This window comes from Benincasa hispida, chromosome 4 (genome assembly GCF_009727055.1).
Source record: "Benincasa hispida cultivar B227 chromosome 4, ASM972705v1, whole genome shotgun sequence".
NCBI lineage: Eukaryota > Viridiplantae > Streptophyta > Magnoliopsida > Cucurbitales > Cucurbitaceae > Benincasa > Benincasa hispida.
In genome coordinates this window covers 24154732-24298910 of record NC_052352.1, presented here as the reverse complement: position 1 = coordinate 24298910, position 144179 = coordinate 24154732, and the positions used below count along the sequence as shown (strand labels likewise).

The 144179-nt window shown below is 33.2% G+C and overlaps 7 protein-coding genes and 2 non-coding genes across 21 annotated transcripts; 4 read left to right on the top strand and 5 right to left on the bottom strand.

Annotated features, from left to right (window-relative positions):
• Positions 1-57747: 57747 nt before the first annotated feature.
• LOC120075101 (pentatricopeptide repeat-containing protein At4g21065-like) lies at positions 57748-60543 on the top strand. Its single transcript, XM_039028273.1, has 2 exons — positions 57748-60062; positions 60187-60543. The coding sequence occupies exon 1, from the start codon at positions 57912-57914 to the stop codon at positions 59727-59729; it is 1818 nt and encodes a 605-aa protein (XP_038884201.1). The 5' UTR covers positions 57748-57911; the 3' UTR covers positions 59730-60062; positions 60187-60543.
• Positions 60544-69784: 9241 nt separating this feature from the next.
• Positions 69785-71133, bottom strand: LOC120074949 (probable sugar phosphate/phosphate translocator At5g25400). The gene has a single exon (XM_039028059.1). The coding sequence runs from the start codon at positions 70996-70998 to the stop codon at positions 69964-69966; it is 1035 nt and encodes a 344-aa protein (XP_038883987.1). The 5' UTR covers positions 70999-71133; the 3' UTR covers positions 69785-69963.
• Positions 71134-79082: 7949 nt separating this feature from the next.
• TRNAG-UCC lies at positions 79083-79154 on the bottom strand. The gene has a single exon. It is a non-coding gene; the product is annotated as a tRNA-Gly (tRNA).
• Positions 79155-94765: 15611 nt separating this feature from the next.
• On the bottom strand, positions 94766-94839 carry TRNAG-UCC. The gene has a single exon. It is a non-coding gene; the product is annotated as a tRNA-Gly (tRNA).
• A 3822-nt stretch (positions 94840-98661) lies between these two features.
• On the bottom strand, positions 98662-99887 carry LOC120076596. The gene has a single exon (XM_039030471.1). It carries the CDS (start codon positions 99646-99648, stop codon positions 98800-98802), a length of 849 nt encoding a protein of 282 aa, XP_038886399.1. The 5' UTR covers positions 99649-99887; the 3' UTR covers positions 98662-98799.
• A 2932-nt stretch (positions 99888-102819) lies between these two features.
• Positions 102820-108026, bottom strand: LOC120075711 (DEAD-box ATP-dependent RNA helicase 15). 2 transcript variants are annotated; one of them, XM_039029333.1, is made up of 12 exons: positions 107872-108026; positions 107622-107740; positions 107239-107339; positions 106243-106415; positions 105895-106126; positions 105585-105703; positions 104969-105025; positions 104704-104888; positions 104179-104323; positions 104012-104095; positions 103873-103936; positions 102820-103323 (listed from the first exon to the last, which is right to left on the bottom strand). In XM_039029333.1, the coding sequence occupies exons 2-12, from the start codon at positions 107732-107734 to the stop codon at positions 103313-103315; spliced, it is 1284 nt and encodes a 427-aa protein (XP_038885261.1). In that variant the 5' UTR covers positions 107735-107740; positions 107872-108026; the 3' UTR covers positions 102820-103312. The 2 variants fall into 2 exon arrangements, with proteins under 2 accessions (XP_038885261.1, XP_038885262.1); XM_039029334.1 differs by having other exon boundaries at positions 107622-107736.
• Positions 108027-110908: 2882 nt separating this feature from the next.
• LOC120075756 (RNA-dependent RNA polymerase 6) lies at positions 110909-117599 on the top strand. Of its 7 annotated transcripts, none has more exons than XM_039029406.1 (4): positions 110911-111109; positions 112362-112461; positions 113389-116111; positions 116444-117599. In XM_039029406.1, the coding sequence occupies exons 3-4, from the start codon at positions 113397-113399 to the stop codon at positions 117317-117319; spliced, it is 3591 nt and encodes a 1196-aa protein (XP_038885334.1). In that variant the 5' UTR covers positions 110911-111109; positions 112362-112461; positions 113389-113396; the 3' UTR covers positions 117320-117599. The 7 variants fall into 7 exon arrangements, with proteins under 7 accessions (XP_038885339.1, XP_038885334.1, XP_038885337.1 ...); XM_039029409.1 differs by having other exon boundaries at positions 112286-112461; XM_039029408.1 differs by having other exon boundaries at positions 112281-112461.
• Positions 117600-118320: 721 nt separating this feature from the next.
• LOC120075758 (phospholipase D alpha 1-like) lies at positions 118321-123077 on the top strand. 2 transcript variants are annotated; one of them, XM_039029412.1, is made up of 5 exons: positions 118321-118488; positions 119021-119029; positions 120189-120242; positions 120347-122207; positions 122392-123077. In XM_039029412.1, exons 1-5 carry the CDS (start codon positions 118402-118404, stop codon positions 122823-122825), a joined length of 2445 nt encoding a protein of 814 aa, XP_038885340.1. In that variant the 5' UTR covers positions 118321-118401; the 3' UTR covers positions 122826-123077. The 2 variants fall into 2 exon arrangements, with proteins under 2 accessions (XP_038885340.1, XP_038885341.1); XM_039029413.1 differs by lacking the exon at positions 119021-119029.
• Positions 123078-123186: 109 nt separating this feature from the next.
• Positions 123187-126927, top strand: LOC120075759. 5 transcript variants are annotated; one of them, XM_039029417.1, is made up of 7 exons: positions 123187-123328; positions 123416-123539; positions 123610-123697; positions 125081-125321; positions 125937-126024; positions 126324-126390; positions 126482-126927. In XM_039029417.1, the coding sequence occupies exons 4-7, from the start codon at positions 125129-125131 to the stop codon at positions 126533-126535; spliced, it is 402 nt and encodes a 133-aa protein (XP_038885345.1). In that variant the 5' UTR covers positions 123187-123328; positions 123416-123539; positions 123610-123697; positions 125081-125128; the 3' UTR covers positions 126536-126927. The 5 variants fall into 5 exon arrangements, with proteins under 5 accessions (XP_038885345.1, XP_038885342.1, XP_038885344.1 ...); XM_039029414.1 differs by having other exon boundaries at positions 123610-124134; XM_039029415.1 differs by having other exon boundaries at positions 123220-123325; positions 123610-124134.
• The last annotated feature ends 17252 nt before the right edge of the window (positions 126928-144179 follow it).

Here is a 144179-nt window from a genome sequence, read left to right as displayed (position 1 = left end):
AAACGACTGCAAGTTGTGTCATTTGCAGAGATGCTCACCCGATGGAAGAATGCCCAACAAACCCACAGTCGGCATGCTTCATGAGAAATAATCCCTATTCCGATACATATAACCCCTAGTGGCGAAACCACCCAAACTTTGCATGGAAAAATCAACAACAAAACTTTCAACCTGTGGCACAAAAAGGAGGGCCACTTGGATTTTTCCTGCAAAACAACGGTCCAGCACATAGCCAAGTTAGCAGCTCACAAACACCGCAATCTTCGCCCTTAGAGAGCTTGTTGAAGCAATACATGGAAAAAAGCGAATCAGTGCTTCATAATCAAGCTACATCCATTAGAATTCTTGAAATTCAAATGGGACAAATTGCGAGCGAGTTGAAAAATAGACCGCAAGGAGCATTGCCGAGCTCAATTGAGCTCCCTCGTAATGCTGAGGGTAACAGAAAGGAACAATGCTTAGCAGTCTCCTTGCTAAGCGAAAACATGACTGCGAAAGTAAAGGAGAAGCACATTGTGACCAACTTGAATGCGGTGACAACCGAAGACCCGTTGACCTATAGTTTGGAGAAGCCCGAGAAAATAGACCCCGAAGTTATCTTCACGATACCATGCTCTATCGGAGGGACCTACAGTGGCCAAGCACTATGCGATCTTGGGGCAAGTATAAACATAATGTCGCTATCAAACTTCAAACAATTGAATGCGGCACACTTATGCCCACAAAAGAAACTCTCCTTCTCGCGAACAGATCTCGAATACATCCTGAAGAAGAGTTGTAAAATGCCATAATTTCAATCGATGAATTCATCCTGCCGGCAGACTTCCTCATTTTGGATTATAAAGCGGACGAAGACATCATATTGGGACGACCATTCCTTTCAACCGGTCACGCTCAAATTAATGTGCGCAAGGGGGAAATTGTAATGAGCATTCATGAGGAAAAACTCCGGATTAAGGCAGTAAATATCCCAAAGGACAAAGAAAAGAGAGAAAATCCACCATGGACGTGAACAAACCAACCTGGAATAAGTGGTCCCTGAGTATTATATGATTCAACCTCATCAGGGACGCAATCCTTTTGAATATCCTTTTCCTGCATCAAATACTTCATGAACTTTTATCATCTCGTCACTTATTATCGTAATTACCTTTGTGTTACCAGCATCATTCTTATTTCTACAAAATATATATATATATAGCTTTGTTTAAAATAATTTGACCCTCTCTGTTTTCTTGCAATGATTAAGGCACAGGATTGCAGAGGAGTTACATGAAGCAGCAAATAATCTCACTCCGTCACTGTAATCCAAAGAAGAGAGATTGCCGCAAAGATGGATGCGTCAATACACAATGTGTGCAACAGCGCAAATTTGGGGGTGTATTCTTCCTTATCCTTTATTTCGAATTTTGTGCTATCGCATCGCATGTTAGTTTTAAAAGTTTTATCACCACATCCTCTTTGATTACCGCAAGCATTTGACATAGATAAATTTAGTAAGTTACCGCATACTGTTTCTTTTCCAAGTATGATTTCAATGATGAAAAATATGCTTCTATGTCTTTCGTATATACTAAAGTCAACTTAACTTTAAGATAGTCACCTCATAAAATATTTTTAGAAGTTAGGGGTTGCTAGCTTTCTTTCAAACTCTCTTTACGAAACTTTCTAAGAGCATCGCATGACTTATTTCAATCTTTTGGCAATGAGGACATTGCCGCATTTGAAATTTGGGGGTGAGGTATTTATTTTCAACCATGACATTTCTAAAAAAAATGAGAATAACAACTCCACTGTCAACGCAATATGTTGATAAGAGTTAAGTTGTGAAAGGCACTTACCCGTAGTTGGATGTCTGCATGACACACGTGGGGGCAAGCCAAAACGAAAGTAAATCACCAGGATCAACACATAAATAAATGACTGCAACTCCACTGCCAAGTAGGCATGAGTTTAGTCTGAGAAAGAGCGCATTGCTCGTAGTTGGATGTCCGCATGACACACGTGGGAGTAAGCCAAAATGAAGGCAAGGCACTTGGATCAGCGCAAGGTCAGAAAAAAAATAATAATGTCAAGAAATATGCAAGGATAAAATCATTTGACACCCCGGTGAAAAAAAAAATCTTTTTGAAATAAATCATGCGATATTCCGGAAATTAGTAAAGTCCTTTTGAAAGCTAAGCTTGCGGTCCCTAGGTCCTAGAAATATTTTGAGAAGAGACTTGAATAAGACTTAAGGAAACTTTGGTATATAGGATTTGAACGAAGTATCCTTGAGAAATCTAGGAAAAGAACATTGTGGTTGACTTGCAAAAGGAAGTTTTTAGCTTATGCTTGAGGAGAAGCATTGTTTAAATTTGGGGGTGTGATAACAGGCACAAATGCACGTTATCATAGTGCTAAGTTCTTAAACAATGTCGGATTGCATTGATAAAACATGTTAAATTGCGTCCATCAAGCATCAATTTCATAATATTGCAGTCGCATGCATTCATCGCATAGAAACAGTTGAATTTAGTGTTTTTATGCAGAATATGCGTTGACGCAATGCAAGAATTGCGATCATAGGAAATCATTGGAATTAGTATGACATCGGAGGCGGGATGAAGGTCGGGTTATCGGCTGACGGGGGAGCGAGGGCATGTCTCTCTTGCAAAATCGCGCTGGCGGTCAGGCCCTGTACTTCGCCGTCGCCGCCTAAGTGCAGGACTAGGACAGTAACCTTCCTTTAGCAGTGATCGAAATGTGACAGAATGCAAAGTCCCCACCTGGTGGTTTAGTCTGGCGTCTGAGGGTACTGCGCGCGATGCGACTTGAATATCTTAAACCACGAGGGTTATCCGCGATGAGGCTTCGGTGCGTAGTCAGTAGTTCCGCAAGTCTGTGAGGCGCAACCCTACTCGCATAGCTGCATCATGCGCATGAAATATTCACCCAAGAAGGATCACCGCAATTTTGTCAGCGCAACATGCTGGGGCATCTGGGTGAAAGGCTAATTAATCAGATGGGACAGAAAGCTGATGACAGTTGAATCTGAATTAAGTTGACAGCCGATAACAATCAAAAGTACATTCAGCTTTTCGGTGACAATTATTCGGCGCATCAGTCAGGAATTAAAGTTGTCCCATCTATACAATAATGAGAGAGAAACCGCCTTTCTCCTTAGATGCTCTATAAATACCAAGGGCAACCTTCAGGAAAGGGGTTAACTAGTTCAGAAGTTCAACAGTTCAAAATTTCATACTTCAGTTCGCACCCTGGATGCTCTATAAATACCAAGGATAACCTTCAAGAAAGGGGTTAACCAGTTCAGCAGTTCAGCAGTTCGAAATTTCATACTTCAGTTCGCTCGTCTTTAGGCATAGTTTTCCTTTCGTTTTAAGGTGGAGCAAGAGAAGAGTGGTGATGTTGGAGATCGCTTAGGACAACTCGAAAGAGAACCTTGAGGCGAAGAAGCAGAGAGCGGGCCGACTCTCGCGAGAGTGAGATTATCTTTTGAGCACGAGTAGAAAATAGTGTAAAAGTCTGGGTAGCAAGAGATTGCTACCAGGCCCTTTATTCTATACTTGCATTGTTATTTTGTACTTCATCTTTATATTTATACAATGGAAGTTCTATTTCTACATCTGTTCACTCTCTTAGCACGCATGAGTAGCTAAACTAGTCGAATCGGTTGAGAAAACCTATGCTAACATGACCTAGGAATTTCATTGCTTATCATTGTCTTGTTTTATGTTATGCCAAATACGCTTTAGAGCTACTCGAGAGAGAGTCTAAAGAAAGAACCTAATGGCTCGTGAGAGCTAGGTTAGAATCTGGACTCGAGAGAGCAAGATTAGAAATGCATAAACAAGAGATAGGGACTTAGAGATAAGCTCTGTTTGTCAACCTGTATTGCGTGCATCCTAGAGATGGGAATGATATTATGTGATCGCCTTATTTGGGTGTGTGTCATTTCGTCATCGCAAAAATAAGAATAAAGGCTTATGTGTAGGTCCTATAGACTTAGCGCATATATCGCATGCGTTCTAGCCTTAGAAGTCGTGGCATTCGCACCGAGAGGTGGTTTACTATTGTATGCATGTTGCATGATCGCATAGCATGAATGCATCCTAGGAAGTGTTAGCCAAAACTTTTCTCAACCTGTTCACCGCATACTCATCGCAAACTTTTCTCAACCCGTTCACCACATACTCATCGCATTTTCCATTTATCAACTCTTTTCAATCTCCGCCACTTTTGTTTATTTTTTCATTAACGCAAACAACAATCCCAACACTTTTTTATTTATCCGGTTACCGCAAAGTTTTCACAAGTCTCTGAGTTCGACCCTGGACTTACCAGGAAACTCAGTGGAATTTACACTTGGATTCCGCTAAGGAAACTTGAGTGCACAACGCAATTTCACTTCGCATATCATCCATAATTCACTTCCTAAAATTAAGCATCACAATTGCAAGGAGCAAATGCACCACATCCAACGAAGCAGCCGCATATCTAAAATGAAAATAAAAATAAACTAAACTAAGAAAGCAAGGTAAAGATAGAGTAGAAAACGTCCCTGGAGAAATTGGAGTGTCGTCACCGCAAGGAGTCTCTTATGCAAAAGATTTCTCTCAACTACTTAGGTCAAGAAGCTCCTCTTGACCATTGGAACTTCCGGCAATTGGTGGACGTCTGTGGCCGTCATGCGCTCAGAACTACCTTCAGCTCATGCGACTCATTGCCCTTCTACCTTGGGGTTAATACTGGCTTTCGGCGCATCGCTTACACTTCAATACTGTTTGCAGCTTCTTCGCATAACCTACAATACTCCCAAGGTAAAAAGGTTGCCTGCAAAAACACAAAACTTAACAATTTATTAGCTACCAAGTCCACGACAACGGCGCCAAAAACTTGGTTACGAAAATTAGGGTGAACGCAATATGTGATGCATGTCTTAGGTTATGCGTTTATACTCATGCATCGGTGGTCATGCATTGGAATCAAAATATGCATTACTCTTATATGCGATGACCATGTGTTCCTATCACAAGTTTTCTTACGCTCTCACCAAGTTTAAGGAGAACGCAAGTTTCTCGAGTGATCCGACGTCGAACTTAGGGACTTGTAGTGAAAGGTTATGTGATGATGTCTTTGCGGCAGATGAATAAAAGAATGTTGGGGGTTTTAAGCTACAAACTTCTCCTACTCCTAACTAACAAACAAAGCAATGGAAGTATGAATGAGAGGTAGATACATGGCAATTGTTGACGTGTAGTGAAATACATGGAAAAATAGATAAAATGTGAGGATGTCTTCATCGCAACCCTAAGCTTGACCCCAAGGGCAGCCCCAGCCAACGTAAACTAATGCGATCATGCCATACACACCCGACGCAGATGCACATGATGTGTAATAGCAAACGGAACTTATTCCTAAGTCTCCATTCTTGCTTATGCGATCTTAATCTAGCTCTCCCGAGCCTTGATTCTAACCTAGCTCTCTCAAGTCTTAGGTTCTTTCTTTAGACTCTCTCTCGAGTAGCTCTAAAGGTGTTTTGGACGCATACATAAGATAAGTTAATCAAAAAATCCTGGTTGACGTAAGATTATTCCAATCTCTAGTGAACACTTACTTACATTGCTTAATACAACAAACCACTTACCCTCTTGGGCAGTTAGTTGTTACTAACTTTACTCATAGACAAGCATTGCATCCGTTTATAGACAAGCGTTGCTACAGCTTCACACTAAGCAAATAAGGTTTTCTCACAATACCCGCGCAACGCATACCTCCCGGTGGTTTGCTTCATGCTTCATATTTCTATGCCGCATGATTAAGTATGTGATACTCTAACAGTCTCACTAAGTGATTCAATGAAAGTTAAGGATGCTAAGTAGAGGAAGATGGAGATGGAATTGAAGGAATTATAAATGCATTGATCACAAAATGTATTAATTTCTTAAGCCAAATGTAATACAATACAATATCAGGAAAGAAGAGAAAATGAAAGGATCAGCTGGAAGCAATGTCTAGCTTCCAACAGATGTGTGTCAAAGCTGCCAGTGGTGCCATGGAAGGGCTGTGAAGCAGACTCTCTCGAGCTCTGACTCTAGCGAAGGCTCCGGTCGTCACTTGGATGGACGAAGGAAATGAAGAACTCTCAAGCTTTCTTCTCACGCTGTCATCTGGATCACAAGGATCCACCTGAAGGTAGAAACTTGGATGGAAAAGCTTGGATGAAATGAAATTCTGCTCATCGGCTTCTATTTATAGAGCTTGATCATCGACAATATTAATGGGCCTGCTTTGATTCTGACATTCGCGGCACGATGGTTCTTTTCTGAATCTCTACTGCTAACGACATGGTAGGTAAAATGTCAACATCATCTTTTGATTCTCCCGAGGAATACGTTCATGTTGCATTCCACTAACCTTGCATTCATTCCTCTATTATGGTTATCATCATGTAGCCACAATCTCCTTGTGATGACCTCATTCGCTTGATGACTGCATTTGCATGACGACCATAACTGCTATGCGATGGACGCATGCGGTTGAAGGCCGCAACATCCATGCGTCAAACATATGCGTTCGTCTTTGCGATAGCCCGGCTTCCGCATATGCATCCGCTTCCTATATTAGCTACAAAGATAAACAATTGAATGCATAAGAACGCATAATAGTGGGTTCGGTGAGATTCTTAATGTTGACCGACGCAAACTCATTTTCTCATGAATTCCTAACATATTCGTCGCATATTTCACTTAACAATCCTTATAATTCTAAATAAAATGCCTAAGATGACGTGCATTTCTGCCCGTCATCAAACTCCACGGAGGGGTTCAATATTATCTCCGCAGATATTTCCAGATTCATACTATTTGAACTCCTATGGCGTCTCCAACTCCCGTTTTTCTCACCCTCTTACTTCGCCTAAAAAATATGATGCATGTATCGCTGGTATGTATTTTTCACAACAGTCCAAGGGGTTTGTCTACTTTTGGACAGTTATCCGGTCGACAGTTGAGGTGTAAGGTCGCACTTCTCTTTATGAGTCTGTCCATTCGAGCAACCTGTCGGAAAGAGAGCTCTGCTCTTCCTAGATGCCATTCATAGTGCCGCGAGTGTGAGGGAATTTCATAATCCTTCTTACTTGGAGGCTAGGGTATATTTTTGAATAAATGAATGGTTGCCCTAAATGGGCTAATATGATCAATTTACATGGAAAAGAGTTTACCCCTTCCCGAGTATTTCGTTTTTCACCCTTGATGTTAATTAATTAAATAAGCCCTTATTTAAGTAATTGGTACATTAATTAAATAACCAGATATTAAATCTAATTTAATATATAGTTAATTAATTAATTAATATATAAACATCACATGTTTATATGCTTCCACCTCTCTAACCTTATAATTAATTAATTCTTTGTGAATCTAATTCACGTGAGTTAAATATTTGAATCATATTCAAATATTTCTCTCTAACATAATTTGAATTATAGATCACATCTATAATTAATTATATATTGATCACATTGATATACGATTTCCTCAATTGATTTAAAGAATTCAAATCATTCCTCATTAATATCCTTTTATGAGCTAATAATGGGACCTGGTGGACCTACAGATTAGAAGCTCTAACGATATGAGATTCGTTGGTTAAACTCGTTAACCAAATTAATCAATATTCGTTAACTATGGGTATACCCCAATAATGACCCACAACTGCACTCTTCTCACTGCAGATATATTTCTATGTCTACAGATATAGACCAATAACAGACAGCTAGTCCTTCACAAGTGTTCTTAACATTGAGTCAAATTACCGTTTTACCCTTAGGTTACCTCTGTACACTTAAATACCAGTGCTCCTCTAATGAACAATCTGTTTGTGATCCAACCATTAAATAGAAACCCCTCTCCAGCCAGTGAGAAGGTAGGGCCCTTTATTCAAATCCCAAAGACATTACGTAAGGGAACACTCATCTACTTACCATAAAGTCGGGAAGGAGTGAATTTCATCTTGTATTATTATTTTCCCAGCTCCCCATTCAGTCTTATCCCCAAAATGATAGGTTTATTGAGTCACTCACCCATACAAATCAAAGAATAATCTATCGTGAACAGGAGTTCATAACACACTTAGGATTAAGATTAAATTGCCTAGGTCATCCTATTGAAATAGAAACCTAACTAGTCAACGGTGTTACATCTAGTGTTTACAATTTTTTTGTCTGATCTTATGGATGCATTATTTTATGCGATGAAATAATGGTGTAGAATGCGATGGTGGAATATGCGTTGTGCAAGTAAGTTTTCTTAGCAAGACCCAAGTATAAATCCTACTGAGTTGTCTGGTAAGCCCAGGGTCGAACACCTAAACTATGGACACATTATGCAGTGGTAAATTTCGATTACTTTGCAGTAACGAATAAATCAAAGTGTTGGTTGGTTTGTTGTTTAAGGTATAAAGTGTATGCGGCGGATTTGAGAAAAGATTAAGTATGCAATAGATACAATGAGTATGCGGAGGAATGGGTTAAGAAGGTCTTTAGCTAGCGTTTCCTGAGAATGCGTTCAAGCTATGTGATCATGCTACACTCATGCGACAGCAATTCATTTTCCAATGCAAATGTGATAGCTCTTAGTTTTAGAACGCATGCAATGTATGCGATGATGTCTATAGAGCTTATTCCTAAGTCTCTACTTCTTGCCTATGCAATGATGAAAGATGCACACATGGACAATGTGACCGCATACAATCATATCCTATCTCTAGGGTGCATGCGATGCGTTAATAACAAACAGAACTTATTCTTATGCTTCTATCACTTGATTATGCAGTTCTAATCTGACTCTTCCAAGCCTAGATTCTAATCTGACTTTTCCAAACCTAGATTCTTTCCTTAGACTACCCTCCCGAGTATCTTTAATGGACGAATGATGCATACATAATACAAGATTATCGCATAAAGTAAAGTTCCCAGGTTATGCTAGCTAAGTGATTCTCAACCCATTCGACAGATTTAGCTACTCATGTGTAATGTAAAGAGAGTGGACAGATATAAAGATGTAATTTTCATTTTATAAATACGTTCAAAGTACAAAATGATAATGGAAAATAAGGGTAGAGAGCCTGGTAGTAATATCTTGCTTCCCAAGGCTTTTACACTGCGCTATCTCTATTCTGCCCAAAAGATGTTCTTGCTTCCGCAAGAATTGGCCCTCTCTCTGTTTTCTACGCTTCCCGGCACTCTTTCGAGTTCACCATGATGATCTCTCGGCGTAATCTCCCTCCACTCGCTTCCATCTTATAAGTATGTAAAATCTAAGTATAAGGTGAAGAAGAATTCTAAGTCTGAGGAGCAGAATCGAACTATCCGAATGCCTTAAAAGAAGGTGGCCTTCGGTATTTATAGAGCTTCAGGGTGAAGAACTTTTTCTCTCGAATGATTGCACTGATAGAATGTCATTAATTCTCTGTCTGATGCGCTAAATATTTGTCACCGAAAAATTGAGTGTACTTGCTACAGTATGTCGTTAACGGCTTGTCAGCTTAATTCGAAATCGACCGCCATTAGCTTTCTATCCCATCGTGATTTATTAAGCATTCACCCAGATGCGCCAACCTTGATGCGCTGGCTCTATGCGGCCACCTTCTTGAGTAGATTTTCATGAACGCAAACGATCGCATAGCCTTGTGCTCGCAATTTCTTATACGCTCGGACACTAATTTTCTTGGATCGCATTTTTGCTTTGCGTTAATGCATTTTCCTGCATAAAATACAGAAGTTAGTTGTTTTAATGCGATGGACACATGCAATCACAATGTTGCAAACTTAATGCTTTTGGACGTAATATTATATATTTTTACCGTCGCAATCCTGCATTGTTTTATATCTTTGTGCTGTAATAATGTGCATTTCTACCTGTTATCACTCCCCCAAATTTAAAACAATGCTTATCCTGAAGCATAGACTAAAGATTTTCTTTAAAAAGTCGACCGCCTTCTTCTTTCCTAAATTTCTCAAGGTTGCCTTATTCAAATCCTATGCACTAAAATCTCCTTAATTCTTATCCAGATCTTTTCTTAAAGTATTTCTAAAATTTAGGGACCGCAAGTTTAACCTTCAAAAAGACTTTACTAGTTTCCAGGGCATCGTATGATTTATTTCAAAAAAAGAAAAAAACATTTTCAACTGGGGTATTTTCAAATGATTTTTATCCTTGCGTATTATTGACATATATATATTATGACCTTGCACTGATCCGAGTGCCTAGCCTTCGTTTTGGCTTGCCCCCACGTGTGTCATGCGGACATTCAACTACGAGCAAGGCACTCTTTCTCAATCTAAACTCATGCCCATTTGGCAACGAAGTTGCGGTCATTTTATTTATGCGTTGATCACAATTCCTACCTTCGTTTTGGCTTGCCCCCATGTGTGTCATGCGGACATCCAACTATAAGTAGGATCCGATTGCAACGTTATGATTTTTCTTTTTTGGTAGAGCCTAAAAATAGCAAGGTTGAAAATAAATACCGCACTTCCAAATTTAAACACAACAATTTCCTCATTGTGAAAGATTGAAAGAATTCATGCAATGATCTTAGAAAGTTTCGTAAAAAGTCAGTTTGAAAGAAAGTTGTCAGACTAATAACTTCCAGAAATATTTCATCAGATGACTGTTCTAAAATGAAATTGACTCTAGTATATATGAAAAAATAGAGGCATGCATTTCATCATTGAAATCATAATTGACAAAGAAAAATAATGCGATGACTTACTAAAGTAATCAATGATAAATGATTGCGCCAACTAAAGATGATGCAATGATAAAATTATCAAAGTTAAAATTATATGCGATAGAGCGAAATTTGGAATAAAAAAGTCAAGAAAAGATACAACCCTCAAATTTGCTCTTTCGCCCGCATTATTTGTGAACGCATCCTTCTTTGTGGCGAACTGCTATCTTCGATTGCAGTGGCAGAATAAGCTAGTTGGGTCTTTCGTGTAGAGCCTCCGCAACCGTTCACCACAATCGTTACAAAGAAAACATTGATAGGGTCAAAATAAAAAACAAAGTTAACAAAAATTTTCTCTTTTTTTTTATTTGATATAAAGATGCAAATAAACAATAGTCAATATAAAAGAAGAGTAGTGAGAGTTCATCAATCAATGGTAAGAACAGGATACTCCAAAGACTTGCGCCCCTAATGATTTTGAGTTGCATAGTAACACAGGGACTGCTTATTTCAATCTTGGCTTCTTACGTCTAAGGCGACTTTCTCTTCTTTTCACGGGCTTCTGGAATCTTGATTGCCTTAATCCGGAGCTTTTCCCCATTGACGTTCATTACAGTCTCCCCTTTATGCACATCAATTTGAGCCCGACAGGTCGAGAGAAATGGTCATCCCAATATGATGGGCGCATCTTCGTCCGCTTTATAGTCCAGAATGATGAAGTCTACCGGTAAAGTGAATTTGTCAATTGAGACTGCGGCATCTTTCAACTCTCCCTCGAGATGTATTTGAGATATGTTCGCAAGTAGGAGAGTCACCGTTGTGGGCGTTAGTTTGCCCAAATTCAATCATTTGAAGATTGACAGTGGCATTAAGTTTATACTCGCCCCAAGATCGCATAGTGCTTGACCAATGTAGACCCCTCCAATTGAGCATGGCATCGTGAAGCTTCCTGGGTAGCACATTTTTCATGGGATCACAGTATCTTGCGTTATTGCCACTGTAGCGATCTTACCTTCATAATTCTATTTCTTTTTTAATCTTTGCGAGAATGGTGGTAGTTGTACTTCTTCTATCCCGTGTTTTAGAGGCTTAAAGGTGCACGCAACTTCTGGGTTCACCTTCTCAGGCTCTTCTGATTCATATGTCACCGCATTCAAGTTGGTCTTGATGGGTTCTTTCCCTACTTCTACTGTCGTTTTTTCACTTAGTAAGGAGACTGCTAGTATTGTTCCTTTCCCATACCCCCAGAGTTGCGAGGGAGCTCAGTTAAGCTCGACAATGCTCCTTGCGGTCTGTTTTTGAGTTCACCTACAATCTGTCCTATCTGAATTTCAAAGTTTCGGATGGATGTTGCTTGATTCTGAAGCACTGATTCATTCTTCTCAATATATTGCTTCAGCAAGCTCTCTAAAGATGAAGATTACGATGCCTGCGAACTGCTGGCTTGGTTATGCGTTTGACCATTTGTTCGCGAGAAAAATCCTGGTGGCCCTTCCTTTTGCGCCACTGGTTGAAAAGTGTGTTGTTGATTTTTCCACGCGAAGTTAGGGTGGTTTCTCCACCCAAGGTTATACGTATTAGAGAAAGGGTTATTCTTTATGAATCATACTAACTGCGGAGTCCCTGGGCATTCTTCAATCGGGTGTGCTTCTCCACCGATGACACAACTCGTGGTCATTTGAGCAATTGCATTGACCTGCCCTTTTTTCGTTCCCGTGTTATTGATTGCGATGCCTTATATCAAACTCATCATCGCATTCATTTGGGTTTGTAGGGATGCGATGGCCCCATTGTTCGCGTCACTGTCTTTAATTCTTAATCTTTGATCGCTTTCTTAAAAGTCCTCGTGATTTTTTGAAATGCAATCAAGTATATTTTTTGCCTCCTCATATGTCTTATCAAGCAGACCACCAGCTGTTGCCGCGTTGGCAACCGTCTACGATGCAGGGTACATTACGTGGTAGAAAATCTCCATCTGTAAGCAATCTGGTAAGTCGTTATGCGAGTAATCTCTTACCAGCCTCTTAAACCTCGCCCAGTCCTCACTGAGCGATTCGTTAATTTCCTATTCAGAATTCGTAATTAACTTCCTCCTCCTTGCGTTCTCCGTTGAAAGGAAGTATTTCTTCATGAACTTTTCCACTACTTGCTCCCACGATGTTATCTCCCCTGGTTTGAGAGAATAAGCCCATTTCCTTGCTTGATCTCATAGGGAAAATGGGAACAATGTTAGTCGAACCTCCTCAGCGGAGATATTTGGGAACACAAAAGTGTTGTAGATTTCAATAAAACTCCGGAGATGGGCGTGCGGATCCTCGCCACGCCTTCCATCAAACTGTCTGGCCGTTTGAATCATCTGCAACATAACCGGTTTCATTTTAAACCTCGATCCGTCCAGCGCTGGCCTCATGATTCCTGGGGAGAAATCATATAGGTTGGGTGATGCATAGTTTCGAATGGGTCTATTGCGATCATTCGCCAGGAGGATGGGGTTGGCCATTATATTATTTGTGTTTGTGGCTCTCTCTTCCGGTTGTTCCGCCATTCTTGGAGTTTTGTCTTGTTGTTGCTAGTGGTTGTTTCTCAATCTTTGTCGGAACGTTCTTTAAATCTCCAGGTCATATTCGCCAGAGATTGAAAGCTGCAAAGAAAATATAAAAAAAATACCATTAGCACAATGTATTGTCGAAGTCCCCGATGAAATAATGGTGTAGAATGCGATGGTGGAATATGTGTTGTGCAAGCAAGTTTTCTCAGCAAGACCCAAGTATAAATCCTACTGAGTTGTCTGGTAAGCCCAGGGTCGAACAAAGGGATTAAGAACACAGTATGCGGTGGTAAATTTCGATTACTTTGTGGTAACGAATAAATCAAAGTGTTGGTTGGTTTGTTGTTTAAGGTATAAAGTGTATGCGGCGGATTTGAGAAAAGAGTAAGTATGCAATAGATACAATGAGTATGCGGAGGAATGGGTTAAGAAGGTCTTTAGATAGCATTTCCTGAGAATGCGTTCAAGCTATGCGATCATGCTACACTCATGCGACAGCAATTCATTTTCCAATGCAAATGCGATAGTTCTTAGTTTTAGAACGCATGCAATGTATGCAATGATGTCTATAGAGCTTATTCCTAAGTCTCTACTTCTTGCCTATGCGATTATGAAAGATGCACACATGGATAAAATAACCGCATACAATCATATCCTAACTCTAGGGTGCATGCGATGCGTTAATAGCAAACAGAACTTATTCCTAAGCTTTTATCTCTTGATTATACGGTTCTAATCTGACTCTCCCGAGCCTAGATTCTATCCTTAAACTACCCTCCCAAATATCTCTAATGGACGAATGACGCATACATAATACAAGATGATCGCATAAAGTGAAGTTCCCAGGCTATGCTAGCTAAGTGCTTCTCAACCCATTCGACAGATTTAGCTACTCATGCATAATGTAAAGAGAGTGGACAGATATAAAGATGCAATTTCCATTTTATAAATACGTTCAGCGTACAAAATGACAATGAAAAATAAGAGTAGAGAGCCTGGTAGCAATATCTCGCTTCCCAAGGCTTTTGCACTGCGCTATCTCTATTCTGCCCAAAAGATGTTCTTGCTTCCGCAAGAGTTGGCCCTCTCTCTGTTTTCTACGCTTCCCGGCACTCTTTTAAGTTCACCATGATGATATCTCGGCATAATCTCCCTCCACTCGCTTCCGTCTTATAAGTATGTAAAATCTAAGTATAAGGTGAAGAAGAATTCTAAGTTTGAGGAGCAGAACCGAACTATCCGAACTCTTTAAACGAAGGTGGCCTTCGATATTTATACATCTTCAAGGTAAAGAACTTTTTCTCTCGAATGATTGCACTGATGGGATGTCATTAATTCTCTGTCTGATACGCCGAATATTTGTCACCCAAAAATTGAGTGTACTTGCTACAGTATGTCGTTAACAGCTTGTCAACTTAATTTAGAATTGACTGTCATCAGCTTTCTGTCCCATCGTGATTTATTAAGCTTTCACCCATATGCGCCCACCTTGATGCGCCGGCTCTATGCGGCCACCTTCTTGAGTAGATTTTCATGAACGCAAACGATCGCATAGCCTTACGGTTGCAATCTCTTATGTGCTCGAACACTAATTTCCTTGTATCGCATTTTCGCTTTGTGTTAACGCATTTTCCTACATAAAATACATAAGTTAGCTATTTTAATGTGATGGACGCATGCAATTGCAATGTTGCAAACTTAATGCTTTTGGACGCAATATTATATATTTTTACTGTCGCAATCCTGCATTGTTTTATATCTTTGCGCTATAATAACGTGCATTTCAACTCGTTATTACTTATGCCAACTCATTACATAGGATACTTTTACTCGCATGTCACCTACACGAATGCATTGGATCATTGTGTTTGTATCAAATATAAATTGGGTTATATCCATACTGTCACCAGGATAAAGTACCCAACCTTATCCCTAGACTATAGACCCTTTAGGCTATATCTTCAACATTGATCCCTGTATGTCTTCGCATACATTTCAAGACTTATAAGACAGTCTAGGATGTTAGTTTATTGGATTTAGGATTATTAAGACAAAATAGATTACAATACAATCAATAACATTTATTGAAATAACATTAATAACTCTTTATTGATAAAGGTCGATTACATTTACTATCTTCTAGTTTTAAGGCATAAAACCCCAAAAAATCCCACTTGAACTAAAACTCTAGTCATTGAGTTGTACATAATATCAAAATCCAAAATAGCGGAAATATGGTAAATAAATACAATAAAATAGGGCATCCATATACCCATTACACATCTCCCACTTGCCCTAGATTATACAATGTACATGTCTCGTAGACCTAGATTCTCTAGATGACTCGCAAACACTTTACCCGAGAGAACGCTCATAAATGGATCGGGAATGTTATGCTCCGAAGCGATTTTTGTGACGATCATATCTCCTCATTGCACAATCTTCTATATCATGTGATACTTCTTCTCAATATGTTTTCCTCATTTGTAGTTGTGAGGTTCTTTAAAGTTGGTTATTGTCCCATTGTTGTCACAGTATAAGGTGATAGACAAGTCCTTGTTTGGAACCACTTGCAAATCACTTATGAACTTCTTAAGCCAAACTACTTCTTTTGTTGCTTCACAAGTAGTTACATATTCAGCCTCCATAGTGAAGTCTGCAATGCATCCTTTCTTGATGCTACGTCATACTACACCTCCCCCGTTAAAGGTAAACATTGATCCTGACGTAGATTTCCTATAATTCTTGACAATTTAAAAATCAAAGTCGGTATATCCCGTAAGGATCAAATACTTAGACTCATACACAAGCTTTTAGTCCTTGTTCTTCTAAGATACTTATCTTAATGCGGTCCAGTGGTTTAACCCTGGATTGGACAGGTATCTACTAACTACTCCCACTACATAACAAATGTATGGCCTAGTGTACAACATAGCATACATTAAGTTGTCCATAATTGAGACATAACGAATACGTCTCATATCCTCAACTTCTTGAGGTATATTTTGGACGCTGTTCCTTAGACAAGTGAACCTCGTGCAAGTTTTTCATCGAATATCAAGTCAACATTTTGTCGATATAAGTTGTTTGAGACATAGCTAGCGTTTTGTTCTTGCGATCTCTAATAATTTGGATCCCAAGTATATATTGCACCTCTCCCAAATCTTTCATTTCGATTTAGGTTTCCAACCGTTTCTTAATATCAATAAGGTACCCTACATCATTTCTAATGAGTAGGATATCGTCCATATAAAGTACTAAGAAAACTAATTTACTGTTGATGATTTTCTTGTGGACACAAGATCCATCAACGTTTTGATCAAAACCAAAAGATTTGATCGCAATATCAAATCTAATTTTCCAAGATCTAGATGCTTGCTTCAACCCATAAATGGATCGATTATACTTGCAAAATTTTTGCTCACGACCTTGGGCTACAAACCCATCGGGTTGAGACATAAAGATGTTCTCTTTAAGATTATCATTCAAATAGCCAGTCTTGGCATCCATTTGTCATATCTCATAGCCATAACATATGGCCACGGACAAGAGAATTCTTATAGACTTAAGCATAGCAACAGGGGGAAGAGTTTCCTCAAAGCAGCCCCTTCCCTCTAGGTATAACCCTTTGCTACAAGTCTAGCTTTGAAAGTCTGTACCTTCCTAGTTACATCTCTTATTCTTTTATAGATCCATTTACACCCTATGGGTTTAATCCCTTCAGGTAGATCTACAAGCTCTCATACTAAATTGAAGTGCATAGACTCTATTTCAAGGTTCATGGCCTTGACCCATTGGTCCTTGTCTATGTCATTCATTGCCAATTTATAGGAAAATGGATCTTCAATGCCATCATCTGTAATGAAAACCTGAGTTTCAGTTAAACCCAAGTAACGATCAGGTTGTGATATAATCCTTCTACTGCATCGAGGCACTCTTAATGATTGAGAAGGATGAGACTGGCCTGAAGTGTTGGCTTCTTCATTAATTCTTGATGAAGGACCAACTATATCAACAACCCTTGTTGATTCTTCAGTAGCTTCATTTAATATTAATTTGCTACGTAGTTTATGATCTCTCATGGGTCTTCCTCTAAGAATGTAGCATTTGTCGATATAAACACCTTATTTTCTTGAGGATCATAGAATAGACTACCTCTCGTTTCCTTAGGATAATCAATACATTGGCTTAAACTTGAATGAGATTCCAACTTCTTAGGATTTGTCACTAACACATGTGAAGAACAACCCTAGATTTTGAAGTAATGTAAACTCAGTTTATGCCCCCTCCATAACTCGAAAGGTGTTTCAAAAACACTCTTCATGGGAACATTATTCAAGATGTGAACTGTAGTCTCTACTACATAGCCCCAAAACGAGCTAGGCACTTGAGCATAGCTCATCATAGAACGAACCATGTCTAACAAGGTTCTATTTCTCCTTTTCGATACACCATTCTGTTGAGGTATACGAGGTGCTGAAAGTTGGGATTGAATTCCATGTTCTATCTATAGTCCTAGAATTCTAAATCCATGTACTCTCCACCTCAATTTGATCTAAGTGTTCTAAACATTTTAACCTCACAAGTTTTCAACTTCAATCTTATACTTCTTGAACTTTTCAAGGGCTTTAGACTTACATTCCATTTGGTATAAGTAACCATACCTCGAATAATCATCTATTAAAGAGATGAAGTATTTGTACCCTCCTCGAGTTTTTACATTCATGGGACCATAAAGATCTGAATATATGAGCTTTAAGGGCTTTTTGGCCTTATAACCTTTTCCACTAAAAGGTCTTTTAGTCATTTTTTTTATTCAAGACAGGATTCACATGGAGGTAATGAATCATTTTCTCATTTTCTAACTCGCTTAGAAGTCCATTATTTACCAGTCTCCCGATCCTATCGAGATTTATGTGATCTAATCTCAAATGCCAAAGATACATATTATTGTTACGGGGAGAAATTCTTTGTCTTTTTGTTTTATTATTCGTAGTTTTAAACATTTCATGATTTAAAATTGCTTTTGATTCAGTCGGTCTTAACACATATAAGTTGTCTTCTAGTTTACCTGAACAAATTATGACACCATTTTTTATAATGAACACTTCATTGACTGAAAAAGAAATAGAATATGATTGTTTAATTCAACAAAAAATAGATACAAGGTTCCTCTTAATTTCGGGAACTATATAAAAATTTTCCAAAATTAAGTATCTATTTCTAAATAACAAGTTAGCAACTCCCACTGCATGAGTTGAAATTGTGTCTCCCATTCCAACGTTGAATGTCATTTCACCCTCTTCGAGCTACTGAAAGAAACTAATTCCCTATAAAGAAGAACAAATGTGATTAGTAGCTCCCGAATCAAGTATTCAGGCATTATGGTCACTTTCCACTAAACAAGTTTCTAGAACCAACAAATCATATTTACCTTCCTTCTCTTTCTTCTTCTCAGTGAGGTACTTGGTACAATTGCATTTCCAGTGACCATCTACATTGCAGTGGAAGTATTTGTCCTTGTCGGCCACCTTGCCCTTGTTGTTGCCTTTCCCTGGAGTGGGAGCCTTCCCCTTCCCTCCTATCTTATTCTAAATCTTCTTAGTTATAGAAGATGAGGAAGCAGACTTAGTTTCCGAGGATGAACCCTTCTGGAACTTCTTGGAATGGGCAACATTTGTCTCTTCTTCTACCGGTCCCTTACTTTTTTCATAAGAGACTGATAAGTCTGTAACTCATTCAAGAGGGTAGTCATGGTGTACTCTATTTTATTCATAAACACATTACTACAGAATTGAAGGATACTCTTTGGAAGAGATGCCATAATAAAGAACACCTAACTTTACTCATCGATGATCACGTCATTCATCTCAGTGACATTGAATAGGACCATCAGGTCGAGAACATCTTCTCTCACTGATTGGCCTTTCTTCATGTGCACATTATAAACTTACTTGAGGGCCTCGTGTTGGATCTGAAAGGATGGTTGTCCAAACATCTCCTGGAAGAACTCTATGATCTAACGTGTAGTGATCATGAGCCTGTGTTTCTTAGTAAGAACATTAGACAGACTTGCCAAGATATAGACTCAGGCTTTGTCATTGGCCTTCGTCCAGCGGTCATAAGCATCCTTTAATTCTTGGGATGCATTACGAGTGAGGATTGGAGGACATTCTTCTATCAAGACAAATCGTAGATCATCTATAACTAGAATCGTATTTAAGTTAGATTTCCATGTTGCATAAATTTCTTCGATTATTTTTTCATTCTTAAGCAAAGAAATTGTATGTGAAAGACATGCTAAAATGAATAATTGACTGTATTAGTTACATTTGTCTTAACCCATTACAAAGAAAAAAACAAGTATCCAATCAATTCAGCAACAAAAAGTAATCAAAGAACCCTAATTAAACTATTGATTTAGTTTCTGCAAGGATGCTCTGAGGTTTAGAGCAACAGTCACCGAAGGGTGATCAGCTACCCCTCCTCTGAATTAAGAAAATCTCAGCTAATTACTAATACTAAAATAACTTTTATTGTTATAGTTCTTAGCTATCGTTTTTTGGTCAAGGATTCACTAACTAGGTTAATTCATCCCATAAATGTGATTCTACCATTTTCGGATCCAGAGGTATACTTCAACAAGTTACCATAAAGAAAGACAACTATTGAAGATTAACCTAAGAAACCCTACCATTACTAGAGTTTGCGTTATTCTGAATCTTATGATCAGGCCCTCCAGAGGGATGGTAGCTTCAGGACGATATGCAGGCAGACCATAGGAATCTCATGGTGCAACCTAATGAAAGAGACCGTAGGATACGTTGACACGCGTCCTTCTCCCATTTACTATGAACAATTTCCTTATTCACCTTGGTACTGATCCATGCAAACACTTCTCGAAGAGAGACCACGTCCAGGGCAACACGAAATCGAGCATGGATCTCATGATGTGAACTCTTAGGGATGTGAGAGCCAAAAATTGATATATCCCATATATCAATTTTCTCCCACTAAAGTATTCTACTATTTCAGGGCTTTATCATACTTAGTTAAATTTCGACTAATGAATCTATCTAAATCTTTCTTAATTTGCTCAATGTAACATTTATATTGAATGTTTTAATGATACTTGATTTCATTTATTAAACTCTTTAAAAAAGTCAATCATCTATTACATGCTTATAAAACATTTTCTAATTCACCTTCCAAGTCGGTCCCAGATGAAGATGCTCCATTTCCGTCAACTTAAATACTCATGCCTAGACAGAACATTCCCAAGACAAGGGTCCCTTATGGGCAATTATTTTGTAAATTTAATCTTTTAATGGAATTCATTTTAATCCTATTAAAAAAAATTAAAAGATCAACCTAAGACTAATCTCATTAGAAATACTTCCAACATATGTCTAGGTAAATTAATGTTGAACCATTTAAAATTTATTTAAACCTCTGTTTGCATGCAACTCTTAATTATAGATTTTAATCTATTCCATTGAACAAATAACACTTATATTTTAATGCCATATTAAAACCTATAATTTGCTTCAAATGACATTTATCAAATATAACAATTATATTTATCTACGTAGTCTCATGCTCAATGCAATGTTCATTTTCATTTGAAAAATATAACATTTATATTTTTCATCCATGAAAATTAAACATACATATTCATCATTCTTCCATATGTTAACATTTATAACAATGTATGATGCATGAACATGCTTAATTAGTCATACATCAAAATAATATAACACTTATATTATGATGCATGGGCATGCTAATAAAATCATGTAATTATAAATAATATAACACTTATATTAAATCTGATGCATGAACATGTTTCTCCTAAAGTGGGATTTTAAATCTATATGACATACATTATGTAATATAAATTCATCCATTAATTTATACATACATCAAATGCATAATAAATTAAATAGTAAATATTGGACTAGATTTTGGCACCCTAAAAATTAATTAAATTAATATAACTAATTTATATTAACTTAATTAATAAAAATACACAAAATAAGAAAATCTACTGCAAACACCAGAGAAAAGGCTCGAACTCATGACTACTGGATTCCTCACACATGCTTGTGAAGTTCAGAGCGTTGAAAAGTTGGGGGGTAGAAACTACCAATATTGTCCCTCTCACCTGGCCTCCTAATGTTGGGGGGTAGAAACTACCAATACTGGACTCCTCACACACTACCAATATTGTCCCTCTCACCTGGCCTCCTAATGTCGAAACACTTCGATAGCAGCATCACGACGTTGCAGTCTAGAAACCTCCCTTTTTCTACGTTTTGCTTCGAACTTGGATCAAAAACTTCCATTTTTCACCGATCTCTTCAGCGACTCTTGCTTCTCAAACAACACGGACGTATAGACTCAATAGAAAAACTTAAATGCCCAAAAAAAACCAGGCCTAAAAATTTTAATCGAATTAAAATGTAAAACTAAGTACCAAAAAATGTAAACATCCAATATTGCAAACCTCACATTCAAAATGCAGATTAAAACCCACCTTTCTACACTGATTTTTGTTTCCAAAATGTGAAAGACAGAAATGTAAGCATTGGCTCTGATACCAATTGTAGGGATCGAATCTCGAGCGGAAGCGTGAGATCGCCTTGCATTCAGTTTTTTCATTTAAAAGAAAAAAAATGCACCAAACTAAAATAGAATAGAAGAGGATAAACATCATAATAAGCATGCATTATAAAAGGGAAACAAAAGGGATGAACGATTCTTACTTTCGTAGATTCCCAAACTTCTGGAAATTCCTCTTTCTTTTCACACGAACTTCCTCTCAACGATAACCGACACCACTACAAGAACAACCTTGTTATTCTTTAAGATTCCAAGAGTTGGATGAGTGTGTTGGGGTTGATGCCCTAAAGTCTTGTGTCCTGTAGTTTGTAAACAGTTTGTACGAACACTTGTGATGTATAATATATGATATTTACTTCACTTCTTGATTTTGCTCATCTGGATGTTTTATTTGCTTTACCACAAACCAATAAACTAAAATCCTTGTTTGTCTTTATGTAACTTGTATATGGTGACATACAAGTGGATCATGTCTTAGTGATAACCAAAATGGTCTGTAGTATATGGATATAGGATGGAAACCTTATCCTAGTAATGCTACGGATGCGACCCGCTTTGTGGAATAGTTATAAGTGTTGTGACTTGTCACAGATGGTCTGATCCTGATCATTCGTGTAGGGGACATGCAAGCAGTGGCATCTTATACAAAGAGTTTGTATAAAACCTGACCACGAAGTGTTAACGTCTAGTTATATAACATTGTTCATGACAAAAACTTCACTTCACTAGGATGACCATAGGTAAGATGATCTCAATCCCGAGTGAGTTGGGAACTCCTGCCATTGAGAGTGGTCCTTTGATTTGCATGGGTGCGAGTGGCCAGGCCACTGACTCAAACCTATCACTTTGGGGATTCATCTGATTTGGGAGCTAGGAACTTAGCTACACAATATGGAATTCACTCCTTCCTCGGAGCAGGTGCAAGTAGATAGATAACTCCCTTAAGGGCTGATTCCAAGGCTTGAACGATGTGGTGCGACACACCTTCTCATGGCCCGAAAAGTGTTCATACATAGTTGGACTATATTGTATTGTTCATTAGAGGGATCTGGTACTTAAGGAGTGAGATGTAACTACAGGGGCAAAACGATAAATTGGCCCAGCTGTATTTACGAGCATCTGTGAAGGGTTATCGTACTCCTGATTGGTTATATCCGATGGACACAGAAATATATCTGTGGTTAGAAGAGTTCAGTTGTCTGTCTTTAGTAGAATGTCTGACAATTAACGGATGGTGGATCTCGTGGCTAAAGAGTTTAGTCAACCATTCACGTACCATTGGAGCTTCGAGCCATAGATCCATAAGGTCCCCTTGGTAGCCTGGATAAAAGTTGAGAATTATTTTTTGGGTCAGTTTGAAATGTTTAAATTGACAAAAGGGAGTTCGATTATATATGATATAATTGAACTGGTTAATTATATATGATATGATTGACTAAATGTATGAGATACATTATTTTAGAGGAAATTTGATATAAATATGATTTATATCAAGTAGAAAAGAAAACATTATAGTTGATATATGATATCAAACAATAGTTTATGAATACAATGTGATTATATTTATTAATTTAATAATTGGGCAGTTATGAGATAATTGGCCGAAGTTTTCTCCGAACTCGTGCGATAGTGGGAGGTTCAATTCAGTTTTAGTACCTAAAGAATAAAATGAAAATAGTTTTCATTTGGCAAAAGACACGCAAAAATTACTCAAGGTGTGAAAGTCTTGTATCGTTTAGAGTTGAGAGCCTACACGATAGTGCCCACCTACTAAATGATCGCACACCCGCGTTTCCTACACGATCGTCCGAGATTTCTTAAATGATCATTTACCTTTACTAGACGATCTCTTACCTTTTCATAGACGATCGCTTACCTTTTACTACATGATCATGTACCACGACCTAGAGGATCAAGCACCTGACTATACGATAGTCTTCCCTTTCTCCCACTTACTTGTTCGTAGTACACGATAGCCTTTCCTTCTTCTCTCTACCAATTTCATCAAAGCCCACCCTTTGGATTCTCACTCCAAGAATACTGAGGATTTCAAGTGGCGGTGTCATCCCCATTGCCTTGTGTTCGTGCGCTGCTGTTCGTGTAGACGTCCGTAGTATTGTTGGGCGATTGCTTGTTGGACAAAAAAGAGCGTGAGGAGTTTGGTCACGGTGAGACCAAGATTTCTGAAGAAAGTCTTCAACTGGTAAGTCCTCGATCTCTTGTATTTTATCTTTTAAAACATGCCAGTAATTAGTGTTTGCAATGCATATTTGTATGTTTGAATGTATATGTATAAATTTTATCACAATGAATTGGAAAGATTGACTTCTGCTCATAGGTACTCTTCTATTTGAGTTCCTTCAAAGTGGTCTCCAATACTTGGAAGAGGAAAAGATAGAGAGATTGTAGAGAGTGTGTATAGAGGAATTATCTTGGAGGCTAAGGTATATTTTTGTACAAATGATTACTTGCCCTAAATGGGCTAATAGGATGAATGTATATAGATAAGGGTTTACCCCTTCTCCAGGTATTTCCTTTTTCACCCTTGATGCCAATTAATTAAATAACGCCTTATTTAATTAATTAGCACATTAATTAAATAACCACATATTAAATCTAATTTAATATATATTTAATTAATTAAATAATATATAAACATCACATGTTTATATGCTTCCACCTCTCTAACATTTTAATTTTAATTCTTAATGAATCTAATTCACATGAATTAAACATTTGAAGCTCATTCAAATATTTTTCTCTAAAATAATTTGAATTATAGATCACATCTATAATTAATTATATATTGATCACATTAATATACAATTTCCTCAATTGATTTGAGCATTTCAAATCACTCCTCGTTAATATCCTTTAGTAAGCTAACAAGGGGACCTGGTGGATCTACAGATCAAAAGCTCTAATGATATGAGATTAATTGGTTAAACTCGTTAACCAAATTAATCAATATTCGTTAACTATGGGTACACTATACTAAAAACTCATAACTACACTCTTCTCATTGTAGATATATTTTTGTGTCCATCGATATAGTAGACTAATAACAATAAGTTAGTCCATGAGTATTCTTAACATCAACTGAGTCAAATTACCGTTTTAACCTTAAGTTACCTCTGTATCCTTAAGAACTAGTGCTCCTCTAATGACAACATGTTTATGGTCCAACCATTAAACAGAAACCCCTCTCTAGCTAACGAGAGGATAGGGTCCTCTGTTCAAGTCCCAGAGACACCACTTAAGGGAACACTCATCTACTTACCCTAAAGTTGAGAAGGAGTGAACTTCATCTTGTATTATTATGTTCCCAGCTCCCCACTCAGTCTTGTCCCAAAATGGTAGGCTTTTTTAGTCGGAAAGCTGGCCACTCTTACCCATACAAATCAAAGGACAATCCCTCATGAACAGGAGTTCATAATACACTTAGGATTAAGACTAAGTTGTCTAAGTCATCATATTGAAATAGAAACCTAACTAGTCAATGATGTTACATCTAGTGGTTACTATTTCGGTGTCCAGTCTTATGCAAACTCATTGCATAGGACACCTTCATGCATTTCACCTACACGAACGCGTTGGATCATTGTGTTTGTATCAAATACGAAGTGAGTTGTGTCCATAGTGTCACTAGGATAAGGTGCCCAACCTTATTCCTATACTATAGACCCTTTAGGTTGTATCTTGAACATTGATCTTTGTATGTTTCTACATATAGTTCAAGACTCATAAGACAGCCTAGGATGTTAGTTTATTAGATTTAGGGTTATTAAGACAAAATAGAATACAATATAATCAATAAAATTCATTGAAATTGTTGGGTTGTATGTCCTAAAACTCGCAGTTTGTAATCTTTAAACTTATTCTATTCTACAATAAAGTTGTTGTTGAGGTTTATTCAATAAAATTGTTATTGAACATGTAAATTGCACTTGAATATAGTCTAAATCCAATAAACTAAACGAATCCTTAGCTATAACGTGAATACTTGAACTTTATATAGAGACATAAAAATGTATCAAGTTTGAGTATATAGCCAAAACAGTCTATAAGTATAAGGTTAGAGTTGAGTACCTTAACCTGGAAACACTATGGATGTGGTCCACTTTGTATATGATACAAACGATGTGATCCTAAATCACTCATGTAGAGACATGTAAGTGGAGTCATCCTATTCAAAAGATGTTTGCATAAAACAGGATTACGAAATAGTCACTTTTCTTTATAATGTCATTTACTGTTAAAACTAACTATTTCAATCTGGTGACCTAAGGTAACTCAATCTCAATCCTGAGCCAACTATGAATTTCTATTTATTCAGGATGATCCTTTAATCTACATAGGTGAGAATGGCTCATCATCGCCACTTAATAAGCCTTCCATTTTAGGGGTAAGACGGAGTAGATAGCTGAGGACATAGTCCTGCAAGATGGAACTCACTTCTACCTGCTTTCAGGGTTAGCAGATAGGTTGTTCCCTTAAATACTATTTTCTAGTCTTGAATAAGGGACCTCGCCCTCTTAATGACTAGTAGAAACTCGATTTATTGGAGGGACCATAAACCAATTGTTAATTAGTCGATCAATGGAGACTTAAGGAGTAAAATGTATTACAGGGGTAGAACGGTATTTTTGACCTGGCTGTAAATACGAACAACCTGTGAAGGATCAACTTACTAATTATGGTTAAACCAAATGGACAAAAATATATTTATAGTGGGAAAAGTGCAACTACTGGGCTTTAGTAGAGTGTCTCGGTAATTAACGAATGTTGGTTAATTTGGTTAAAAGAGTTTAGCCGATTAATCTCGGATCATTGGAGCTCATGATCTATAGGTCCATTAAGTCCCTCTAATAGCTCGTAAATGGATTAACCCTTATAATAAAGTGTTGAGAGAATTTGAAATATTCAAATTTAGATTAGGGTTTGGATTATTATATTTGATATAATTGACATTCAATTATTGAATTAAACAAATTTGGAGATTTATAAATATTTAAATTTGATTTAAATATTATATGACCAAGGATTCATTTTATGGAATAGGTGTTTCATAAATTTAATATTAGATATTGAAGTAAAATTAATTAAATTTGTTTAATTAATTATTTAAATAAAATTAATTAATATTAATTTTATTTTAAATTAAAAATTGTTTATAAATAATTTTTTAAATAATTAAAAATAAGAGAAAGTGGGAAAATGATTTTCCCACTTTCAATTTTTTAATTATTATATTAAAACACCTATAATTCCACTATTTGGCAAGGTATCAATTTGTGGTTAATTTTATTTGCATGATCTCATTGTATAAATAGTTACTTTTAATTTATTTTTGAACTTCATGCAAATTTTTGAAATTGTGAATAAAAGTTTTGTTTTCTCTCAATTGATCTCTCCAAATTCAAACCCTCCTCCAATTTACTCTCAATTTGGGTTCCACCACCCATTCTAAGGCTAGGAGTGTAGTTGAGAAGCTCTTGTGGTTGTCTACATCAAGGATACTTGAAGCAATTTGCAAAGGATTGGAGCATTTTAGGGATTCTTCAAAGGTTATGCCCTAATTTATTCTTGCATGTTTTTCCATGAAATTAATGTAATTAGAGTGTTTTTTGGTCCAATTAGCTTCTGCTATCATGTTCATATCTCTTACAGAAATAACATTTATAATTCTTTATTGATGACAGTCAATTAATTACATTTACTATCTACAAGTTTTGGGGCATAAAACTTAGTAGTATTATCTTCCAATGTTGAGTCTGCAATGCATCCTTGCTTGATGCTACACCACACTATAGCTCTTCCTCATAGAGTGAATACTATTCTGAAAGTGGATTTCCTAAAATCCTTATCAGTCTAAAAATTAGAGTCCACGTATCCTGTAAGAATCAAATCCCTTATCTCCATACACAAGCATATAGTCCAACGTTCTCCTAAGATACTTGAGGATCGTTTTGACCACAATTCAATGATCATATCCTGGACTAGACTGATATCTACTGATAATCCCTACTACATAACAGATATCAGGCCTCGTGCATTGCATACATGAGACTACCTATAGCAAAGACAAAGGGATTTGTCTCATTTCCTCAATTTCTTAAAGTGTCTTAGGACATTATTCCTTACACAAAATAATTTCATGCCTCAAAGGTAAATTACCTTTCTTGGAATTCTGTATCAAATATTTGACAAGTATCTTGTCAATCTATGATGCTTGAGACAAGGCTAGGGTTTCTTCCTTATGATTCCTTATAATTTGAATCCCTAGAACAAATTGTGTCTCTCCTAAATCTTTCATTTGAAATTTCATACATAGCCAATTTTTAATGTCAGTGAGAAAACCTACACCATTCTCAATAAGTAGGATATCATGCACGTACAACACTAGAAAAGCTACTTTTTCTTTTATGATCTTCTTATAGACACAAGGTTTATCAACATTTTGCTCGAAGTCATATGATTTGACAACATTTTAAAATCTAATATTCCAAAACCTTGCTGCTTGTTTAAGTCCATAAGTGACCTATTAAGCCTGCAAACCTTATTCTTTTGATCTAGGTCTATGAACCTTCTTGGTTGGCTCATATAGATGTTCTCTTCAGTATTATCATTCAGAAATAGGCAGTCTTTACATCCATTTGTCATATCTCATAATCATAAAATGTGACAATGACTAAAATAATGTGAATCGACAATCACATGGCAACCGAGGAGAAGGTTTCTCATAGTCCACCCCCTTCTTTTGGGTATACCCCTTTGCCACAAGTCTCACCTTGAGGTTTGTACCTTCCCATCTATACCTTTTTTTCCTCTTGTAGATCTACTTTCATCCTATGGGCTTTACCCCTTCAAGTTGCTCTACAAGATCCTAGACTGAATTGGAGGACATAGACTCCATTTCAAGGTTCATGCCTTTAAACCATTCATCTTTGTCAACATCATCCATTGCTTGTTTGAAAGTCAATGGATCCTCAGTGTCATCATTTGGTATGACATCTAGGACTTCAGTTAAAACCATGTAGTGATTTGGTTGTGTTATAACCTTCTCACTACGTCGAAGCACTCCCAACTCTTGGGAAGGACAAACCTGACTGGCAAATTTTTCATTAACAACTCTTGTTCTTGTTGGTGTAGTATCAACAACTTTTGTTAATGTTCAGATAGCGTCAACAGAAGTTCTTTCGTCCAACACAATTTTACTACGAGGTTTATGATCCCTCATAAGATCTTCCTTTAAGAAAGTGGTATTTGCAGACACACACACCTTATTTTCTTTAGGATCATAAAAATAACCATCTCTAGTTTCCTTTGAGTAGTCTACAAAAAGGCATAATTTTGAGCATGGTTCCAACTTCTTTAGGTTTTCATTCAGCACATATGCCAGACATCCCAAAATTATAAAATATCGCAAAGTACTCTTTCGACATCTCAAAAGTTTAAATGGTGTCTTTGAGACACTATTTGATGAAACATTATTCAAAATATACACTGCAGTCAATATTGCATGCCCCTAAAAGGAATCTGGTAAATGAGCATAACTTATCATTAACTGAACCATGTCTAACAAGGTTTGGTTTCTCCTTTCTGATACACCATTTTGTTGAGGTGTACTAAAAGCTGAGAGTTGGGATGTGATTCCATTCTCTATCATGTAGTCTTGGAATCTCAAGTACATATATTTTCCATCTCGATTTGATCAAAGTGTTTTAGTCTTTTTACATAATAGATTCTCAACCTCACCTTTATACTCCTTGAACTTTTCAAGAGCTTCAGACTTATATTGCATTAGGTAAAGATACCCATATCTTGAATAATCATCTATGAAGGAGATGAGGTATTAATAACCTCCTCTTGCTTTAACATTCATCGAACCTCGAAAGTCTGAATCTATAAGTTCTAAAGGGTCTTTGGTTCTATGACCTTTTCCAGTAAAAGATCTCTTGGCCATCTTGTCTTCGAGACAAGATTCACATATTGGTACGGTTTTCACTTCCAACATATTTAGAAGAACACTATTTACCAACTTCTTAATCTTGTTGAGATTTATATGACCCGACCTTAGATGCCAAAGATAGGTATCATTTGTATGGGAAACCTTTTATCTTTTTATCCTAGAAGTTGACCTTAATCTTGAGCTGGGGACATAGGGTAACTTGACCTTTCACAACGATGCTAAAGACTGACTATTTCACAACAATGATTTAAGTAACTTGACTTTAATCTTGAGCTAACTATGAACTCCTGTTTATTCGGGATTATCTTTAGATTTGCATAGGTGAGGGTTGGCTAAACAGCCCGGCTCAATAAGCCTCCCATTTCAGGGGTAAGACCAGGTAGATAGTTGGGGACATAGGGTGTAAGAAAAAATCCACTCCTACCCGTTTTTCAGGATAGTAGAGAGATTGTTCCCTTAAGTGCTGACTCCGAGTCTTGAAAAGGGGCCCCACTCTCTCATTGGCTCGAGAGGGACTCAGTTTGATGATCAAATCACAAATCAAATGTTCATTAGAGGATTAGTGGGACTTAAGGAACAAGAGGTAATCTCGGTGGTAAAATAGCCTTTTGACCCAGCCGTTATTACGAACAACCTGTGAATGGTTAACTTACTAATCATGATTACATCGAGTAGACATAATATATATACAGTGAGGGGAGTGTAACTCGGGGTTTTAGTGGAGTGACCCAGTAGTTAACAAATGGGGGTTAATTCGGTGTAAAGAGTTTAGCCAATTAATCTCAGATCGTCAGAGCCCATGATCTGTAGGTCCACTAGGTCCCCCTACTAGCTCATAAACAGATTAGCCTTAGAGTAGCATAATAAGTTGATTTCAAACGTTCAAATTAGAATTAAGGAAATTTAGAATTATATGTGATATAATTAATTTTTCAATTAAACAAAATTGGAGAATCAATTAATATTTAAATTCGATTTAAATATTAAATTCATGAATAAAGATTCATGGTAATGGAATTGGTGATGAATTAATTTAATATTTGATATTAAATTAATAAAATTAAGGGACAGTTGCTAGACATTAGACACAAAGTATTAGCAAATATAACATAATGTAAAAAAATTGCAAATATGGCCAAATTTAAATAGTCTGTCATTGATAGACCATATTATTGGTAGGAGTCTATCAGTGATAGACCATATCACTGGTAAAAGTCTATCAACAATAGAATTCTATCGCTAATAGACTTGTCTATATTTGCAATTTTTTTAAATGATGTTATACACTTGGTTATTATTCCTAAAAATGCTACCAATTGTAATTACCCTAAAATTAATTAAATTGTTTAATTAATTTATTAATTTTTTTAGAAAATTAATTATTGAATTAATTTTATAAAATTAATAAAATTTTAATTTTCTAATTCAAATGAAATTTGATTTTGGAAATCAAAATTTAAATAAAATAAAAATTGAAAAAAGAAAAAAGAAAAGAGAAAGTGGAAAATCCATAAATTCTTTAAAAGCAGGTTAGTCACATTCCATAAATTCTTCCAACCCAATTTCTCAAACATGGGTTGTAATTCATGTAGGAAATCCATTTGCATGAAAGTCATGCTATAAATAAACCAAATTGGAGTGGAAATATGGCATGCATTAGAGGTGTTTCAACTGAAAGTTTCAAAAGTTGAAAACTGGGTTTTGAGTTGAAAAACCAGAATCTCCCTTCTTTGTTCCCTAATTCAAGCTTATTTTGAGTCCCACAACTCAAACTAAGGCACCAAGAGGATAGTGGGGAAGACCTTGTGGTGGTTCACATTCATAGGAAGGGAAAATTGCAGCTGGAATTCGTGATTCAAGGGTATCTTCAAAGGCTAATGTTGAAACCCTCTTTTTAGTTTATGAGCATGCTACTTTTGGAGCCAAAATTAATTAATTAGAATGCTTATGATCCTATTTGTTTTTCGCTACTTGCTTCCTTAATCTAACAAAGGTTGGGTACCTTATTCTGATGAAATTACGAATACGACCTATTTTGTAAATGTTACAATTGTTGTAAAATGCTATAAATGATCTGATCCTGATCATTCATGTAGAGACATGTGAGCAGGGTTTTTAATACAAAGGGATTTGTATAATACTGAACCACAAAATGATTAGTCTCATTATATAACGTCGTTAATTATAGACTTACATTTCACCAGGATGATCATAGGTGACATGACCTAAATCCTGAATGAGTTGTGAACTCCTGCCTATGAAGGCAATCCTTTGATTTGCATGGGTGAGAATAGCTAGTTCGTTGACTCAATATGTCTACCATTTTAGGAATTTATTTGATTGGAGAATTAGAAACACAACTATACAAGATGGAATTCACTTATTCCCTAATATCGGGGTAAGTAGATAAATTGCTCCCTTAATGGCTAATTTCGGGGCTTGAGCAATATGGCGCCACACCCTCTCTTGGCCCGAGAGGGGTTTGGTCATAGTTGGACTATGATTTATGGTTCATTAGAGGGATCAAGGGCAAAACGGTAATTTTGACACAACTATACTTACGAGCAATTTGTGAAGGGTCATCGCACTGTTGACTGGTTTTATCTAATGAACACATAAATATATCTGTAGTGTAAAGAGTACAGCTGTTGGTCTTTAGTGGAGCCACCGACAGTTAATAAATGTTGAGTAATTTAATTAAAGAAGTTCAATTAATTATTCAAATACCATTGAAGCTTCAATCTACAGATCCATAAGATCCCCATTGTAGCTCGACATGGATTATTGAAAATTATTTTTGGATTAATTTAAATTGTTCAAATTAATTTAGGAAAATGACTATATATGATATAATTAATTTAAATTAATTATATGTCATATAATTAATATATTTTATTTTATACATTATAATATAAGGCTTATTTTGAAAGGAATTAAATATTTGAATATGATTCAAATACTAATTGTATGGATGAGATTCATATAATTAAATTTAATATGAATTGAATTTATATTAAGTACCACGCATTATTGAGAGAAATAAAAACTATATGTATATTGTATTTGATACAAATAAAACCTATAGGTTATGTATTATATTTGATATAACATATAATTATACATATATATATAATAAGTTAGTTATATTTATAATATATATATATATTATTAAATATTATTTTTAATTTAAAATTAAAGGGAGGGAGTTACAACTTCCCTCCCTTAATTTTCTCTCCGCAGACCGGCACTCCTGCCCCGTCTCTGCCTGTGCTCGCGAGCCGCAACCGCCTGTGAAGACCGCAGGACCCACGGCTCTATCGCTAGAAAAAACACACAACCAGAAAATCGTGGTGTGTAGGGAGTGATTTTACGATTGCTTCATCTTCTTCACAGTAGAGGATCACAGGATGTCCATGTGGTGGTTGCTCTCTCTGGCTTGATCTCCCTGTAAAAAAACATAGAAAACTCTCCTCTCCCCCTCTTCCAAAAATAAGAGAAGCCCACAACGCTCTCTATAGTTCTCAACCCCTAAGGAGAATACAAAAGGTTCTATTGTGGTGGTGTCTACGTTGAAGTTTGTTTCTGTGCAAGAGTTCTGACCAATTGGGAGGAAATTCGTGAAGATCTTGGTTCTTCAAAGGTTAGTAAAATTCTAACCCTAATCTTCCTTTTTAATTCAAAAATATGTTGTAAAATATGTACGATATGCATAATAAGTCTCTGTGTATTATAATTACTGTGAAATTTGAAAATTGTGAACGATCCTCGCTTTCACTATGGACCTCACAGTCATGTTAAGAACATGTTCCCAAACAGATGTTCCCTTCTTCTAATATGCATTATAAATGTACTTGAAAGCATCATGCTTGATTTGTTCAGACGGTTGCCCAAACATATCATGTAATAACTTTGTCATATCATGTGTAGTCTACAAGCTTTCAAGTTTCTTGGTCAAAATATCAGTAATGCTAGCTAAGATATAGACTTGGACCTTTTCGTTTTCCCTTATCAATTTGTCATATGTTTAGGAACATTTCGTGTAGCATTTAGAGTCAGTTCGTGAGGATATTCCTCAATTAGGACAAATTTTACATCGTCTAATATCACTGTTGTGTTAATATTGTTTTTCCATGTTGTATAATTAACACCATTTAATTTATCAGTAGCGAGAACAGAGATCATAGAGGTAGACATTACTGCTGGAAAAAAAATTTATCCAATCAACTATTTGCATAACTTTAATCCAATTAAATTTATCATTAATTTTTATGAATCTTATAAATCATGTCTAATTCAATAATATTCTAGTGATTTACAACAAGTGTCGTCGAAAGGTAAGTCAAGTGCTCCTTCACTGGAATGAGACATTCTCAATCAAACGTTATACCAAATAACTCTTATTCCTATAACATTTAGTTACCATTATTTGATCAGAACACCATTAACAACTTTAACGTGTTTTTATAAGTGTAACCCATCATTTTAGACCTTATAGTTCTCCCCCAACAAGCCGACTGAAGGGAAGTCAATATTAAAAACAGAAAACTATGGTCTTATCCATTGCTAGAATTTATTTTGATATTAACTCATGCAAACATCTTCCGAATGGGGATAGAAGCAGAATTGAAGCAAAGTCGCCACAAGGCCAAGCATGAGTATCATGATGTAAACCAATGATGGAGACCGTAGGACATATTGACACATGTCCTTGTCCCACTTACAATAAATGTTTTCTCTAATTCACTTTGATCTTGATCCATGCAAACACCTTCTCGAAGGGGGATGGAAGCAAAGCCGCAACGAGCCCAAGCATGAGTCTCATAGTGTGAATCTTACCAGAAAACATAGAAGAGATGACATATCATATTCACCTATTCTCCCATTAAATATTTTGAAATAGAAGTTCCATTACTTAGACAAATTTAGGCTAAATCATTTGTCTAAGTCTTAATTTTGTTTCTCTAAACATATGGATAGTTGACATAATGTAAAATATCCAAGTTTATTAAACTCTTTAATAAACTAATCACATTATGTTATAATAAAAGTTTGACTAATTCAACTCTCAGGTCAGTTCCTAGGTAGAGGTTCTTTGTTACCGTCAGCTTAAATACTCAATCCTAGACAGAACCTTCCTTAGACAGAGTTCTCTGATATAGGCAAGCTTTTGTTATTTAAATCTTTTAATTTGCTCATTTTAAACTATTTAAAACTAAATTAAAATATGTAAATTAATCTAATCTCATTAGACAAGCATGCAATATTTTCTAATCTGATTAGAAAATTATACTCATTAAAAAATTACAAAGATAAATTAAAACTAATTTTATCTTTTGCAAAATCCTTATCCTATTAGGCAAGCATGCATTTTTCTAATCTCATTAAAAAAAAAAGTAAATATAAACTACAATTAATTAATTCTATATTTATCTAAACATGCAATCTTACTAAGCTCTTTAATAAATCATGCAATATATCAAATATATTTTAATTAAAGAGGGATCTCTACATGCATCTATTAAATATATAACACTTATATTTAAAACATGTAAATTTCATCATGCCTTTAATTAAATATAACACTTATATTTAAAATATGCATGATGTTCTTCACCTATAGTGGAATTTTAAATTAAATGGCATACTATATGCAACATTCAAGTTTTTATTTAAATTATACATCTCATGCATTTTAAATTAAAAATAGAAAAGTTGGCCAGCTTTTGGCATCCCTAGAAAATCAAATAAAATCTAAAAACCCAAAAATTTTAGGGGGAAAATCCTAAAAGAACAAGAAAAAAAAACTTCTACCTGCTGGAATCATCAGGGCGTCATTGGGCAACACCGTGGCGCTGTTCTTCTCATGTTCTCCATCTCACGTTAGAGTGCCATGACAACTGTTTTACCTTTCAATTTTCAATTTCACCTTTGTTTTTTTTTTGAGTTCTCTCCACAACAACTCTTTGCTACGAACGACACAGACTTACAGACTCGATTTGCAGCAAAAAAAACTACCCATAGACATTGGGTTTTACACTAATCTAATCGATAAAACTGTAAATCTATCCAAAAGATTAAATAACCACCCCACAAATTGCAATTAAAAAAAAAACATACATCTCATGCATTGATTTAAAAGTTGCCCACCATTCTTGATTATTAATTTGAATCAAGAATCAAAGATTGGCTCTGATCTCATTGAAGGGAATTGAATTCCAACAGAAACATGTGATCGCTTTCTTTGATTTTTTGAAACAATTAAAAAAATAAACAAGAAAAAGGTTAAGGACCATACCGTTGCTGACTTGTGATTGCAATAAAATTTTCTCTTGAAACTGGTAGTCTCATTTTTAAGTTCTTCAAATTCCACAGGTCATCCTTGCTATGATTCTGGAAAGGATTCGACTTGTGAGAACCGCTTCTTGAAAGAATAGAGGGAACAGGGAAGAAGAATTTTCTAAGAAAATTAAGAGAATTTCTAAAGGGAGAGTTTCAGAGTAATCGTAGAGAGTATTTTTGTAGAGAGTATGTTCTATGAGGGCTCCCAAGGACCTTATTTATAGAACTTTATGGGTTACTCCTAATCTTATTGGGATAATCCTTCTGCAAAGATTTTTAATTAAATATTTAATAATATTCAATATTAGTAAATATCTATTCAAATAATATCTCATATTAAATGGTTTAAAATATTTAAATCATAAATATTTATTCTCTGCAAAATTTAATTATCTTCTAATATCAAATATTAAAATATAATTATTCATTTAATATCTCATATTAAATGAATTTAAATATTTATTCTCTGCATTATCTCTTTAATTTGAATCACTTAAAATTAAATAATTATTATTTGAATCATATTCAACTAAATTAATCCTCCCAATATCTATTTAATTTGAATCTTATTCAAATTAAATAATTTATTTATTTATATGGATCCTGTCCAAATAAGTAATTAATTATTTGAATCATATTCAAACAAATTAATTCTCCATATTATAAAGTTATAATTTGAATTTTATTCAAATAAACTTTATAGTAAATCATGTAACTAATTGTATCTAATACAATTAATATTTTCTCTCATGAATTTGAACATTTCAAATTTTCTTTCAACAAATTTGATCCTTGTTAATTCGTGGCAAGCTAGCAAGGAAACCTTCTAAACCTACAGATTATAAGCTCCAATGATCCAAGATTAATTAATGAAACTCTTTAATTAAATTAACCTTCATTCATTGCTACAAGGCAAATCACTATAGACCCATAATTGAACTCTAATGCACTGTAGGACAAGTTGTATCCATAGATATAATTAATATAAGCAAGTCAATCCTTCACAAGTTGTTCATAATTACAACTAGATCAAAATGTCCGTTTCACCTCTGTAATTACATCTTTTCCTTAAGTCTCACTGATTCCTCTAATAAACAATTTGTTTATGGTTCAACTATAAACTAAGTTCCTCTCAGGCCAATGAGAGGACGAAATCCCTTTGTTCAAGATCCAAAATCAACATTTCAGGGAACTGCTCATCTACTTACCCTATATGGGAATGAGTGAATTCTATTTTGTGAAGTTATGCTCCCAGCTCCCTATTTAGTCAAGTCCCTATGATGGTAGGCTTATTGAGTTGGCAACTCAAGCCACTCTGACCTTGCAAATTAAAGGACTAGCCTCACAGATAGGAGTTCATAAATCACTCAATATTATGATCGAGTCACACATGATCATCCTATGAAATATTAATTTCATCAATTAACGGATTTACAAAGAGAGATTAAATATTTCGCAGTCCAGTCTTATACAATCTCTTTGTATAGGGTACACCACTTGCATGTCTCCACATGAACGGTTTGGATCAAACCATTTGTAACTATTACAAAGTGGACAGTACCCATAGTGTCACCAAGATAAGGCACTCAATCTTACTTATGTACTATAGACCTTTAGATTATTTCTTGAACATGATCCTCTTGTATGTTAACTAGATATATGTTCAAGATTTCATACAATAACCTTGGATTTTTCGGTTTATTAGATAATGTTATGCAAATGATAATTAACATAAAATAACAATTTATTTTATTAATTGATAATAATTTATTTTAAAAAAAAAAAAACTATGAGCTTTAGGGCACAAACCTCAACAACATGTAGCAACCCTAGCATAAGAACGTCTTGTGCTTAAATAGCACAACGAAAAGATAGAAAATATCCCCACATATAATCATCAATTCACCAAAAAAGAAAACATCCAAGAGAAAATATTCTAAATAATAATTTAAATAAGGAAATAAATATTCTACAAAGTTTGCATCTTGAAGAACAACCACTAAGATAAATACCCACAGAGGCAACTCCTAAACAACTCAATGAACAAGTGCAAAAAGTCTTAAACTATAAAAGAAACTGAGTTAAGCAATTACTTTTAAACATCAAAGTTGAAGTTACAATTCATCTATACTTATTAAAAAAAAACAGAAGTTGTTACTAGTTGTTGAAACAATAAATAATTTGTAACCAGTAAGGCGTGTTCCACAGCTTATACGGAATCTGATTTCTATGGGAATGCTTGATGACCAAGGTTGTGTATTTGTTGGGAAGAATGGAAGCCTAGAGATTTCAAAGGATAGAAGACCTATCTTTAATGGAGTGAAGTCTAATGTGTTGTACTTTATGAGAAATGTTTCATTACCAACTCAAACACTTGTAGCACAAAAGCTTGAAAAGGATTAGATTGATTTGTGGCATAAAAGACTCTCGCATATAAGTGAAAGAGGAATTCAAGAGCTACAAAAACATGGGCTGATCAATTCAAAGGGTACTAAGAGGCTGAATTTCTATGAATATTGTATCTATGAGAAGTCTAAGAGACAGAAGTTTATGAAGGGGACTCGCTCAACAACTAAATTCTAAGATACATACATGTTGACCTGTGGAACCTACAAAGATTCCTTTATAGAGTGTTTCAAGGTATTTTCTTTCTCTAATAGATGATTACTCAAGGAAAGTTTAGGTGTTTTTGCTAAAATCCAAAGACCAAAAATTTGACAAATTTAAAAAATTGAAAATCTATTGTTGAGAACCAATATAATAAGAAAGTAAAATACTTAAAGACAGGCAATGGTTTAGAATTTCTAGGTAATGAATTTAATAGTTTATGTGCTGAGAATGGAATTACAATGCATAGAACAGTAGCCTACACTACAAAAAAAAATGGAGTAGTTGAGAGGATGAATAGAACTATCCTAGAGAGAGTAAGATGCATGATTTCAAAAGCTAAAGTGGAAGAATCTTTTTTAGCAGAGGCAATAGCTACAACTTGTTTTACTATCAATAGGAGTCCTTGCACAGCTATTGATTTTGAAACTATTGATTTTAAAACACCTGAGGAAGTTTGGTCAAGGCATCTTCTTAACCTCTCCTTCTTAAAGCCTTTTATCTGTGTGAGATACATTCATGTCAAATAAGAGAAGGTTCAGCCTAGAGCTATAAAGTATACGTTCATTAGCTATCCAGAAGGAACTAAAGGGTTCAAGTTGTGAAATTTCATATCTAATCGAAGCATAATCAGTAGAGATGTTGTATTCAGAGAAGAAGTACTCTATATGGACTCTAAAGATTCTAAATCAACTGAAATTTGTAATGGAACAGTAACTCAAGACCACTCTGAGATGGAATTCTCTAATGTTCCTCAAACTTCTTTCAATCCTATTCAAACTGATCACCCTGCTCACCTTGAAGAAGAACAGACAAGGACAGAGGCAGAAACCCAAGAACCTCAACCTCAAAACTTAACAGACTACACTCTAACAAGAGATAGAACTAGAAGGAAAGAAGGTCATCATAATGGTACGGAGAGGATGATTATATTGCTTTTGTTAACCTTTGCGATGATCTAAATGATGATGGACCTAAAAGCTACGAAGAAGTAGTTAACAACAAGGAAAGAAAATAGTGGGTGAAGGAAATGAACAGTGAAATGAGCTCCTTGTATAAAATGAGAAATGGATTTTGACTACTCTACCTCCTAAACATAAAGTTATGTTCTACAAGTGGTTATTTAAGAAAAAGTTGGGGAAGGTAGATGAAGGTGGAGCGAGATACAAGGCTAGACTAGTAGCTAGAGAGTACACTTAAGGAGAAGGACTAGACTACAATGACATCTTCTCCCCTATGGTAAAGCATACTTCTATAAGAATGCTCCTAGCTATTGTAGCTTGCAGAAACTTAGAGCTAGAACTGCTAGATGTGACCACGGCTTTCCTACATGGAAAGTTAAAAGAAACTATCTATATGTCTCAGCCTGAAGGTTACAAGAAAAAGAGGTCAGAAGATCTAGTTGTTTGCTGAAGAAGTTCCCATATGGGCTTAAACAGTCTCCAAGGTATTGGTATAAGCGTTTTGATGAGTTTATATCGAGCCTACAGTTCAAAAGAAATAGCTATGATTTTTGTGTCTACATAAGAAAGTGTGAGATTAAGGAAGAAGTCTATCTTCTACTATATGTAGATGATATGTTATTGGCAGGAAGTAATATGAGTGAATTAAATGAAATTAAAGCTCAAATGAGCAAGGAATTTGATATGAAAGACCTAGAGGGTGCAAGAAAAATTCTAGGGATGGAGATCTACAGAAACATAAATAAGGAGATTTGTTCCTATGTCAGTCAGACTATGCAACTAAAGTATTAAAGAGGTTCAACATGGCAAATGCCAAGGCTGTTTACACCCCCTTAACTCAACACTTTAAACTATCTGCCAAAGACTCTCCATCTACTAAAGAATAGAAGAAAGCAATTGAGAGAATTCCCTATTTAAGTGCCACAGGTAGCCTAATGTACTTGATGGTGTGCAAAGACCTTATTTAGCTCATTGTTCCAGCTTAGTAAGCAGGTATATGGGACATCTAGCTGAAGGGTGAAGCTACAAAACAAAGTCAAGGTATGAGTAATTTTTAGCTCAAGGTGGAGAGTTGTAAAAGAAATTGAGCTAAACAATTACTTTTAAACTTCAAAGTTGAAGTTACAATTCATCTATACTTATCAAGAAAATGAAAAGTTGTTACTATTTGTTGAAATAATAAATAATCTGTAAAAAAATTGTTTTTTAGCTTACTTGTTTTGTAACCTCCTTACAAACATATCTATGTATATAAAACAGATCTGGAAGAAAAAATATAGATGACATAAGAAATCTGTAAAGATTTAAAACACCTTAAAAAATCTCTTGAATAAAAGAAGAAACGCATACCTTTGACAGTGGATGTAGGTCTATTAGACCAAACCACTATAATCCTTTTGTTGATCTTTTTCTTCTCTCTTCATTTCATCATGCTCATTTTCTTCAAATCCTATTAAAGAAGACCCATTTATTTTTCACATAAACAAATATATATAACCAATAGCACAATTTTAACATATATACTAAGACTAAATCTTAGAGATCGAAAGTATTTTTGTTCATCTTCTATTCTTTCCATTAGAAGAATTTCGGGCTTTAATGTCAGTTTTAAACCAACATTAAAGGGCTTTAATGTCGGTTGACAATCGACATTAAAGATAGTATTATTAAAGTCCTTTAATGTCGGTTGCCTTTAGTGTCGGTTTTAAACCGACATTAAAGGGCTTTAATAACACAGCCTTCAATGTCGGTTGTAACCGACATTAAAGGTCTTCAGTGAAATTTCCAACCGACATTAAAGGGCTTCAATGTCGATTGCAACCAACATTAAAGCCTGTGTTATTTTTTAAAAATTCTTAACGGACATTGAAGTCCCGAATATATCCTTTTTTTTTAAATTCTGTTGCCGAATCTATTTTTTTGTTAAGTATTAAAAACAACATTATATGTCTCGTGTTAGGTCAGAAAATGTCCGTCATTGTTTTATATTAAAAAGTATAAAAAATTTTGCATGGCAAGCCCATCAATATTTGTCTTCCACCTATGGATTTATCCACAAACAAGAATCAATATTTCTAATCCATTACATATACTCATCAAAATATGAAATAAACACACTAATCACCAACATTTACATAACAATACCATACTTTCATAGAATACTTACACCAAGCCATCATTTCTCTCATTCACAAATATCAATTAGTACTAATTCCATGAATACTTAACACCAAATACCCCATGAACATAAAAAATATATTATACATAAATCTTCCAATAATAAACAGATCATGTCTTCTACCTATGAATTTGTCCATAAACAAGAATCAATATTTCCAATCCATTACATATACTCATCAAAATATGAAATAAACACATTAATCACCAACATTTGCATAACAATACTAGACATTCATAGAATATTCACACCAAGCCATCATTTCTCTCATTCACAAATATCAATTAGTACTAATTCCATTCACAAAGATCATGGTTAGATAAATTTACATTCATTCTAAGCTAGCATTTACATTCTATTGAGACAAAAAATAAGAATTACATCCTTACACAAATCGGCCAACAAAACTTGCCCATTGGGTTCGAATTACGTCACTCTCTCCTTGGGTATATGCATCTTTTGTATTGAACTACAAAGAGGAAGAAAAGGATTAATTCAATATAAGTTTATGTCCATTTATTAAATTAAAGCTAGTACTATATAAAAAAATAAATAATGTACGTACAAGGCTAGTAATGGGAGTAGTAGGATTATGTACTATTTCGTGTATATACTTTTGCACATAGTACCCGCATCCTACAAAATCTAATTGACAAGGGCACTGCATATAAAGCAATTGAAAATAATTATTCTTATGTTCGAATGAACATAAATTGTTAAAAAATTAATGCAAATTTACCTTTATAGGTTTTCATTTTGGAGAAGACCAATGGTGTTGGAGATCGTGCTTGGTTTGTCATGTTTTCAATCTACTAAATAGTTTGAAAACATTAGTTAAACATAAATACTTCAATTAAGAGCTAATAAAATTCAATTACACTTACATATTTATAACTCCATGAAAATCCTCTTGAACCTTACTACGAAGAGAGTCCAAAACATAAATACAATTTTCTTGTAGATTGATTACAATCAATATCCAATGATAACTATAATAAGCAACAAATTTGAAATATTAGTACGTGTATAATGCAAATTAAAAATAACTTAAGAACTTGTATCTACTTACTCTATGTTATATGGAATGAGGACTAATTGGTCTAAATTAGCCAATTCTAGTTGATTGGCTAAATTTCTGGATTCGATATCTTGAGACTTACGTGTGGCGATATTCTTGCTTGATCAATTATAAAAAACTTCTTCGTAATATCATGACCACATTCATCCCAAAGATACCTAAACAAAGTGAAAGTTATTATTTAAACATGAAATAAAGTATACATGAGTGAATCTAGATGAGTAATACTTACTCAATGTATGTCAAAATACACATGTAGCCTATTTCAACCATATTGCAATATCGGATTAGATCATCACGGCCTAAATAAATAAATTTGTCTCTTCCAAATATATGCTCGTTCAAAGTGATACAGATCATGTCTACATCGTTCATGTTATGCATGGCATGTCCGTTCAATAGTTTGATGGTACCATTGGCGTTAGTATATTTGGACGACTAGCTGAAGCTCTTAATTGTTGAATGGTCCTACCATAACCAAAGTTACAAAAATTTAAAGTAGGAAAAATAATAAATAACCAAACTCATGTTCTGAAAAAGAGACATATTTTTTTTCTCGTCAACCATAACTACAAGTTCACAAGGTCATTTTACGAATTTTCCCATTGCTTGATTTAAGAACTCTATTTTACCCTTCACAGGAATTGGTATAGGCAAATCTTCTCCAATAACAATGTCAATCAGAACTTTAACAGTTAAGCATGACACATCATCATCAAATGTTGTGACTACTGCAACAACATTATCTACATTTCCTATAGCCAAGTGGCATGGTGTCCCCTTAACAACTTTAAAAGAACTTATGTCATGCATGGTTAAGCATGTACAATATGATTAAAATTTTCATTGTTTCTCTTAATCGGTAATGATTCACCGTGAAAAATCCATGTCTGATAACTTTGATCTATACCATTAAAAAATAAGTAATCTTTTATTTTGTTCACATTTAGAGTCTTTGCATTCACACACTTCAAACATGGACAACTCATGACATTCAGTATATTTGAATGTTGTAGACCATTTTTAATAAACATCTCGACCCCTGAACCATACTCAGCTGATATTCTATTCATTTTCATCCATGACTTATCCACGATTGTAAAATATGCAACTTAATCTACAAAAAAAAAATAATAATAACAAGGAAAAATTTAAAAGCATAAAATTATGATTGTAAAATATGTAACATCAACAAATTTAGAACAAATAGAACAAATAAACTTTTAAGATAAGCATCTTATAAATATTACCTTGTACTTGTTATTAATGTTGTTATGAAGTCCTTTTTGTGTTGGATGCACCTTCTCCATTTGTCAACCTTCTTAAAACATGTCAATGCAATCTTCCTATCTTCCTTCCAAATCTCCAAGAATCAAAATTTAGCCTTACATGTCAAACTTGAACCTAACAAATGAAAAACTTCACTCAAAATCATTTCATTATTGCTCAAATGACTTGACTCAAAGATTCTAATTCAACTACTTTCTAAAAGAACCTTACTCTGAAATAGTTTAATTCTTATCTCAATTTAACATATGCAAACAATGAATCAACAATACTAAAAATAAAGTCTAAAAATTTATACTATCATGTAACGTTTGCCCAATAATGGAGGGCTTGAGGATAATTTGCTGTCATGAACCTGCATATAAGAATCCAGAACCTTAATTTTTTCACAGATTTATATATCATGATGGATTTGTCAATAATTCACAAATTCAGCAAATGGTCTCACGATATCTAGATATGTTATGCGAATATCCATCAAGGAAGAAAGACCTACATTAATCTTTCGGAGTTCATAAAACACAAATCAAATACTCTGTTGTAAGTTAAAACCAGTTCATGTTTAAATGAATACCTCTTAGAAGACTAAGGACCCGTGTAAATCTTATAATATCAATAGAGTATTTGATTTGTGGTAGAGACGAGCAACGCGGCAGAGACAACCCACGGCAGAGACGACCGACGACCCACTGGCAAAGACAACCCACGGCTATAGATCTGAACAACCACGGACAAACGGCAAACGTGATGGAGAGACGACCCACGATCGATGGAAACTGACGATTGGAGACTGACGGACAGACGGCAAACGTGATGGAGATTGACGAAGACCGACGAACAACCACGGACGGACGGACGATTCGCACAGCCAAGGAGAGTTAGGGTTTTGGTAAGAGAGAAATGGAAGGGGGCCGGTGCGCGCGAGTGTCAAAATATATGAAAGGGGTTTTTTAATAAAGTAAGAAAAATAAATAAATAATTAGACCTTTAATATCGGTTTAAAACCGACATTAAAGCTCATCTTCAATTCTGTTTAAAACCGACATTAAAGATACTTTTTTTTTAAAACTGACATTATACATCCGATTTCATTTTTTCCAACCGACATTAAAGTCTAAAATTCTTGTAGTGTTGAAAGATTTGAATTTCATCTTTCATGTACTATATTTTAATTTTTTGTTTCAATCAAACAAATAATGATGAAGGTCAAAACAAGCCAAATTATAGGTGCAAAACATGTATTTGGCTTAATTTTAAAATAGCTAAAAAACACTATAATGGAAAAAGAAAAGAAAGCACCAACAAGACCAAAAGATAAATAAGAATAGAGAAAGAATTAATTAATAATAAAAGGCATTTACTATGGCTTCACGGAAGCGGCAGGAGGCGAGCTTCATGGCATCGGAATCACTTTTCTTCACAGCAGTGGCAGCAGGCGAGCTTCACAGCGGCAAGGCTCACGGCAAGGAGGTTAGGGTTCACAATTTCTCAAGGAATGGAGGGAGGGCTTGAGGAAGAAGTCCTAAAGCCAAATTGATACGAAAATGGCTCAAACGATGTCATTTATAAGAAAAACAAAAACACCATCGTTTTATACATTTTCCTAACGGTCGAAGACAGTCGAGTTAATCGCTTTTCTTGACAAGCATTCTCCGTCAAGAAACGTATACGACCATCAACGTATAAACAAATATTGACGTTTTATGACCATCAATATATGTATTTTAAAATTAATAATGTTTTTTAAGCTCTAAATTAAGGTTTTGTTGATGGTCTTATGTCACAAATGTCAACAAAACAAAAAAAAAAATTATACGTCAACAAAGACCAAATTTATAGTACTAATAGAAGAAAAAAAAAAGAAAGAACTTGCCTCAACGAAAAAAGCAGCAAAAGCACTACTGGCAAACGTGTTGACGGCGAGAAGATGATGGCATGCGAAACACATATAACAATAGTGGCAAGTGAACGGACGTGGGTCATGCGCCAGTCATGGGTCGTGGGTATTGCGTGAGAGTGAAAGTCACAGGTATGAGAGGAAAAAGAAAATCGGGGGAGAGAGGAGGAAAATGAAAGGGAAAGGGGAAAAAGGAAAATGTGGGATTTAAAAGGTCTACCCACATATCTTTTGTCAGATATTGTAAATATCTGTCTATGCAACTTGCGTAAGTAGAAATTAAAATTCGCTTTAGCAGAAACCCAACTTCGTAGGTTTTATTAAGACCACATAACTTTTTCTCCATGCATATATTTTTGTCGGCAGAAATGACGTTATGCCCACACATAAAAAATGTATCGACAAAAATTATATCAATCGACGTTTTATTGCGTTGACAGAAAAAACTATTGGTACAATTAAAAAATCTTATAGTATTTTATGGGTTTAAATTTATTTTAGTTTATATAGTTTCCGCATTTGTTTATTATGATTTCTTTTACTCTTTTGATTTTGTTTATTCACACTTTTTGGTTTCAATTTTAAAGCTATTACTTTTAAAAATGGACAATTTTGATCTCTATTTACAAACACAATGAAACCTCTTTAATTTTATAGTTACATTTCAAGAACATTGTTTAGTATAATATTTATGTATATGTACTTCAAATGAAATTTAAGAAAACATAATTGCACTTAGCTTCCTTTTTTTTCTTTTTTTTCTTTTCTTTTTTTAAAGAGAAAATGCTAAGCTTCAATTGGCAGTTTATCATCTTCATGCTTCTCTTCTTTTTTTTCTTTTTTTTTTCTTTTTTCTTTTTTTTTCTTTTTTCTTTTTTCTTTTTTTTCATATCTTGAAGCCTTTTCTTAAATTCAAAAGGATTGACAATGTAACAAAAGAAAAGCAAAATGAAGGCTAGATTAAGTAATTAAACAAAACTTATAAGGCAAAGCAAGAAAATGTATAGATAGAAGAAAAGCAAGCCATTTGTTTTTTAGTTTAATACTATATTGAACTCTTAGTCAAGAGTATATATTTTATGTGGGTTTAGTTATGTTTATGTTGGTGAAGAAAAGCAAACCTAAATTTGGAAAATTAAAATGCTTCTAAAAAATTTTTTGAAGAGAGGGCCCTATATATAGGTGATAAAAGTTACCAAACCTATTAAATTTCACCATTAAATTAATAAAATTTAAAAAACCCCTAAATTTTAAATTTAAATTATAGAAATAAGAAGATTAAAAAAATCATATTCTAACCATCTACATTAAGTATTGAATAAAAAAAAAAGTCTATATTTGTCACACCCCGTTCCAGATTTCCCTTATAACCTAGAACGAAGCGTGAAGACATTAAACATCACTTCTCTCTATGACATCTAACGTTCCAACTCTTAACATATCATGTACTTAAGATCAAACCCAGACTTCCAAACCCATTTTCAAAAATAATCTATGTTAATTGGCAGATTTAGGAATTTGATTTAGTTTAAATCACAATATTGTTTAAAGAGATTTACATACCAGCAATAAGGATTATTTTGAACAAAACCTCCCATGACATGTAACTCACAAGTTTTAGCTATTTCTGGAATACTCTCAAATATATGCACAAACAATATAACAGATGTTTAATAACACTAGTGGCGTTTGACGGCTCAGCAGGCACCAGGAACGTGTCGCTACCTGAGGGTAGGGAAAAACATAAAACATGGAAAGCATGAGCTAAAGCCTAGTGAGTGGTAGTTTAATATAAACATAAGCTATCGCTTTCTAAATCATCAATAAAGTTTATCAAATCATTCAGTAAACCATTGAACAAAGTATAAAAGATTTAACAACATCTCAAACACGTGCTAGTAAAAAAGTGGCATGATCAACTCTCATAAGCACATTATAAAGCATTCAGTTGTTATCAAAAAAACCACACCAACTTTGCACCCAAATACTCATTTACAACGGCGGGTTACTCTGGACAAGAATGGCCCACCCACGACCAGCCTCACCCACCCACGCCCACAACCCGTACCCATGCCCATTTCTAGTGCCCAATTGCTTGTTTTTTTAGCATTTTGGAGTTGGTGAGCATTTTTTAATCTCAATTAAGATTTTCTTGATATTTTGACCCTAAAATGAATACTTTTGGATTAAAAACTTATTTTTGGGGCATTTTGGGTAATGTGAGAAAAATGGACTTAAGGAGCAAAATGTGAATGTTTAGGTGTTAAAATGAGTTCAAGTGGTCACATTGAATCACTACGGGTTGTTTAGGGTTGATTTGACCTCTTATGAGTGTCTAGTAACATTGGGACTTTATTTCAGGCCAAATTAAGATTGGAAAGGCTTACAACCCAAGGAGCTCATGTCATGCCAGTGATAGGGAGTGGTTTATTTTTTAATGTTTTGATATAGAAAGTAATTATATATGATAATATGCTATGATTTATGAAGTGTGATGGCATAATCAGTTTTACTTGACTAATATTTCAAAAATGTTTAAATCAGGATTTCTGAACTGTCATTGATTTATATGAGCCTGATTTATGACAATGTAGTTTGGAACTAGAGTTTACACAATTGTGACTTGTATGGTTTTATATGAAAACCTCTTGATGTTGAATTTAAAAATGTTGAATGTTTGTGAAAGTGGTTTCAAACTACTAATTCTTGTACCCGAGAGATGGTTTTTTTTCGTGCTACTTGAATGTGTTTCAATAGCATCGCTTAGATGATCAGGGGGCTATTGGGGTCAAATGTGGCCAAAGTATACCGGGAAGTCCAGAGGAACCTGCACCTGTAGCTCTACCCAGGCTATCAGGAGGCTACCACCAGGGTCAGATGTGGCCAAAGTATACCGGGGAGTCCAGAGTAACCTCAAAGGAGTTGTTTGGTTGTGTAATGTTTAAAAGTGTTTCTGTTGTGTCTAAACTTTGTTCATGGTTTGTATATAACAGGAGACGGAAAGTTTGTGAAACTTGTTTGTGGATATCGTAATATGGAATATGTTGAATAGAAATTAAATGTACTAAAGGATTATTGTGTAACTGTTCAGATTTAAGCACAAGTTAAGTTAGTTAATAAGATGCTAAATGTAATTAATCTAGAAGGAGATGTGACAATATTGGTATAGGTAAACATAGATGACAATGTCAAAATATGAGAAGTGTTTAAATAATCAAAATCTAGAAACAAACTTTTCATATTCTCTAGTAAGATAAGGTAAGACCAAAACAAAGCTTAGCTAGCAAGCTTTGTAAATTCAAAATTTTGACGTGGAGATAAAAGCAGTATAAAAATAACTCTTCCCATTAACCATAATATAATACTAAAATAAGCTTCTCAAAAATTATATAGTTATAATTTAATAAAATTATTTATTATTTGGTAAGAAAAAAAATAAGGGGCATTTGGACAAGAAGTTGGTTATTATAGTCCTATGTTACTATAGTTGGATTATAATAGTTTGTGTTTGGGATATAGATTATTTTAGTATTATTTTAGTTTAGGTTATAATAGTATGTGTTTTAGATGTAAACTATTTTAGTTTGAGAAGAAAATAGTGAACATTTTAGCAAAGAATAAAAAAAAATGAATGTAAAATAGTAAAAACTATAGCAAATAGTAATTAAATACTGTAGTAAATGACGGATTTGAAATAGTGTTGACTTTAGTTAATTGAGGGTTTTGAAATAGTTTTTAGTAGTTATTATAGTTTTTGGATAGTCTTTCCCCCAAACATCCCCTAAATGAACAAACTAAAACTATGCCTTTTAAACATGCATAAACCAAAATATATGTTTCAAAACTGCGTAGGACTATTTTAGTAGAACACATATAGAATATATTTGGAATACATTTTCAAGTGTTTAATTTAAAAAAATAAGTTATTTTGAAAGAAATTGAAATGTTTGGCAACCACTCAAAATAACTTTTTTGTTATGAATATTCTAAATTATATTTGAATATCATTAATATTAGATATCCATAACATCTTTTAGTTACATATTCATCCAAACCTCCTCATTAATCTTCATAACTTTCTTGTCCCCTCTTTATATTTGATCTTGTAACCATTATTCTCACAACCCTATAAATAGAGATTGAAGAGATCATTGTATAATACCACAATGGACATAATACATATATTCTCTCTTTCTTTTTTCCTCAATTATCTTTCTCTTGTGTTCATATATTCGTTCTTATTTTCTCTCTATTGTATAACATGTTATCAGCCCAAGTTTCTACCACTAAAATGTTTGTAGAGATTAGAGTTGGTTCACTAGAACACCAAGAACGTTAAAGATCTACTTGAATTATCTACATATTTTATAGTATTTAAAACTAAAGTTCAAAGAAGGTGAATACTCTATTTTAATCATATATGTGATGTGTTTGAAAATTGATTTATTTAATATTAGATTTTAGGGTAATGCAATTGGTAGTATTTTTAGGAATAATAACCAAGTGTATAACATCATTTAAAAAAAAACAATTGCAAATATAGCTAAGTCTATTAACGATAGACTTCTATCGTTGATGGACTCTTACCAGTGATATGGTCTATCACGTATAGACTCCTACCAATAATATGATCTATCACTAATAGATTATTTAAATTTGGTCATATTTGTAATTTTTTTACATTATGTTGTTAATACTTTAGGGTCCATGTCTATGTTTGCAACTGTCCCTAGATTTTACATCGGATCTAATCAAATTGTAAAACTCACACAAAATTTTATGTGAGTATTAAAACTAAAATCTTCCATAGTGGTTTGAATCATTTATTAGTTTAAGCATTTATTATTATTTTTTTTAAGCATTATTTGTAATTTGGGTTTACATCCTTTGTTGGCTAATTTGGGACTTTGTATTCTTTATTGTCTTATTATAAAATTAAAAGGAAATCTTCTACAACTATTAATTATTTGTATTTAAGTGAACTAGGTGGTTTTTTTGTCTTCAAGTTTCTCAAACATATTGAATTTGTTTAGACATATATTTGTTGGACTCCAAACTCCACTCTCCGAAAATTCACACTTTGTTGCATGGGTCTTCATCACAATCTTTTTGCACCGATGATGAGTATTTCATGAATTATTGGTAAAAGATAAATTGTTGAGTAATAAAATTTAGATTTGAGAAACTCAAATAAACTTATTTTGAGTGATCCAAAATAGAAGATATTGAAAATCAAATATTTTTTTACTTTAAATTTTTAGTTAAATTTTATTAAGATATGTCAAATATGCTATATAGTTTTGTGTATGTTTAAAATTGTTGTATAAAATATGTCATTTAGATTAAAATTTATCATAGACCGCAAATCAACATCTTATTTTTAAATATAATTCTTATTTTTGAAAGATTTGATTGAGATGCTTTCCAAATCAATTCATATTCCTATATCTTTGAATATAATTATTATATGTGGAAATTTTAATTAGGATATTTGTTTTCTTAATTGGATTGCACACTTATAAGATTTGAGTTTCTTTTAAATAAAGGTAAAACTCTCTCATAATAACATTATCTTTTATTCTTTAAAATTCTCTTCTAATAACATTATTTTTTTTCTTTCAAATATGAGAACAAATATTCAAAATTATCTTTAATTTTATTTACAAAAATTTAAGATATTAAAGATTATTTCTTAAAGTGAATTCTTTTTAATAAGATTAACAATGCACTTAGATTCATTAATCTATTAATTAACTCTTAATTAAAAAATCAATGAACTAGAAATAAAAATTGACTAAGTCAATGAGGATTGTTTTTGTTAGGGTAAGCTATTTAAGTTACCGTAAGAAAACACTTCTACTTGGGAACTCACCTGGGAGTTGAATTAGTCAATTTTTATTTATTATGCTAGAATTGAAATATATTTGATTTTTGAATATTTAAATTATTCTCGTATGGAGCTTTCGAAATTTATATATATTGATTTTATAATATATATATGTGTGTTTGATTGAAGTTCTTTATGGTGAAGTTTGAAAGTTATTCACAATAGCTAATTATTTTTTTAAAAGTTAATTTTAGTTTAATACACCTGAAGTTGCATAAATCAATTAGTGTTCATTGTTTTTGTCATGTACCTATAGTTGCATATATTTTAAATTAATAAATGCTTATAAACTAATAAGCATATATCAAACATGTTATGCTCTTGTTGAAAAAGAAAGTTTAAAATATTACGATGAATATTTATCTAATATCCTTTGAGATTGAATAAAACATATGAGCAGATATTTCTATTAAAAATAATGACCAAATAATATAATATTATTCCTGAATGTTTTAATATTTAATCATTGAGGTCAGAATTATATTAATAAAAGAAGAAGTAATTATCCTATTAAAACCACCCATATATAATGTTTTGAATGAAAATTTCATTTTTCAAATGTGATGCAAAATGACAATAATCATGTACCTGCCATACAATAAGAAATAAAATCTTTATTACTGAAAAAGAAGCGATGTGTGGAAGTAAACTTTGAGAATTTATTTGAATCTCTTGAAGAGATCATAACACCCCTAATTATAATATTATGTTACAAGTTTCTTAGAATCTCCTGTAGAGATTATTATTGTTTTTGAAAACTTGTATATGAGATATTTGGATTTCTTTTAAATCTTAAGAATAAATAATATTTATATTTTGCATATAGTACATCTATGCATATTATAATTAAAAGTAGACAATACGTTTTAAAAAATTCAAATGCTTGAAGCGAAAAATCAAATATGTTATTAAGTCGTATAGACTTGATTAAAGATTTTGAAAAAGAAATTAAAACAATATTTTGTCAAATAAGCAAAATTGATAATTAATATATTTTATTCTCTGGTAAATCAAAGAGAAGTTTAGCAAATTTTGAAGGTATACATTATAATAGATATCATCTAGAAAGATTGATAATAAGAATAATATATGGTATTTATATACTATATATATTGTCTTCTATGGGAAGTGCATATATAAAAGTAATGTTTTTCCTTCTAAATTGTATTCACACATATTTGTGTAGTTTAAATATATGCAACAATGAACCTAAAGTTCATTGATCCAAATGTATTTTCCTTTGACATGATGAGTCATTTTGGGTCAATAGTGAAAATAACTATTGAAAATATACATTAACATCCATTGAAGAACTAGAAGATTCTTCCATCTAATAAATTATCATAGTATCGTGTTCTCAAGAGATTAATTATCAAACTCTAACTAGCTAAAATTGAAATTTAACATTTCCTACTTTTGAAATAGATTCATGGTTTTATGATTTTTGTTGGCATATCCAGTTGATGGTCGCATATATAATTATTATTTTGTTTTGATAATGTTAGTGAGTTTGCATCCCAAATATTTAATAATTGATTAGGATAAGTGTTGAATATTTTGTAGCTTATGTTCAAATAGCAAAACTTCTAAATCTGTATGAGATCATGTTATTGTGTATGCTCGACCAATGACTAATGAGTTTATGGTCAGAAGCCAAATATATTTCATCAAGATATGCAGTAGTTTAAATTGTTCCATAATAGTAATTAAGATGATGGGGCAATTAAAATATGTTGAAATTGATTTTACATCAATTAATTACTTTGAATACCTAACAGGTGGGTTATTTACTACACAATTTAATTATTATTAATGAGCCAAAATTTTCAACATTAGGAGGAGAAATTAAGGAAAAGTTAGAAAAATAAATTGGATAAAATACATTAGTATTGTCTCATTTTGATCATCATACCACTTTGAACCATAAGTTTAAAAATAATTTGTTTGTAAAATATTGCAAATCAATGCTAGATGCATTTACAGAACATTTACAGTTGCAAGAAAGTGACCAAGTTATATCTCAATGCAACAAGTTGTCAGTACTAATGAGTTTGCAACATGCCTGAAGCGTGATAGACAGATGGGTTCCAAAGATGAAGATCCTCGAAAAAAAAAGTAGTTAATCAATGACTCAGTTGAGAATATGGATATTCTCGAAGAAATCCTAAATATGAGCACTCATAAGAATCTTGAAGTAAATGAGGATAATAAAGAGATCTCGATAAATTATATGTCATGACAAGAAAAAAAATGGAATCATACTAAAATAAGTTAATAACATTTTTGCATAAAATATTGCTCACGATATTATTTATGAAAATGAGTGTTATATACTCAAATATATTGAAAAATCTCGCGAATGTTTTAGAGAATGTCAAATATGTGGGATACAAGTGAGTATTTTAAAAAAGAAAAAAATAGAATGGGATCGCAACATATAAAGCGAGACAAGTTCTGCAATAATTCTCGCAAAGACTGGTATTGATTATGATGAGACATATTATCCTATGGTGGATACAATACCATGAGATATTTAATTTATCTAACTATGCATGAAAACCTTAACGTACATCTTATAGATGTAGTTATTGTGCATTTATATGTATCACTTAATAATATATCCCCGAAGGATTAGAGGTACCAAAATCATATAGATAAAATATTAGACAACTATATATATATATCATAAATATTTTTATAAAACATTCTAGATGAATATAAAATAATCATCTTATTAAATATTTGATGATATGAGGGTATAAAAATAATCCTGTTTATCCATATGTTTTTATTAAAAAAAAATCATAACATGAGATTTACTATACATATATTGATGTTTTGAGCAAAAATTCTTGAAGGAATTTCAAAAGTAATATGGTTTCTTAAGAAATAAATTGAGATGGTAACTTTTGCTTTAGCTTGCGAATAAAGCATAAAGCAAATGAAATTGTATCAATTTATACATAAAAGATCTTATATGAACCAGTTACATTACCATGGTGGTTCAGTCACTTAGTGTGAAAAAAAATTATATCATCTGATATCAGAAAGATAATAAAGTACTTTAGATCCTGAAGAACCATAATTTTGAGAAATAAGTGTATTTATATCTTTATTAATTTATACACTCCTTGTTGTAGTATTTTTAGTAATTTTGTTACATAAATGTAATATTTCTCCAAAGAAAGATATTAGAGTAAAGTTAAACATATACTATTCTTTTATTTGAGAATTAGTTTACATAGATTTATTTTATTATCATAATTCTAATTGATCTAGTTGTTTGTGAAGATGCAGGATACTTATCTAACCCAGAAGAACTAGATCTTAAATATGTTGCTTAATACATGAAGAAGAATTTTTATATTATGGCGGTCTATAAAGCAGATTATAATAACTTCTACTTTAATTCATGCTAAAATCTTGATGATTCATGAGTCTAGCAAATAATGTTCTTATATGAAGACAATAAAGCATCAAATGACAACATCACTATTCAATACATTTCTTCAAAAGATGACTTGAAAAACTTATTAATGAAGGTGCTACCCTACGACAACATTTGAGAAGTTAATGCACAACATTTGCATGTGACAACCAAGACTTATTAAGTGATGCTTTCATGAGGGAGAGTAAATATGTTTCACTATTTTTCCTCGACTATAGTTTTTATCCCACTGGGTTTTTTTAGGAAAGTTTTTAATGAGGCAGCGGTTAAAGTATATGAATAATATACTCTTTTTCCTTCATTAGGACTTTTTCTCATTGGGTTTTTCTAAGGTTTTAACAAGGCATATATTCTATATACAATGGACATCTAAAGGGGGAGTATTATGAATATTCTAACTTATATTTGAATATTATTGATATTAAATGTCCATAACATCCATAGGTTACATATTCATCCACAAACCTCCCCATTAATCTTCATAACTTTCGTGTCCCCTCTTTATATTTGATCTTGTAACCATTATTCTCACAACCCTATAAATAGAGGTTGTAGAGATCATTGTATAGATACCACATAATAGACATAATACGTATGTTCTCTCTTTCTTTCTTCATCCATTATCTTTCTCTTGGGCTCTTATGTTCGCTATTTTTTTCTCTCTATTTTATAACAACTTCAATGTATTTTAATCAATTTTTTATTAAAGATATTTAAACAAAAATAAGTTATTTTAATAAACATTTTTTTCTCGAGTCAATACAAACAAGCCGATGGAGGTCTAAACTTTAAACTTTATGGAGAAATTGCCGATTTTGATCCAAAAAGTTTTTTCCAATTTAAAAGTAACCTCATTTTTAAAATCTACTTTTTTTTAACCTCTTTTCCATATTTTCGGTCTTTAAGTGGAAGGACCCACCATGTGAAAATACCATTTTGCCCCTCCATAAGGGTCGTTCAATTGTCTTGAATATGAAATCACACAACTAACCTAACTCACATATCTTAAATTAGAAACTTCAATCTTCAATTTCACATTTTGTTTTTAAGATAGAAATGTTTTATGTGAGGGTCCCAACTTCAGAAGAAAAATCATTTTCAGAGGGCCCCAAGTTTAGAGGATCCCAAGTTCAGAAGAACAATTTTTTTCCTTTTCTAGAGTTCCAAAAGAGGCAGGTATGTTAAAAAGTAGTCTTTTATTATTTATTTTTTTTTTATGTTGAAAAGTAGTTGTTTGTCTTGTAAAGTTGAGTTCATAAGTAAGCCTTTTGTCTCTTGAAGTAACTTCACAAGACAAACTTACAACATTACGAGATAAATGAGATAGTCTGTTGTTTGTCTCGTAAAATTATAAGTTTGTCTTGTGAAATTACTTCATGACACAAAAGATAGAAATGAACTCAACTTTACAAGACAAAAGATTGACTTGTGTATCTCGTAAAGTTGAGTTCATTTTTATCATTTGTCTCCTGAAGTAACTTCACAAGACACAACAGTGAGAAGTTTGTAAATTAGCTTGAAAGCTCTTTGTCGTTTGTCTTATAATATTGTAAGTTTGTCTCATGAAATTACTTCACGAGATGTACTTCACGAGACAAAATACATAAATGAACTCAACTTTACAAGAGACAAAAGTCAATCTTTTGTCTCGTAAAGTTGAGTTCATTTCTATCTTTTGTCTTGTGAAGTAACTTATAACTTTACGAATAAACAACAAACTATCTCGTTTGTCTTGTAATGTTGTAAGTTTGTCTTAGAAAGTTACTTCACGAGATAAAAGACCTATTTACGATCTCAATTTTACAAGACAAACGACTATTTTTCAACATAAAAAAATAAAAGACTACTTTTCAACATACCAACCTCTTTTGGAACTATAAAAAATGAAAGGAATTATTCCACTAGGACCCTCTAGAAAATATTATTCCTCTGAAATTAGGACCCTGTAAAATATTTCTATCTTGGAAATAAAATGTGAAATTGAAAATTGAAGTTTCTAATGTAAGACATGTGAGTTAGGTAACTTGGGTGATTTCATATTTTATGGCAATTGAATGATTATTTATTGAGGAGCAAAATGGTATTTTCATATGGTGTGTCTCTTTTCTTAAAAGATGGAAAAGAGGTTCAAAAGTAGATTTTAAAATTGGGGTTATTTTTAATTGGAAAAAAAATTGAGTCAAAATCCACAACTTTTGGTTGATAATATGATGAACCATGTTGGCGACTTTTGAAAGTTCGCGTTGTTCCCTTGAGAACAGCCGAAACTATGTAACACCGAAACAGAGGAATTGGTTCGAATCTACTGAATGAAGCTTTGCAGAAGAATTCGGATTTGCTTACTTGACTAAATGCAATCCCAATTCACAAAAACCAAGCTATTACGTGCAATCAACAATGTTGTAGCTTCTACAACTAACCCTCGTGCAGCGGAGCAGAACTGTTTAGCCCTGCTTCAGGCCTGTAACGCGTTGCCGAAGCTCACCCAAATCCATACCCACATTCTCAAATTGGGCCTCCACAACAACCCGCTCGTTCTCACCAAATTCGCCTCCATTTCTTCTCTTATTCATGCTACTGATTATGCTGCCTCTTTCTTGTTCTCTGCTGAAGCTGATACTCGGCTTTACGATGCGTTTCTTTTCAATACCCTCATCAGAGCCTATGCCCAAACTGGTCACTCGAAGGATAAAGCCTTGTCTTTGTATAGTATAATGCTTCACGATGGGATTTTGCCTAATAAGTTCACTTACCCATTTGTCTTGAAGGCTTGTGCTGGTCTTGAGGTTTTGAATTTGGGTCAATCGGTTCATGGGTCGGTGGTGAAGTTCGGGTTTGATCGTGATATTCATGTTCAGAACACTATGATTCATATGTACTCCTGTTGCGCCGGTGGGATCAATTCTGCCCGGAAGGTGTTTGATGAGATGCCCAAGTCAGATTCTGTGACTTGGAGTGCGATGATTGGTGGGTATGCTCGAGTAGGGCGCTCTACTGAAGCCGTGGCCTTATTTAGGGAGATGCAAATGGCCGAGGTTTGCCCAGATGAGATCACTATGGTTTCCATTCTCTCTGCTTGTACTGATTTGGGTGCCCTTGAACTTGGGAAATGGATTGAAGCTTATATAGAGAGACAAGGAATTCATAAACCAGTAGAGGTTAGTAATGCACTTATTGACATGTTTGCAAAGTGTGGTGATATTAACAAAGCATTGAAGTTGTTTAGAGCTTTGAATGAGAAAACAATAGTTTCCTGGACTTCTGTTATTGTTGGCATGGCAATGCATGGCCGTGGTCAAGAGGCCATTTGTTTGTTTGAGGAGATGATAGTTTCTGGTGTTGCTCCAGACGATGTCTCCTTTATCGGCTTGCTTTCTGCTTGTAGCCATTCGGGACTAGTAGAAAGAGGTAGAGAATATTTCAGTTCTATGATGAAGAAATACAAGCTTGCTCCTAAGATAGAACACTACGGATGCATGGTGGATATGTATTGCAGGACTGGACTAGTGAAGGAGGCTCTCCAGTTCGTACATAACATGCCGGTCGAGCCAAATCCCGTAATCTTACGAACACTAGTCAGTGCCTGCCGTGGTCATGGTGAATTCAAGCTTGGAGAAAAAATCACCAAACTGCTAATGAGACATGAGCCTTTGCATGAATCAAACTATGTCTTGCTCTCTAACATTTATGCAAAAATGCTTAGTTGGGAGAAGAAGACCAAAATTAGAGAGGTGATGGAAGTGAAAGGCATGAAAAAGATTCCAGGGAGCACCATGATTGAGATTGATAATGAAATCTATGAATTTGTTGCTGGAGATAAGTCTCATAAACAGTATAAAGAAATCTATGAAATGGTGGATGAGATGGGGAGAGAAATGAAGAAATCTGGATATCGTCCTTCGACATCGGAGGTTTTACTCGATATCAACGAAGAGGACAAAGAAGATACTTTGAATAGGCATAGTGAAAAACTAGCTATTGCATTTGGTCTTCTTAGTACTCCACCAGGAACTCCGATTCGAATCGTAAAGAATTTGCGAGTTTGCAGCGATTGCCACTCCGCGTCAAAGTACATCTCTAACATTTATAATCGTGAAATCATAATGAGAGACCGCAACCGGTTTCACCACTTCAAGTCTGGGCTGTGCTCATGTGGAGATTTCTGGTGAAGTTATAATAGCACCAAATGAGTACGAAACAGGCAATTGGTAGTGGTTCAGATTCATCAATGCTCTGCATCCATTATGCAGCTGAGGGCATTACTTATTAAAACTTGGAAGAATATTTCAAAGATGCAATTGGTAATGTTTCGTATTCCCTACGCTTGAGACAAAGCTCAGCCCCATTTGGCGCCAATATGCTTGAGAACTTCAAATTCAACCGAAAAAGAAAATCAGCTGCTTTTGCTTGAAAGTGTTCACTTATCTATGCTGCAAGTAAAATGGGAAGCTAGCTTCCTTGGCGAACAGCTTGATCTTGAAGGCGATCGAACTAGCAACGTGGTAAAGCTCAACATATCTTCAACTCCATCCGACAAGATCTTTTAAGTCATCATAGTTTATGCTTAAAGATTATATATTTTGATTCTTCCAAGTCATGGACTTTTCAATCCAATCTGAATTACAGGCATGTGAAGTTTTACTCTTATTCTCAATCATTAAGGAACTCCCAACAAGCATAGGATGCAAAGAGGGGTGGGCTTAGCCCGGTGATGTCATGACTTTTAAGTTGTGTGATGGAGATTGAATCATCGACTTTTGAGATGGTAGTTTAGTTTTTGTCTATTAAGTTTTGTTTGAATTGACTAAATAATGTTATGGCGATATGATTTTTAAACATGTTAGTCTTGGGAAATTGATTTACTATAAAGTCTGGAGTTAAAAGGGAATGGATCTTCCTTTTTTACACTATGTTTATAGAAAATTTATAAAGGTAGCTTTTACTTAAGTACTTAATTAGCCAATCATCCCCTAAATTATTAAATACATTTCCGAGGTAATTGATGGATGTAGACCTTTTTTTGGCATTTTACATTGATTAGTGGAATCTTTTTTGCATTATTTTAGGGTGGTTATGTATAAAATCCATTATCAACAGGTGTCTGGTGGCTCATGCATAGATATTTAAATAAATATGGGACATTTTAATAGAATATACTCAAAATAAGTCTAGATTAAATGCAAAATTCTATTTTTGTATATGTCACAGCGGAACCCACATGTTCATTTCACCCATAAACAGTTCTATTCTTTTACTTTAATTTTTGGAGCCTTGCAATTTAGTTTTCAATCTTTTTTTTTTTTTTAATTTGTGTAAATATTATGTCCATTTGTAAGTATATGGGTTATATGGTAGTTTTTATTATTTTATTATTTATTATTATTTTTTTGCAAATTCAGAACTGAAATGTTATAAATATAAGTATATAGTATTTTGGAAATTTCTTAGTCAAATGTCTCCGGATGATTGCCTAAACCTCCTTTTTCATGTACGCCAAGTTGCGAACAAAACACTAGGAAAAAAATAGAATTATCCTTATCCAAAGATTCCAAATTGGGTGTGTAGCAATCGGTCGGAGTTGGTTTTTCAATTAAATTGTCACGGGACCAACTTTGGTCGATTTAGTAAATGTTCAAATCAATCTTGATCATCAATGTGTAAAAGTTGGTCAGTCGTTTAATTCTTTAAACTATTTTTTTGAAAAGATTTAATTTGGATTTTTCTCTAATCAACACTAATCGACTCCTTTTCTTTTCCAACTGATCGCTTTCGGACCAGTCGGTCAGTTCGGTTTTTCGTTCTAGCATGCTTTCCATTTGGTTTACTTTATGCTTTATAATTTGGACTTTGTTTCAATTTTGTCCATAATTTATATAGTTTGGTTCTTTTTAAATCACTACCATGTTGTCTTTTACTCACCTAAAAAGTACTCCTATTTTAGTCCAACTGTTTTTTTTACTCGATTACCACAATTAATCGTGTTGAAATGCCTTCAATATATTGTTTAGTGCTCCAAATGAGCAAGCATGAGATCTTGCTTGTATGGAAATTGTTGTCGTGTTTGTTTTTGGGGCTTATTTTGTGCATCTTCTAATTAGGATTTAAGAGGGTGTTATATATAAATCCTCTAACCCTTACCTACATCTATCTACGTATTTTGTACTCCATTATTCCTCAAGATAATTAAAGAGCTCATCTCCTTGTCATGGACATAGCTAACACACCATTAATAAGTTATGTAAATCTTCATATCGATTATTTACTTGTTGATTGTTCATGTCATGCATATCGAAGAACATTGACTCATTGTTTGGTAAAAACAAAAGTGCCAATATGGAAACGGCAAAATTGATTTTTTCATAAGACTAATTATTAATGATTAATTAGAGTCAAACAATTCTCTTAAGTAATTTAGGGTTAGATGAAGAAAAATTAAAAGCAAAATTTGTGCGTTTGGTGAGTTACCCATCGGCCACCCAAAAGTAAATGCGGTGCCTTTAATCTCTATATGAATGGCTATCCATTTCCAATGAGTTTCCACACTTTATTTGACTTCGCCAACTTTACAAACCAAATTAGGTGCCTTTAACCATCCAATTATTAAAAGGTTTCTAAGGACAAAAAGTATTTTGGTTTGGTATTCGATCTTTTATATTTGAAAGTTTTGTTGATAATATGTGTTTTTTTTTTAACACCAATTTATTTGTTCTCATCGATCTAATGAGTATTTGGATGAAATATAATTTCTTTTTTTTTAAATAAGTGTTCTACCAAAATTTCAACGTTTTTATGAAATGTCGGTCATGGTAACTCCATATAAGTCTTATTTTCTTTTCTTAATAATGAGAAAAGTCCTTAAGGACTATTTGATTAATTTATGAGAATCAAAGATAACTGTCTTTGGTTATATTTGAAAAAATAAAATATCGAGAATGTGTTATACTTTTTATGAAATTATAAAATATAAAATTAATCAAAATTAATTTCAATAATTAATTTTTGTTTGTTAATTTATTTTTATTGCATTAAGTTATTAAATAATTTTATGTCATTAAAATTTAATTAAATTTTCTCACTCACCTTCCAGTTTAATATATTTGTTAGCAATTAAATTTTTTATACTACACATTTTGTATTATCATATTTTATTAAAAAAATATTGATAATTAATTTAAATATCTATTTTCTTTCTCTTTTTTTTCTTTAATTTTATTGATTGAAGAGTTAACTAGTTAATTGTTTAATGTCAATTATAAGTCTTATATATATAAAGTTGATATAAACTAATTGATTTTACATCAAACAATATTCATAGTTTATGATGTTAATATATATACAAAAGAAGTTAATATATAATTTATGATTTTAATATATATAATCAATAAAAACAAATTTAAACAAATATAATTATGGTTATTCATAGTTTTTTAGAAAGATTGTGGTTTTTCAATATTAATTCATAATAAAAGAATAAATTATTATTAATTAAATTAATTATATGGGTCAATTATAAATTTAATTTAAACATATTTATAAAATTTAAATAAATTAACCAATATCCACAAATAAGAAAGACAAATAAAATGGAAGAATAAAAAGTAAGAGAGAGGGAAAAACCATTGGAAATTGAGAAAACTCACTTATTTTGGTGATTATGAAAAACCTCTATGAATGAGAATATGAAATACCTTGGAATAAGATATTCTCATTTTCAACGTTGAAAACTTGTACCAAACAATATGATAAAATATCATTCTCATTCCTATCTTTTATTCCCATGAATGAAACGGACTATTAGAAAACTTAACAATGAAAGAGACCCATTGAGGATAGTTCCATTCAATGTCTTTTATCAATAAATTTTATAATTTTTATAGACATTTTTGTTCATGGTCCATGCTACCAACTTTAAATACTCTATTTTAGTCCTTTAGATTTCAATTCTTTCAATTTAATATTTAAACTTTACATTTAAAAAATCATCATTAATTTTTTTTTTTAATCATTTAATAAACATCAAAATAATCTTTTCTATCAACATAATCAAACTAAAGAGTCTAGACACTTAGGGTCTGTTTGATAATATTCCTATTTACTGTTTCTAATTTTTTAAGAAACTAACTTATTTGATAACCATTCATATTTTTTGTTTCCAAAATTTGAGAAATGTTCCTAAAAATGGGGCCAAAATTAAGGAACTACAATAAGTAGTTTGTCCTGTTTCGTTTTTATTTTATTTAAAATTGTCCTTATAGTATATGATAATGGGGACATAGCTCATTCGTGTGTAATTATGTCCAATTCATTCTTCAACCCTATGGTCTTCGGATCAAAACTTACATGGAATTTTTTTTTGTATTTTCTTTTTCTTTCTTTTTATATTTTCTTTTTCTCTATTTTTTTATATTTCTTTATTTATATTTACTTTCTTATTTATATTTACTTTCTTTCTTTTTTTTATATATTTCTTTTTTCTCTATATTTTTTTATATTTATTTATTTTCTTCTTTATTTCTTTTATATTTTCTTTTTCTCTATATATTTTTTATACTCCTTTTATTTCTATTTATTTTTTTTTATATTTTCTTTTTCTATATTTTGTTTTATAATTATTAATTTCCTTTTATTATATTTATTTTCTTTATTATTTTTTAATATCTATATTTTAATCTAATTTTCAATTTTGAATTTTCAAATATTTAGGTTTATATATTATTTTGATTTTCAAATTTCAAAATTTCACTAGGGTTATTTTCAAATATAAGAAAATGAACCAAAATATATATAAATATAGCAATTTTGAATTTTTGAATTTTCAAATATTTAGATTTATATATTATTTTTATTTTCAAATTTCAAATTTTCAATAAAGTTGTTTTCAAATATAGGAAAATGAACCAAGATATTTACAAATATAGCAAATTTAATTTTGAATATTAAATTTTCAAATATTTAGATTTATATATTATTTTGATTTTCAATTTTCAAATTTTCAATAGGATTGTTTACAAATATAGGAAAATAAACCAAAATATTTACAAATACAGCAAAATTTCACTGCCTATCACGGTCTATCGCAAATAGACTGTGATATTTTGCTATTATTTGTAAATACTTTTAACAGTTTTATCATTTAAAATAATTTTCCTTTTTATTATGTATATATAAATATTTTTTTCAATTTTAAATGTTAAATTTTGCAAAATGCATTTTATATATTTTTCAAATTCATATTTTTTTAATTTTTCAAACATACGAAACCAATTATAATTTTATAATAATATAAATTTTGTTTACTAAAATATTTATTTAGGTTTCTTTTAATATTTTCACAACCACAACATTTACATAATAATATAATTGAGTTAGATTTGAGACTACATCATTTAAAATTTAAAACAAATGACTTGAGTGAGAAATAATATTGCAAATCAATTTTTAACAACATATGAATGATAGAAAAAATTGTATTATCGGTACTAATATTACATTGGGACTTATGTGCATTCGATAATTTAAATATTTGATAACTATTTTTTATACTTTAATGCATGCTATATATCTTTTTATTTTATATAATTAGATTATATTTAAACTATACAATATGGAAGGAAAAAGTAAGGAAAAAAAATACAAGAAACCAGAAATAAGAAATAATTATCAAACAATTTTCTATTCTTATTTCTTTCTTCCAAGAAACAAGAAACAAAAATAGCTATCAAATTGTTGTTCTAAAAAAAAAAGAAACATGAAACGAGAAATAGAAAAAAAAAAAAAAAAAAAAAAAAAAAAAAAAAAAAAAACGTTATTAAACGGACTTTTTTTTTTTTTTTTTTTTTTTTACCTACATCAAATAGGTAGTGAAAAGTCATGCACGTGCTTTGCTTTATTAAATTGTTCACAAAATTAATGACTAAAACATTACTAAAATTTTAAGTAAATTTAAATATTTAAAACATAAAAGTTGATTTTGAGGTTAAAATAAAATAAGTTGGAAAGTTAAGAAATTAAAATAGAATAAAAGTAAAATGTGGAGATATTTTATGGGTTTCAATCTTATTTTAGTGCATGTACTTCATTGGTTCATTTGAGAATATTTACTCTTTAACTTTCGTTTTATACTTTGAAAAATGAGTCATCTTGATCTCTATTTACAAAATTAATACACAAATTCTAAACACAATCAAAACCCTTAAATTTAAAATTATAGTTATATTTTAAGAACTTTATCGATGATAATGTTTGTTATGAAATTTGTTATAGAAAAAACTATATAAAAAGCAAATTAGAACCAAAAAAGCCACCAAAAGTACTACAAATATTAGTTACTAGTAAAAAAAACATAAGGGAAAAATACTCTTTTTCTCTGAGTTTTGGTTATAGTTTCTATTTAGTCTCTAGATTTCAAAGTGTTACACATTTAGTCTTTAAATTTTAAGTTTAGTTTTAATTTAGTCACTAGATTTTAAAATGCTACAATTTTTTCATTGACATTTGAATTTTGTTTCAAAAGACGAAAAGTAAATATTTAGTGAAAAATTGAGATTAAAAGTATAAACTTCGAGACATAGGCACCAAATTATTAATAGAAATTGACGTCAATGATTGAAAGTAAGTATTTAGTGAAAAATTGAGGTTAAATATGTAAAATCTTGAAATCCATGGACCAAATTGAAATAAAATTCAAATGTCAAGGATAAAATTGTAGCATTTTGAAATTTAAGAACTAAATTAAAATCAAACTCAGAACTTAAGGACTAAATGTGTAACATTTTAAAACCTAAGAATCAAATAGAAAAGCAAACAAATCTAAGAACTAAAAAGTATTATTCCAAAAATAATAATAAATTAAAAGGTTTGACGCAGGCTCGTAAACCAGGCTGAGGAAGCTTCAATGGCAGTATATTATCTTCAAGTTTTTTTTTTATTATTATTATTTTTTTTTTTCCATATCTTAGACGAAGGTTAGATTAAGTAATCAAACCAAACTTATAAGGCAAAGCAATAAAATGAATAAAAGAAGAAAAACAAAACCTTTTATCTTTTTAATTCAATGTTGTGAGGTGGAAAATTCGAAGTTCTAATCTCTTAGTCGAGAATATACATTTTATGTCTGAATAAAAATAAACTTGAACAAGAAAAAAATATTGAGGAGACCCTTACATATAATTGTAGGTGATAAAAGTTACAAAAACTTTTAAATTTTACGATTAAATATAGTTAAAGATAAACTCATAAATTTAAAATTAAATTATGGAAATAAACTTGTAGGTAATTAATAAATACAAATATAAATATCTGTATAGGTTATAATACATGGATGACATTGTGAGAATGTAAAAAGTGAAAACAATTAATGTTAATTTAATTCTAAAAATAAAATTAAATATTTAATAACAATAGTAAGAGATAAAACGATTCTAAAAAATATAATAAATTTAAAAATAAAAAATAAAAAAATAAAACCTATCAATACAATTTAGTTCTTTTTTCTATCAATCCATTTTTCAATTTAAGTACAGTATTCTCTAATTTAAAATATAAACTTTTCATGTTCTTTAGTAAGATAAGATAAGACCCTAATAACGCTTAATAGCAAACTTTTTAAATTTAAAATTTGACATGGAGGCAAAGTAGTCCAAAAATAAGTCTTCTTTTAACTACTTTTTAATATAGTAAGATAAGATTATATAATATAAGATCCAAATAAACTTTCGGAAAGTTATATCAATAAATACATCGAGTATAATATTTAGTGAGGAAATCAATAAGTGAACAAACTAAATTACCGCCTTTCAAATATACATGAACCAAAATAAATGTTTTAAAATTACATAAATTTATTTTAGTACGATATATTTGTGAATATTATAATATAGGAAAAAATATTTTTTTATTCCTTAGGTTTTGAGTTTAGTTTCCATTTGATCTCTAGGATTCAAAATGTTACACATTTAGGCCCTGTTTATTAACCATTTGATTTTTGTTTTTGTTTTTGAAGATTAAGCATATTTCATATACATTTCTTATACTGGTTTGCATCTTTTATTAATTACAATAGTTGAATTCTTAGTTAAATTCCAAAAACAAAAACAACATTTTGAAAGCTACTTTTTTTAGTTCTCAAATTTTAGCTTGGTTTTTTAAACAATTGGTAAAAAATAGATAATAAAACAAGAAATTTGGAGATGAAATTAGTATCCACGGGCTTAATTTTCAAAAACAAAAATAAAAAATAAAAAATGGTTACCAAACATGATCTTAGTTCTTGAGTCTCGAGTTTTCTTTAAGATTTGTGTTTTGTTTCAATTTGGTCTTTAGATTTCAATATTTAAACTCTTAATCTTATTTTTCATTAGATATTCACTTTCCATCGTCTTTATTGTTAATGTCTATAGATTAATTTAGAAAAATATAATTAATTAAGTTCAATATTTTATATCGCTATTAAAATTAAATTTAAAACTTCACTTCATAGATATTCTAAATCAATTAATAGACATTAACACTAATTATCGAAAGTGAATATTTAAAGAAAAATCAAATTTTAAAACTTAAATGTGTAAATCTTGAAACTTGAAAATCAAATTGAAACAAAACTCAACTCTCAAGGATAAAATTCTAACATTTTAAAATATAAATACTAAATTAAAATTAAATTCAAAATTTAGACTAAATGTTTAGAAACTAAATTCAAGATCCAAGGATCGAAAATATATTTTTTCTTATAATATATTAACCAATCGAATGATGTGGAAGATTATGAAGAAAATTCCTAAGCTCCTTTTATGTTTAAAGTCATTCGTGATTAAGAATCCTCAAGTAACAGCCTAATTTTTCTGTCGTTTCATATCATTTCTCTTAGGTTTGTATGGGACCCACCATCACCAACTTTGACTTTTATTTGAGTAGAAGAAAGTCAAATTCTGCCAGCTGCCATGCTTTGTCTCGGTGATTTTATCAAAACTCCTCCTTTGCATTTAATGCTAATTACGTTTATAGGCTTTAGCCATTGATTTTTAATTAAAACTCTATTTATTCGTTTTCAATGAATTCAATTAATCAATTTATGTTTAATTAATAATAAGTCTTACCAAGTAAACAATTACCATTGACCTACAAATTTCAGCGTTGGAGGAATTTTTTAACTTAACTCCTTCAAACGATGCCGTTTCACTATCTTTATTGTCGGGGACAGAGATCCTAAATCTTTGCCCTCCCACCCTTGAAGTTCGTAGATATTAATAAAATTGCTGTATTTTTAAATTATATAAAATTAATCTATTTCTGAATAAATAATGACTTTGTTTGTAAACAACCGTATCTTCCTTTTTTTAAAAAATAAATGAGAACTTGCTTTCTCAAAATATAAAAATAAAAGCACTTGCATTAGTAGAATTCACACCAACTATATTATTGGTGTCGAATTTTTAATATGTTTCCTTTGTTTCACAATTTTTTAAAGCTTAAATTTTTACTCATAAATTTTGAGTTTAGATTTTGTTGTCTTTAAATTTTAAAATGTTTGAATCCTTACTTTTAGTTTTGAGTTTGGTTTTCATCTGATCATAATTTTTTAATTTAATTGTTTATGTCAATTTTTATATTAACTGTTTAAAAGAATTTAAGAAAATATAATTAAATTTATTTTTAATACTTTTTCGTATTAGAGAGACAAAATAAATTAAATTTAAAAAGAGAAATGTTCTATTTCTACCAACTCTATCACGTAATATAATGATAGACTTCTATCAATTTCTAACTTTTATCATCCTCTATTAGTCACCTCTTAAATTAGTGTACATGTCAATACGACTGAACTAGACTCACTTTATTAACCATATAATTTTCTTAATTTCAAGGTTACATGCAACACATAAATTTTCCTTTCTTTAGTATACACTTTATGTCCTTTGCAAGAAACAACTCTGCTTTTTCACCACAAAATTCTTTAGATTTCTTATCTTCAACACTTCTAAGGTCAAACAAATGCCAAATCTCTCTCTTTTATTTATTTATTTATTTCCCATAATCATAATAATCAATTAGCCCCAATAATACTTTAAAACCAAATCAACTTTTCCAAACTCATAAACCATAATATAAGTTTACTTAAACTAGCATAAAGTATACACTCTAAATTGAAAGTTTGGATGTTTGGATATCCATTCTCAACAATTTCTAAAGAAAAATCCATCAAAATTCACCAATATGAACAACCACATTAGTACGAAGGATGAATTTCATTTTCACGTCATTTATTTTTCCTTTTCTTGCAACTTTAAAATCACATCATAGTAAACATTAATCTAAAAATCAACATAGAATAATACATACCAACCGAGAAATTGAATCCATCTCTAACTTTTTCTTTTTTCTTTTTACTTAATTCTGTGATTCACTTCACTTCGCCGTTCCATCGCCGGCGTTTTTCTCTTCCAACAATCTTCCGGCCTCCTCATCGGCCGCTGCCGGTTTCTTCTGCGCTTCCTTGGCTTTCAACGCTTGTAATTTCGAGTGATTATAATACGCAACTCCCAAAAACGCAAGCCCATATCCAAACAAATTGATCGGAGTCACCGTATCCTTAATCACCGACCACGAAAAAGCAATCAACAACCAATCCTTAACAACTCCGGCAACATTCATCGTCAACGCCGAAGTCTTCCCGACAAGCAAGAACACAGCCAAATTCAACGCAAAAGCACAGAAAGAATTAGTCCCAAAAACCAAAAAATCGAACCGAAAACTAGAAGTCTCCTGCAAAATTGGGTATTCCACGAACACCCACGGCACCAAAAGAAAAACAAAACAACAGGGGGCAACGTAATACAGAGAAGTAATGGGATTCAGAGAAATCCCTTTAGAGGTAAGCAAAATTTGAATCATAACAAGTCTTGTAGCTTCAAAAGCAACAGCACCCAATTGAAGAAAAACCCCCCAAGCATTGAATTGAGCCTCGCCGTAGGCGGCGACGGCGACCCCAAATGAAATCGAGAGCATGTTAAACAGAGTATCGGATTTGAAAGGCTCTTTTTTGAAGAGAACACCGATGGAGTAGACGGCGACGGGCATAAGGGCTTTAAGCATTTGGATGAAGGAAACGGAGAGGAAAATATAGGCGGAATTGGAGAGCCAAAGGGAGAAGGCGTAGAGAGCGCCGATGGGGAGAACAGAGGAGATGTAGAGTTCTTTGGACATGGAAACTGGCTCAACGAGCTTGAAGATGCGGATGATTATGAAGGCCAAAGAAGAACAAAAACCCATGTGGATCATGGTGAGGGAGATTGGGAATGGCCAATTGTACATCTTTTTGTCGAGGATGAATTTGTTGTAGACGATGACTGTGAAGCTTAGGAAGATCCATATTCCTACGTAGGCGTAGGAGAGGAGGATTTTTTTTACGACGCTTTCGCTGAGAGCACCGCCTTTCCCCATTGTTGCCGGAGATGGAAGGAGGGGAGTTGGCGGTGGCGGAGTTGGCGGCGGAGACTGAGACAGGGGAGAACAGGGGAAGAGGAAAGGGTTAGAGAGGAAGGGGGATTTGGTAAATTGGGTGGAGACTATTTTTCAATATATATAAGAAAATAAAATAATATAGGGGAAAAGTAAGCTTGAATTACCTATTTGGTGGTCTGGATTTGACTCAGTTTGGTTAAAAAGTTTTAATTTGGTTACTAATGTTTCTTTATTTGATTAAATTAGTAACACTAGTTTTATTTAAAAAAGAGAAAAAAATAAAACACTAATTTGAGGTAGTAAGTCATTTTGAACCAGGATTAAAGTTAAGTAGTTTTGAAGTTCATAATATAAAAAGTTAATAAGTAATGAAATAAAATATGTATTTAAATTATAGATCCATAGCGAGTTTAAGAACTCCTTAGACTTCATGCAAAGAGTTACATTTCCATTCATTTCTATTTATTCTTAGAGACAAATAACTCTTAATCTCTTTTATTTTAATTAAAAATAAAAATAATAAAACAAAAAACTTGCGGTTTCATTCTTATTTTTAACTCAACCTAAATCCTTATAATTTTTTTTTTATTATGATGAACCAAATTAAAAACAATTCATTATTACTAAGTAAATGAAAAAAAATATAGAACTAAGTTGAAATTTCCATATAGCGTGTACTAGAAAAATGGAAGGAAAAAAAAAAACAAATACTGGCTAGTAGAGGTTATATGTGGAGTTTGGCCAAATAAAAAATAGTTTAAAGATGGCATATGAAGTTTAACAAAATTATATAAATACCAAATTATTTAAAATATGAGGATTAAATTGAAAGTTTAAATTGAGAGGAATATGGTAGCTAAATATGTTAAAAAAAATCCAATAACCTAAAAAAGTTGATGGTTATCAATTCAGTGGATTGAATTGGGTTCGAATAAAAGAAAATTTTAAGGATTGGGTTGGTTACGAGTCACCTCAAATAACCAAACCAATCCAAACCAACCCAAATTTATTATTACTTTAAATTTATATTTACACATATATATATATAATATATATATATATATATATATATATATATATATATATATTACATATAAAACAATTGTATATAACTAATTTTTGAATTAATTTATTTAAAAAAAACTCCTAAAAATAGTTTTTTAGCAAAATTTTTCATTATATAAATTAAAATTGAGATATTAATCTTAATTAGATATATAAAAATAATTAAATTAAATTTTTACGTATTAACAATTTACTTCTTTCTATAATAAAACTTTAAATAAATGAAACCCGAACCAACTTAATCCGTGATTGTGTTGGATTTGGTTCATTTTTGAATTAGTATTATTTAGGTTGAAGAAATTTATAAATAGAATTATTGGATTAGGTCTATAAAGTCTTTCAATCCAATCCAATCAAATCCACAAACTAGTAGCATAGGACTAAATTGGTAATTTAACTTAAAAGGTGAAGGCTTTTGCGTGGTGTTTGGGTAATACAGACAGACGAAGCGTGAGGACTTTATTTTTTGCGTGGGGTTAGGGAAGCAAAAGGATTCGGGCTTCCAAATCATACATAGGCGGCCCAAATTATTTTAATATTTATCTTATATTTTTTATATTACACAAAGACAAATTTTTAAATAAAAATACTATTTTCTCCCTCTATTAAGGAATGGATTATGCAAATAATTATTAATGGTTAGGTTATACGCTGATTGATTTCTAAATATAATTTATTTTTTTAAAAAAAAGGTTGCACATGCGTATTAGCATTTTTACTTTTCATAATTTTTCCAATAGAAATTATAATTAAAATTTGTAAATTTCAATACAATTACAAAAATCAAATTAAAACTTATAACATCTTAAGAACGAACTTGAAAATTAAACATAAATTACAGAGGCTCTGTTTGAGGATTTTACATGTGGCCAAATTGGTAATTTAATTTAAAGCCAATAATAGAGAAAGGAGTAAGGAGGGAAGGAAAACGATTCGGGGCTGGGGCATTCAATCATAACGATGGCGGCCCAAATTAGTCTGATATTTATTTTCTTATATTTGTATCAATATATATACATAAAGACAAATTAGGAAAATAATATTGTCTCCATATATTGAGGGATAAATTAAGCAAATAATTATAATGGGTTAATCATGTTGTACACTACTTTATTACCTCTTAATCGAAGTATGATCAAATTAGCATATGCTATACTCTATCTGATTAGAAATTAAAGTAAAAAATGTGTTGCACATACAAGTTTACATATTTACCCCAATCTTTTAATAAAATTATAAGTATATGATTTATGTTTTATTTATTATATATATTTAACTATTAAAAAACAGTTTAGATTGCTCCATGCATGAACATAATATTGCTAGGTAATTAGATATGTACATAGAATTATATGATATCGTTCAACTTATGTAAGTGATATTTATAGACAAATGACAATATTGACTGAATCTTAAAGACAACAAAAATTAAATTGTAGTAATGATGTCAAACATAAAAACTAGAAATATACTTAAACTCAATAATGCATATTTGATTAGGGTCAATAGTCTAAGCAACAAGCTAAAGAATAAGTCTGTATTAGTTGTTAATTAGTCAACCATCAAGTTTATTTAATAACAATAAACTTGATTGAAAAGGGCCAAAAAAGTTGGCTCTATTTTATGCTAAAAAGAACAGAAGTATAGCATTGTTTCCCATTAATTCTCCATCTCTTAATATAAAAGAAAAGATGTTCCCTTTGCCAAAAAAAATAAATAATTTTTTTAAAAAATACAAAGTAGTAGAAGAAGAAGAAGCCAATTTTATAACAAAAGTAAGTTTATTCAATCTTCACCCACTCTTTCAGAAGTTGCAACATGCCATTGCCAGTTGTCCTAATTTTTTTCCCTTTTATTTTCACTTTTTGAAGAATTGACTATTCATGAATGAGCTAAATAAATGTTTTAATTTTTAGTGTTGGGGATGGAGTATCTTTTTCAATTTAGTCTACTATTTTAAAATTTTTAATTTAATATTTTTGTGTTCGTTAAAATTGATCTATAATAAATAGGTTATCTTCGTATATAAAAAAATGATCCAAAATATTTATAAATATAGCAAGATTTCATTGTCTATTTGCGATAGACTACAATAAATTACTATCTGTGTCTATTTTAGCAAATTTTTTATTTAAAATAATTTCTAATAAATATTTAGTGAAGTGGAAAAATTTTAAAGGAAAAAAATAATCTAATATGATAGAGAAGAAAACTCAAAATTTCTACCTTAGAAATCTAGAGGTGAAATTAGGAGATAACTTTTTCCCTCCTTTTACGTTTTCACCAATTTGTTACCATCAACTAATTTTAACATTCTACAAAATTTAAGAAAAAGGATAAAAAAAAATAATACCCTTAAAATTTTGGGAGTCATATCCATTAAAATTCGTCATTAAAAAGATACTTTTATTTATTTTAAAAATAAAATCTTATTTTTACATGTGTACGATGAATTTTATCTTTTCTTTTAGACTAATAATGTTTAATTATGTTTGCATCCAAAAATTTTAATTAAAGAAAATCATTTTATGAGATAATGGATTTTTTATTTGAAAAATTTTCACATATAAAAATTATTAAAAAAACACTAATAGATATTAATAAACTTATATCAACGTCTATCAATGATAAATTTCTCACAGTTTCTATCACTAATAGATATTGATAAGTTTCTATCGATTTCTATAAAAAAAAAAATTAAAATTTATTATTTTGTATAAATAATTTCTCTTATTTTTTTATTTTTGAAATATTTCTCCTTATTTTTCTCCCATATAAAAGTCAACCTACTAAGGAAAAAGATTCCGGAACAAATATTAATTATTTATTTAAATAAATATCTATGACAAGCACATTTCGATAATTGCACTTGTTAAGTGTAATTAAATTAGTTTTAAATTTGAGGGATCTTTTCCCCGTAGCGAAGCGAGGGAGAAAGAAAGAGATGTTTTAGTAAGTTCATGAAATTTTGTTAATTTAAACTTCAATACGAACTGGGACATTTTTTTTAATATAAAAAAAGAAAAGAAAAGAAAAGAAAAAGAACTTCATCATGTTCATGCTACGCACGCAAAATAAATAAACATTTAAGATCGTGATTGCCTCTTCAAATTTGTCGGTGTCTTACAAAAGCATTAATAAAGAAGAAGCACACCATTTTTTTTAAAACAAAAATATATATTGTAATATTAAGTTAAATAATAAGATATATTAAAATCACTTTTGTCATTTTCAAATCACTATAAAATATGTTTTAAGGGTGTGTTAGGGAGTGATTTTGAGATAGACAAAATCATTTTTCCTTAGAATGATAGTGTTTCGCATGAGCTAAAATTGATTTTAAAAAAATAAAAAATCATTTCAAATTGATTTAGGAGGAATTTGTTGATAGGTGATTTATGTCAAGTGATTGACCGGGAATCAATTTCAAAATGGCTATATAATCCATTATGAGAAATTGTTAGCCTCCTAAGTTTTCAAAATGGCTATATAATTTGAAAATATAAGTATTAAAATAACCAAATTTAAAAAATATTCAAAATGGTATATAAATACTAAATTTAAATTTAAAAAAATAGAAAAAAGTGCGTTTTTCAGGAGTCGAACCCAGGTCTACCTGCTCGGAAAGCAATTATCCTAACCCTACTGTTGTTTACAAACAAATACTAATTTTCTGCAACTCTATACCCAATAACCCTTTTCTCATTTGTGATATGTAATAATAGTATTAACAAAGAGCCAGACGATCGTTTAGCAATTCCTATGCGATCGTTTAGAAAGAAGTGCGCATGTATACAATCGTGTAGAAACTTTGAGTTGTCGTGTAGTCTCTCTGTTTGCTATGCGATAGCCTGTATACACTCCGTGAGCGAATTACGTGATGTTCTTGAAAAATTAAAACAATTTTCATTTTATTCTTAAGTTACAAAAACTGAATGGAACCTCCCACTATCACACGGTTACAGAGAAAACGCCGACACAATTATCCTATAATTGTTCAATTAAAAAATAATAAATATAATCATATTATATCCATAACCTATTGTTTAATATTACATATAAACCATAGTGTTTTCTCCACCACTAGAAATAAATCATATTTATATCATTTTTCTCCAAATAATGTATCTCATACATAAAGTCAATCATATCATATATAAATAACAAGTTCAATCATATCATATATAATCGAACTCCCTCTTGTCAATTTGAACATTTCGAATTGACCAAAAAACTGATTGTCAACTTGAATCCATTGAGCTACCAAGGGGTACCTATGGCTTGAAGCTCCAACGGTACATGAATAGCTAACTAAACTCTTTAGCCACGAGATCCACCATCCGTTAACTGTCAGGTACTCTACTAAAGACCGACAGTTGAACTCTTCTAACCACAGATATATTTCTATGTCCATCGGATATAACCAATCAACAGTATGATAACCCTTCACAGATGCTCATAAGTACAGCTTGGCCAATTTACCGTTTTGCCCCTGTAGTTACATCTAACTCCTTAAGTACCACTGATCCCTCTAATGAACAATACAACATAGTCCTACTATGTGTGGACACCTCTCGGGCCATCAGAAGGTGTGTGGCGCCATATCGTTCAAGCCCCGAAATCAGCTAAGGGAGCAATCTATCTACTTACCCCTGCTTCGAGAAAGGAGTCGATCTGGCCACTCGCATCCATGCAAATCAAAGGATCGCCTTCAAAGGCAGGAGTTCCCAACTCACTCAGGATTGAGGTCATGTTACCTATGGTCATCCTAGTGAAGTGAAGTCTCTGTCATGAATGGAGTTATATTACGAGACGTTAATACTTCATGGTCAGGTCTTATACAAACTCTTTGTATAGAACGTCCCTACTCACATGTCCCCATATGAATGATCAAGATCTGACCATCTGTAGCAAGTCACAACACTTGTAAATATTCTACAAAGTGGGTCGCATCCGTAGCGTTACGAAAATAAGGTTTCCCTCCTATATCCATATACTACAGACCATTTTGGTTATCACTTAAGAAATGATCCACTTGTATGTCTCCAGATACATGCTTAAGTTACAAACAACAACCAGGGATTTTAGTTTATTGGTTTGTAGTAAAGCAAATAATATATCCAATGTTCATAGAACACGAGAGTTTAGTTCATCAGCCCCAACAGATACTCGATGGCGTACTCGATGCTCGATGCCATACTCGATGTTTGATGGTATTTGATGGTTTTATGCCCAGTTCAGCCCACTTTTGAGCATTAGAGATCCGGTTCGAGAGGTTCGGGTCCGATTCAAGACGGTTCGAGCAGTCCAGTAGATTTCAAAACTAAACCACATCAATTTATGTTTAATTTGTGTTTTGGAGCCAGTTTTTGTTATTATTGTAATAATTATACCTTTGTTTGCTTGAGAATGCCAAAACTAAACCATATCAATTTGTGTTTCATGATGTATGTTATAATTAAATAAATCTTGTATGTGCATATAGTATGCCATGTAGATTTCAAATCCCACCATAGGAAGCATGTTACATGCATTGAAAGTATGTTATAAAGAGATATAATATATAGTATGCATGTTTAGGGTTTCAGTTGTTTTAATATAAATGTTATATTAAATCATGAGATATCTTATGTATGTTATGGATGCAAAAGCATGTCTAGAGTTTTATAAGTTATAGGTTAGATATTAAAATTCATAACAAAGCTAAGTTACATGCTCACGTAGGTTAACCACTTGTTTTAATAGTGAAATTAGATCGTTTTCTTATAAAACTTGGGTAACAAACTCAACCGGTAAATAAGTCTAAGGCTGGAGGTATTTAAGTTGACGGTCTACGGAACACCTCCTACCTGGAGATTATGGTTGAATAATTAAGCGTTGTTCACTATTTTTATGAGCAATATGTGAACGATATGAGGTTTTAAAATTGGTTTATCACCTAGACATCGTAGGTTAAATCCAAATATAAATGTTATACTTGGATAAACATTTAGACCTAGGTTGTTTAATTAGCCGGAACAAACTTGAGTAAAAGTATACCCAAACATTTAGAACACTTCAGTGGGAGATTAACGATATATTCGATATATCCTTTTTAGCTCCCACGTCCTCAAGAGTTCACATCGTGAGATCCATGCTTGGGTTTGTGTCGCTTTTACCACGACTGCTCTATTTGGAAAGTGTTTGCATGGGTCAATAACAAGGTGAATGGGGGAAGTAGTTTATAGTAAGTGGGTGAAGGAAATGTGTCAACATATCCTACGTGTTGAAGTTGATGCCATAAACCTCATAGGGTCCTATAGTTTGTAAACCTTGTATGAACAAATATTTATGTAATTAATTATATTTGATATTTTATTCACTTTTTCTATGAAATATATGATATTTTAGTTACTTTCCATTGGATAAATTTACTCTAAACTTTCAAAAGTGCATCAATTTACTCTTTCCGTCACTTTCCATTGGATAAATGTAGTGAGAAACTCCAAAACTTTCAAAAGTGAATCAATTTAGAATCTCAATTAATATTTTCTTCAAAACCGTCCAAAAATCAATTATAATAATTTATTTTCTTGATCCAACATTTCAATAAGTCTAACACGTGTAAGAAATGAATACATAGCAATTTTCAAGTGAAATTCTAAGAAAGACTCTAAATTTAACTATTTAGTAGTATAACTGAAATAATTATATATTTCACACTATACTTTTCAAATTATATAAATCTGAACGAGAGTGTTAATTGATACATACAAAAATTCAGAATTTAAATTGATATAACTCTAAAATCTAAAATTTAGGGATGTAAATTAAATTTTTTTCCCTAAAATTTATGGTGAGAAATTTTATAAATAGAAATCAATATGATTGCTTCTTAAAAGTATAAGGATTAAAATGAATACTTTAAAAATATAAGTATTAAAATGAACCAAATTTTAAAAACACTCAAAATGGTATATAAATACTAAATTTAAATTTAAAAAAATAGAAAAAAATAATGCGTTTGCCGGGAGTCGAACCCGGGTCTATTGCTTGGAAGGCAATTATCCTAACCGTTGGACTACAAACGCTGCTGTTGTTTACAAACAAATACTAATTTTCTGCAACTCTATACCCAATAACTCTTTTCTCATTTGTGATCTGTAATAATAGCGTTAACAATTTGGCATAATTAAAATCTTTTATAAAATTAAAAAACAGCATAATTAAAAAGGAATATTAAATAATGAAATTTAAAACTTCCCTAAAGATTAAGCTGTAGAAACCAAACACAAACCTAAAGATTAAAGTTTCAAAATTTATATGGTAAACCAAAAATTATATTTGAATTTTCAGTATAAAGATTCAAAATGCCCACAACTATGAATTTATTTGGCAATAAATTTAAAAATGATGGCATGTTACTCACTTAACTTTGACCAAATTCACTAGTAAACTTTAAGTTGTATTTAAATACACACAACATAAAATAATAATTGGGATGTGGATTTGTACGTGTATAGTGAATCCAGTTCTATGTATGTAGAATTTGTTAAGTACTCTTAGTATATAGTTTGAAACTTATGTTTGTTTTAGAGTGAATTTCAAAATGATATGTCATGTGATTAACATAATAAAAATCCACATATTAGGTATTAATTGGTAACCAATAGAGATGTAGATCAATATCACCCCAATTTGAAAGTTAAACAATTTGTGATATCCCAAAATATAGAAACTCGGTGTTTCACAAATTTGAATAATAATTACATAGTGCAAATAGATTCAAAATTAATGATAAATATCAGTTTTACATTTCTTTATTATAACAATCTCTAAGCACGGGTCCATTGTGAGGAATCTAGATTGTGAGATGTCTCCTGCTTCACTTTTATTTGATATACCAATGTAACCGCCATTATAAATCTTTTATTAAAGGTAAGGGGATCGGAGATCACTTTCTAGATTTATAATTAACAATATATGAAATTTGAATACATGTTATATACAAAAAGAACTAATAGGAAAAGAAAAGTTAGGGAAAATAAGGTACAAATTAAAAAAAAAAAAAAATCCAATAGATGAGAAGAGACCTAAGTATCTATCTTTAATGATCACTCATGATGCTACTAATCAATTAAACTATGTTGAAGTTGTTAGGATAAAGTTTATTGCTCAAATAATTAATAAACTATTTTATAAAATAGTAAGTCATATACAAAATTACAATCGTTGAACTTTCAAATCATAAGTTATATCCTAATTTATGCTCTACTTAAAGTATATCATATTTATTGCCAATTAACCACGGCAAAAATGGTTGTGCCTTTTCCATGGTTAAACGCTAAATAATTACCAATTAACAACTTGACTCATAAGGACGTTTGGTTTAAAGTTTTATAGATGTTTGATAGAAAAATATATGAAAATAACATGTCTCTATATAAAATTACTAGAAAAAATTGTTATATTTGATTGTGCATGGAATGTTGTTAGGATTTGTAAATAACAAATTATGTTTGTTTTTATCATATGAAATTAACTTTGATAGTCCGTATAGTTTTAATAGATTAATTAATAATAAATTAATTTTAATTGGACAATTACTTAAAAGTAGTATTAAAAAACAATACTTATACTAAGTTAAAAATAACTAATATTAAAATTAGTTTTTTATTTGTAAAAATAAATTAGATAAATAGTTTAGTAGATTTTTATTTATTTATTAAAATAAGTAATATTTTATTCGACATTTAGTTGCATTTATTTACAAAAATCAATAAACTAAGATCTAAGGTTAAACATCTATGTGGAGNGCAACTCTATACCCAATAACTCTTTTCTCATTTGTGATCTGTAATAATAGCGTTAACAATTTGGCATAATTAAAATCTTTTATAAAATTAAAAAACAGCATAATTAAAAAGGAATATTAAATAATGAAATTTAAAACTTCCCTAAAGATTAAGCTGTAGAAACCAAACACAAACCTAAAGATTAAAGTTTCAAAATTTATATGGTAAACCAAAAATTATATTTGAATTTTCAGTATAAAGATTCAAAATGCCCACAACTATGAATTTATTTGGCAATAAATTTAAAAATGATGGCATGTTACTCACTTAACTTTGACCAAATTCACTAGTAAACTTTAAGTTGTATTTAAATACACACAACATAAAATAATAATTGGGATGTGGATTTGTACGTGTATAGTGAATCCAGTTCTATGTATGTAGAATTTGTTAAGTACTCTTAGTATATAGTTTGAAACTTATGTTTGTTTTAGAGTGAATTTCAAAATGATATGTCATGTGATTAACATAATAAAAATCCACATATTAGGTATTAATTGGTAACCAATAGAGATGTAGATCAATATCACCCCAATTTGAAAGTTAAACAATTTGTGATATCCCAAAATATAGAAACTCGGTGTTTCACAAATTTGAATAATAATTACATAGTGCAAATAGATTCAAAATTAATGATAAATATCAGTTTTACATTTCTTTATTATAACAATCTCTAAGCACGGGTCCATTGTGAGGAATCTAGATTGTGAGATGTCTCCTGCTTCACTTTTATTTGATATACCAATGTAACCGCCATTATAAATCTTTTATTAAAGGTAAGGGGATCGGAGATCACTTTCTAGATTTATAATTAACAATATATGAAATTTGAATACATGTTATATACAAAAAGAACTAATAGGAAAAGAAAAGTTAGGGAAAATAAGGTACAAATTAAAAAAAAAAAAAAATCCAATAGATGAGAAGAGACCTAAGTATCTATCTTTAATGATCACTCATGATGCTACTAATCAATTAAACTATGTTGAAGTTGTTAGGATAAAGTTTATTGCTCAAATAATTAATAAACTATTTTATAAAATAGTAAGTCATATACAAAATTACAATCGTTGAACTTTCAAATCATAAGTTATATCCTAATTTATGCTCTACTTAAAGTATATCATATTTATTGCCAATTAACCACGGCAAAAATGGTTGTGCCTTTTCCATGGTTAAACGCTAAATAATTACCAATTAACAACTTGACTCATAAGGACGTTTGGTTTAAAGTTTTATAGATGTTTGATAGAAAAATATATGAAAATAACATGTCTCTATATAAAATTACTAGAAAAAATTGTTATATTTGATTGTGCATGGAATGTTGTTAGGATTTGTAAATAACAAATTATGTTTGTTTTTATCATATGAAATTAACTTTGATAGTCCGTATAGTTTTAATAGATTAATTAATAATAAATTAATTTTAATTGGACAATTACTTAAAAGTAGTATTAAAAAACAATACTTATACTAAGTTAAAAATAACTAATATTAAAATTAGTTTTTTATTTGTAAAAATAAATTAGATAAATAGTTTAGTAGATTTTTATTTATTTATTAAAATAAGTAATTATATTAATTTTTTTAAAATTAATATTAATTAGTTAATTAATAAATCAATTAATTATATTCTAAATAAATTGTTACAAAATGAAAAAAAAAAACAAAAGAAAAAGGGAAAAGAGAAAACCTACCCTTTGGAAATGTTTGAAAAGCTTTTGTCGAGAGAAAAAGATGTTGTTGGGAATAACTTATTTTTATATAACAAACATGATTTTAGCATATATGTTTATATACTTATCAAACATGATTTTAGCATACAAATCAAAGGACCGCCCTCATAGACAAGAGTTCACAACTCACTCAGGATTCCGGTCATATTACCTATTGTCACACCCCGCCCCAGACCACCCTCTTAACCTAGAGAAGGGCGTGACTACAGTAGTTATCAACCCTTAGGCTGACACTTACTTCCTAAAAACTCTTGCGGAATAACTCTGATACCAAATACAATTCATATACAACGGGATGTCTTTAGGCCCACAATTTATTAACTTAGAAACATAATATGTTTGGAGTCATTACAACACTAGATTTACAAGTCTCAAAACCCACAAACCCTAGTCCCTATATGAACAATAGCAACATGTGTACAATATTAACTGTAACCACCTAGCAAACGGTTACAGGTCTTTTGGTCCTTTAGTGGCAGAGCAGATACTGAGCTGTTTTCAGAGGATTTGACCGCTACATGTGGGGAGGAAAAACAAAAACATTTGAAAACGGGGTGAGCTTACGCCCAGTGAGTGACCGAGAAAACATAGTAAATTCTCATGCATAATTTCAGAAAATAGTTTTATCTGAAATATAAACTTTTGCAGCATAAATATTTTCCAAGCGTAAATTATATAAAACTGCTTTAAACATAAAACAGTAAAATCATTTCTCAAATCAAAATACTGTATAACTGGTAAAATAATCCCAACACCAACTACTAGTCCAGAGAGAACCCTTTTGCTCAATCTCTGACTTTAATCACCTGTGGCCACATTAGGTACTACTGCTCAGATACCTTCTCCTTGTACTTCAATATCGAGTTACTAGGATACCTTCTCCAACGTACTTCAGTATCCCTTTGGCTTGGTACTTTCTCAAACGTACTTCAGTACCAATAGATACTTTCTCTTTGTACTTTAGTAACTAGTTGGGTGGATGCCTTCTCCTTGTACTTCGGCAACACATTTTACCAACATTATTTATAAACAACTTTTCTCTTTAAAGCATGTACAGTATAACACATATACAACATGGCTTTAAAGATGATAACGCATGCTGGATAAAATCAACATATGTAAATAGTTTTTCAACAATATGCATGCATTCAAATCACAATTCAAACTTGCTTGGAAACCACTTTATAAAACTAGTAGGCATGAGAATTATTTTCGCAAACATGCTTTCGGTAAATGTTGTAATCAAAACAGTTTAAAAACGTTTTAGTTCCAAAAACATTTTAGCCACTCATCTCAAACTCTTAGGAACTTTTCACTCTAGTAGCTCCTCGGGTCCCTTTTTCACCCCTAGAATCCAGATTCAACTTACAACTAAGATTACTCATAGTTCCGAACCTTATTTGAAAATACTTCCTTCTATAAACTTATTCCAAATTCAATTGGTTCCCACAAACCAATTTCACCTTAAGAGTTCCCAGAGGATAGGAAGGTAACTCTTGTGTTGGTGTTGATTTCAATCAAAGGGAGAGTTGGCCATTTCGTTTGAGTCATTAAAGAAAGTAAGAATTGTTACCCTTTTCTGTAGTTTCAATTTAAAGCATGCTTAACCGAAGATCTAATTTTACAATAGGCTGAATTTTGCTTTTGGTCTCTCTAATTATTATGGAATTTTCCAGTGTATTGGTATTTTAGAATACCTAAAATTAATAACGAGTAATGGTCCTTTGTGTATTCTTCCAATGCATTAGGGTTTTCATCCCATCAAGATCTACATAAAGATCTAAAAACATAACCCATGAACTTCTAAGCTGAAAATAGAGACCTACATAAAGATCTGAAAATAGAACCCACGAATAACCAATTTGAAAATGGAATAGAGACCTTGGAAGATCTGAAAACTAAATAGAGACGTGAAAAATAGAGCTGAAGTCCTTGAACGAAAAGTAGAGGACTAAGCAATAGAATCAATTAAGTAGATGAACCAAACCAAATCAAACTGATATGACTGAACTGAACCAATCTAAATGAGCTTAACCGGTTTGGCTGGACCAAATATGTGTAACAAAATCCCTAAATCATGCTAATTTCGCGTTGATTTCACACGATTATCATGAACAATTTGGTCTGAGAATGTGTGGTTGATCTAAGGAGAAGAGAGCCCTTGGTGCTGATCTAAGGAGCAGAGTGTTGGGTTGTATGTCCTAAAACTCTTAGTTTGTAGAGTTAAACATTTTCTATTATCAATAGAGATGTTATTCAACATTTTTTCAATAAAGTTGTTTTTTAATTTGTAAATTGTACTTGTAAAGACTAAATCCAATAAACTAAGATCCATGGTTTTTATATGAATACTTGAACTTTATGCGGAGACATAAAGATGGATCAAGTTCGAGTAAATAACCAAAATCGTCTATAGTATACGAATAAGGTTGGGTGCCTTATTCTGGTAACATTATCGGATGCGGTCTATTATGTAGTTGTTACAATCTGTTGCTACAAACAAAGTGATCCTGATTCTTTTATATATTGACATGAAGAGTGGGGGTATCCTATGCAATGAGTTTGCATAAGATCGTATCAAGAAATAAGTCACTCTTACTTTATAATGTTGTTTAGTGTTTAAGACTGACTATTTCGCTTAGATGACCTAGGTAACTCGATCTTAATTATGAGCTAACTACGAACTCCTATTTATTCGGGATTATCCTTTGATTTGCATAGGTGAGAGTAGTCCAACAACACTGCTCAATAAGCCTCCCAGCTTGGGGATAACCCCGGGTAGATAGTTGGTGACATAGGGTGCAAAAAGAAATTCACACCTACCCGATTTAGGAATAGAAGGAAAGTTGTTCTCTTAAGTGCTGAATTCAGGTCTTGAACAAGGGGCTCCACCCTCTCATTCACCCAAGAGGGATCTTGTTTAGTGATTGGATCACAAACGAATTGTTCATTAGAGGATCAGTGGAACTTTAAGGAGTAAGACGTAATTTCAGGGGTAAAACAACATTTGACCCAACTGTTATTACGAACAACCTGTGAAGGGTCGACTTACTAATTATGGTTAAATCAAGTGGATACAAATATATCTACAGTGAGGAGAGTGCAACTCTCGAGCTATAGTGGTGTGACTCGATAGTTAACGAATATTGATTAATTCGGTCTAAAGAGTTCTAGCCAGTTAATCTCGAATCGTTGGAGCTCATGATCTGCAGGTCCATAAGGTCCCTCTACTAGCTCGTAAAACATAAACACCTTGAATTATTAAATTGAATGAATTTGGGATGATATCAATTTGAAGTATTCAAATTGAATTTCAATTAGAAATGTTCAAATTGAATTTATAGTTTGAATTTGAATAGTTCAAATTCAAATTAGGGTTTGTATAATTATATTTGATATAATTAATTAAGGTTTAATTTATCGAAATTAAACGAAATTGGAGAGTTTATAATATTTAAATATTGATTTAGATATTAATTACATGAATATGATTCATATTTAAAATTAGGCGTGTGATTAATTTAATATTTTTTATTAAATTATTATTTAATTAATTAAATTTGTTTAATTAAAATCAAATTAATTTTCAATTTTAATTCAATTTGAGAAATTGGTTTTTGAAATTTTAAATTAATTAAATAAGATTTTAGTTATTTTTGAATTAATTAAAATTGGAAATTGAGTTCTTAGTGGAAACATCCAATCTTCTCTAAGTAGGAGGTGGATTCTTCCTAATTTACACACCTTACCCACTTCATCTTGTCCATTTGAAATGGCATCATCAGTCTCCATAGTGGTTGCATGAAGAAAAAGGATAAAACTCCTCAATTTTGGCTAATTAAAAGTAATGGAGACCGTTGAAAACTAGTTTCTGCAGAAATTGTTTTTTCCCCCTCTCTTAAAACTCACACCAAAACCTTCACAAATTTAGCTCAATTGTGCGTTCCACCATCAAATTCAAGACTGAGAATAGTAGAGAATATCTCTTGGTAGTCCACGACTTCAATTGGAGAAGATTGCAGCTCAAATTTGTGTTTGAAGAAAATCTTCAAAGGTATATGTTGAAACCTTCTTAATACCCTGTGAACATTCTTATTTTGATGTTAAAATTAAAGAATTAGAATGCTTAATGATCTTTTTTTCTTCAGCTGCTTATTTCTGTATTCCAACAATGGGTATCAGAGTATCATATAAGATTCAATTCGAGTTAATTTTTGCTTGGTGGGTGTTTTTTCGTAAGTTGTATGGAAAATGATGAACTGATACGGTTTTTCTGAGTTTTGGCATTAAATTCTCTTTAGTTATGTTGTAATTCTTGTAATTGGCTCTAGATTGATGGGACTTAATGTGTGATTAAGTTTATATAATTCAATTAGAGTCATTGGAGTTGAAATTAGGTTGTAATTGAAGAAAGAAGTGTAGAAGGTTGAGTAGCAGAAACTGGTCTTTTAGCCACTGTTCTTCATACTTGATGGTATTTTTGTAAATACTCGATTAACGATGCCATACCCGATGGTATTTTGGTAAATACTTGATGGTACTCAATGGCATTTACTCGATGGTATTTTGATAAATACTTGATGCACGATGGTACTCGATGCTCGATGCCATACTCGATGCTTGATGGTACTCGACGATTTTTTCCCGATTCAGCCCAATATTGAGAATTAGAGGTCCGGTTCGAGAGGTTCGAGTCCAGTTCAGGACGGTTTGAGCGGTCCAAAAGTGTTTTAGGGCCAGTTTTTTTTATTATTGTAATAATTAGACCTTTGTTTGCTTGAGAATGCCAAAACTAAACTATATCAATTTGTGTTTAATTTTTATACATATGATGCATGTTATAATTAAATGAATCTTGTATATGCATATAGTATGTCATGTATATTTAAAATCCCACCATAGGAAGCATGTTACATGTATTGAAAGTATGTTATAAGATGTTATAATATATAGTATGCATGTTTAGGGTTTCAATTATTTTAATATAAATATTATATTAAATCATGAGATTTTTTATGTATGTTATGGATGCAAAAGCACGTCTAGAGTTTTATAAGTTATAGTTTAGACATTAAAATTCATAACAAAGATAAGTTGCATGCTCACATAGGTTAACCACTTGTTTTAATAGTTAAAATAGGTCGTTTTCTTATAAAACTTGGGTAACAAACTCAACCGGTATATAATCCTGTCTAAGGCTGGAGGTATTTAAGTTGACGGTCTACGGAACACCTCTTATCTAGAGATTATGGTCGAATAATTAAGCATTGTTAACTAGTTTTATGAGCAATACGTGAGCGATATGAGGCTTTAAAATCGGTTTATCACCTAGACATTGTAGGTTAAATCCAAATATAAACATTATACTTGGATAAACACCTAGACTTAGGTTGTTTTATTAATTGGAACAAACTTTAGTAAAAGTATACCCAAATATTTAGAACACTTAAGTGGGAGATTAACGATATATTCGATATATCGTTTTTAGCTCTCACGTAGTCAAGAGTCCACATCGTGAGATGCATGCTTGGCTTCAGGTCGCTTTTAGCGTGACTGCTTCATTTGAAAAGTGTTTGCATGGGTCAATAACAAGGTGAATGAGGGAAGTATTTCATAGTAAGTGGGTGAAAAAAAAAGTGTCAACATATCCTACATGTTGGGGTTGATGCCCTAAATCTCGTAGGGTCTTATAGTTATTAAACCTTGTATGAACAAATATTTCTGTGGTTAATAATATTTGATATTTTATTCACTTTGTCTATGAAATATATGATATTTTAGTTGCATTTACTACAAACCAATAAACTAACATCCACGATTATTATTATAACTTAAACATGTATGTGGAGACATACAGGTGGATCATGTTTAAGTGATAACCTAAATGGTCTGTAGTATATGGATAAGGCTGGACACTTTATCCTGGTGACACTACGAGTATGGCATGCTTTATAGATGTTACAAATGTTGTAAAGTGCAACAAATGTTCTGATCCTGATCATTCATATATTAGACACGCGAGCGGGGATATTCTATACAAAGGAGTTTGTATAAGACCGGACCACAAAATGTTTAGTCTCATTATATAACATCGTTCATAATAGAGACTTTCATTTCACTAGGATGACCATTGGTAACATGACCTTAATCCTGAGTGAATTGTAAAATCCTGCCTATGAAGGCGGTCCTTTGATTTATATGGGTGAGAATGGTCAGATCGCCGACTCAGCAAGCCTACCATTCTGAGGATTCGTCCGATTGGGGAGTTGGAAACTCAGCTACACAAGAAGGAATTCACTCCTTCCCCGAAGCAAGGGTAAGTAGATAAATTGCTCCTTTAAGGACTGATTCTGGGTTTTGAACAATGTGGCGCCACACCCTTTCTTGGCCTGAGAGGAGTTTAGTCATAGTGGGACTATGATCTATTGTTCATTAGAGGGATCAGTGGTACTTAAGGAGTTAGATGTAACTAAAAAGGCAAAACGGTAATTTGGCCCAGCTGTACTTACAAGAAATTTTTGAAGGGTCATCGTGTTGTTGATTGATTATATCCAATGGACACATAAATATATCTGTAGTACGAAGAGTGTAGCTGCCAGTCTTTAATGAAGTGTCCGACAATTAACGGATGGTGGATAATGTAATTAAAGAGTTTAATTAATTATTCACGTACAGTTGAAGCTTCAAGCTACAGGTCTATAAGATCCCCTTGGTAGCTCAAAAGGATTTAGTTGAGAATCAGGTTTTGGGCTAATTTGAAATGTTCAAATTAATAAGAGAGAATTTAATTATATATGATATAATTGATATAATGTATTTGATACATTATTTTCTAATTGGAGGAATAAATATTTGAATGTGATTCAAATATATTTTCTATGAATGAGATTCATAGTTCTTAAATTTAATATAAATATGATCTATATTAAATGCCATAAAATAGAGAAAATAACTATAGTTTATATTGTATATGATGAAATATTAAAACTATAGGTTATAAATATAATATGATAAGTTGGTTAAGATATTTATTTATAATTATTAATTATTTTATAATTATCCATTTTTCTCTCTAACCACCTTGGTGGGAGGTTAGTGGTTTTTTTTATGGAAAATGTAATAAAAAGAAAAACAGTTTTCTTCTTCTTCCTAAGTCTTCTACACGAAATAAAGAGCCTATGCGATAAACTCTTAGTCTACACGATTGAATCATTTTGCTATGCAATAGCTTGTCCTTCCTCATTCGTCTTCCTCCTCCAAATAAAAAACTCCCTCCTAACCAAAATAGCCAGAGCCCACCACTCTTGGGTTCTCACACCGAGAATACCAAGGTCATCAAGTGGTAGTGTCCTTCTCCGTTGTGGTTCGAGTTTGGCTACTATTCGAAGGGTTCGTGATTGTTCGAGGAGTTCGAGTTAGTTTGAGGAATTTATGTGAAAAAGAGTTCTTCAAATATATAATCTCTTGAACCTTGTTTCTTATTCAAAAGCATGCTATAATTTATGTTATGATGCATAATATGTACCGATTTACTGTAAAAATTTGTTTCAATCGAAATGGGATTTAGGCGATCCACTTCCGCTCATAGGTTCTCTATAAATCGAGTTCCTTCACTACGGTCTCCTCCATTAGTTTGAATTGTGAGATTCCTATGTTGCGCTTGCTATAGTTTTAGGCGACACTAGCTAGCTGTTAACTGCAACGATCCCTACGGAGGGTTGTAACATAGGATTTGGAACAACCCAAGCTTCAGATGAATAGAGTCTGATAGTTCTATCTTGAACATTGTCTTCCAATTCGAGGCATGTTCATATTTTTCTATAAGATCATAAAATGGCGGGTCACACTTACAAAAGTTATTAATCGTTAGTAAGTTTTTTACTGAAAATGGTAACTAAATGACTATCGAAATATGAATTATTCTGGAGATAGTATTTAGTCAAGAATGTCTTGCTTTAGTGAAGGAGTATTTGATTGTCCCTCAGTAGCACTTATTCTGGCTCACTATAGTATCATTGCAAATAAATAATGATTACAAGTACATTATTACTTTTTGATAAAACTTGATTTGGATTTAGTTGCAATTTACTAATAAGAATATGTTTAAAATTTCAGCATGTCGAATTCTTCTAAAAAACTCGCTTCTGCTTTAGTTAACGGTAATAACAATTAAACATGCAAATTACTAACAAATGATGATTCAAAATAAGTTTTAACAGAGGATTGTCTTCTATCTCCCAACTCATCTAAAGTTTTAAACAATAAAAATAAGAATGAAAAATACGAACGACGGAGTAAAAGCGATTTACTAGTCATTGAAACATGCTTAGTGGAAAACGATAAAAAGACCTAGATAATAGATTCAGGTGCCACTGATCATATCTGTATTTTCTCTCAGGAAACAAGTTCCTTGAGACAACTTACAGAAGGCAAAGCGACCTTTAAGGTAGGGACCGGGGAAGTTATTTTAGCTAAAACAATGGGAGATATGAAGTTATTATAGGAAATAGTTACATTTTACTTAAAGGAATTTAATATCCGTCTCATGTTTGCTGGAACTAAATTAAAAAATTTCTTTTGAAAATAATGAAGTGTTCATTGCTTCGAAAGATATTAATATTTGTTTCACAAAATTAGAAAATAACTTGTACATGTTAAAATTCACTGAGATAAAAGTCATTTTGAACATATAGATGTTTAAAATAGTTGAGACTCAAAATAAGAAAAGGAAAATTATCTTTGGCACTTGAGACTTGGTCACATCAATCTCACTAGGATTGAAAGATTGGTTAAGAATGGTCGCCTAAATCAGTTTGAAGATAATTCATTACCGCCATGTGAATCTTGTCTTGAGGGTAAAATGACTAAAAGATCTTTCTCTGGAAAAGGTCTTAAAGCCAAAGAACCCTTGGAGTTGATACATTCAGACCTTTGTGGTCCAATGAATGTTAAAGCTAGAGGAGGGTATGAATATTTCATCAGCTTCCTCGATGATTATTCAAGGTATGGCTATATTTATCTAATGCATCATAAGTCTGATATACTTGAAAAGTTCAAGGAATACAAGGTAGAAGTTGAGAACCAATTAGGTAAAAAACTCAAAATATTTCGATCAGATCGAGGTGGTGAGTATATGGACTTGATATTCCATGACTAATTTATAGAACACGAAATCCAGTCGCAACTCACAGCACTTGGCACACCTCAACAAAATGGTGTGGCAGAAAGGAGAAATAGAATCTTGTTAGACATGGTTCGTTCGATGATGAATTATACTCATCTATCAAATTCTTTCTGGAGTTATGCAGTTTAGACTACAGTATATATATTGAACATGGTTCTCTAAAAAAGGTAGTTTACGTCACTTCAGAATCTAGGGATACCCAGCACATGTGTTGGTGCAAAATCCTAAGAAGTTGGAACGTCGTTCAAAGGTATACCTATTTATAGGTTACCCTAAAGAGACAAAAGGTGGTTCCTTTTATAATCCTCAGGAAGATAAGGTATTTATATCGACAAATATAACATTCCTAAAGGAAGACCACATCAAGAATCACCAACATTGCAGTAGGCTAGTAATAGATGAAATGACCAGAGAAATCACAGATGCATCGACAAGAGTTGTTTATCGAGTAGGTCCATCAACAAGAGTTATTGATGAAACTGGTACTTCACATCCTTCTCAAGAGTTGAGAGTGCCTCAACATGGTGGGAGGATTATACAATAACCTGACTGGTATATGGGGTTTAATGAAACTCAAGTCATCATACCAGATGATGGCTAAGAGGATCCATTAACTTTTAAACAAGCAATGGAAGATCTGGATAAGGACCAGAGGATTAAAGCTATGGACTTTGAAATAGAGTTGATGTACTTCAATTCCGTCTGGGACCTTGTAGATCAACCTGAAAGGGTAAAACCCATCGGTTTCAAGTGGATCTAGAAGAGAAAATGAGACCAAGCTAGAAAGGTACAAACCTACAAAGTTAGGCTTATAGCAAAAGGGTTTACCCAAAGAGAGGGAGTGGAATATGAAGAAACCTTCTCTCCGGTTGTCATAATGAAGTCTATTAGAATACTTTTGTCCATAGCTATATTTTATGATTATGAAATCTGGAAAATAGATGTCAAGACAGCCTTCTTAAATGGCTATCTTGAGAAGAGTATTTATATGTCTCAACCATAAGGGTTTATTGAACGAGGTCAAGACCAAAAGTTTTGCAAGATTAATCAATCCATTTATGGATTGAAACAAGCGTCTCGATCCTGGAATATAAGATTTGACACTATGATCAAATCTTATGCCTTTGAACAAAATTTTGATGAACCTTGTGTTTACAAGAAAATCATTAACAAAAATGTTGCTTTTCTAGTTCTATGTGTTGATGAAATTCTACTTATATTCTACTCATAGGAACTGAAGTAGAATTTCTAGCTAATGTCAAGAGATGGCTTGCTATGCAATTTCAAATGAAAGATTTGGGTGAAGCGCAGTATGTTCTTGGGATCCAAATAGTTCAGAATCGAAAGAACAGAACTTTAGCATTATTTTAGGCATCTTAAATAGACAAGATATTGTCTAGATATAAAATGCAAAGTTCCAAGAAAGGAATATTGCCTTTCAAACGTGGAATTCATCTGTCTAAAGGAACAAAGTTCTAAAACACCTAAAGAAGTTGAGGATATCAAACGAATTCCACATACATCAGCAATAGGGAGCTTAATGTATGTCATACTATGTACTCGTCCCGACAAATGTTTTGCAGTTGGAATTGTCACCAGATATCAGTCCAATCCTGGATATGATCATTGGACTACTGTTAAAAACATCCTAAAATATCTTTGGAGAACGAGGGACTATATGCTCGTGTATGGTGCTAAGGATTTGATCCTTACTAGATACACTGATTCTGACTTTCAGAGCTATTTAGATTTTAGGAAATCTACTTTAGGGTCAGTATTCACTCTGAACAGAGGAGCTATAATATGGAGGAGTATCAAGCAAAGTTGTATTGCTGAATCCACCATAGAAGCTAAGTACGTACACCGAGGAGACGTGATTGTCACACAGATACATTTACAAAGGCCCTCTCGGCTAAAGTGTTCGAGAGTCACCTAGTGAGACTAAGACTACGAGATACTTAAAACTAAGGCAAGTGGGAGAAATAATGGGTATCTGATGCCCTAGTTTATTGTATTTATTCTTTTTGTTTTCTCTCATTAAACTTAACATTTATCCATTGGAGTTTTAGTCCAAGTCGGAGTTTGTTGGGTTGTATGTCCTAAACCAGAATAAAATGAAATAAAGAATAAATAGACTCCAAGAATACAATAGGATGCTACCTGAAAGGAGAATAATAGAAAAGGCAAATACTAACTAGGAAAAACCATAAACCATGATTTTCTTTAACACCTATAAAGTTTATGAAAAATATAATTTTGCACTCCTAAACTTTGGAGGCTGCATTAATTTAAACTATAAACTAATAATTGTATCAATTTAAACTCTAAACTTTCAAAAGTGCATCAATTTACTCTTTTCGTTACTTTCCATTGGATAAATGTAGTGAGAAACTAATAATTTTATCAATTAAACTCCAAAACTTTCAAAAGTGAATCAATTTAGAATCTCAATTAAGATTTTCTTCAAAACCGCCCATAAATCAATTATAATAATTTATTTTCTTGATCCAACATTTCAATAAGTCTAACACGTGTAAGAAATGAATACATAGCGATTTTCAAGTGAAATTCTAAGAAAGACTCTAAATTTAACTATTTAGTAGTATAACTGAAATAATTATATATTTCACACTATACTTTTCAAATTATATAAATCTGAACGAGAGTGTTAATTGATACATACAAAAATTCAGAATTTAAATTGATATAACTCTAAAATCTAAAATTTAGGGATGTAAATTAAATTTTTTTCCTTAAAATTTATGGTGAGAAATTTTATAAATAGAAATCAATATGATTGCTTCTTAAAAGTATAAGATTAAAATGAATACTTTGAAAATATAAGTATTAAAATGAACCAAATTTTAAAAACACTCAAAATGGTATATAAATACTTATAAATTTAAAAAATAGAAAAAAAATAATGCGTTTGCCGGGAGTCGAACCCGGGTCTATTGCTTGGAAGGCAATTATCCTAACCGTTGGACTACAAAACCGCTTGCTGTTGTTTACAAACAAATACTAATTTTCTGCAACTCTATACCCAATAACTCTTTTCTCATTTGTGATCTGTAATAATAGCGTTAACAATTTGGCATAATTAAAATCTTTTATAAAATTAAAAAAAAAAACAGTATAATTAAAAAGGATAAAGTTTATTGCTAAAATAATTAATAAACTATTTTATAAAATAGTAAGTCATATACAAAAGTTTAAAAAGTATATTTTATTGCCAATTAACCACGATAAAAATGGTTGTATCTTTTCCATGGTTAAACGTTAAATAACTACCAATTAACAACTTGATTCATAGGGACGTTTGGTTTAAATTTCTATAGATGTCTGATAAAAAAGTATGAAAATAACATGTCTTCATATAAAATTGCTAGAAAAAATTGTTATATTTGATTGTGCATGGAATGTTGTTAGGATTTGCAAATAACAAATTATGTTTGTATTTATCCTATGAAATTAGCCTTGATAGTCCCATATAGTTTTAATAGATTAATTAATAATAAAATAATTTTAATTGTACAATTACTTAAAAGTAGTATTAAAAAATAATACTTATACTAAGTTAAAATAACTAAGATTAAAATTAGTTTTTTATTTGTAAAAATAAATTAAGGAAACACTTTTGTAGATTGTTATTAATTTATTAAAATAAGTAATTATATTGATTTTGTTAAATTAATATAATTAGTTAATTAATCAATTAATTAATTATATTCTAAATAAATTGTATACAAAATGAAAAACAAAAGAAAAAGAAAAAAAAAAGGAAAAGAGAAAACATTTGGAAATATTTAAAAAGCTTTTGTTGAGAGAAAAAGATGTGGCTGTGAATAACTTATTTTTATATAATAAACATGATTTTAGCATATATGTATTATTTATATACTTATTCAAAAAGAAAAAGAAAAACGACCTCCAACCAACCCGACTTAGGCTCCGTTTGAGACTGATGTACCTTATAAAATAATTATTAGCAGTTGTACTTTTTGAAAAATCAACATTCGAACAATTTTCTACAACTATAGTAGTTTTGAAACATTTATAAAAGATAAAGTTAATATTACAATTTTTGAAAAAATAATAATAAAAGATATATATATTTTTTAAGGAAAATTATTTTAAATGACAAAACTGCTGAAAATATTTACAAATTAATAGATTGCAATAGACTACGATAGACTATATGTGTCTATCATGACATGGATAGACAATCTATCACGATCTCGCGGCCTGTCGCAGGTAAACTGTGAAATTTTGATATATTTATAAATATTTGAAAACGGTTTTTTTTTTTAAAAAAAAGGATAAAATTTAGGATCATTTGTACCACTACGATTAGAAGCTTGCCCTACTTATCTAGAAAATGATTTTGAGTTTCTTCCAACTTCTTTTTCCACTCCCATTCTCCTAATTTTTCTTCAAGTTTAACAGAGCAAAATTGGAAGATTCAATTTCGCAGTACCCTCTCTCTCTCGATTTAATTCTTAAACATATTTTGGTTGTATTATTCAAATATTATTTCTCAGCATTCGAATTTAGAATCTGAAAAATAGTGAATAACATATTTAGAATGTTGTTTTCTTCTTTATTAATGTATTATATTGTATGTATGTTTACTTCACTTGTTTCGTTCTTCATTTTAGATTTTTCTTTACTACATGTAGTTATCTTTCTCTTTTGCTATGGAAAAACGGATTTTTTTAAAAGTTAAATTATAGAAAATATCCTTTAACTTGTTAATTTATTTTAAAAAATATATATTTTTAACTTTCAAAAATTTTAATAATACTTTTAAATTTTTTTAATGTTCAATTTGTTTATTTACTATGCTCAGTTTTAAATGTTCTCCATGATAGATTGAAGATATGATATTCTTTCATCATTTGACAGTTTTAAGAGGAGATCTTGATTTTAGAAATTTATGGAATTTTATATTTTAACTTGAAGTAGTGAATCATCATATTTAGTTATTTCTAAATGAGAAAAATTGTATGAATTTTTTTTAATTTGTTATTTTTTAACTCAAGATAACTTTAATGAAAGTTTTGAAACGTTTAAAAGTAAATGAAAAGTATATTTATTTGAAGTTTTTGACAAATTTTCCTCATAAAATGAGAATACCAACTTTTTTAAACTTTATTAAAGATTAAAAGTATTAATGCAATATTTGAAACTTTAAGAATATTTTTAGAAGCAATGATTAGGCATACACCCAATTACTATGCTCCCCTCTTCTTTACACACAAAAAAAAAAAATCATAAAAATAATATTGAAAAAATCAAATTACCACGTAACAATATTTTATTAGGTACAGTTTGGGATGCACAAATGAGGGTGCTTTCAGTTGTCCCCAATTTTTCATTTTTAAAAGAAAAATGATTAAGTGCAACATCCTACCCTTTACACCCAATAAAAAAAATAAAAAATCATTATAAAAAAAACAAAAAATAAAATAAAATAAAAGTGCCATGTGGTACACGCAAGAGAATAGTTACACCCAAAATTTAAGGTATTATGAAATTTTTAAAGTTTATTGGTATTTTTGAAACGATTTCCATTCAAAAACTTGCTGTAAATGTTTTTTTTTTTTTTTTTTTCTTTGTAAGTATAAGAATTTTATTGAAAGCTTTGAAAGTTTAATAAGAGCGTTTTCTATAACTTAGCCTTTTATTCAATTGCCTTCCAAGTTTAACTTTCTCCCTTTCACCATATTTAATTTTTTTAAAAAGAAAAAAGAAAAAAAAAAAAGGGAGAGTAAATGCTGAATTTAGTGCATTTTCTTTTTTATTTGGTTTAGATCTAACTTTGTTCTCTCTCCAGTATCCTCTGAAGTGGTCATTTAACCAAAATTAACCAATGTAAAAATATATGATTAGAAAAAGTAATTAAAATATGAAAAAGTAAATTGAAACTAAAAATAAATAAATTAACGCTTAGAGATGAGTAGTTTAAATTTAAAAATGTGTCATGTCCCTAATTATAATTAGTGGATACAGATGTCTATAAATGTCATATATGTAATAGTTCAAAATTGTTAGGTGACATTGTGAGTCGTGATTCGGTTTTTATTAAAACCATCTCGAGATGGAAGTTAACAATAGTGAGAACTCAAATCAAAATACTATACGGTGAAGAGATGAAGAAATGAAAGTGATTTGCGATCGAATGGTAAAATAGATTGACCATTCATTATTTCGAGAACTTTAAAAAAAGTTGATCACTTTATAGGGAAGTGGCATGTACAAGGTTCCTAAGCTTTTGCGCAATGTAAACCCAAAAGGTTATTATACAAAACCATTTTGGAAGCAGCAAGGAAATTGTTGTATTGTTCAATGACCTTTGTAAGAACATTATGGTTGAAAGGGAAAAAAAAAACATTGTAGCAAGATTTGTAATGTCTTACCTGCCTTCTAAACCGTTCAAATCTTCGACCACTACTATAAATCTGACAACTTTTTTCTTTTTACGAAGAAAGCAAAAATGTCTCCTTTTTCTCTTCTTCTTGTACTAAAAAAAATGTTCAGAGAGATTCTTATTCCAAATATTAGTCATTAAATAGGTACTATAAATCCCTTCTTTCCTCCATTGAATTCAAGCTTTATATACCCAACACAATCAAGAGAATATCACAAATAAAACAAAAAGTTCGTAATGTACGAACGTGACTTAGTAAATAAGTCACCAATTATCATCTCTAAATTAACGAATGATCTGTAGGTAAAGTTGAGAATGTTAAATTATTAGAGAATGTAAAAGTCAAGCTATAGAAAAACATGTGTAGTTTTGTAGTAAATCAAAGCCAGCATGAAACATAAGGAGACCAAAAACACACACACGCACAAGAAGAAATTTGTGAAAATTGTTTAAGTTAAACTACAAAGTTGGCATTTTTGTTCAAAACCCACAAAGATGTTCATTTTTTCCGAAATGGGTTGTTCTGTTTCATATCAATAACTCCGATCTCCGCTCATACTTTCGAGCCCAAATGTGTTTCCCATTAATACGAAACTTAGCAATTCGTTTCCCGTCGAGAATCTGATCGACGGCGACCACCGAATTCATCATCATTCGAGCATACAGCGGCTGCTCGCCGGCCGGAACTTCCTCCATTTGAATACTCTCAACACAGTCTCCAAATGCCTCTGCAAAAAGCCCCTTCACTTCCTCCGCCGTCACCGGAAAACCTCGTGAAAATGTAAGAAACAGAGTCCGATCGTCTTCCGACATTCCGCCGTCTGCGGACGGCCACCCCCACAGCCCGCCGGTCGGAAAATTTTGGTCCAAGGATTTGGGGATAATTGTGATCGAACCAAAGATCGGATGTGGGAACCCATGAATCACTAAAGCCTCATTCGATTGAGAATTAGTTCTACCCAAAACAATCTCCAAAATGTCTGTGAAAATCCGAGCACAAACATGAGTGAGAAAGTACTTCACCCCACTGATTGCCCTGAAACGGTTTTGGATGAACATCTCAACCGGAATTTCTCTTCCGGCCGCCGTCGAGGTGGCAGGAAGTACGGTGGGGTGGGGCCCGGTGGCGTGATTGTTGGAATCTAAGCAGCTGAGACAGAAAACAGCTTCATTGGCTAGAAAATTCAATAAAGGGTCGGAGAGAGGCATGATTCTGAAAATGAAATTGGTGAAGCCCTGTTCTTCGAGCCATAGCCAAAGAGAGATGATTAGGAGGGACTGAGCGGGGTCTCGAGAGAGCTTGATGAGCAAACGGGAGAAGATTTCTCTGTCAATGGAGTGGTAAAGATGGAGCTCTTGTAAGCTTATGGAGGTCATTTCAATGGCGGTTTTTGAGTAGAAGAAACAGAGAAGAAAACAGAGGATTTTTTGAGTTTTTTTTTTGGGGGGTATTTGGCAGTTGAAAGGATTTAATGGGAGAAGTGTAAATTAACCAATTAGAGCAATGAGCCAACTGAGGAAATGTAGATGAAAAAGAGACTGGGTTTTTTTACTGCCATTTTTGATGAAGAAGCAGAAAGGTGCTTCTTTTCCATCTTTGGTTTTGTTGGGGGGTTTTTTTTAAAGAACACAACATTACTAACTTGAGCTTTTTTTTCTATTTAATGAACTTTATTTTTTAAGCCTTTTCAAAAGTTTGATTATCAGTGTGTTGCGTTGTTGGGTTTTGTGTGGATTATGAAGTTGATTTGATATAAAAAGGAAAGGAAAAAAATGAATAAATAAATGTTTTATTATGAAGTCTGTCAAAAAAAAAAATTATGAACTCATTTCTTTTCAAATTTTGACTAGATTCTTCAATATTGATGTATAGTTTATTTGGAAAATACAAAAAAGAGAGTTTTGGATTATATACCTACATGCAATTTTGGGTTTGGAGTTTCCACCAAATAAATTCACAAAAATATTTTAACTTTGTGTTTTACGATAAATGTTTCTTTAAACGGGTTTTACTATTAAAATTTGTTTGTAGTTTAAATTTTCTATGTTTGTATTTATTTTGTTTTTGAATTTTCAATTTTGTGTTAATTAAATTTTTTAAAATATTTATATATCTCTAAACTTTTAATTTTGTCTAATAGGTTTTTGACATATTCAAAAAATAAAAATAAGAATTACAGGACTATTAAAAAAAAAAAAATTAAAAGTTAGGCACCGTTTGAACTTTTTTATTTTTTATTTTTAGATTTAGCATATTTCTTCTCAATTTCTTATAATGGTTTGTAACTTTCTTAAATAAAAAAGTTGAATTCATAGTTAAATTCTACAAATAACGAACAAGTAAAAACTACTTTTCTTAATTTTCAAAACTTGACTTGATTCTTTTCTAAATAATAGTAAAAAGTAGATAAAAGGAAAAAAAACAAAAAATTTAGAGGCGAAAAATGTATCTATAGGTTTAATTTTTTAAAAACTAAAAGCTAAAATCCAAATAGTTACCGAAAAGAACCTTAGTGATCATAAGATTTAAATTTATAATTAAATTATCAATTAATCTCTTGAAAAATTAATATATAAAACATTTATTAAATACAAAATTGAATGTCATTTTAAAATTAAAATACTAATTAAACATTCGATTTAAAATTCAAAATTTAGTAAACACTTTCAAAATGTGGAAGAATCAAATAGATATTAGAGGGAATAAAGGTGTATAATTGAACATTTGTTTTGTATTAAAAAAATTGATAAAAAAATGAAATAAAATAAAAGCACAGTTCAGCTTCCTTTTATTCTTTCATATTTACGTGTGATATTTAGTCGATCAAGACCATACATAGAAACTCCACGTTTAGCTTCCGTTTAAGCATTTCACATTTATGAGTGAAAAACTTCCTATGTTGAAGTTAAAAATTAAGCCAAAAAAGTTTACCGATGAACGGTGTTTAATTTCCCTATAATGTTTATCTATGCTCAAAAAAGAACCCCTCGACCGAGATTGGTATGAACGTCATTTGACGTCGGAGGTTCGAATTTTTTTCAACCCTTTTCGTGTACTAATAAAAACAATAATAAACATTATGAAAAATTAGATACCTTTCGTTCTGAAAATTGATTAATTACAAGGTTAACCTATAGACTTTAGGAGTTATTTGTTTGGAAAGTTGTGAATGGAATGAGTTGAGACATCGTAAATAGTGGTAGATCTAAGATTTCATATCATGGGACACAAATTTATATAAAAATAAAAATATAGTATATGAGCTTTTAAGTTTGTGTTTGTAAATGATCTTTGAACTCAAAAAAGAAAATTAAATAAAAGTCTCGCATGTTCTTGAATTTTTCAATTTTTGTATGTAATAGATTCTTAACATATTTGAAAATGTTAAAAATTAAATGTTATATTAGACATCAAATTTAACTTCATATCTAATAAGTACACTTTTAAGATTAATGTATCTATTAACAACAAATTAATTAATAACAATAATAATAATAAGGTACAATTAGAGTTTTTTTTTTTTTTTTTGGTCTAAATTTTTAAACTTGTTTTTTTAATTTCTGAGATAGAGTAGATATGGAACATATTTAAGAGACTTATAAGAGTCCAAATAAAAAGTCTTGGGATATATTGGGCACAACTTTTGATGTCAAATGTGAAAACAATAAAACTAAATGTGATTTTGACTATAAATCTTGAATATTAAATGAAAAACAAAATTAAATGTTTGTAAAACGACATCATTTGAGGAGGCACATGAAAAGAGGTCGGAGATGAGGGGTCTCTTAGTCTGTTGGAAAGAGAAACTAGAAGACTTGTATAGACGCCCTAAAAATCCATGGAGGGAGATTGCTGGTCAAATTATTTATTATGTGTAGCATCGAGATACCGATGATGCTTCTTCAACCTGGTAGTAGACCAGACAAGTTTTTTTATAAGAATGATTCATGGACTTTATTCGTTCAAGAATTTCTTCGCAAAGGATTGCTCATCTACCTTAATCTAGAGATAATTTAAACCATTTTAAATACAAGATACTTTATTTTACAAACCTTGGTAGTTAATGACCTTGTCTGGATTTATTTTATACAGCCTATTTATGCAGTATTAAATTTACCATTTTTAGATTAAATCTCAATAACCATGCACTCTAAGATATAAAATATTAGAGAACATAAAATTCTATTTTAAAACCGACAAATAAGAAAAACAATTCATTCATCTTGACAGAGATCCTCAATCACTCAATGTCACACCATATTTAAGATGGAACAAACATTCATCCATTTTATCAGCTCAAACTAACCTACCAACTTATCAATGGATGTTATATAACATACATGCGCCAAAAACAGAAATAGTCGACATATTCTTGTTTCTGGTTATTAAAAACCAAGAAACGGAAATGGGAAACATTATCAAATGGGAGCTTAATAAAAGTCAATTGAAAACTGAAAAATACTAAGAGAGATTCTAGGATCGCATGCATGGGTAAACCTAACACAAACCGCATCTCAATTTCAGTTATCTGATTTATAAGCATCTCATTCCCAAAACTTGATCTTTTTTTTATTTCCGCATAATATAACGCTTCAGAAAAATCCACATCAAAACATCTGCAATAGGGCAGTGAGACAAGAGAACACAGGTAGGCTATGGAACTAAGTGAAATGAGTTCACATAACGAATCTAATAAAAATCACTGCAAATACTACCCAACAGTCTACCGTAATTGTTAGTCTTGCAGAGAAGGGATATCTAAAGTATTACATCATTTCTATCATTCGTGATTCAGAATAAAATGTGCATAATAAAAAGACTTCCCATGCAAGACAGCCCCAGCAATTAGAATACAATAAACTCAAATGGCAGCGTACACCACCACATTTAGAGCATACACCATTTGCCCTCACTCACATCAAAGCTAGTGCGCAGTGGCTTTCATCCATTTTTAGTTCGAATCAAAATCAAACCACAATGACATGTGAACCACCCTCACCAACTTGGGTAGCTGATATTCTATGCTGAAGATCTCTACATCTATGATGGCACTGCAACCAAAAAGAGCAAGATATTGGCTTTAACCAGTACGAATAACGTATAAACAGATGGAAGACCCTATTGCCCCCATGGTCTAATAATAGTTGGACACATTCTGTATCTAAAAGCACGTGGAGCTTTCAGAATTACAAGATGCCGCCAGATGATAAAATAGTCCTCCAAAATCCTAAAAACTTGGATATAGAACTAATGCAACTGAGTGGACAACAGACCGGACCAACAGAGAAAAGAATGCATTGACAGAAAATATAATCATCAACATGTTTCTGTAAACCAGCCGTTACTTTGAATTTTACCATTAAAAATCAACTGCAACTGACTGACAAATGACAACTACATAATAAAAAGATACCCAGGTTTGCCCATTAAAAAACCACATCTAAATGAGCAAAAAGTTAATCCAATTCATTTTGAACAGGGGAAAAAGTAAAATGAATGATGATAAATAGTATTAAACAAAGGAAATTTCACAGCTTCGAGAAACTGGGGTTCATAAAGGAAAATAATCTCATAAAAGGGGGAAAAAAAAAGAAACGTACTGTATGTGGATGTATCAATCTGCTCTGGAAGCTCCTTAATATCGACTTCAAACCTTTCTTGAACCTGGCAATAACCAAAAAAAAACTAAGAAAACACCCATATAACGGCCACACTAAATAACAAGCAGAAATTACATACATTATTGAGGACATCAGAATCAGCTGCAGATGATACGAAAGTAATAGCAAGCCCTTTGGTGCCAAATCTACCAGCTCTGCCAACCTGTAAGATATTCAAACTAATTATACAGCCGGGAAGCACAATTTATATATAATGAAAATCAAAGTAGGCATGATCCACTTTACCCTGTGCAGATAAGTATCAGCAGAATCTGGCATATCATAATTGATAACAATGTTCACACGTTCAATGTCAATTCCACGACCAACCAAATCTGTAGCCACAAGAATCCGCTTATGTCCTTCCTTAAAACCCTTGTATCGAGTCAACCTGGCACATCATCTTTCCATATTAGTCATTGATCTCATGAAAGATCAACCACTAAATAACAAATGAAATGGGCAATTTCACAGCTTCCTACCAAAGAACGTTAATAAAGTATAACAGTTTGCAGGGACTATAGTTCCACATCTAGAGAATTCAAATTTAAAGATAAATAAACAAGGATAAGAACATGAAGCAGCAATCAAATGTCAAACATAAACAACACCACTTCAGTAACTATACCATTGGTCCATAGCTATCCTCAAAAAATTGAAGATCAACATCTAAACATACCCATTAGTTGAACATTAATAAGGGAAAATCAATATACCAAGGCAGAAACGAATATGAAAATTTTGAAACTGAAGAAACAATGTCAGACCTACCTCTCTTCCTGAGACATGCCAGAGTGGATGCATATCGAGGGAAAATTACACTCCACCAACAACTTATCCAGCTCAGCTGCCCTATTAACACTTTTAACAAAAATAACCACTTGATTGAAGTCCAATGCATCAAGGAGGTCATTCAACTTTCGATTCTTCTCCATCTCGCTCAATTTGATGTAGTGCTGACATTCCAAAAACAACTTTTAAGGTAAGGGAAAAAGACAATATATTCACAGCTAATACAGTGTCAACAACCATGTACCTGGACAAGACCATGCAATGTCAGTTTTGCCTCGTCGTCTACATATATTTCCATTGGCTGAAAGGAATAAACGTCACGGTAAATCATAATACTTCCTCAAGATGAAGGAAATGAAAGAGCACGTTCATCCCATGAATCAACATTGTGGTCCAACTGTTCTGCCTCCCCTTGCAGATACACCAAGAAATGCCGCAGATGCAGACAATTACACTAATACACAAAAATCTGAAAGGAAACTTTCTTTCTTGTCCCCTAACTTGGACACTCCTGACCCCACAGTTGGAAGTTGAAACCAGAATCCAACAACCATAACCCAATAAAAAATAACAAGTGACACACAATGGAGAGTAGAAGAAAGAAGTGAGTTTCAATCACCAACTACTTCAGAACCACTAAACAGTATAACCAACTATGACTCCCTCCACTTCACTAGTTAATTCCTAAACAAGCTGTACGTGACAGCGGATAAAGATAGTACTAAAACAGACCCCCCTTCAATGACAAGAAAGTAGGAAACCCGACCGTATGAACCACAATTTGCAAAACTCTAGGAGAAAGTGCAATTTAAAGGGAAAAAAACTTCTAAATTCAAGGTTTACTAGCTGTGGGACATTACATCTTGCATAAACTTCTTGCAAACTGGGCGGATTTCTTTGCTGAGTGTTGCAGAAAACATCATAACTTGTTTGTCGTGAGGAGTCATCTTGAAAATCTCCTGTACATCCCTCCGCATATCTGCAGACCACATGTAGGGGCACAATAAGAAAATATGCTAATACCAAAATATACATGTATTTAAAAGTAGCCCATGAGAAATTAAAGGACCAGGATGAAGGGAAGAAAGTATGGAACTTGAAATAACTTATTATAAAGTTGAGAATCCAACAAAACTTTGAAGAGCAAACGATTGTTAAAAGAAAATATACCAAGTGACTCAAGCATCTTATCACACTCATCCAAGATAAAATGCCGGACGTTCTTCAGGGATAGGTCTTTATCTCTTGACAATGCCAGTATCCTTCCGGGTGTTCCAACAACAATATGAGGACATTCATTTTTCAGAAGATCTTTGTGAATTTTAATATTCACTCCACCATAGAAGACAGCAACCTTCAGATCCGGAAGATAAGTGCTGAACCTTTCGAACTCATGACAGATCTAAAAGGGTATAAGAAAAGTGTCAGGGCTAGATATACATATATTGCAAGGAATTAAATACTATATATGCTTCAAGAGCATCCAGATTTAAAAAGACATGCATCACATCTACGCACCTGGTATGCAAGCTCCCTAGTATGGCACAGAACTAGGGCAGAAACTTGACCAGCAACAGGGTCAATCTGCTGCAGTGTTGACAGAACAAAAACAGCAGTTTTACCCATACCAGATTTAGCTTGACAAATAACATCCATGCCGAGGATAGCTTGGGGAATACATTCATGTTGAACTGATGAAGAACCAAAGAAAAGGATCGAACCAAATGAACCGTTGGTAAGTAAATTATAACGTCTCCGATCCTTTTATGTGAAAGGTTTATCAAACCATATATATTGCTCCGAAATCAAGATTATGATATTAATTTATTACCTGCAAACCATTAAACAACTGATATAAACATCTAAGACGGGCCATTATGAAGAGCAAGTAATAATAAAGCATTGAGGACATATGAGCAATGAGAACATATAGAAATATCATAACCAAGAAAGACCAGCATTCCAAGTTGAAGTATTAGTGTGCGTCAATCTGTGCAAATTATATTGCTCATGAAACCTATGATTTTCTCTCTATTTGAAGCACAGTTATGGATTTATAGCATCATGTGTTCTCAAGGAAACATTAAATTAATGTTATGAACACATCAAAAACTGTGCATAGTAAGAACTGATAAACATGGTAGGTTTCCTTGATGAACTAAAAACCCCTTCGTAAAATATATGAAAGCAACACTCGATTAAATTAAAAACCCCTTAATGAACTAAAAACCCTTCGTAAAATATACCAAAGCAACACTCAATTAAATTAACTCTGTCCAATTTAAGGCATGATAAGTTGATAATTCCTATACAAAACCCCGGAACTCCAAAATGAAACCAGACTCCACAGACGTTTACTGCAGGTTAGTTTGCTACTGCATCTGTCTGTACAAACTTAACGATGTTTCTTTAAAATCCTACTAATAAAAAACTTAAGAGTAATTGTGCCAGTTTAATTTAAATGGTCACTTTGGTTTAAGATCCAACAATTGCGAATAAATATTAGAAATTTGCCTTCAGATGGGTGCTCAAATCCAGAGTCAACAATAGCACGGAGAAGCTCTGGCTTCAATAGGAAGTCTCTGAATCCCGAACTATGAATTCCAACATAACCCCTGAGAGCGAAGCCAATGAAAGAAGGTCAAAATCTAAATTTTGCAAGAAACATGTAGTATGAAGAAGAAATCATCTCATTTAAGTTCACTCCAAGCTCAAACAACTACTTGTTCCAACCTCCTTAACTCCAAACTAAACCAAATGGATAAAATTACTACCAAATCTCAAATTATTTCATAACAGGCGTCCAAGAAACCTTGGTGAAACATCGAACCATGAGTTACCCATAAACAAATCTATAAATAACAAAGCAAAAGATGGTGCAAAAGAAGACCACTCACTTCTTTCCAGCTTCACCGTTGACTTTAGCTCCAACGGAATCGGGGGCCTTCTCTTCCTCTTCTTCGTAGTCGAGGAGCTCTTCCTCGTATTCGTTGTCCCTTGTTTCTCCCATTTCTTCCTACACATAAAACCCAGAAAACAAATTGAATTTCGAGTTCACAGAAAGTAAATCCGACCCAGTATCAAAACTAGGGTTTAGAACAGAAAGGAAAAAGAAATTATGGGTTCTAACAGAGTGATTGAGATTACCTGCTAGCCTGCTAAGAACTGAACTTCAGAGTTAGGGAAGCGATTACAAAAAGTCTGCAAAGGAAAACTAAGTTAGCCGGAGAGAAATTGTTAAGACCTGGCTTTCGAAAGATCGTAGAGCGGAAGAGCGGAAGAGCGGAAGAGCGGAAGGGGATTATTAGGGTTCCGAAAAATAAAAAGCCCCATTATAAGGGCGGAATACTTATATGAATTACCCAAAGTACCCTTGCCGCCTACCTCTATTTACCATGTCTTTAACGATAACTTCGCCTTTTAATATGACAGCTAGTGGGCAAAAATTAATTATTTATTAGATAAATGTGATAGTCCCCACTGAACTATTATCATATTTTCATTTCATTATATATACTATCTTTGTTTTTCGTTTTTTTAGGTGATATTTTTTTAAATTACTAATTAGAGGTTATCATATTTTCATTTCATTATATATATATATATATATTATCTTTGTTTTCCGTTTTTTTAGGTGATATATATATTTTTTAATTACTAATTAGAGGATGGTGGTTGGATTTTCCACAATATATGAAATTTGAATCTCTAATATCTTTGGTGAGAGTTTTTAGTTTATATTAATTGAAATAATCTTGTTTTGACGTATTATTGTTTTTAAATATAAAAATTTGAAGTGTTGTATATTTTTGTGTGGTTCAAATAATTAATAAAGAATGCTTCGAACTAGGCAATATGGGCATTTTGTATGATTTTGTAAGCAACGATGTTGATGCGATTGACAAATATGACATGTCATTAAAATTAGAGTCCGTAGTTGTATACCACTTGTATACATTTTTTTTTTTATTAAAGATGAAAATAGTTTAAATATTTTTTTATAAAAATGTTGAATCGCTACTATCATGTGTGAATGAACAAAATGTTGTGGGACATGATTGTTCATAACCATGAACTATGCCCATGTATTTGATCCTATGAGGTATCATAAGACATTGAAAGTGGTTGAGAAAAACAAATATATCTATCTAATTAAAACATAGGTTAGAAAAATTAAGTTATACAAGATATCGATGAACCTTGGACAGACTTCAAACACACTCATGTTATTTGAAAAGTATTGTTCTTACTGGTGAACTTTAAAATTTGTTCCAGATAAATATTATTGAACTATGAAGTTAAAAAAATCGTATTACGACGAATGACAAATTTCGACGCATTGGTTTATGTGTCGAATTGTATATGTTGAACTATAAATTTCAACTAATCACATGTTGTCACGTCCTCGCAGCCAAGTCTATTGTGGAAATTATAGATTGAATCGAGTCGAATAATTGAAGTCCATTGGATCCAAAATCCAACATAATTAAAAAGGTCGTTGTGAAAGTTGGGCCAAATAAAAAGTTTGGGCCCAAACCCATAAAAGGTCAATAGAAAACCTCTATACATAGAGGCATCAAGTTCTCAATGCAAAAGCACCGAGGCACTAAACCCAAGATGAAGTTCGAAAGAATTGAAGACTGAAGAACTAAAGCTCTCAAGCTTTGAAGTGAAAATCGAAGCTCTCGATCTCTAAAGTTTTCAAAACCAAAACTATCGAGTTCGTAAAGCTTTAAAGTTCCAAATATCTTATCAATATAACTTATATCAAGATTTGAAGACCTGCAAAATATAACTCCTGTCAAGCTCTGATGATCTACAAAAAATATAACTCCTGTCAAGCTCTGATAATCTACAAAAAATATAACTCCAGACGTTGACATTTAAAATTCCAAAAATTGAAGCTTGTAATATGATTCTCATAAAGCCTCGAGTATTTGAACATTAAAAATTTGAAGATCTTAGAACCAATAGATTGAAGTAGCCCTTAATAATATAACTCTCATGAATCTTTGAAGATTGGGAAACTTTCAAACCCAAAAAGTCGAAGACCTATCCAACCCGATTAACAAGCTAGGGGTCAATCGAACCCGATTAACAAGCCAAAAGCCAATCATCCAATAAGATCAACAATCTCAATGATCAAATATTGCCTTTCGAGGTGGAGTATCAAATGGTCAAATATTAGAGATTTTACTCGCCATATTGAAATTAATACAAATTCAAATTCAACAAATCAAATTTCTATGAAAATCTCGTCGAACAATATATAATACAAAATTTGTCACTACCATGTACTTTTTCTCAAAATATATCATGAAAATTGTTTACGTCATTAAATTTTTGATGGTTAAGAAAACAAAGGAGAACATAGTAACTTTGACTCGTGAAAAGTAAGATTATATCCCTTTTGAACCAAAACTTCCAATTTCATCAAATTGGATTACAAACTAAAACAAATATCGCATTTTTTACCATCATTTTTGTTGATGATCCCAAGTTGGAAAAATAAAGAAACTCACTATGTTTATAAGAAAGATGAACAATATATTTTAAAGTCAATTGATTTTGAAACATAGCCCTATCTTATCTATTAAATTTGACTAATTCACCAACTAGTTCGAAGAAAAAAAGTGCAAAACATATCCAATAAACTCATTCATTCTAATAAAATTTGGAGTTTATACAAACATTTAATTACACTAGATAATTTATTTATAAATATAACAAAATGTTACCGTCTATCTTCATAGTGATAGAAAGTGTCATTCCGTTATATTTGAATATATTTTAAGTCGTTTTGCCATTTAAAACAACTATTGTGAGGCCGTTTAAAACAAGGAGTCAGTTACTATAGAATAAAAAAACGATGAATGTAAAATATTAAAGAACTAATTATCCTAATTTTAGGATAATCTTTGCCTAAAAAACATACTATATATATATTAAACAAAACAAATTCACATAGGTATATTCAAATATGTTAGCTGATTCGAAAAAAGAAGTATCTTGTACAATTTTACGTTTAATCGAAAGTAGAACAACTCAAAAAAAAAAAAAAAACAGGTACAGAGACAATAACCAAACCAAAAAGCACAAAGAAGAAACAAACAAAACCAATACGAAGAATAGAGACAATAGCGTAGATACGAAGACCAATACGAAGAAAAGAATTATGAAAGACTCGATTCCAGCTTCACTCTCAGTCAATATTCCACCACAAATTACTTCACTCCTAAACCTTACTCCAGAAGCTACCCAACTGTACTCCTCAGCTTATATATTTACAATCTTAATGCTCCCACTCTTCTGCAATCTGCAAGCCTTCTTGATTCTTGCCAATCCCAACTAGAGGAACCCATTTCGCAGGTTATTGCCTTTTAAGGTTAGTTCTTTCAGTTGATTCACAATGCCTCTTCATTTTCTCTTTAAGAAACTGGAGTTTTTTTTATATTGTCTGAAACTTTGTTTGAATGCCAATAAAGTGTGGTGGAAAGGATGGGTGAAACCGTTTGATGTTTATCCTATGATGGGTTGTTTGGTGGGCTAGGAATGTTTAGAAATAAGTTTGTTTCTGACAATCTCCCATCAGATTTCCTCTCGATCCAGTCCTCTTCGGTCTTCGTCTTCAACGCCCGAGTCCCCCCCCCCCCCCCCATCTTCTTCATATTCTTCGACTAAGCGACGCCCTACACCGTTCCCCCCCGCTGGTCAGTTTCGAAGCTCTCCGATTCTTTTTTTCACTCTCTTTTGAAACCTCCTTCAATTTTAACTTAAATTATCAAGTAAGTAGTTAGATAATATGGCATTTTCATCCTCAAGCCAAGGTCAATCATCAAATCCCTTCATAAACTCAAGCTCCTCCTTTAATTTTAATTTTTTCTAGTTACTTTGTTTTGATTTGTTGAATTATGAATGTTTTGTTGGATGAATGTAATATGTATTTGGTGGATTAAATCAAGCACCTTTATGTTATTAATTTGGTCTTCTATGCTTTGGTGGATTACATTAGTATCTTTATGTTAAGTTTATATATATAAAAAATATATAAAAAATGATGTTGACGTATTTCCATATCCTATTGTATCCATATTCGTATCTATGCTTTATAGTTAGTGTCACTATCTTCCAATAGGAGAATGTTGTACTTTTTGGCAGTTAATTTCTTGAAAATTGTAAATACGTGTTTAATTCTTGTTAAGATACCTTTTTGACGGTGTACTTTTAGTCTCAGCAAACCTCTTTCTCCTTCCTTATAGCCAACTCTTAGAGATGAATACTGAGAGAGTTATAATTAGGCTGGTTGTCCTGTGAGATTAGTTAGGCGGGTTATCCCGTGAGATTAGTTGAAGTGCATGTAAGCTAGCTTAGACACTCACAGATGCAAAAAAAAAAAAAAAAAAAGAGTTATCATATGTTGTAGAATTATGATATGTTTAAGCAGGCTGTCATAGGAGTGGAATGTATTTTTAGTGTTAAAATTATGATATGTTTAAGCAGGCTGTCATAGGAGTGGAATGTATTTTTAGTGTTAAATTCAATCTTGTTAAATGTAGTGCAGTGGACTCGACCATCATTTTTTGTGCTAACATGTTCCCAATAAACAATTCAATTTGAATTTCACTCATTCTGAAAAGGATCCATGACAAAGCTTTTACAAACTAAGGAGTTTCCCTACCGTGCAAACAAAGATCACAGTCCTTCCTGCCCCTATTAGCTTGTGAGAGGTGATCACAGGTAGCAATGCTTTACCATAATATTCTTTTAGTGCAGTTCAACTTTTCTTATATATGAAGTTGGTTTCTTTTTGTTATAATGTTGGTTAATTCTTGCCCACTTGTAGTATTATAAGTGTCACACATATATACTGACACATTCATTTTTGGTGGAATTTCTGGTACCTTGGAACTGGAAGAGTGGACTATGAGATCATGTGACTAGAGGGAACCCTTTTTTTTGTGTGTGTGGTGGTGGGGGGAGAATTCCTGAAATGTTTTATGATCATTCAGGGCCATTGAAGGTTTATTTTGATAGAGCATGAGACTATGAAAACTTATAAATTTCCTCATACATGAACATGTTGCTGTCGTGCATCTGAATTGATCCCTAGCGTACCAGTTCATATGTTCTATGGGAAATAGTTTTTCTCAGGAAACTTCTAGATTTATAGATGAAATAAAAAAACAGTGTATATAAAATTATTTTGGAAAACTCATCAAGCATTGTCGTGGTCAAAATTCAGAACCACTTCCAGAAAAACTATTTATGTTTTCTGCATGGAAGCTATTCTCTTGCTTTTAAGAGTTGGTAGATAAAAATTGACGTTTGACCCTATTTTAGCCTACATGTCCACTGGACCCATATATATATATGACTTTACAAGAATCAGATAAGTTCAAAAGAATACGAGAAATCAGTTATTGGGCATTTATTACTAACAACTTGAGGGTGAATTCTTCAACCCTCGATTTCCTGGATTGATGGAATGGTCTTATTTTTTCGATTCATTGGAACTGATAATCTATTATGTGGGTTTGCTTACTTTAGAATTGTTTTATGTATACTGTGCTCATCATCTTAAGATTTTGTTTATAAAAGAAAACCTCCCAACTAATTGTCAAGTATAACGAGAAATTGAAATTGCATTCTGTTTTTCTCAATCAGAGAAATAAATGGGATCGGAAGAAAGTGAAAAGATAGTGGTAACTCAAGTAAGCATTGGTGGATTTGACAGTGATGTTAAAGCAAGAGATCTTATGAGTTATCTCGAATCCGAGATTGGGCTTGTGGACAGATGTAGATTGAAAACTTCTTGGACTCCTCCAGAATCGTACCCAGATTTTGATATCAGTAATGTCGCTGATGTTTTAAAATCTGATGATTACAAGAAGGTGGTGCCTCATGCATTTGTGCATTTTGCCTCACCTGACTCTGCTGCTGGGGCTCTACATGCTGCAGGTCGTAGTGAGCTATTTTTGAACGATAAATTGTTGAAGGTGAGTTTGGGGCCTGAGAGTCCTTACCATATAAATCAGAGGCGGAGGACTAAGGTTCCCTTTAAGTTATCTGATGTGCAAGTTGATATAGGGAACTTAACTTGTCATGATGGATTTTCGGTTGCTTGGAGAGGGCCTTCCAGTGGAATGAATTTTCTAGTGGATCCCTTTGATGGAACCTGTAAATTTTGTTTCACGAAGGATACTGCATTCTCTTTTAAAGATAACAACAAGCATACAGTGTTGAAGTGTGATTACAAAGTGGAGTTCTTGGTGAGGGACATTAATCAGATCAAAAGATATACGGATATGTCATGTTATGTTATTCTCTTGCAACTTACTTCTTCACCCTGCATTTGGTATAGAACTGCAGATGACGATATTGCCAAATCAGTTCCGTATGATTTGTTGGATGATGACGATCCATGGATCCGGACAACTGATTTCACGACTAGTGGAGCTATTGGTCGTTGTAATACTTACAGAGTTTCAGTCCCACCCCGCTATGGTATCAAGCTGAATAATGCCATGAATTATTTAAAAGAACAAAGAGTGCACCAGGCCTCCCTCAACCGCCCTCCCAAGATCCTGAATGAACCAGATTATGGAGTGCAAATGACTGATCACTTCTTTTGCATCCATTATAAAGAAGACATGTCCTTTGAGATATTATTTTTAATAAATGCCGTAATGCACAAAGGGATAATCAACCAGCACCAAATGTCTGATAGATTCTTTGATTTGCTAAGAAACCAGCCAAATGAAGTTAATTTGGCTGCGTTAACTCATATTTATGCTTATAGACGTCCTGTACCGGATGCCTGTAAGAGGCTAAACCTTGTACAAGAATGGTTGTTGAAAAACCCAAGACTTTGGAAAAGATCTAAAGGGCAGGTAGATATCATTGAAATCAGGAGATTAGTAATAACTCCATCAAAAGCGTATTGCTTTCCACCTGAAGTCGAACTCTCCAATAGGGTTTTGAGAAGATTCAAGGATGTTGCTGATAGGTTCCTCAGGGTGACCTTCATGGATGAAGGCATGAAGAAAATCAATTCGCATGTTTATACCTATTATGTTGCCCCTATAGTAAAGGAAATTACTTCAAGCTCCTTTCCCCAGAAGACTAAAATATTTGGAAGGATGAAACATATTCTGAAACATGGGTTTTACTTGTGTGGTAGAAAATACTCCTTTTTGGCATACTCATCCAACCAACTGAGGGACCAATCAGCTTGGTTTTTTTCTGAATGCAAAAATGTAACAGTTGATAGTATTTTACGTTGGATGGGGAGATTTACCCATAAAAATGTTGCAAAGTGTGCTGCTAGAATTGGTCAGTGCTTTTCATCTACTTATGCAACAATTGAAGTTCCAAGAAACATGGTCAATCACGATCTTCCTGATGTCGAGAGGAACGGATATGTTTTCTCTGATGGGATAGGTACCATTACTCCCGATCTTGCGCAGGAAGTTGCAGACAAATTAAAACTGGATGGGACCCCACCCTGCGCTTACCAAATTAGATATGCAGGTTGCAAAGGTGTTGTTGCCACTTGGCCATCCAAGGGTGATGGGATCAGACTTGCTTTAAGGCCAAGCATGAATAAATTTCAATCGGATCATAGAATCTTGGAGATCTGTTCATGGACTAGATTTCAGCCAGGTTTTCTTAATAGGCAGATTATAACCCTACTTTCTACACTAAGTGTTCCCGATGAAATTTTCTGGAGTATGCAGGAGACCATGGTTTCGAAGCTGGACAGAATGATCACTGATACAGATGTCGCGTTTGATGTTCTCACTGCATCCTGTGCCGAACAAGGAAATGCAGCAGCAATTATGTTGAGTGCTGGTTTTGAACCTCGAACCGAACCTCATCTAAGGGGCATGCTAATGTGTATAAGAGCAGCGCAGCTCTGGGGCCTTAGGGAAAAAGCTAGGATCTTTGTTACTGAGGGGAGGTGGTGTATGGGGTGTTTCGACGAGAGTGGTGTGTTACAAGAAGGCCAATGCTTCATCCAAGTATCCACTCCATTGCTTGCGCAGTGTTTCTCCAAGCATGGGTCTCTCTTTGCTGAGATAAAGAACAATCTTACTGTGGTAAGAGGGACTGTAGTCATAGCCAAAAATCCGTGCCTTCATCCGGGTGATGTGAGAATTCTTGAAGCAGTTGATGCTCCCGAGTTGCATCATATGTACGATTGCCTCGTGTTTCCTCAAAATGGTGAACGACCCCATACAAATGAAGCTTCTGGAAGTGATTTGGATGGGGATCTCTACTTTATTACTTGGGATGAAAATCTCATTCCACCTAGTAAAAGAAGTTGGCCACCTATGGAGTATGCTCCAGCGGAAGTAAAGACTCTTACACGTCAAGTTACTCGATGGGTATTGTCCTCCAACTCAATCTTTTTTACCAATGGTTTGTTCTTCATATACTTTAATTCTTCCTGGACTCTAAACATAACCTCTTTACATGAACTTGAATGCCTACGCTGTTGGGTGGTTTTTTTTATTTTAAAAATAATAATAATAATATATTTTTTAATATTTAAATTTATTTATTTAGTATTCATTTTATTAATTATTTTTTTAGTTCGACTGTATGGAAAGAATGTAATTTTGCTGCGGTGAGTGACATATCTAGACAATTAAGCCAGCACGGCTAAATTTCTTCCAATATATTTTGTTATTATGGTTTTGATCTTGTCATTCTATAGGATATAATGGAGTTCTTCGCGAAGAATATGATCAACGAGAGTCTGGGGACAATATGCAATGCGCATGTTGTTCATGCTGACCGCAGCGAGTATGGAGCTTTGGATGAGAACTGCATTCAGTTATCTGAATTAGCTGCCACAGCAGTTGATTTTCCCAAAACAGGGAAGATTGTGACCATGCCTCCCCATTTGAAACCAAAACTATATCCAGATTTTATGGGGAAAGAAGATACTCAATCATACAAGTCCACCAAAATTCTGGGAAGAATGTACCGCCGAATTAGAGATGCATATGATGATGATATGATCACATCATGCGAGCTAAATTTTACTCCTGGGGATGTCCATTACGATGTAGATCTCGAAGTTGCAGGAGCAGAAGATTTCATTGCAGAAGCATGGAATCAAAAGTGCTCGTATGACGGTCAGCTGAGCGGTTTACTGGGACAATATAAAGTTAACAGGGAAGAAGAGATCGTCACTGGACATATTTGGTCCATGCCAAAGTACAGTAGTAGGAAGCAAGGAGAGCTGAAGGAGAAGCTTAAGCATTCTTATAGCACTCTTAAGAAAGAGTTCAGGCAAGTTTTTGAGAATATTGGTCCAGAGATTGAGCAACTCACTGATGATGAACGGAATGCATTGTATGAAAGAAAGGCATCGGCCTGGTATCAGGTGGCATACCATCCAACTTGGTTGAAGAAATCAATGGAGCTGCGAGAACCAGACGTTCTTGAGACTGTCCCGATGTTAAGCTTTCCTTGGATTGCTGCTGATTATCTTGCACGGATCAAGATCAAATGCCAACGGACAAAAAGTTTTGACCCAACAAAGCCGATTAACTCTTTGGCGAGTTATCTTTCCAATCGAATGTGAACATCGTGAAGGGCTCTCGCGCTTTTGTAGCTGATTCAGATAATTTGGCTGCAAGACCACTCTGCCAATATAGAACACAGTTGTTATGTAAACTTGTTGTAGCGTATAATGTCGCAGTAGCACCATTGAGTGAGAATGGACGCTTCAAAATATCTTATAAGTTGTATCTGTACTATAAATTTGGAAGTTTTGTTACTTGAAACAATATTGCCATTGATGTTTCTGAAATCTCAAAATGTGTGTAAAAAGAAAAGGTGTAAGCTATATATATATATATATATTCTGAATCTTCTCCGACTATATGAGTGGCTGGAGTGAGTTACACAAAGATAGGTGCTCCCATGATGATGCACTGAAATATTACTCTTTATCTACAAGCTACAAATAGAGTATTTTATATAGGAGTATGACAAACCATTCTACCGCATGAATGTGTGTCAAGAAGCAAATGTTTATTAGATTTTGAAATAAGTGAGGCAGTGGTCTAGAATAGATGTTCATATTTCAATTTTCTTTCTTGCCATCTCCACACCATTAAAGGTCACAATTTTCATCTAACATCCTAACAAATTTCATTATAATTTTGAAGTTTGTAACAAACGTCAAAGTGTTCTTTTTCTTCCTCTAATATATATAATTTAGACAAAATTGTAATTTGAATCTGACAACAAAAGTTTTCTGTTAAGAAAAGGAAAAAAAAGAGATATTTGAAACTTGCAGAAATGGAGGGAAATAGACTTGGAGTAGCAATGGCGGCAAAAGCTATGCAAGGAAGAAGAAAAACTCCAAAACAGGTAATCTTCTCATCTGGGTTTCCCCCATCTTCACATTCTTCTAAGAATACCATTGCCGCGAACAAAAATTTATTCCATCAAGACTCATCTCTTTCTTCAAACAAAAATTTATAAAGATACTCTTCTTCCATCTAGATGTGTATAAGAGACAGATATATATATATATATATATATATATGAATTTACGTTGTTCCCGATGGAGGAATATCTGAGTTTTCCTGTTTGTTCGACGCATTTTCGGGGAAAAGCAAGGATCCTTTTCTCTTTCAACTCTGTTGCAAGATACAAATGCCGCGCTTGCTTCATGGGACGCTTCATGCTGATATATATAGAATCGACAGACTTCAAACTGGATTTCCTATTTTCTGTGGGAAGGTGTGGTTTTCAAACTTAATCTATCAACAAGTTCAATTGTTTTAGATGATATGAGTATTCTCGTTTGGTAATGAAATTCAATTTTGTAGAATAGAATCAGACTTAAGAAATAGGATACTCAATTGATAATGAAATTGTTTTAGATGATATGAGTATTCTCGTTTAGTAAGAAACACCTTCGTAATGTTTTGGAAGAGAAGAGAGTTTTGAGTGAATAGAAAGACTTGGATTGTAAGAAACAAAATCAATTTAATTTCTCAGTTTCTGGTTTCAAAATGAATTGAATTCCTTTTCAATTCTACTGCAAATAGAAGAGTTTGAACCTATATATCAAAAGAGTGATGGCTTCATAGTGTGCTCTAAGTTTGTCATATTGAGTTTGTAGAACTTATTACGAAGACATCCCTTAACGATGTGATTTTGTCGTAAAATTTAGTTTAAAGGATTTGATAAGACTTCTTTTATCTGCATTTTTGTGCATCAAAGTCCATCAATAATCTTAATTCTAACTGAGGTGAATTTGTCATTGCAGGACAAAAGGGTAAGTGTCTTTCATTGTGCGATTACTTGGAAAAGTCCGGTTTTTCATATTTTTCCATCAATGCTCAAGTTAATTTTAGTTTCATTTACCATATTTTCCCTCATGGATATCCAAGAATTCTGTTTGTTCTCATTCTCCTAACACTTGAATTTTATCTTATGAGCACGACGGACAATTGGTTAATTGATCGACTTAGCATTGGTCTGTGTAGTTTTTATCTCTAAATGAGTGGTTTGATATACTATGAAAGGTTAATAACTAGATCCATAAATTACCTCTTTCCCAGTTATGCCCTATTAGGATACCTCCTAACAAGGAATAAACTCAAGAACACACCAAATTGAAGAACACAAAAATATAGAAATATTTGTAAATATGCTATATTTCCTTCCATATATTTAAAGAAAGATAACATTCTCTTTAAATATATGAAAATATGTTATCATAAAGAAAGATAACAGTAAATTCTAGCGGGCTGAGAAATCCTCTTCGAAAAGCCTATGCTCATCCCAGATTTTGCACATCCTCTTTCTCTCAACCTACTCCCTATAACTAAAAGCCCTAATCAACTTACCATCTAATTACTAATATGCCCCTTCTAATAACCATACTAATATTCTCCTAATATTCCTATTATTTCTCTAACTAGGGGCCTCACATGGCCCTGCTATGGCACAAAACTAGAATTGTTTTGAGTGCAAAAAGGGAAAAAAAAATGCTGTCCCGATATGGCATAGGAGTCAGGTTTCATCACGTACTCAGGTTCCATTCATGATATTTGAAGTTTTGTATTTGTTCATTGTAACAATTTGTTAATGCATTCATCAGGTGTAACTTCCATGATATGATTTCTTTAGCCTGTGGGTTCCTTGAGTTTCTTATTTAGATAAACTTTGAATCCAGAAAAACTATCCTTTCTGGATGAGCGTTCAGAAATTGGAACTAAAACTCTTATGTTCAAAAACCACATGTATGAAATAAACTGGCGAATTTTGAGACGAATAACCAATAATCAAAGCATCTTTACTGGCCTTCATTGCTGCAAACTTCCTATGCAAGCTAGTTATTCTTTTAGGACCTCCTCATAATTGGAACTTAATATCCTCTCTTGATAACTTTTACTTACCCTCGCATGTTCATCTTCTTCTCATGTAAAAAGTCGACCAAAAAGTTTCTTGCCGGAGTGAAGAGACGCATCCTTTGCCGTCCCGAGGTATGTAAATTTTTGGTGGATGTAGCATTATCTAATGTCCTATCCTTAAACGGGGGTCTAATTTTTTGTTTGTTATTTCTTTTGTATATTCACTCAATATGGAGATTGTTGGATCTCAAATGTATGCAACAGTCGATCTTGATAAGGCCAGAGTTGGCAGGACGAGAATAGTGGATCAGCCATACAGTCCTCAGTGGAACGATCATTTTCGTATATATTGTGCTCATACAGTGTCACACATTATATTCACAGTTAAAGATGGAGATGTAATTGGTGCAACATTAATTGGAAGAGCTTATGTGCCTGTTGAGGATATCATTAAGGGATTTGTATATGAGAAATGGGTTGAAATATTAGATGAAGACGGTAAGCCTTTGTATGGTCGTTCTAGAATCCATGTAAAGTTGCAATTTTCAAGTGTTAATGAAGACAGGAACTGGTCCCGAGGAATCCCAGATCCAAAGTTCAGTGGGATACCTTTCACATTCTTCAACCAAAGATGGGGTTGCAAAGTTTCTCTTTACCAGGATGCTCATGTTTTAAACAACTTCCTCCCTCGAGTTGGTTTGTCAGGAGGGAATTTTCATGAAGTACACAGGTGTTGGGAGGACATTTTTGATGCAATTAGCAATGCAAGACACTTGATTTACATAACTGGTTGGTCTGTGCATACCGGAATAACTTTGATAAGAGACCGGGAAAGAAGACAGACAGGAGAGGATATTACTCTGGGACAACTGCTAAAGAAGAAGGCCGAAGAAGGTGTGACTGTTTTGCTTCTTGTTTGGGATGACAGAACTTCCGTTGAAGAGTTCAAAAGAGATGGTTTGATGGCAACCCATGATCAAGAAACTGCAGAATACTTCAGGAACTCGAAGGTACATTGCGCTCTGTGTCCACGGAATCCTGATGTTGGTAGAAGTATAATTCAGGGTTTTGAGACGGCTACCATGTTTACTCATCACCAAAAGACAGTTGTGCTTGATAGTGAAATAGCTGGTGGAGGAACAGAGAAAAGAAGGATCATAAGTTTTGTTGGTGGCATTGATCTGTGTGATGGGAGATATGATACACCAAAGCACCCTTTGTTTTCAACTCTAGATTCAATCCACTATAGCGATTTTCACCAGCCTAGCATTTCAGGCTCTTCAATTAGGAAAGGTGGTCCTCGGGAACCATGGCATGACATCCATTGCCGCCTAGAAGGGCCTGTTGCTTGGGATATTCTGTACAATTTTGAACAAAGATGGCGAAAGCAAGTTGGAAACAACTTGTTAATTCCAATGCAAAAGCTTGAAGAAACCATTACCCGCCCAGTAATGGTTCTACCAGCAGACGACCCCGACTCCTGGAATGTTCAAATATTTCGGTCTATTGATGGTGGTGCTGTAGATGGCTTTCCAGATACACCTGAAGATGCATCCAGAGTAGGCCTTGTAAGTGGGAAGGATAATGTTATAGATAGGAGTATTCAAGATGCTTATATTAATGCTATTCGCAGAGCGAAAAATTTCATATATATTGAGAATCAATATTTCCTTGGAAGCTCTTATGGTTGGAAATCAAATGGTATAAGGGTAGAAGAAATCAATGCTTTGCATCTTATTCCAAAGGAGATCTCGTTGAAGATTGTGAGCAAGATTGAAGCTGGAGAGAGATTTACAGCATATATTGTCATTCCAATGTGGCCAGAAGGCATTCCTGAGAGTGCTTCAGTTCAAGCAATATTAGATTGGCAAAGGAGAACCTTAGACATGATGTACACAGATATAGCTCAAGCCCTTCGGAAGAAGGGTCTCGATGCAAATCCTAGAGATTACTTGACATTCTTCTGCCTTGGCAATCGAGAGAAGACGAGAAGTGGAGAATATGTACCACCAGAGAAACCAGAGCCCAATTCAGATTATGCTCGGGCTCAAGAGCACCGACGTTTTATGATCTATGTTCATTCAAAAATGATGATAGGTAAGACTTAAGAGATTGCCTTCTCTGCATCATAAGTCATTGAATTGACTTCCTACATAAAATATGATAGAAAAACCTGGGTTGCGTTGCATTTACACCTTCCAGTTACCAAGCATTCTGATTTTGATATTTCAATAAAGTTATGTGATTATTTCTCTGTTTCATTGTGTTCTCTGAATTTTAGTTGACGATGAATACATAATTATTGGGTCTGCCAACATCAACCAGAGGTCAATGGACGGAGGAAGAGACTCCGAGATTGCAATGGGGGCTTTTCAACCTCATTATTTGGCATCTGGTGAGCCTGCAAGAGGTCAAATCTATGGCTTCAGAGTGGCTCTATGGTACGAGCATCTTGGTCTGTTTGACAAAGCCTTCCATAACCCAGAGAGTGAAGAATGCATCCAATTCGTAAACAAGCTCGCTCTAGAGAACTGGCAATTTTACTCAGACGATACCTTTGATGGCGATCTTCCTGGCCATCTGCTTTCCTATCCCATCCAAGTAGGCTCAAACGGATCGGTTTCGGCGCTGCCAAAGTTTGAATTTTTCCCTGACACGAAGGCTCGTGTTCTTGGGCAACTAGCCGAGTATCTACCTCCAATCCTTACCACTTGACGACATGTCGTGTGAGGAGGATTATTTGCGTGATTTGATCATCTCCTCGTACCTAGGATTGGTTGGTCAAAAGATGTAAATATGTTGTGTCGGTAAAGATTTGATCTTTAGATGACTTGATTGATGTTGAATTGTTTCATTATTCTCAGAACAAAAAGGGAAAGTTAGAAATTGGAACAATACAGAAGACTAGAAGAGAAAAGAATAGTTTTTATAGACTTAAAATATTGGAATATATTCTCAAATTTGACCTGGGCTTTACTCCTTTACTTTACCCTGTCTTTTGCTTTTTCTCTCTTACCATTGCAGCAGAACATACGAGATTAAAAAATGGAGGATGAATTGACTCTGTTTTCCACTTGGTAAGGTACCATCATTATTCAATGGTTTATTTATTTCGACCCTTCTAAAATCTGCCCGATATTCGACTCTGGACCGTCTGGACATTATTCGAAGGCTTCTCTCTTTCGCGGTCGGGGGAGTTTTACATGTTTTTCAACGTCGTAAGCCATAGCAATTAGCTATTGGGTTTTCAACGTTGCTTTTCCTTTATTGCTTACTGGTTTTTCTTCGTATGATTCACTTTGCAGGAACTTCAGGCCTCTCCCCACCAGGATTTAGTGCTCTTCTTCGGATAATTTTGCTTGGAAACGCGTAAATGCATTATCCAGGGAACATTTGGCTTGTGCTCTAACAGATTACAACACGACTGAGGTGAGTTTCTCGTGTGTTTGCTTGTCTCTTCCTTTCTTAATGATCATTTATAAAAATCGTTTTTGGTCAGTGACAAATTCAAGAGACGACAAGCGATCACTCGGAGTAGCAACGATGGACAAGCATTAATTTTCAATCTTCTCTTCTCTGTCTTTCTGGTGATGGTGTTTTTTCCCTTCCTTTTCTGGTTCTGGGTCTTGTAGATCACATTAAAAGGAGGATTTATTGGTCATTTTATGGTTCTTCCCTTAGCTTGCAGGGTAAACAATAGAAATAGAAGCATTAGCTTTTCATGTGTAGTTTAAGAGTATTTTACTTTGGATTGGAATCTTTAATATTTCTTTTTGCTTCTTCATCAAGCAAGCTTGAGAGTTAGTGAACAGGAACTTGTTCAGGCTTTTTACCCTTCATTCCTTTCTTCAAGTTCTAGGAAGTTGTTTACGCAGGGGAAACTATGTATTCTAGGTGTTGTCTCCTCGGCCGCTTAGAGGGTTGCTCTAGCAAGAAACCATGTTGTTCATTCTTACAGTTTTCTGGAGAATATCTGCGCGCACTTATTCTTTTGATGGTGGATAATATCAAGCTTCTTTTCCATGTAAGGATCCTAGTTTAAAGCTCGAATGAGATATGAATCAGATAGAGAAAATTTATGAATAGTTAAGTTGGTCCTAAAGGGAATTCATTCCTTCTGATATTGGTACCAAGTCTTTGTATTCTGATTACTCTCTTTCCATATACATATATATATATACTCGTAAGTTTCTTAGGGACTTGGCTTCTTTTTCTTCTTCTTCTTCTTTTACACTTTTTTGGAGGATTAGGTGACCATCTTGAAAGAAGGCCAGGGAGATTAGAAAAGACTCACCAATTGGGTAACAACAAAAAGAAACCTTATGGAATTCTTTTTAGAGGAAAGGGAAAGTCCAGCCAACTAATCCAGTAGATGAATGCAATTCCACTTTTTTCCTCATGAACCATCTTGCTTGTGTCTTTTTTAATCTGCCAGTGCCAGCATGCCACCTAGATGGAGCTACAACGACGAAACTGATTGTTTGGATTTTTTTTGATAATGATATTGTTTTTGGTTTTCTGTTTTTAAAGATTAAGCGTATGGAAGCTACTCATTCTATGCATTCTTTGTTCTGACTCTTTTTTTTTTTTCTCTTCTTTCTAAAAACTACTTTGTCAACTTAATAAAAAATTGGTAAGATTTACAAAATGCTTTTTAGAGTAAACTAGAAATACAAAAAAATTTAGTAAACACGATTGACTTTACAGAAAAAAGAAAATTTTAAGTGGGCCTTAGCATTTGAAAGTCAGATTTCTGCCCACAATTATACTTGTGGATCGATGTAATACTCTAGTATCGATCCAAACTAAAGTAATTAGTGTACTGAGGCTGCAGTTTTAGTGGTTCCAGAATTTCTTTCAAGTATTTTATTAAATTATCCAGTTAGCTTATATAAAAAGAAGCATAGCTATAGAAATCCTTAGAGAGATTGGAATCTTTTACTTTGTGATTTAAACATGGCTTGTAACAGAGAAGAAGCTGCCATGGATGCTGCACTGCATCTGCACTAAGTAATGCAATGGATGGGCCGTCTAAAGGTCTGAGAGTTAAAGACCAAGAAGCAAAGAAACAATGCTTACCAGAAAATATCCCGAGCTCTAGCACATGTGAAATGGACAACAGTACAGTTTGGTCCCAGAGAAGCATGGCATCAGCTCACTCACATGATTCTCACAGCAATATTGGGAGCAGTACAGACTTTGTAAATTCTGGTAACTGCAAGCCTGTCTTCAATCTGTCTGATGTTTTCCTGTGATCTGTTTATTGGAAAGCTCAATTGTTCCATTGGATTTTCTTTCATTCTTTTCTTTTGGTTTGTGACTGTTGATAGAGTTAATTTTAGTTGGGTTAGTGTTTGATGGGCAATCATTTAATCTTGGCTCCTTCAGTGGCAATTCTAACGTATCTTTTTTCGTTGGGTTTCTATGTCGTCATTAAATAAGGATGTGTGTCTGTCATTCTTCCTGGTTCTATGATCATATTGGTATAGTTAGTGATGATTTTAACATGATATTAGAGTAAGAGCTCTCGTGTTCAAACCCTTTAATATCATTCGTTCTCCGTTAATATCGATTTCTACTTGTCGAGCCTTCTAACAAGTTTCTAAGCCTACAAGTGAGAGAGTGTTAAAGTATTTGATTTACTTAAATTTATTGTAATCTATCAACTTAAGCTTTTGGATTGATTAGCGCTTACACTTAATTATTCTAATTCATTAATATCTTTTGCTTCCACTCTCTGATTCCAAATTTAATGATTTTATCCTCCTCTGCATCACACGTGCATTATGATTCTGATTGTTGTGCCTCAACTGCTCTGTTGTTCAGGACTACTTCTTTGGAATGAAACCAGGAAGCAATGGGTTGGAAATAAAATGTCCGAGAGGCAAAAGCAAGTTCAAGAACCCAAAATAAGGTGAATGAATAACGTTTAAGATAATATTATTTTCTCTTTTGAAGAACATACAAACAAACAAACATTTGTTCGTTTTTAACTGATTCATATTGTAATGGAATGCAAGAACGGTTCTCTTCAACCAGATAAATCCCTTAGCTCTATTCGACGACCTGGAAATCAAACCGTTGGACTTAAAATCTTATTATTGGATCTTGCTCATGAAACAACAATAACAAAACTTTAGATCTTTTTTTTCATACATCTAGCTGTCTTTGTTACTTTCACGGAAACACTACTAATTTGTATGCCTTCTGCAGCTGGGATGCTACTTATGACAGCTTATTAATAACAAACAAGCCGTTCCCCGAGCCTGTACCTCTTACTGTAAGTAGTTGTCAGCAGCTTTCACTTTTATCTACTGTATTATTCTTGTCCAACCCGACAATGGCTGTTCATTTTGCATATGAAATTGCAGGAGATGATAGATTTTCTTGTTGATGTCTGGGAGCAGGATGGTCTATATGACTGAGCCTGCAGTTCAAGGGAGTCTTCATATTGTTTAAACTTATGCAGCTCGAATTTTTTTCGCTGCTGAATTTATATCTTCGATTACGGGAAATCGTTCAATGCTTATAGTATACAAATACTAGTGTTTATATGTTGAATTCAAGCTACCCATTTTGGATATTTTTCAAGAATGGGATCATTTTGAAAATATAGGCTTTTATGTTGAACTTCTGCTAGCTTTGAGCAGTTTGGGGTTCGCATCTTTACTGGCTTTGGCGTAATGAACACAGTTTGGGCTCTAAGAATTCTTAAGCCCATAAAGATAAGTTGTGGCCACGATCGTATTAAAGATTCCCAGGGTATAAAGTGTAATAAATACCATTTTAATGCTACAACTGCGTAATTGGTGGGGCATTTTTTGTTTAGTTATTATTATTATTTTAAATATTTTGCTTAATAATTTAATTGATGTGCCATTATGACCCCAAGTTCGTGATTAAGGGTGTCAATTTAATACTCCATCCAAATATTAGAATTTTGAATTTTCACTTTCATCAGTTTGGTTGAATTAAAAACAAAAATATATTTCTTAGATTTGAATTTTTTTTACATGGATTTTTTTTTATTATAATGTATAGGTGTGGATAATTGGACACATTAATCATTTTGCTCATATTACTATAATTAAAATATAACATTGTTAAGGAGCACTAACCACAACTAAGATTCTCATTAAGAGTGGAGGACACCCAATTAGGATAATTAGAATTCTATCTGACCTCCCTACAAATATTCTCGAAGGGAGGAGACCTGTGATGAATACCTAAAACAATGACACGGTTTTTTATAATTGTCCACATTAATCATTTTGAACGTATTATTTATAGAAACGTATGTTTGTTTGTTTTTTTTTTTCTTTTTTCATGTTACTTAATTAGTAGGGTCAATTTTAGTTTTAAAGTTTACTTCACCCTAAAGTTTGAAAAATTAGTAGAAGAAAAGTTAATTACAAATTGTTTTGATGATTGATTCAACATAGTATTTTTGGGTATTTCTCAGTCATTCATTTGAATTCAATATGCTCTAAAATGAAAGTATTTAAGAACTTTTTCTCAGAATTCTCAATGTTACTTTCAGACATGAGATTTTGGAAATGAAAAACATAGTTTTGACCGTACAAAAAATGGTCAAACATAACCTTAAAAAACTCAACATGGAACCATCTAAATACAGTAATAATTATAAGGAAAAAAAAAAGCATCGAGAAAGAAATCATAAAATAAGAATATTTAAAGGTGATGTTGGGGAAAAGAAAGAATAGAGCAAAAAATAATATATAAATCCAGATGGCAAAAGATGATTGGAGTGGAGAAATGTTGAAGTTTGATGGGGTTTAGTGAAAAAGTAGAGAAAGGTGGGTGTGAAGAGACAGTGCAATAAAATGATTTTAGGGTTTGACAGCAAATATGTGTTGGGGTTTTGGTGAGACAAAGAAAGTGGGTGTGTGGGTCTTTTTATTTTTAGGATATGATGATGTGAGATTTAGATGAGATGGGGGCACCCTTCATTTACCACCTTCAAACCCAACCTCCCACCCCCACTTGTCCTTTCAATTCAACACTCATTATATCTCCATTGCTACCCTCTTCTTTAATAAATCCTTTAACATGCATGTTTGATGATACTCTCTCTCTCACTCTCTCCCTCCCTCCCTAAAAAAAAAAATAAATGACCATTTGCTAATGTCACATTCAGGTGAAATTACAAAAATATATTCACGTGTATGTAGAAAACTATCTCGCTCTCACTCTCTTTCGCACTCTTGCTCCATCGCAAGGTGAATGAAGAGAATGTTCATAGCAGGTGGGAGCGGGACGTGTGACAACATATCCCTCGATCTCTCATTAGGTTGGATAAAGTTTTTATGCATCACCTTGTGGCATCGTGAGTGTCCCCTTAAATGATGGCAGTTTTGCACAACTCTTTATTTAATCTCCAAAAATGGATAGGGTTGCTTTAGTCTCTTGTCCTAATCGACTTTTTCCTAAGGTTGGCTCATTAGGACGGGACTCTAGGACCTAAAATGAGAGGTTACACTTATACACAGAATTGTTAAAAATGCTAATAAATTATGGACCGAAAAATGACGACTATTAGATTCAGTTACAAGGAGTTGTTTCTGTCTAATGGTTGAGAATGTCTCATTTCAATGAAGGGGAACTTAATCACCCCATGGTGAATTTTGTCTTGCCTACTGAAGCATCATTGTAAAATAAATATCACTTAGGGTACACTAGACTATTTTGCTAAAACTTGATTAATTTTCTAAAAGTGATTTAATTCAAGTAAACTTAATTAAGTTTGTTCATTTTTTCTAGCAATTTAATTATGGCTATGGCTACCTTAAGTTTGCTTGTTGTCGATAAACTAACTGGCAAAAATTACGCTAGTTGGAAAAATACCATAAATACGATTTTGATCATCGATGATCTTCGTTTCGTCCTCACGAAGGAATGTCCTCCTATTCCACCTCCTACTGTTGCTCGAAACGTTCGAGAAACATATGAGCGATGGACATGGGTGAACAAGAAGACCCGAGCGTACATCTTGGGCAGCCTTAACGAAGTTTTGGCCAAGAAGCATGAGTCCATGGTCACTGCATGCGAGATCATGGAGTCCCTGCAGGGGATGTTTGAATAACCGTCCGCGCAACTCACGCACAACGCTCTTAAGTACATCTTCAACTCACGGATGAAAGAAGGGTCAACTATTCAGGAACATGTTCTCAATATGATGACTACTTCAACGTGGCTGAGATGAACGGGTCTAGTATCGATGAGGCCATCCAGGTTAACATTATTTTGGAATCCTTACCAGAAAGCTTCCTTCATTTTGTTAGTAACACTGTTCTGAACAGGCTTGACTACAACCTTATAACTCTACTCAACGAGTTGCAGACTTTCCAATCTTTGCTGAAAAGTAAGGAGAAGAAGGGTGAAGCAAATGTTACTTCATCATCTAAAAAGTTCCACAAAGGTTAAACCTCTGGAACTAAGTCTGCACCTTCTTCCTCGGGCACAAGAAAGTGGAAGAAGAAGAAGAGCGATAAGGGGAAGGCGTCTGCGAACCCACAACCTGCTAATCTAAGGGGTAGACCACCAGTGAGGGTTGGCAAGGGAAAATATTTCCATTGCAACCAGAACGGGCACTGGAAAAGAAACTGCCCCAGATATTTGACAGAAAAGAAGAAGGCCAAACAAGGTAAATATGATTTGTTTGTTTTAGAAACTTGTTTAGTGGAGAATGATGATTCTGCTTAGATTATTGACTCTGGGGCCACTAACCATGTATGTTCGTCATTGCAAGGAATTAGTTCCTGGTGGCAGCTTGGTGCTGGTGAGATGACGATGCGAGTTGGAACCACACATGTCATCTCAGCTGTGGTAGTGGGAGGTCTCTGGTTAACTTTACAGAACAAATTTGTCATTCTAAATGATGTATTTGTAATTCCCGATTTAAAGAGGAACTTCGTGTCTGTAAAGTGTCTGCTTGAATGTAAATATCAACTCTTTATCTCTTATAACAAAGTGTTTATTACAAAGAATGGTGTTGATATTTGTTTTGCACAACTAGAAAATAATTTGTATGTGCTAAGGTCGTTAGCAACAAATGCCCTCCATACGTAGAGATGTTTAAAACTTTCGTAACTCAAAATAAGCGACTTAAAATTTCTCCTTGCCCAACTTTGGCACCTAAGATCAAGACATATTAATCTCAATAGAATTGAGAGGTTGGTGAAGAATGGACTTGAGTTAGAAGAAAGTTCTTTACCTGTGTTTGAGTCATGCCTTGAAGGCAAAATGACTAAAAGGCCTTTCACTGGAAAAGGTCATAGGGCCAAAGTGTTAGAGTTAAACAACACACAACGGAAGAATCAAGAATTCATAAGCATTATAATTTATTAATTTTGGCAAAAACTAAAGCATGTTGTTCATAAAAATGGGTTTTCAGAACATACCTTTGAAGAACTCTTCAAGAAAATCGTCTGTTTAGCTACTGTCTTCACTTGATATCAACGTGAACCACCTCAAAGCCTTCCCTACTATGCTCTTGGAGCTTCTGGTAGAGTTGTGGGACTCAAGAACAGCTTGTAGATGTGGAGAAACAAGGGAAGCTCACACCAACAAGTTGAAGAAGATAACTTCTTCTTCACCACGATTTTTCTCTCAAAATTCTGTACTTTTCTACTTCTCCAACAACTCCATTCTTCTTTATATATCAAGATGAACATGCAAAGAGATGGAGTGCATGACTTGCAGCTCATGCTTGGAGAATCAAGGTAGAGAAGATCATGGTTTGTGTGTGAGCATAAAGATGATGATAATGAAAAACAAACTTTTTCCACTTTGTGCCATGCAAAACGATTTTTCCATTTTCCTTTTTAAAACAAAAAAATGGCTTTTAAATCATTTTAATTTAAAAATGGATTTTCTTAAATTAATTTAATATCAAATATTAAATTAATTTTTTCACAATAATCATCTTTATATATTTAAATCATATTTAAATATTTATTCTCTTGTTCCATTTAATTTGAACGTTTCAAATTAATTTCTCAAGTTACCCTAAAGCATACCCATTTACGAGCTAGTAGGGGGATCTCGCGAACCTACAGATCATGGGCTCTAACGATCCGAGATTAATCGGCTAAACTCATTAGACCGATCTAACCCCCATTCGTTAACTAATGGGTGATTCTACTAAAGCCCATAGCTGAACTCCCCTCACTGTAGATATATTATGTCCACTCGATATAACCATGATTAGTAAACACTTTAGCTGAGAGAATTATTGTAAACATATTAGTATACAAATATATTTCTAATGGGAAATTCATCTTTTTCTCAATAATGGCTAGGAAACATATTTTCCTCCCACTATATTGAGGTACTCTCAACTCTTTGATTAAGATGATCTGACCTACCTTAACAACTATTTGTTAATAGTCAGAGCTAGAAATCATTATACTTCGATCTTAGCCATTTAAATATCTGAATATTTGCTGATGGCTATTAACAATTTGATTCTTAATAGAAGTTGCTAGAACAAACATAATTTTTTAAAATGAACATTTCATTCATGACAAAAAAAAATATGGACAAAAGGTTCATTACAAGATTTAACAAAAGCAGGTAATTTACATCTTCATCATCAACTTCTCCTACTGGATGAGCTGAGCAAATGGTCTCTAGGATCTAAACAGCCTGTTTGCCTTTCTCTGCTCTCTTCTTTGCAAAATATTTAGGGAAATTTCTCTTCCAGTACCTCAGCTCGTTGCAACGGAAACATTTTCCTTTCTCTGCAGCGGTTTTCTTGCTCTTCTTACCAGCAGGCTTTTCCCCTTTCCCTTTGTCTTTCTTCGCTAGAATACTCTTAGTCTGCGAAGACGAGGCTACTTCAGGATTAGAGGACATTCCTCTCTTTTCAGTATAAGCAACATTTACTTTTTGTACTGGTTCCAGACCTTTAGTTCTCAACATGGTCAGAAATGCCTGCAGCTCATTAAGCGGAGTTGTCAAGTTGTATTTGATTTTATTCATCAAGGCATCGATACAAAATTGCAGAAAACTCTTCGGAAGAGATTCTAGAATAAAGCCAATTTGACTTCTCTCATCTATCATAGCACCGTTCACTTCAGCCACATTAAAGTGGACCATCATGTCCAGGACATGTTCACGAACATTGGTCCCCTCTTTCATTCGACTGTTGTAAACGTATTTGATAGCATCATGCCTTAGGGTGAAGGACGACTGTCCAAACATCCCTCTTAGAGATTCCATAATCTCTTTGGCAGTGTTCATACCCTCGTGTTTTTTCGCCAAAACATCAGATAGGCTGGTGAGAATATAAGCAAGAGCTTTATCATTAGCCCTGATCCATTTATCAAACACTTACTGAACAGTTCGGTTGGTATTTGAGCTAGGAATGGGAGGAAATTCCTCCGTTAAGACAAATCTCAAAGCGTCTATCATGAGTAGTGTATTCAAATTTGATTTCCAGTTTACATAATTGTCCCCAATCAGTTTGTCTGAAACCAGCAATTGTATAATAGAACTCGTCATTCTGAAATTATAAACAAAATTTATAAGTGAATTGTTTTTAAATCCAATCAAGTTTTAACAAAGTGATAATGTACCCATAATCATTATTTTTGCAACGATACTTAAGTGATTTAGAACAAATGCTACCGTGGAGCAGTCAAGAATTCCTTCACAAAAGCAAGACAATTCTTGACCAAATACTATCTCCAGAATAACGCATATTCTGATAGTCATTTAGTTATCGTTTTCAGTCAAAATCATTACTAACACTTAGTAAGTCTTGTAAGTGTAGACCCGCCATTTTTAGATCTTACAGAATGGTATAAGTATGCCTCCGAAATAGAAGACAATACCCAAGACGAAACTATAAGACCCTATTCATTTTACTGAAGTCTGGGTTGTTCCGAATCCTGTGTTATAACCCTCTGTAGGGATCGCCGCGGTTAACGACTAGCTAGTGTCACATGAAAAACGACAGCAGGTGCAACATAAGAATCTCACGGTTCAAACTAATGGAGGAGACCGTAGGACAATGTTGACACATTTCCTTCACACACTAACTATAAACGACTTCCCCATTCACCTTGTTATTGACCCATGTAAACACTTTCCGTATGGAGCAGTCGAGGTAAAATTGACAAGAAGCCGAGCATGGATCTCACAGTGTGAACTTTTGAGGATGTAAGAGCTAATAACTTTTATTCTCCCACTGAAGTGTTCTAAATGTTTGGGTATATTTATACTTAGGTTAGACGGCTAATTTCATACAACCTAAGTCTAAGTAGTTTATCCAAATATAACTCTTATAATTGGATTTAACCTACAATGTCTAGGTGATAAACCATTTTATTACCTCACATCGCTCAAGAATGCTCATAAAACTGGTTACCAACGCTCAATTATTCGACTATAATCCCCAGGTAGGAGGTGTTCCATAGACCGTCAACTTAAATACCCCCAGCCTTCGATAGGGTTATATATCGATTGAGTTTGTAACCCTAGTTTTACAAGTTTAACAACCTATTTTAACTATCAAAACAAGCGGTTAACCTAAGTGAGCATGCAACTGTTCTTTGTTATGGATTTTAAACATCTAACCAATTTTATAACAACTTACAAAATTTAGACATCCTAAACATCCACGATAAACAACAAAGGTATCTAATATAACTATTATATTAAACATAACCCTAACATGCATACTATATATCATAACAATTATAACATACTGTCAATGCATGTATCATACTTCCTACGGTGGGGTTTTAAATGTACATGGCATACTGTATGCATATACATGAATTTAATTATCACATACATCTCATGCATAAACAATTAAATACTAACTGTTATGGTTTTTGTTTTGGCATAAACAAGCAAACAGATAGCTAACTATTACAAACAGCTTCATAACTGTCTTTTAACCACTCGAATCGCTCCAAACCGAACCCAAAACAACTTGAACCGGGCTGGACGAATCTGAACCGGACCAACCACAACCATTTGAGGCTGAACCGTATTGAACCTTGAGTAAACTGGTCGAATCGGTTGCTCTCGGTCCAACCTCAATATGCTGCTAAGGCCGATCGTGTAGCACCTGGAGGTAATCGTCTAGCGTCGTCACCTTCGGTTGAGAGGAAGTACATGATCGCATAGTGTTTGCTGGAAGCTAGACGATCGTTTAGCTCTATCGCATAGGACTAGATGATCGTTTTGTTCCATCGCAGTGTAGTACTAAACAATCGCATAACACCATCGCCCAGTGTATTCAAGTCATCGTTTAGTATCCGCCTTCGCTAAACGATCGCATAGCTCCATTGTATAAAACATCATCGCATCGCATAGCATTTATCTACACGATCGCTTAGCTCCGCGACCAAACGATCGCTCAGTGCTATCGTGTAGCATTTCATCGCATCGTTTAGCATGCATCGTTGCTAAACGATCGTATAGTGCCATCGTTTAGCAAAAACAACATATCATCTAGTTCCCACGAATAAAACTAAACGATCGCATAATGCTATCGTATAGCAAATGAACGCATCGCTTAGCTCCCGTAAGTACATGATCGTTTAACGTTCAACATCACAACGACCAGCGCATATTACTAAACGATCGTATAGCTTTTCTTTTCATCGTGTAGCATCTGGAGCTAAACGATCGTTTAGCATCTGGACCTCAGCAACAGATTGAAGCAAAAGCTGAAAACTCTGGAACAGCAGCTCGACCTCTTTCGCTTGTTTCTTCAATTACATCTTAATTTCAACTCTAATGACTCTAAATAAATTACAGACTCTTGCTAACACATAAATGCTCATCAAACAAGAGCCAATTACAAATTTAATTGAGAAATTAAAGAGAATTAAAATGCCAAAACAGAGAAAACCATAGCAGTACAACAATTTCATATATCTCATGAAAAAACACCCACCTTGCTAAAATTAAACTGAATTGATAGCTTAAAAGATACTCTGATACAAATTGTTAGAGCTAAAAAACATGCAGCGGAAGAATCAAGGATCCATAAGCATTCTAATTTACTAATTTTGGCAAAAACTAAAGCATGTTGTTCATAAAAATGGGTTTTCAGAACATACATTTGAAGAACTCTTCAAGAAAATCGTCTGTTCAGCTGCTGTCTTCACTTGATATCAACGTGAACCACCTCAAAGCCTTCCATACTATGCTCTTGGAGCTTTAGGAAGAGTTATGGAACTCAAGAACAGCTTGTAGATGTGGAGAAACAAGGGAAGCTCATACCAGCAAGTTGAAGAAGACAACTTCTTCTTCACCACGAATTTTCTCTCAAAATTCTGTATTTTTCTACTTCTCCAACAACTCCAATCTTCTTTATATATCAAGATGAACATGTAAAGAGATGGAGTGCATGGCTTGCAGCTTATGCTTGGAGAATCAAGGTAGAGAAGATCATGGTTTGTGTGCGAGCATAAAGATGATGATAATGAAAAAAAACTTTTTTCATTTTGTACCATGCAAAACGATTTTTCCATTTTCTTTTTTAAAACAAAAAAATGACTTTTAAATCATTTTAATTTAAAAATGGATTTTCTTAAATTAATTTCATAAATTAATTAATTTAATATCAAATATTAAATTAATTTTTACACAATAATCATCTTTATATATTTAAATCATATTTAAATATTTATTCTCTTGTTCCATTTAATTTGAACGTCTCAAATTAATTTCTTAAGCTACCCTAAAGCGTACCCATTTACGAGCTAATAAGGGGACCTCGCGGACCTACTGATCATGGGCTCCAATGATTCGAGATTAATCAGCTAAACTCATTAGACCAATCTAACCCCTATTTGTTAACTAATGGGTGATTCCACTAAAGTCCATAGCTGAACTTCCCTCACTGTAGATATATTATGTCCACTCGATATAACCATGATTAGTAAGTTAACCCTTCACAGGTTGCTGGTAATAACGGCTGGGTCGAATATCTGTTTTACCCCTGAAATTACCTCTTGTTCCTTAAGTTCCACTAATCCCCTAATGAACAATTGATTTGTGATCCAATCAACAAATCGAATCCCTCTCAGGCCAATGAGAGGGTGAGGCCTCTTGTTCAAGACCCAGAATCAACACTTGAAGGGAGCAACCTCTCTACTAACCCTAATCGGTTAGGAGTGAATTCCCTTTTGCATTCTATGTTCCCAACTATTCATCCGGTCTTATCCCCAAAATGGTAAGCTTATTGAGCAGAGACAATTGGTCTACTCTCACCGTTTGCAGATCAAAGGATAATCCCGAACAAACAGGAGTTCATAGTTAGCTCAGGACTAAGGTTAAGTTACCTAGGTCATCACTTTGAAATCGTCAGTCTTAAACAGTAAACAACGTTATAAAGTAAGAGTGACAGGTTTCATGGTCCGATCTTGCACAAAACTCATTTGCACAGGACACCCCACTCCTCATGTCTCAACATGCACGAATTAGGATCACTTCGTATGTAGCACTTTACAACACTTTGTAACAACTACAGAGTAGGCCACATCCAATAGTGTTACCAGAATAAGGTACTCAACCTTATTCATATACTATAGATTATTTTGACTATTTACTCGAACTTGATCCACTTGTATGTCTCTACATAAAGTTCAAGTACTCATATAATAGTCAAGGGACTTAGGTTTATTAGATTTTTAAGAAGCAATATATTCAACAACAACTTTATTGAATTCTCAGAATAAGTTCTAATGTTTATAAACCACGAGTTTTAGGACATAAAACCCAATACAAAGAACCTCTAGAGCTAGTGTATTTAGACCTTTGTGGTCCGATGAATGTAAGAGCCAGGGGAGTTATGAATATTTTATCACTTTCCCTGATGATTTTTTAAGGTATGAGTACGTTTATTTAATGCAACATAAGTTTGAGTCTTTTGAAAAGTTCAAAGAATTCAAGGCTGAAGTTGAAAACGCATTATAGAATGATTAAAACACTTCGATCTGATCGAGGTGGAAAGTTATTGGATTCATCATTTCAGAACTATATGATAGAACATGGAATAGTTTCCCAACTTTCAGCACCTGGTACACCTCAGCAGAATGATGTATCAAAGAGGAGAAATCAAACCTTGTTGAACATGGGTCTATGATGAGTTACACTTCCTTACCTAACTCGTTTTGGGGTTATGCAGTGAAGACTGCAACTTATATCTTGAACTGTGTTCCCTCCAAGAGTATTGCCAAAACACCTTTTGGAGTTATGGAATGATCGTAAAGCTAGTTTACATCATTTCATAATCTGAGGTTGCCCAATACATGTGCTTGAGGCTAATCCTAAGAAACTGGAACCATGTTCAAGGTTATGCCTATTTGTAGGCTACCCTAAGGGAACGAGAGGTGGTTATTTCTATGATCCTAAAGAAAACAAAGTGTTTGTATAGAAAAATGCTACTTTTCTTGAGGAGGATCATATAAGTAGCACAGACCTAGAAGTAAAATCGTGTTGAATGAGCTTTCTAACGAAACTACCGAATCTTCAACAAGAGTTATTGAAGAACCTATTACCTCAACAAGAGTTGTTGAAGTAGGTCCATCAAGTAGGTCAAATCCACCTCAATTGTTGTGGGAACCTCGACATAGTGGGAGGGTTGCGAACCCATCTATTCGTTATATGGGATTAATTGAAATCCTAGCTATGGTAGCTGATGACGAGGTTGAGAATCTAATATCTTACAAGAAGACAATGGAGGATGTTGACAGAGATGAATGGATCAAAGTCATGGATCTTGAAATGGAGTCTATGTACTTCAATTCAGTTTGGGATCTTGTAGATCAACCTGATGGGGTTAAACTTATAGGTTGTAAATGGATCTACAAGAGGAAACGAGGTGTTGATGGGAAAGTGCAAACCTTCAAGGCTAGACTGGTGGCAAAGGGTTATACCCAGGTAGAGGGAGTCGACTATGAGGAAACTTTCTTGGCTGTTGCCATGCTAAAGTCTATCCGAATCCTCCCATCCATTGCCTCATATTATGACTATGAGACATCACAAATGGATGTCAAGACTGCTTTTCTGAATGACAATCTTGAGGAGACCATTTATATGGTGTAGCCCGAGGGATTCATAGTCCAAGGTCAAGAGCAAAAGGTTTGAAAGCTTCATCGGTCCATTAATGGACTGAAACAGACATCTCGATCTTGGAATATAAGGTTTGATACTGCGATCAAATCTTATGGCTTCAATCAGAACGTTGATGAGCCTTGTGTCTACAAGAAGATCATCAACAGTTCAATAGTTTTCCTAGTGTTGTATGTAGATGATATCCTACTCATTGGGAATGATGTAGGTTTACTGACTACAGTTAAGAACTGGCTAGCGGCCCAATTCCAAATAAAAGATTTGGGAGAGGCTCACTTTGTTCTTGGTATTCAGATCTTTCGGGATTGAAAGAACAAAATGTTAGCACTGTCTCAAGCACCGTATATTGACAAGATGTTGATAATATTCGATACAGAACTCCAAGAGGGGCTTTTTTCCTTTCAGATAAGGAGTTACATTGTTTAAAGAATGGTGTCCTAAGACACCTCCAGATGATGAGGAAATGAGACGGGTCCCCTATGCATTTTTCATGGGAAGTTTGATGTATGTGACGTTATGTACTAGACCTGACATCTGCTATGCAGTGGGTATGGTTAGTAGATATCAGTCTAATCTAGGATATGATCACTGGATAATCGGTAAGAATATTCTCAAGTATCTACGGAGAACAAGGGACTACATGCTTGTGTATGATCCTAAGGATTTGATCCTTACAGGGTACATGAACTCTAATTTTTAGACTGATAGGGATTCTTGGAAATCTATTTCAGGATCAGTGTTCACTCTTAATGGAGGGGCTGTAGTATGGCGAAACACCAAGCAGGGGTGCATCGCGGACTCCACTATAGAGTCTAAGTATGTAGCGGCTCGTGAAGCTTCTATGGAGGCCGTTTGGCTTAGGAAATTCTTGACTGATCTGGAAGTTGTTCCAGACATGTCAAAGCCCATCACACTTTATTGTGATAATAGTGGTGCTGTGGCTAATTCCCGTGAGCCTAGGAGTCATAAACGTGACAAGCCATAGAGTGTAAGTATCATCTCATTCGAGAGATTATGCATTGAGGGGACGTGATTGTCACAAAGATTGCTTTGGAGCACAATGTTGCAGATCCGTTTACGAAGGCTCTTACGGCTACAGCGTTTGAGGGTCACCTGCAGAGTATGGGTCTATGGGATAGATCATGGTTGGACTAGGGCAAGTGAAAGATCTTGTACTGGGCGTGTTATGACCTAGTTTATTGTTTTATGTACTTATAATTTGATTATTTTGTACACCCCACTAGCTATAGAACAAGTGAGAGATTGATTGGGATGATGCCCTAAATCTCATAGAGTTCTATAGTTTGTAAACCCTGTACTAACAAACTTGTATGTGATTAATAATATTTGATATTTTATTCATTGTGTCTATGAAATATGTGACATTTTAGTTGCATTAATCACAAACCAATAAACTAACATCCATGGTTATCGTTGTAACTTAAACATGTATATGGAGACATCATGTTTAAATGATAACCTAAATAGTTTGTAGTATATGGATAAGGCTGGGTACCTTATCCTGGTAACACTACGAGTATGGCTTGCTTTGTAGGTGTTAATATTGTAAAGTGCTACAAATGATCTGATCCTGATCATTCAGGTATTAGACATGCGAGTAGGGATATTCTATACAAAGGAGTTTGTATAAAACCATATCATGAAATGTTTAGTCTCATTATATAACGCCTTTCATAATAGAGACTTTCATTTCACTAGGATGACCATAGGTAACATGACCTTAATCCTGAGTGAGTTGTAAACTCCTGTCTATGAGGGCGGTCTTTTGATTTATATGGGTGAGAGTGGCCAGATTGCTAACTCAGCAAGCCTACCATTTTGGGGATTCCTCTGATTGGGGAACTAGGAACTCAGCTACACAAGATGTGATTCACTCCTTCCCCGAAGCAGGGGTAAGTAGATAAATTGCTCCCTTAAGAGCTGATTCTGGGTCTTGAACAATGTGGCGCCACACCTTCTCTTGGCCCAAAAAGGGTTTGGTCATAGTAGGACTATGATCTATTGTTCATTAGAGGAATTAGTAGAACTTAAGGAGTTAAAGGTAATTATAGGGGAAAAACGGTAATTTGACCCAGTTGTACTTACGAGCAATTTGTTAAGGGTCATCGTACTGTTGATTGGTTATATCTCATGGACACGAAAATATATCTGCAGTACGAGGAGTGCAACTGTCGGTCTTTAGTAGAGTGCTCGACAGTTAACGAATGGTGAATAATGTAATTAAAGAGTTTAATTAATTATTAACGTACAATTGGAGCTTCAAGCTACAGATCCATAAAGTCCCCTTGGTAGCTCAAAGGATTTAGTTGAGAATCAGTTTTTGGGTTAATTTGAATTGTTCAAATTAATAAGAGTGAATTTAACTATATATGATATAATTAAATTGATTCAATCATATATGATATAATTGACATAATGTATTTAATACATTATAGTTTAATTGGCGGAATAAATATTTGAATGTGATCCAAATAAATTTTCTATGAATGAGATTCATAGTTGCTAAATTTAATATAAATATCATTTATATTAAATTCCATAAAATAGAGAAAAAGAACTATAGTTTATATTGTATATGATGCAATATTAAAACTATAGGTTATAAATATAATATGGTAAGTTGGTTATCATATTTAGTTATATTATTAATTGTTTGGATAATTAAACCCCATTTTCTCTCCAACCACCTTAGTGGGAAGTTAGTTGGTTTTTGTAGGAAAATGGAATAAATAAAATATGATTTTATAATTCCATATCTAAGCTACACGAATTGTTGAGAATTTATACGATAGATTAAGAGCCTATACGATAGACTTTGAGATCTACACGATTGAGTGATCTTGCTATACAATAGTTTTCTTCTTCCTCAATCGTTTTCCTCCTTCAAACTCACAAACTCCCTCCTACCCAAAATAGTCAGAGCCCACCACTCCTGGGTTCTCACCCTGAGAATACCAAGGTAACCAAATGGTTGTGTCTTCCTCTTTTGGTTCGTTCTTATTGCTATTCGAGTAGTTCGTGACAGTTCGAGGGATTTACGTGAAGAAGAGTTCTTCAAAGGTGTTTTAACTTGAACCCTGTTTCTTGTTCATAGGCATGCTGTAATTTTCATTAAGATGCATAATCTGTATGTTTTACTGTAAACATTTGTTTTCAATCGAAATGGGATTTGGACGATTCGCTTCCGCTCATAGATCTTGTAAATTGAGATCCTTTAATTGGTATCAGAGTCAAGTTGTGTTCTGATTCCAAATTTCATTTCTGTATTGAAATCTTTTACAGTTTGGTGGGTTTTATTTTTTGTATTGCGTTTAATCGTTAAATTGTGGATGTTTGTTGATGGATGTTTACAGGGAAGTAATCTCTGTTTTGGTTTTCTGTTTGATTTACAAAGTTAATTTGTAAGGGCCCCTATGTTTTTGGGCATTAATTCTTGCAATCGAGTCTGTATTCGTTTAAGTTTTGAGTTGTTCGTGAAGCTACAAACACAAAGGTTGCAGTGCATTTCGATGGAGAAAAAGAAACGATGGTCGCATCGTGTAGCTACAACTAAACGATCGTTTAGATTTTACTATACATTTGTGTAGAGTTTTTTGCACGATCATGTAGCATCTACTAAATGATCGCATAGCTAATACTACGCGATCGTGTAGAGTTATCTACTTGATCATGTTGCGTTGGCTGCATGATCCCGTAGGCACTCAAAGGGTGAATGATCGCACGGTATTTTATACTCGACGCATGGCATACGTGCTAAACGATCATGTAGACCATCATGCTCATCTCATAGTCAGTAGCTACACGATTTTATAGTATACGATACTCGACACATGCTACTTGATCGTGTAGACTATCATGCTCATCGCAGAGTCTCTAGCTACACGATCATATAGTATGTGCTACTCGAAGCATGATGCATGATCGCGTGGATTTTCATGCTCATCGCATAGTCCAAAGCTACACAATTGTTGTTACACGATCGTTTATACTTGACGCTCGTTGCTCGACGACTAGGAGGTTTGCTACACGATCAAGCTGCAGGGCTTCAAGGCGAGTGATTCAAGACCCGGTTCACTTGTTCCAAACCGATGAACTTAGCTTTTGTAATAGTTTAGCCTTTATTTTTTCCAGTTTTGAGATTTACTATCCTGGTCCATCAACTTTATTTAAATATGCATGTGATGTATATTTATTATATATGCCATAATGTATGTCATATAGTTTTAAAACCTTCCATAGGTTATGTATTTTTTTCCATGCATCATTTTTATATTATAAGTGTTATAATATATTAGTATGCATGATTTAAATTACATAAAACATGCTCATGCATATTGCATCATATAATATAAGAGTTATAATATATGCATGCATTATAGCATATCCATGCAACATTTATATTATAAATGTTATATATTAGTAATGAATGAACATTGCACGAAGCATGACACTACATTAGGTTAATTTATAATTGTTATAAATAACCTATGTATGTCTAGCTTGCAATGTTGCTTTAATTGTTTCATTTCTTATAAGAATTATAATTAATGAAATTATAATTAAAATCAATAATAAAAGTTGCATGCAAACCTTGGACTTTAATAATTTTTTAAAAGTGTTTTAAAATTTGATTGAGATAGACCTAAGATCACATTTCTAATAAGATTAGAAATCTATGTTTAATCTTTTAATTGGTTTAATAGGATTAAATTGATTCCTAATAAAAGATTAAATATGTAACAAATGTATCTATAAGGGGCCTTTTGTCTAAGGCTGATTCTGGCTAGGCTGGGGTACTTAAGTAGATGGAAACGTCACACCCCTACCTGGGAACCTATCTGGAAAGGTGAATTAGATAGATTTATTACATGCATGCAAATTTGATGAAAGTCTATTAAAGAGTTTAATAAGACTTGAATTAAAGTTGTTTAATCATCAAAAGCAAGTGTTGTTTTTAAGAAAATTAAACAAGTCACTTAGATATGGATTTTCTAAGTTAATGAACCCTAGGTAGAACATTTAGTGGGAGGAAAATGGAGTATATGATACTTCACTTTTACCTCTATACGTTTCTCTCTAAAAGTTCACACCATGATATCAATCCTTAACCTCGAGGCACCATGAATGTTCCCCAACGGGTGGCATTTGGGTAGGCCAATACCAAGGTGAATGGAGAGAATGTTCATAATAAGTAGGAGTGGGATGTGTGACAACATATCCCTCAATCTCTCTCATTAGGCTGGATAAAGTTTTTGTGCATCGCCTTATGGCATCATGGTTGTCCCCCTTGTAGGAATGTATCAACAGCAGTGGAAGCACAAGGATCATCTAAGCACCCAAATTCACTAATTTTGGATAAATATAAAGAATGCTTTTGTAGAAACAAGTGAGTTTCAAGACATACCTCTCGTAGAACTTCTTCAAAGCTCCTTCACCAGCTGCTATCTTCTCCAAATCTTGTTGTAGACCACCTCAAGATCTTGCCCACTATTCTTTTGGTGCTCTAGATTGAGTTGGGGACTCAAAACAAGCTTGAATCAAGGGTAGAAGGAGAAATGCTCATTGCAGAAAATCAACTGAAGAACTCTTTCATCAAACTCAAAATCTCTATAGATTGCACGCCCGATTTTCATTCCAATCCCTTCATTATATTGCAAATAAACATGCAAAGAAAAGAGTTTCATGAGTTGCAACTCATGCTTGGAGAAGACAAGACAAATATAATGCCATTTGAGTGAGCTACTTGGTGATGGATAATGGAAAAACTTCATTTTCCATTTTAAGTGTTTTGGTTTTTACTTTTCCAATTTTATCTAAAAATAAAAATTTGATTTCATAAAATCTATTTTGATTTTAAAAAAAATGAAAAAATTAATTATAAAATAAAACTTAATTAATTTATTGATATTAAATTAATTTTAACACATA

What these genes read in the sequence shown, in the direction of transcription:
- LOC120075101 (XM_039028273.1), top strand. Translation starts at nt 57,912, where the DNA reads ATGCAATCCCAATTCACAAAAACCAAGCTATTACGTGCAATCAACAAT.
- LOC120074949 (XM_039028059.1), bottom strand. Translation starts at nt 70,998, where the DNA reads ATGGGGAAAGGCGGTGCTCTCAGCGAAAGCGTCGTAAAAAAAATCCTC.
- LOC120076596 (XM_039030471.1), bottom strand. Translation starts at nt 99,648, where the DNA reads ATGACCTCCATAAGCTTACAAGAGCTCCATCTTTACCACTCCATTGAC.
- LOC120075711 (XM_039029333.1), bottom strand. Translation starts at nt 107,734, where the DNA reads ATGGGAGAAACAAGGGACAACGAATACGAGGAAGAGCTCCTCGACTAC. An exon ending in CTAGGGAGCTTGCATACCAG is followed by an intron (nt 106,127 to 106,242) that starts GTGCGTAGATGT and finishes ATACCCTTTTAG; the next exon opens with ATCTGTCATGAGTTCGAAAG. An exon ending in CTGATACTTATCTGCACAGG is followed by an intron (nt 104,096 to 104,178) that starts GTAAAGTGGATC and finishes AATATCTTACAG; the next exon opens with GTTGGCAGAGCTGGTAGATT.
- LOC120075756 (XM_039029411.1), top strand. Translation starts at nt 113,397, where the DNA reads ATGGGATCGGAAGAAAGTGAAAAGATAGTGGTAACTCAAGTAAGCATT. An exon ending in CACGTCAAGTTACTCGATGG is followed by an intron (nt 116,112 to 116,443) that starts GTATTGTCCTCC and finishes GTCATTCTATAG; the next exon opens with GATATAATGGAGTTCTTCGC.
- LOC120075758 (XM_039029412.1), top strand. Translation starts at nt 118,402, where the DNA reads ATGCCGCGCTTGCTTCATGGGACGCTTCATGCTGATATATATAGAATC. An exon ending in GCATCCTTTGCCGTCCCGAG is followed by an intron (nt 120,243 to 120,346) that starts GTATGTAAATTT and finishes CTCAATATGGAG; the next exon opens with ATTGTTGGATCTCAAATGTA. An exon ending in TCATTCAAAAATGATGATAG is followed by an intron (nt 122,208 to 122,391) that starts GTAAGACTTAAG and finishes TCTGAATTTTAG; the next exon opens with TTGACGATGAATACATAATT.
- LOC120075759 (XM_039029414.1), top strand. Translation starts at nt 123,994, where the DNA reads ATGTATTCTAGGTGTTGTCTCCTCGGCCGCTTAGAGGGTTGCTCTAGC. An exon ending in TACAGACTTTGTAAATTCTG is followed by an intron (nt 125,322 to 125,936) that starts GTAACTGCAAGC and finishes TCTGTTGTTCAG; the next exon opens with GACTACTTCTTTGGAATGAA. An exon ending in GTTCAAGAACCCAAAATAAG is followed by an intron (nt 126,025 to 126,323) that starts GTGAATGAATAA and finishes TGCCTTCTGCAG; the next exon opens with CTGGGATGCTACTTATGACA.